Source organism: Dermacentor andersoni, chromosome 2, assembly GCF_023375885.2.
Source record: "Dermacentor andersoni chromosome 2, qqDerAnde1_hic_scaffold, whole genome shotgun sequence".
NCBI classification, from domain to species: Eukaryota; Metazoa; Arthropoda; class Arachnida; order Ixodida; family Ixodidae; genus Dermacentor; species Dermacentor andersoni.
In genome coordinates this window covers 139,201,705-139,345,883 of record NC_092815.1, presented here as the reverse complement: position 1 = coordinate 139,345,883, position 144,179 = coordinate 139,201,705, and the positions used below count along the sequence as shown (strand labels likewise).

At 47.7% G+C, this 144,179-nt stretch overlaps 3 protein-coding genes across 3 annotated transcripts; 1 reads left to right on the top strand and 2 right to left on the bottom strand.

The window, feature by feature from the left end:
* The first annotated feature begins 17,621 nt into the window (after positions 1–17,621).
* LOC140215849 (putative nuclease HARBI1) lies at positions 17,622–21,019 on the top strand. The gene is made up of 4 exons (XM_072286169.1): positions 17,622–17,906; positions 17,979–18,120; positions 18,590–18,925; positions 20,943–21,019. The coding sequence occupies exons 1-4, from the start codon at positions 17,622–17,624 to the stop codon at positions 21,017–21,019; spliced, it is 840 nt and encodes a 279-aa protein (XP_072142270.1).
* A 14,289-nt stretch (positions 21,020–35,308) lies between these two features.
* On the bottom strand, positions 35,309–50,618 carry LOC126540662 (gamma-aminobutyric acid receptor subunit delta-like). Its single transcript, XM_055076491.1, has 5 exons — positions 50,597–50,618; positions 49,696–49,937; positions 39,533–39,658; positions 38,908–39,135; positions 35,309–37,245 (listed from the first exon to the last, which is right to left on the bottom strand). The coding sequence occupies exons 1-5, from the start codon at positions 50,616–50,618 to the stop codon at positions 37,237–37,239; spliced, it is 627 nt and encodes a 208-aa protein (XP_054932466.1). The 3' UTR covers positions 35,309–37,236.
* A 68-nt stretch (positions 50,619–50,686) lies between these two features.
* LOC129387517 (gamma-aminobutyric acid receptor subunit beta-3-like) lies at positions 50,687–136,262 on the bottom strand. Its single transcript, XM_055076492.2, has 5 exons — positions 135,827–136,262; positions 115,591–115,710; positions 109,822–109,973; positions 59,508–59,590; positions 50,687–50,903 (listed from the first exon to the last, which is right to left on the bottom strand). The coding sequence occupies exons 1-5, from the start codon at positions 135,929–135,931 to the stop codon at positions 50,698–50,700; spliced, it is 666 nt and encodes a 221-aa protein (XP_054932467.1). The 5' UTR covers positions 135,932–136,262; the 3' UTR covers positions 50,687–50,697.
* Positions 136,263–144,179: the final 7,917 nt, after the last annotated feature.

Sequence of the window (144,179 nt, the reverse complement as noted above, 5' to 3'; positions counted from 1 at the left end):
GACACCTCGGATTATCCCGGACACTATCGAGGATACAGGAAAGGTATTATTCGCCGTGCCTGACCGCCGACGTCGCCCGTTATGTAAGAACATGCCGAGACTGTCAACGACGCAAGACACCACCGACAAGGCCAGCGGGATTACTACAGCCAATCGAGACTCCTTGCCGAGCATTTCAGCAGATCGGGATGGACTTGTTGGGACCCTATCCGACGTCAACAACCGAAAATAAGTGGATCGTCGTGGCGAAGGACTACATCACCCGCTTCGCTGAAACTAAAGCACTGCCGAAAGGTAGCGCAGCCGAAGTGGCGAAATTTTTTGTCGCGAACATCCTGCTGCGACATGGCACCCCAGAAGTCCTCATCACCGTTGAGGAACCGCCTTTACAGCGGAGCTCACCCAAGTATTCTGCAGTACGCTCAGACAAGGCACAGGAGGACAACTGCCTACCACCCACAGACGAATGGCCTTACGGAGCGCCTGAATAAGACCCTGGCCGACATGCTATCAATGTACGTCGACGTCAAACACAAGACCTGGTTTGCCGTCCTGCCGTACGTAACATTCGCTTACAACATGGTGGTGCAAGAAACTACACAGATCACGCTGTTTAAGCTGGTCTACGGCAGGAACCCGACGACGACGCCATGCTGCCGCACCTCACTGACGAGGAGCATCTTGACGTCGCTACCTATCTCCAGCGCGGCGAAGAAGCCTCACAGCTCGCCCGCCTACGGATGAAGAACCAGCAGCGTACCGACAGCCGACAGTGCAACCTCCGACGACGCTCCGTCGAGTGCCAGCCCGGCGACCTTGTTTGGGTTTGGACCCCGATACGCCGACGAGGACTGAGTGATAAACTATTTCGACGTTACTTTGGTTCCCACAAGGTCATTCTACGTATTGGCGCACTGGACTATGAGGTAGTGGCAGACGGCATTCACATTCGCATTCACAGCGGCGCCACGCACGATCTGAAGTGGTCCATGTGGTTCGCCTTAAACCATTTTCCGGACGCTGACGAACTTCCTTATTTTGTCGTTCTCGTTGCTTTGCCTGTTTTTCGTTATTACTTTCATTTGCAGCATCGTTTCGGTGCTTTTTGAGAGGGGGGTGTTGACACGTGTACTTGTTTGTCTTTATCGGGCGACACGTTTCACCGCCTAACAAATGTTATAGCACAGCGCAGGACGCGCCTGCATGCATCGGAAGTTTATGGAATGTTATCGATGCTTCCATCCGCTGTCTGTGATCGAACCTTGTGCAATCTGATTTCATGTGTGCGCGACGCGAATAATGTAGAACTTTGTGGAAGGCACACGGGTCTCAGCGATTACTATGGAACATTCGACGACTGATGTATAAAAGCCGACGCGCTTGACCCACTGATCAGATTTTCGACGATCGCCGACTGTGTTCGCTGCTGTCGCCTTTCTTTGAGCGTAGCTTGTTTTTGAGGGCACAAGGTCGCCCAATAAAACTCTAGTTTCATCTTTCCCAGTTTGGCTGCTTCCTTCACCGTCACTACCACGTGACAATATGAAATATGCCGCTCGATGAGGTCAACCCCCTCCCATCAATTGGCTGTATTCCGATATACTTCTCCGGTGAGCTAGTAATCTTTTTTCCTTCCATCCTTCGACCAGCACTTGCATGAAGACATAGGGTCTATTCCGACAGTACTGAAAAAAGAATTTACGCCATTGCTATCTTTTCGTTTGAGCAGACACGCATTTCTGTTCGCACACACAAGGAAGGTCGATTCTCCACGGCTTACGTTGCTGTTCATCAGGATGCTCTACAGCAGCGTGCTGTTCGGATATACTCTTCTAGGCATGAACTTTTTCTCTTAAAGTAAGCCATCAAAAATATTTAATCTGCTAAAATATCGATTCGTGAAAATATGTGACTGCTCCGGAGTTGTACAAGCTCTATTAACACTGCTCCGCCAAGGCTACTGGCTTTCATGTCGTCAGTGACGACTGTACCTTGCCCAGTGTATATAGAAAGCCCAAGCACTAACCCATCTGGGGAGGTTCAAACAATATCCGTTAAGTAACGTGCTGCGAAACACGTCAAACGAGACATCGAATTCACACACCCACAACTAACGTATGCAAACACGGCACTATATGCTGAACGTTCAGAAATTCTGTCCACAAACGTGGACGCGCTTTGAACACGTCTGATAATTGAGAATATTGTTTTTCAATGCATTGGAAATTTGTTAAATGATTCACAAAGCACAGTGCCATACATTTCACCCGCTGTATTCCAGATAAAAGAAATATTAATTGCGAAAATTGTAAAAGCTTACGCATTGGTCGCCGCGCGCTGCGCGGGTTGGTGGGTGTAAAATTGTTTCATATCAGCCGCTGGAGGTGACTTGTGCTGCCCTCGTTTGGAGCATGAGTAAAGCACACTCTTTGCGAGTAAAGGCGCGAATTTGAATGACACTTGTGGCGTCGAGCGACCGCGTATACTGGTGGAATTTCGGCCTTCCGAGAGAGCGAGCAAACCGACACGACCGATCTCTTAGCGTAGCATTGTTTTATTATCCTCCAACGCTAGCCCATGCCGGCGCGTGCCGCGAGCGCGAGCGTCTGCGTAATTCTGATGCGACGCCGATGCTACTGCTGCTGCAGATGGCTGCCCCCCCCCCTAGAGAGGAGGAAAGTTCGACGAACAACGGAAGGTCGACGTGGTGAGGCGGGTCTTGGTGGAGGGGGGGGGGGGGGGGGGGGGGGGAGGGGTCGTGTACGGAGGCGGCGTCGAGGGATGCAGCAGGGCTGCGTCGCACACTGGTAGTGTCGACGGTTAGAGTGCTTCATTGTGGCCTTGAGACGTTCCAGGGTAATTGTGTCTGGTGGCCGTTGGTGGTAACGGCAAACGTCTTCGGAAAGCGCTTGAGAACAGGATACGGTCCCGAGTAGTGTGGCTTGAAAGGCTTCCGCATGGCACAGTTACCCACGAAAACGTGGGTAGCAGAAGTGGGTGCAGGATAAACGTACGGAGACATTGCTTCTTGCAAATATACAGGCACGGAGCGCATCTGGCTGAAGAAAGCTTACAGTTCAGCAACGTAGTCGGCGGCTGATGCCATATGTATTTTGGTGGTGACGGCAAAGAAATGGCATGGAAGTCGTAGGTGAGTGCCGTAGACTAGCTCAGCACAGGAGCAGCTTACGTCGCTCTTGAGTGCGGCCCTGATTCCACGTAGGACGAGAGACAAATATAGAACCCACTTCTCCGCCGATTCATGCGCCATAAGGGAAGACTTGAGATGCCAGTTTAAACGTTCAAGTAGTCTATTTGACTGAGGGTGGTAAGCAATCATGTGAAAACATGTCGTTCCTAGAAGTCTGAGTAGCTCGCTGAAAAGTTCTGAGTCGAATTGACAAGCGGGATCGGTGGCTATTGTGATTGGGCACCAGAAACATGCAGTCTATGTAGACACGAAAACTGCTGCAACAGTGGGCGATGAGATGTCAGATACAGGTGTAGCTTCTGGCCACCGTCTATAGCGGTCGATGCATGTCAGTATGTAGCAGTAACCATACGAAGGTGGGAAAGAGCAGACAAGGTGCAAGTACACCATATCAAAAGGAGCACCCGGTGAAACAAAAGATTTTGCAGGCGGGATGGGGTGACGCTGGATCTTGGAGAGTTGACACGACAAACAACAGCGAACCAGTGCGGGGCAGTTGTCACCCGGAGATGATGTCGTGGCTGCGATGGTTGGGGTGGCTACTTCCACGACTTTGTCGGCCAACACAGCAAGTCCGGTAACATCCACCGCAGAAGATGTCGCAAGGACCATCTACGCGTTATCCGGGAGTCGTTCCACAAATAATTCGCGCAACAGCGTGTTGTCCATGGATGTCGCGTTGTCTCTGAGCAGCTGCCTCATTCGGCGAAGAAGTTGATTAGTGCGCTGGTCACCATGTTCTTCAGCGGACAAAAGCTGGTGGACGCCAGAACGCTGTGAAGCTGCTGTGCGCTGTATCAGGGATGCCTTGAGATAGTTATAGGTGGCGGTAGACAGTGGGGCTTTCAACAAATATGCCACTTCGCCAATGGCGGCTGGTAAGAGTGTTGCGACGGCTTAACGAAACGTATACCAGGCACATGGAATTGTGATTCAGCCTGAAGAAACCACGTCGAGGGATGCTGGTCCCAGTACTGCGCGAGGCGGACGGCGACGGCGGACCAGAAGGGCTCACCGCGTACCTCGCAAGTGTTTTGGCCTTGATCACTCGTAGGTTGGTCTGGTCCATGGTCATATCTACTAAAGGAACGTATGGCAGGATCACGCCCGAGGTCACCAAACTATGGCGTCGATTGACCGCGCCGACCGGTGAAGTCTCGACCTTCCGAGAGAGAGAGAGAGAGCAAAGCGACACGAGCGATTTCTTAGCGTAACATTGTTTTAATATCGTGGAACGCTAGCCCATGCCTGCGCGTGACAGTGGAACCTACCTCGTATGAGGCGAGCGTCTGCGTATTTCTGATGCGACGCCGATGCTTCCGCTGTTGCACACTGAACGGTTTCCTGATCTGTTGATACTGAAAGGTCGCACGTCCCAGTACGGACTCCTAGGACAGCAGTGTGGTGTAAGGGAGCACGTGTCTCTGAATAAAGCAGGGAGAAGGGAAGGCTCCCTCCTTGCGGCCGCGCTGATGGCCCCGCTTATTTAAACGACCTTTGGCAGATCGTTTAAACAAGCCTGACAGGTTGTTTGACAGGCATTTGGCAGCTGGAATGGCGTCACCTTTTTTCTTAATATGCCGTCACATTATTTTTTGTTCTGCGGGAAGTGTTCCCTCATCACAGAGATGGCGCTAAGCCCAATGAACCGCTTGGGTGCCTGAATGTTGTTATGTCTCAAAACTCTAGAAGGCATTCCTTGTGTGCTTTAGAACAAAAGGGGAGGCCCCGCCCAGATGACCGAAGCGCGACAGCCGATTGCCTCCGCGACTAAAACAAGCGTAATAAAACGCGTAGTTCTCGGTATAAATAAAGACTTTTGTATTTTGATGACCTGTTCAGTGGAGCCCCCATATGCTACAGCACAAGTCGGATCGCAAAAGAAAGATAACCCCGTGCCTGCTAATACGCGACCCGTTGTCTGCTCTTTAGCTTCAGTGCAAGTGACAAAAGTAGGAAGAGCAGCTCTGCATGGCTTTTGCGCTTGTTTACATGTACACAGCAGTTTAATACTCGTTTTCCGAGCTTAAAATGAATAAGTTCCTATTGAACAAGTACTTATAAAAACAATGCATTTATCGCAACCCTTACAAACCTGGGCCGAGAATATTGTCGAGACAGGAAAGGTACAAAAATGCTTCATTCATCGTTTTAAATAAATACTCTTCGTTTGGAGCGCAGTAAGGTGACATCGGAATGGCATCTTTTGTTGCCGAACGAGCCTTGTGTCGCCTCGATGTCCACCCCGCCAAGAAGCCTTGACAAAAAGAACAAGAGTGACCACATCCTGAATAGTGATTTACGCAACGTGATCCTCCACTGCTACACGTATTGGCGTACCAGGAAGCCTGAACGCAGTGTGGAGAACACGACCAAGTTAGCACAGTGTTCAAGGTGAGGAGGGAGGTCCAAGCGTCGCATATTTCGGGTGGCAAACTGTCGACGCCCTCGCGAAAGCGCCCACGAAATACGGAAAAAAGACGACACAGCACGAAGTATGACCGCTTCACGTTGTGCGCACTGAAGTTGTATGTAGGATTTCTTTTGGCCCAACTAGATACCGACGGTCGAGAAGATAACTAACCAGTCCACGGCAACGCTTTCCAGGCACTTGTTTACCCGCACTTCGAACACACCGGGAAGTGGAGAGAACACCTGGGCAATGTTGAGACGGGAGGCGCAGCAAATGGACGCGCCCGCTGTGACAGGCCGGGAAAGAGACGTGCCAGCAATATCCTTGGTGGGCGCTTTGCTGGGCGCCGCGGAAGCACGGAAGCGGTAGGAAGACCGGTGGTTTCTTGCGTTAGATCTCGCAGTTGGCAACGGTGCGAACGCAGAGTGACCTTGGTGAAGCCGCCTTCCTGGAGCCCTGCTGACGGCAACAGCGAAAACACCAGTGGGCGCCATGGCCTCCAAGGTAGCAGACGCTGCAGCACAGCTGGACACATCGCTGCCGCGGCTCGGGAACAACAGCTGCTTGGTTGGACGTGGCCTCAACAGCGGGTGGTGGAAGCTGCTTGCAGGAAGCCTCGTCGTCATTGCTGTCTTCACACTCCCGTCGACGTTTGCGGCACGTCGCCGTGTTCATTTTAAGGCGGAAGCCTTTAATGGCTCATTGTCAAAGTCATCTGCCGTTAGCAGAAACTGTAACAGCTTTCCGGCCTCCTGATTGGTCTCATCTGTGTTGTGACGTCACTGTCGTTAGGCACAGGTGTGCGCCTCCTGATTGGCTCGCGTGCGTGACGTCACTGTCGTCAAGTGCGGGTGTCGGGGTGGTTCGGCGCCGCGCGGAATGACTCATCACATCCGCCCGCGAGGCGGCCGTGTGTTCGACGGTGCGCCCTGACATCACTGTCGTCAGGCGCTTGAGGTGGCCTCCCGATTGGGCGCAGTGTGGCCTGACGTCACTGTCGCGAGGCGCGCGTGGCGACCGTCTGCTTTTGTTCTTCTTCGCTGTCGCTCGAGGGTGGCAGCGGACTGAAAACAAGGGGAGGGCTGTTGCTAGCTTTGAAGAAGGCATGCTCGCCTTGCTGCAAAACGGGGCGCTTTGTGCAGCGATGGTCTCAAGTTGACGCGGCAAGCTGGTTGCCGGTCTGCAGGGGGGCATGACGGACGTCTTGATCGAGGTACTATTGGCGAGTCACGGCACGAGGACCTCGTCGGTACTCTACCGACACCTTGTAGAGAACTCAAGGCCTTCTGGCTATACCCTCTCCCCTTGAGCTACGTCACACAAAAGGTATTTATTAATGCAGCGCGTAAATAGCTTTGTATCAATGAAATAATCTTGGAACATCCTCTGTTCTCTACGGGCCATCTGCTCAACTATGGGTAAAAAAGAAAACAATAACTGCGCTTTGGTTACCGTTGCCCGTAAGGGTGCGATCCCTTCATTCAACCCGTATCCCCGATGACGCCGGCGGCCACTTCTGCGTCACTTCACTCGCCGAGCCCTCAGGCCTTCTCTTGTCTAGGTGGTGTTGACTGCACCCATGGTTGGGCAAGGGTGTGAAAACGGCCCACTCCTGACGAACAAGCCATGAGTTGACAAGCTTAGTTAAGTCGTTCCTCCGGAGCATTCAACGTTCACGCAACACTTCAAAACTCAAGGGAAGCGCGTCAATAGACGTCACGCTGGTCACCCTACTTTGGCGAGCCCACCGAGGGCGAAGCGGTGGGCGAGAATCTATCGCGGATTCTCGCGCGCCGAGTACGGACAACACAGACGCAAGCGAGCGTTCCGCGGAACGCTGATCGCGTAGACTCCAGAGCACGATTAAGCAAGGAGATGCGACTGCACTCGTCAACTGCCGAAGTACAAGTCCCCAACAAAAGCGAGGGAACGTAGCTTCGCCAAGGTAAATATACCTGGTAGCGAGGCTTCCATAGCAGCTCATACGTTCAAAACATGGCGGTTGCTTGGCGGATGGATGGATGGATCATTGAGGCTCAACCCTTTGAATCGGGCGGCGGCGGCGCGCGCCACATAGCCTTTCGCGGTTCAGGGGGCTTAGCGCCATGTGTATGTGGAGGGAACACTGCCGGCGAAAGTAAAAATAATGTGACGCCATATCCGTTAAAAACAGAAGTGGCGTCATTTTGTTTTCGAAGGCGCGAAATTTCTTTTTGTTTTTTGCCTGCCTTTAGAGCTATATATTCAAGTGCCTCGTCCTTCGACTTGATGGGCGTTTCCAGCTTTCAGCGCGGAAAGCGATGCAGGAAAAGACCAGGTTGTCGAAATCGCACCCCTGCACAGAACCTCCTTTCTTTGGACGCCGACGAAAGCTTTTGGTGTAGAGTGCCAATCCTATCGTCGATGCCAAACCTGTCAGCCAGCGCAGTCACATGAAAACAACTACACAATTCTCTGGCGGTCGTAACTCACTACTTTTGACTGAACAGGTTAACAAGCGATGAAGCTACCGTTGTCACCAAATCCATACAAACTTCTACAAGCAAAAAAGCACAACGTGTAAGGCGGGCGTACTGCAATAGGTGAACTTTACGAGCGCGCCTTTCTGCACATTTGAAGAGCTGCACTGCATTACGAGTGATAGCGGCGTCAACGCCCCCTGTAACGATGGGCGCTGAAAAGAAATGTATTTATTATTAACAATAAAATTAAATAAACTTGTATTTGCTTAACTCGTCACGAATATACAAAATTGACCGGGAACATTATTTTCGTTGAATGAATTTAACTGTCTCGGTTGAATTAATAAAGGCTTTTTTCTTTCCCAATGTTTGTTCCTTCCAAACATAGTCGCGCTTCAATCGCTGCTCCCATAACCATACTAGCTGATGTCGGTGACAATTTGTATTGAACCGCTTTTCGCCCGAAGCTTCGCGACCTATTTGGATTGACCTTAGCTTCGTGGCGGTGCGCTCTCCACGCAGGCAACAGCTGGCGCGCTTGTATTACGTTTCACCCGTTTTGCTCTTCTGTGCGATTCCTGCCCTTCGGCGCTCGGGTGTACCGGCTGCGTTTCGCGGCCAGCTCCACCGCTGCTGAGGTGGCTAGCCTCCATCTGGCTGCAGACATACTGGCGGAGGACCACCCGGATTCTCCCGGTTGTGATCATCTGCGACTCGTGAACGGCGCTTCTTTCTCTTCATCGACCGGAGACCGCCGGCCTTGGCGTTGTCCCGCTAGAGGAAAAGCTTCGCGCCCTTGGTTCGGGTGGCTTGAAGTTGTCGCTGCAGTGGCTCCCCTCTCACTTCGGCGTCCAAGGTAACTAGGAGGCTTGGCCCGCCTTGGCAAAAGCAGCACACCGTGCCACTGTACCAGTCAGCACCCCTGTAACGGTCTTCGAGTATGCGAGGCACACGGTGCTCCTGACGGTGCTCCTGACGGTGCTCCAGCAGGATCGGCGCGTCGCCAGCGGTCACCCTCTCCGTCCACTTCCTGAACGCGGCCTCACAAAGCAGGAGCGGTCTCTCCTGCTGCGGTTCCAGATCGGCTGCTCTTGGACGGCATCCCATAAATACAGCAAAGGCCTGGCTTCATCGCCGGCCTGCTACCCGTGCGGCGAGGACGTAACAATGGACCATCTACTTTGTTCCTGTGCCGCCTTCTCCAAAGAGAGGGCTTCTCTCCATGTCTCATTCCGACGACTCGGACTCCCTGCTGCTGCTTCCCGCCCGGCACCCCGGTTCCTCCTTAAGGCACCTTCTCACGTTCCTAGAAGACACGGGGCTGTCGTGTAAATTGCCAATGCGGCGCATGGCTACCGCTGACAGCGGTGCCTAACGGTACCGAGCTTTGCAATCGGCTTGACGTTCTCCCTCTTCTCTTTTTACAGCGAAGCTGCATACCTCTACCTTCCGATGAAATTTTCGTCTCGTAAGCAAAAGAACTCTCCATACGTGGGCCGATCTCGAAAATATTGCAACGCCGGGCCAACCCGCGGTGGTGGTCAAGCAGGTGTTAAGCACTCCTCATACGTGCGCCCATCCCGAAGATAGTGCAATGCCCGGCCGACCCGCGGCGGAGGTGAAGCAGGCGTTAGCACTCCCGATACATGGCGAGATCCCGAAGATAGTGGAATGCTGGGCCGACCCGCGACAGAAGTGAAGCAGGCGTAAGCACTCCCCATACGTGGTCCGATCTCGAAGACAGTGAAATGCCCGGCCGACCCATGGTGGAGGTGAATCAGGCGTTAAGCACGCCCCATACGTGGACCGATCCTGAAGATAGTGCAATGCTGGGCCGACCCGCGGCGGAAGTGAAGCAGGCGTAAGCACTCCCGATACGTGGTCCGATCTCGAAGAGAGTGCAATGCCCGGCCGACCCGCGGCGGAGGTGAAGCAGGTGTTAAGCACTCCCGATACATGGGCCGATCCCGAAGATAGTGCAATGCCGCCCGACCCATGGTGGAGGTGAATCAGGCGTTAAGCACGCCCCATACGTGGACCGATCCTGAAGATAGTGCAATGCTGGGCCGACCCGCGGCGGAAGTGAAGCAGGCGTAAGCACTGCCAATTCGTGGTCCGATCTCGAAGATAGTACAATACCGTCCGACCTACGGCGGAGGTGAAGCAGGTGTTAAGCACTCCCCATACGTGGGCCGATCCCGAAGATGGTGGAATGATGGGCCTACCCGCGGCGGAGGTGCAGTTCGTCATCAAGGGGCCCACATACACTGCTTCTCTGGTCATACTTCTTCACAGAGTGGAAGAGCACTGAGTTTTTTCTTTCATCTTTATGTCCCCCTCCCCTTCCCCAAGGCGCTGAGTCGTGCTCCCTAAAGGGCTACAGAAAATAGCGCGTGTTCCTCGTCATAATCACACACTCTCTCTCTGCTCCGTCGAGGCATACTCGTGCCGTGGCGTCGCAGCAAGTGCGGATTTAGGCTGCTGCAAACGCTAGACGGTGGCTTTCTCGCTCAATGAGACATTGGAAAATTTCTAATCAATAAATAGAGCAATCCATGAACGCCTCGTTCCTATGCACCCCTTTTTCCTTTCAAATACAATTTAAATCTACAAATTATCAAATGAATACACGCAAGTTTTTTACGACAAGCGTTTCAGTCTCCCGGTAATTATTACAGTTTTGGGAATGCTGTGTGTGGCTCTAGGCGTTTTCTTCGCTGTAGCTTTTCGATTCCAATAGCAATTATATGGACATTCCAAATAAATTGTCGCCGCCATCGTCGCGTAGCGCTCCGCACATGTTTAGGTATATGTACGCTATGTGCTTATCCATGCCGGATATCCCGGGTCGCATTGCCACGCTATTCAATCACTAAAGTTGCTCTTACCGGTCTTACGCTCTTGATTAAGTATTCCTCAGAATTCCGACAAGGGTAATCCACAAGCAAATGTCATGAAACAACATTCACAGCGCATGCACTTTGTCTCAAATATTCTTAGACTGTACTATTATAAAAAATCACCGACGAATACGAGTGCGCAATTGCGAAATTTGAGCACAACTCTATGCGTGTTTTCATTTCGCGTGTCAATGTTCTGTAATATGATTATATAGGCATAATATTTATATTAGGAATAGAACGCTGTGAGTAGCGTAACTCGCGCGGACAATCTGTCTCGTGCGGCACATTGCAAACGCAGTCAAGTGTGGCGCGATGGCCTCGCTAATCTCGAGATCGTGAGAGGCACCGCGGGGATGTCGCGTGGGCGCGTTTCACAGAAGCAGCCACAGAAAGACTTCCCATAAGACGCGCGCGCTACTCTGGCGCCATCTCGTAGCCATATTGGCCCCACTAAACTTTTCCGCTCACGCCTTTCGCCATACCCTCCTCCTCCGCTTTCCGCCTCATGGTTCCGCAACACGCTCCCTCTCCGCTTTTGTCGTCGCGCCTTTCATCCCCCGCTGCACTCCGCGTTCGCTCTTTCATCGTTCGCTTTGCTCGTTCGCTCGGTTACGCCGAGCTCGCCGGAGGAACGGACGCCTAAAAGCTACGCTCTAAAATGAAAGCTCCCGAGACTGCCCGACATATCAGGGCCTGTTGCAGCTTGATTGCTATCTGGAATGTTGCGTCCGAAACAGGCGCAGTGTCACGGGTCCAACGGGAAGAAAGCCACACAGCAAGATCAGATATATTGCGCGCACACATATGTGCATGCAATGTGTGCGCGCTTGGCCGTCACGACGACGTGTTTACTGAATACGCGAACGTTCTAAAGTTGTTGGCCAGCTGTAATAAATGCGTTTACCAGTGGTAGAAATGAAATTTCAAAGCAGAGCGGTTTCTATGAAGGCTTTCTTGAGTGGTTTAGTGAAGCTGGAATAACTGCCACTTGGAGGACCACATTTGCAGGCGTCTTGGAGCATACAAGATATCAGCAAAATTCTGATTTTGTGAAAATTCATGCAACACATGCCATATTCACGATACGTTTCGGTGGTTGCGGGATGAGCCAGCACCGCAGTATGCGGCGGCTGCGCGCTTGCAAAGCCAGCTTGTACAACTAAGAATTACAAAGTGGCGTGCGACACCAGTTTCCAGGCTTTGTGAAATGTTGTGTGAGACAGCTGTACCTCTACGGGCAGCTACTACACAAACATGGACAGCCGTGCTTTCACCTGATTTGCCCTCTCAAGTGAAGGATTTTCATTGGCAATATCAGTGGGGCATTGTGCCTACAAGAGACAGGCTTGAACACTGGCATATGGTAGCGAATAATAAATGCATATATTGCGCACAAACAGAGACTAACGTGCATGTAGTAAAGGACTGCGTTGTAGCACGCACCTTCTGGAAGCTAGTTGCAAGAATGTTCGGAATATCCATCGTGCGGCCACCACAGCGCCGAGATCGGTTTGCGAGTCTTGTCTACTACAGCGCTAGCTACGTTTTGTGGTGCTTCCGCAACATCGCAGAACGATCTCGGCAGTCAAATAGAGCAATGTACCCCAGAATGCGGAAACTACGGGTGGTAGTATGGGGTCATCTTGAAGAACAGTTGTTCAAACTCGGCTTCCCCGAGTTTCTTCGGCGCTGGTCTACGCGGTACATAACCGTCTCCCGAGGCAAAGTCTTTCTACATCCAGAATAATGCTCAATTCTGTTGCCTGAGTTCAGACTGTATCTGTGTGTGCCCCGGATACCTTTCACAAATTCGAGGCTGACAATAATGCTTTTGCGTGGACGCTGTAATGAGTGTTGTTGTTGTTGTTGTTGTTGTTGTGTGTGGCAAAGCCAGTGTCAAGCAGACATCATTTATTATTTCATTTGCTAATCTGTTGTGTTTACATCAAGTATGATGTATTACATGTGCTGTACCTTATATTGTACTTTTCATTCACACCACAGTTGTGCGCGTGCCTACGGGTGAATAAATTTCCTTGTCAGCAACACAGACAAGCACTCAGTGAGTTTATAAGGATGATAATGTGTGATAAGGGGTGATTTGCATTTTATTACGGTTGATAATGGTTCGACGCGGATAAGGTGCTAAATAGCTAAAATGGGTTATAATGGTCGGAGCAATTCTGACAAAGTTAATAAGCAACGATAAGGGTCAGTAAGGGTTTGATAAATTCTGATAACGTTGATAAGGAGCGTTAAAAGCAGGTGAGGGTCGGATCATGTACGATAGAGTTGATAACGAGGGATAAGGATTGATAAGGATGTAATTGATAGCGATAAGTTTGATACCGACTGATAAGGGTTGATCAGGCTCGGAACGAGTCCGATAAGATCGATAACAACCGACAAGGGGTGATTAGGGTCGGATCTAGCCCGATAAGTTTGATAACGACTGATAAGGGTTGAAAAGGCTTATACTGATCGGGTCAAGTTTCATAACATTGACAATGAAACCGGGCTTCTGGACACGATCGAGTCGTACAATGCTTACGCAAACTTAAACAACTGCCTGAGCAGTTTCTGCGTGAATTTTTGCCTTACAAATTAAACATAACAGCTAGGTCGCGGCACGTCTCTATATATGGATCCCCTAAGAGGGTCCGGGCAAGCTTTCAATTGACGAAATATAGGTAATTTCTCTGATTCATCGCCAGGCTCGAAACTTTACCTCAAATTACCTTTATCGCCCCCACACTGGCTACCATTTCCATTTGCTGCGGCATTTGGTGCTTCGGATATGTTGGGGTTCGCGTTTGTGCGTCTCTGTGTACCCGTTTGTTTTCAGGCGCCATTCTTTCGATCTTGCGCGTGTGAGTTAACTTTTTCTAGTGCTTCTAGTCACAAGAACAGGTCTGTTGTGAAATGTCAAATCGAAGGCAGCCACTGGGAAGTTGCGCCGAATTCACAACTAGTCTTAGTCTGAAGAACTCCCAGACTGAGACTATTGCCGTATATCAGGGGTTCGTCAATACATTAGTAGTTATCATTACAAATAATGCACGAGAAACATTCTCTCGTAATCCGACACCGGCGATCACTGTTTTTAATGCACGGTGAATGTTTCCCTTAGCTTCTTCTATTTTGTTTCTTTTCATGCATAATTTCCGAAATAGATCGTAAGCGGTGGTGTTGGTTACCCTCACCACACTTACCATATGCAACTTTCAAAATGTGTAAAGTGATCCAAGGTACCCTGTAATCACTTTTCACCAATAATAATTTACTTTAAATAAAATATACGCAGAAATCGAAGGTAGATGTGGTCTGCAGATTCACTACAGAGTCATTAAAATGTTTCGACGCCACAATTTTCGATGCACCGAGCAAACGAGGGCTCCGTAGACGAAGTTCTTTGAGTTGCGTCACAACTGCTGGAAAAGAAAGATAAGCAAATAACATGAATTGAAATACCTCGCGCAATACGCCTACTGGAAACGCATTGGCACACTTATTCCTTGCACAAACATTTCCTTGTATAGAAACACCGTCTAGCGTCACCGTGGTAGGCGCACGGTACTGCGCAGTGAGAGGGAAGATGGCGCACACCGCAGCAGAAAACGCGGTTGTCGCCGCCCTACACGGATCGGCAGGCGACGAGGAAAACGAGGCACCCTAGGAACCACCAATGAATCGTCATGTCCTGAACGTATGGGCTTCTATTAAAAAATAAATTATGGGGTTTTACGTGCCAAAAACACTTTCTGATTATGAGGCACGTCGTAGTGGAGGGCTCCGGAAATTTCGACCACCTGGGGTTCCTTAACGGGCACCTAAATTTAAGCACGCGGGTGCTTTCGTATTTCGCCCCCATCGAAATGCGGCCGCCGTGGCCGAGATTTAATCCCGTGACTTCGTGCTCAGCAGCCCAACACCATAGCCACTGAGCAACCACGGCGGGTTATGGGCTTCTATGGAAGCTTCCATGCCAGGCATATTTACCTTGCCTCGTCTGTGAGACGAAAGCCTTTCGCTGCTTTTCGAAGATCGAGAGGCTTTATTCGATAAAGGTTAGAAACGCGAGAGTGGGACAAGGAGACCAAAAGAGCTTTGCTTTAAAAGTGCTGTGCCGTGGCAAGTGAATGAGCAGCACCTGAAATTACACTGCGTTTGTCTTACACGAGCTCTGTTGCAGATGCCAACTGAGAAAGATGCCCAGCTGCCTTTGTGCGAGCACGAGTCAGGCGCAGACAGCCAGCAGGCGAAATTGACGTGGCCGCGCATGGTTTGCACGGTGGTGCTGCCGGTTACGCTCGCCTTCTTCGCCGTCTTGTTGTTGTTCGAGTCGAGCGAGTCGCTGTCCTCCCTCGAGAGGACTACGACTACGAGCGCGAGTCTGGCGCACATTACCGCGCCGCCGCCGGAGCGCGAGATGGTCGAGTCAAGGACGGTGCTGAATGCGCACGTAACCACCGGCACGATGCACCCAAAGACGCCCCCAGTCACACAATCTGGCGAGGAGGAAGACAGCGATCCGCCGACGCCATTCGCAAGGACGCTTCAAGTGCACGTGGATGAATAATCAAAAACTACTTTGTCAGAAACAAGTTGCAGCATTGCTTCTCTCTGGGGCAATCGGTGCAACGCTGTGTAATTCTTCAAGGTATACCATTTAGTGGCTGAAAGTGACCCAAATGAATGTACTGATTAAGTGTTGTGTCAACAGATCGGAAATCGAGAGCATTTTATTGGATCATTATCGTGGGCCCGGAAACCGAAAACAAGATCCGCAAAGAACGCCAGCCGACAAGTGCTTGATACCAGGATCTCGAGCAAACCCTAGCAAAGCAGAGTTATCCGATGCAAGGTATTCATGCAGCAGGCGCGGTCCTCGAGTGTTTTCCTCTTCTGTAGAAATGTTTCCGGGGCCTAATCCGTTGTTCGTCGCCGGCTGCGCGCTGTATGCCACAGCGGTCCCATCAGAGCCTTGAACGCGGGAGTGCTCGCAGTTAGAGCAGGGATATTAGCGTTGCTTAACTTAGCATTGTCACGTTACACTACGATAGACTAATTCATTTTAATGTAGAAGGATCGCAGAGCTGCACGCCAACACAATCACTCACATCGCGTCCTGGTCGTTGTTGCCACTCAGCTCACTCCGTCGTCACGACCTTCCGCATCGGCGCCACAGAACACAAGCCAATCCCTCAATAGTGGACAAGAGCTACATGTTCGATATGGAACAACAATAACAACAACGACCACAATCCGGCCAGCACCACACGACGCAAAATACGCTGTTGGGCCTGTAAAGATATATGCTTTGAAGAATCTCGTCTGAGCGTAATAGGCCTAGTGCTGACATTTCCGTGCATCAGCAATTTGAAACCGCTGACTGTAAGAACGTCTCTCACTGTCTGATTGCAATGTTATAGTCTCCTGAGGCACCCCCAAGACAACTGGGGCTTTTAATTTCGCAATCGATATGTCGATTATTAAGTCTCTGATTTAGGTCACCTCATGTCTAAGACCGCTCCATCCCCGATCATGTCCAGTAACAAAATTTGCATTAGTAGACTCAAGGACTACCACCCTTCAGTTGACGCACACGTTCCTAAAACTGCTTTCACCCGTCGAGAGTGCTGCTGCGGCACTCGTGATATCGACGAATGAGAAATGCATCGCTTTGGCGAAGATGGTTTAAGGTTAACAGTCGTCCGCTGAGGGAGCACTCCGCCATAGCTGTATGTTGCTCGTCGCTTAGTGAAAATAGACGTAAAATTAAAGTTTTCCTTTTGTTTCCATAACGGTACATACAGATAGTACCAGTATGTGCAGCTCACACTGACTATTTGGGTGAATTTATCATATCACCAAACTATTCCTTCTGAAAGAAACTAATCAGAAACATGAAAAGAACGTCAGTATCGATTCATCATCATCATCATTATCAGCCTGGCTACGCCCACTGCAGGGCAAAGGCCTCTCCATACTTCTACAACTACCCCGGTCATGTCCTAATTGTGGCCATGTCGTCCCTGCAAACTTCTTAATCTCATCCGGCCACCTAACTTTCTGCCGCCCCCTGCTATGCTTCCCTTCTGTTGGAATCTGGTACGGTATAACGCAAAGCTATTCCGTTCTGTTTCTGTTTCAAAATGGCCGACGCCGCTCGCTCATTGGTCAAATTTTTTGAGGCCACGCCCATTTTTCCTGCCTGTCAAGCGACGTCAGGAATGCTCAAGAACCTCCACGTCAAAGTGACGTTTCCGCACTCATTATGCTAAATTATGCCGAACAAACCCGCCAAATTCGTGGAATAACCGGGGAGTGCCCCGTTCCGTTTGGAATAGACAATGGCGGCCTTCTTGATTGCGTTTGCGGCGGCGGCGGCTCGTCAGCACGGGCGCGGGAGGAGGGAGCCCGAGGATGCGTTTGACATGCCAGACGATCTGTTTCGGCGGCACTTTCGCCTGAAGAAAGAAACTGTGCGGTGGCTGTGCGACGAAGTGGCGGAGGAACTCGAAGGCGTGAGAACTTCAGCGCTGTCGGTGGAGCGGCAAGTGGTGTGCGCGTTGCGATTCTTCGCAACGGGCAGCTTTCAAACCTCGGTAGGGAGCGAGGAGAAGATCGGCATGACCCAGCCTGCGGTCAGCAAGTGTGTGCGACGCGTGGCCGAGGCAATCATCCACGCCGGGGCCCGCAACAATTGGGTCCATTTCCCGAAGACGTCGGAGGAGAAGGCGGCCGTGAAGGAAGGGTTCCTACGGCGCGGCTCCATTCGCGGCGTCATCGGATGCGTGGACGGCAGCCTTATAGCCATCATCGCACCGAAGGGCGAGCAGAATGCGGCATTGGCGGCACACCTAATAGAGAGCAAGAACCAATGTGAAGAAATGTGTGCCCACAACACAACGTTCGTAAGTATCTTAATTTTTGTCTAATTTGCCCGGCATAGCAACGCGTGGCTTTGCTGTGCGCGCTCTCGTCAGATCTGCGACGCAGGCATGCGGATCCTCGCCGTCGACACTCTGCGACCGGGGTCAGACCATGACGCCCATGTCTGGAGAACTACGTGGTTGCGTCATCGGTTCCTAGAGGGTCATATTGCCAAGGCCGGTGAACGCCTCCTCGGTGAGCAGCGGGAAAATTTTGTACAGTTGCAATTCTGGCAGCATGCAGCAAAGCTTGCTCGCGCCGTAAGAGAATATTGAAGCCCGAACCCCTTATGTTATAGTCAAGTTATTAAGTATAGGCGAGATGTAGAAATTTTCCAATGGTATCTGCACGAAACAAAGTGACAACACACCTGCGCTGTACTTTAAACTAATTTTTAATGTGAGTGTACAGTGCACGCGTTGTCACATTCTTTTTTACACTGATAGTCATTTGTGAATGAAGACTACACAAAGAGCTGCCTTGCTGCAAATAGGGATGCTACTATGTCCCAGCTATTGTTATCTATGATAACAATAGCTGCGTCAGGTGCTCAGCCTGTATATTCCTTTAGTGCAGCCTTTCTGTAGTAGGTGCATTTTACATGACCCATGCTTCGCCTACTAAACTTCGTGCAGATTTCATACCATGTTTTATGATCCTGCAGGTGACAGCGGCTACCCCCTGGAACCATGGCTCCTGACCCCAGTCACAGGCCACCCTCCCATGCACACTGCAGAAGGCAAGTACAACACTGCACATGCTGCCATGCGGTCCGTAGTGGAGCGGTGCAATGGGCTTCTGAAGAGCCGCTTTCGCTGCCATCAGCGGTACCGCGCCCTCCACTACGAGCCAGACCATGCTGCCAACATCGTTGCAGCATGTGCAGTGTCGCACAACTTGTGTCTTGACGAAGGTGGTGTGTTGGATGATGTTAGTGATGACAGCAGCAGCAGCAGTAGTGACGATGAAAGTGGCAACCCCTCCCCACAGAGTTCCCCGAGTGAGGGCAGCACGCATAATGTACTTGAAAGGCTGTGCTGCCCGGGATTATGTTATTAGCTCCTTCGGAACGACACGGTAGCTGCACCAGCACTACCTGAAAAGGGTGCGAAGGCGGCTGCGTCGACAGCAGCACCGACAGCAGCAATAAACACGTGCCTGACACTGCAGGCAGATGTTTATTACTGCTGTCTACACACCTAATAGAGAGCAGGAACCAATGGGAAGAAATGTGTGCAATTAGTGGATAGCGTGCTGTTTTTTTATCGAATCTGCTTAATCATAACCAGCGTTTTCACGTGTCCTCTGCCAGTGAGCTGTCACTACCGGAGATGATTGCATGATTCCACTGTGACACTACATGAGAGCTTTTCATTTAGTACCTGTGGATAGAACACATTGTGCTCATCAGCAGAATGTTGTAGCCACTTCTCTGGGCAGCTGGGTTTGCCAAATGATTTGCTGCTGCTGCTGTTGCTTCTGTCATAACCGACACTGTCACCGCCATCTGCACTGAGCATGGGAGGCTGGTCTTCGTCGCCTCGCTTCCTATTTGGGCTGCTGCCAAGCACAACACTTCTCGCTCCACCATGTGTTCTGTTCTCACGCACCTTGTAGGCCCGGCGCTGTTTTGCCACACAGCCACCGCACAGTTCCTTGACATAAGGCCAAGTTATGCCCAAAACGATCGCCTGGCATGTCGAGCGCGTTATTCCCCCTTGGGAGAGTGTACATATTTAAATAGCTCTGAAATTGAAGAAACACAAATTGCAAACATTCATTTCAAGTGCCACTTGCATTGTTGAAAATCGTTTATTTATATCTGCATTGTAAATAAAACCATGTGATCCATCTTCAATGCCATCTTTCACCAAAGCAAATGACAGACAAGTACACAGAGCATGACTTCATGGCGCCAAAATAGCCGTGTGATGTTCACTACATTGGACCCAGTACACTACCAATGGGCCGTTGGCAGATGTTAAATTGCATAAATATGACACGAGCATAATGATGTTTTTTTGAACTCGCGTACAACCCATTTATCTTCATCCATCAACTTAACAGCAAGAAAGATGTCTTGTCTATTATGTAGTCAGCATGTTTGTAGCACGAAATAGTTTCTTTTCAATGACTAGTGCTGTAATAAGATCACAATATAAAAAAGCCATCACATGCTTTTAAGGAACGACAGGTGAGGAAATGCTTGGCACTTCAACGGTATTTCATATAACGGCTGCAAGAGCAGCCTGGCAGCGAATGTCAAAATAGTGGCCACATCGATGACTCCATTACGTATGTCACAAACTGTGCTCAACTACAATGGGGACTAGATTGTATTGCTATCATAGGTGAGGACACCTGAAATATCACAATAACTATCACTAGTAACAGGCGCTTGGTGTTAAAAAGAATTCCAATTCGGCCACTTTGCATTGCGTAAGCACGAAAGGTTTGACATTGCAAACATGACATACATATGGCATGAAAATTCATTTCCAGTTATCAGAGCACTGTAGTTAAGTGCACCTGTATGTGTGCGAGACAATGTCGTAGTTGCCGTAAAAGTGATTCCATAGTGTATATCTTCCTTGGGAAAACGGTGCACATTGACACATATCAGTAACAGCAAAACAAAAATGAACAACACCTAACGAAAATATGGCAAAAATTCTACATATAAGTTAGAACGCCTCACTTGGGCAAATAAAAATACACACGATAAGAAATGAACTTGCGGAAACAATACGATTAGGAACAGAAATGCGAAAATATTGGAAACATTCTACATCTAAGTTATATACCGCCTCACTTGGGCAAACTTGCACTGGAAATAAAAATACACATAAAAGAAATTACCTTGCAAAAACAGATATGATTACGGACAGAAATGTACGGAAAACAGTCATATCATCCTTTAGTGTTACACACCAAAAAAAAAAATGCATTCTTGTTTCAAGTGACATCACAGCACTGTCAGTTTTCGCTGCCATGGCGACGCATGACCTGCACATCAGTTCACAAGGCTGGCTACAACTCGGCACAACAGCTTGCGAGGACGTATGGGCACCACCACCAAATGCTGCAGCGGTGATTTGAACGGAAAGATAGGCAACACTTGTACCTACACAGCACTAAAGGATGATATGGGGAAATAAACTGTCCCTCATGGCGGAGGCGGCTCGCAGAGGTGAGCCAGGGCAGCCAGGAGCTGGCGCAGCGTGGTTGCGATGAGGCCAGTGGCCTCTCGCAAACTACGCATCTCTGCTGCCAGCTGCTGCTGGACCTGCCGGATCGCCCTCAGCTCCTCCAACAGCTGCTGGTGATGCTGCGAAACAAATTCACTTAGTTAGCTACAGGTTATGCAATGTAAATGCTTCATTTGCACTGTTTGTAAGTGTTGCAGTTTCAGCAAGGTTACTCTTGAGGGCAGCGAGATCATTTACATATTACATGACAAATGGCCGTGCAAACGTATATGGGCTGTTGTGTTAAAAACATGTGAAACGTAGCAAATCCTACCAAGCTGCCTCTGCCTGTCAGAAGACAGTATTGGTGACTAGTTGAATTGTTAAACAAAAAATGACCATGCTGTGGTGATACGTGCAACCATGGAAACGTTTTGTAATTTGCTATGTGTTAAAGAACACCTCAAAGGAGATGTATAAACGTGCATGAGCCAATGACCCAAATGACTACAGATGCCTCTCATGTGTAATATGGTTGTAATGTACATTACCATGCGCACTAATCACATCTTTAAAAAACACGGCCGTGGCTTAGCTTGGTTAAGCCTGGTGATTGCGAAGCAATAGTGTGTTATTCTCGGATCAGCTGGTAGTATGGCTGGTGGTAGTCTTGGGTTATGCTAGTGTTACGGCTTACAGTGAATCATCTAAGCACCAGCACGTCCAGGTGCATCTCGGACTTGAGCACGCCGTTGGCGAACGCCCGTATCGAGCTGAAGGACGAGAGGTCCAAGTAGCACATGACGACGTTCTCGATGCTCGACGCCCGCCGAACGTCGGCGGCTGCGAGGAGGCCGCTGCTGATGTTGCGACACGCGAGGATGACTCGGGCGCCGCGCCGCGCCCCTGGTGAGAGGAGCGGGAGTTAGGCCGCCGTTGGTGGCTACCGCCTCGCCTCGCGACGGCGTGAGATGGGGCCCCGTTTTTACACAGCTGGTGTGACGTCACTCTAGGTCACGTGGTGTGACGTCACGCAGCGAGGTCACGCTAAAGGTCAATGGTGCCTACCACCGCCTCGCCACGGAACGGGCTGAAGTGCGACCTAAAGTAGTATTGCTTCGCAATAAGAATGACCCAGCCAAGTTGTACGCACCTGCCTATTTTGCTGCAGCAACAGCTGGTGGAAGTTGGCGGCCTCCGCATTTGCTGCCTCAGTGGGCTGCCCCTTCCGCGTATACTCGGCGGCTGCTCTGCAGGCCGAATCTTCCAGCGGCTGTTGGCGGGGTGGCCTGTGGGGCTGCTGCCGAGCTGATGGTCCTTAAAATACAATCAGTAAACAGGATAAAAAAATTCTTGCTCCATCCTGCATAGAGATTTTACTGGATCATTATCAGGTGGAAGCCCAGAAAAATAATTCCAGCAACACACCGTTCACAAAATGAACAGTAAATTTGCATAAACAAAAAGGCACTACACCGTCATAAAATACTACACCGATAGTACGTTCAGCTTGTACGCTACGCAAGCTGCATTACAAATGGTGTTAATAGTCAAACAGATTATTGTTCCCTTCTGCAGTGACATTTAGGCAGGCACTTTTTCTTTGCCATGTAAATAATATAAATACACAATTTCTGTTTAAAATTCCTTAACAGATGCTGCTTTGTTGCTTTGAGTGATGTGCTGGTATTGCAATAACTGCTGAAGTGCCTTACGTGCAGTGCCACTTGTGCCCGGCTCGGTGCCAATGGGCACGTGGGCAGCTGCTGGTGGGGCAGGGGGCACTTGTGCAGGTTCCTCCTCACTGGAGGTGTCCTGCTGGAACAATAAAGTACAGGACATAATGTGATTAAGTTCCATCAACTGGTTGCAATGTCTATTTCACTTATAATTTCTAAATCAGAAAATTCTTAATCCAGCATGTGACATACTAGTGACTTAGATCTTTGACAACTCGTTGCTAATGCTTTAGGGATTAACGAGCCATGAAATCCATCACAAGGTGTTTCTTAACAGCATTGCTTTAACAGCAGTGGGGCAGTATTTCCATTCTTGCAAAGTACGGATCTCATGTGCTGGCATGTGTGTTGAATTGTAAGAAAACACACACAAGCACACAACGGCAAAATATTCACCACGGTATAACTGCCCGACATCGGTACACATAGCAACGAACATTGCTACGCACCTCGGCGTCGTCCGCGAAGAAGTCCACCGGAGCGGAAGCTGGGCCGGTTCGGCCAAGCACGTCGAGCACGCGGCCCTCCAGGCCGCCCAGCTTCCCGCCTTCCTGCAAATGCATGAACACCGTGAGCTTATACGTTCCGAATATGTTGCTAGCCGCGGGCTCACCTCTTCTCGGCGCCCACCTGTGCCGCGACCTTCCGGCAGTCATAGCATAACCGGGCCCAATAGAGGCGCCAGCGCCGGGCTGCTTTCACTGCCGGGCCCATCGCGTTTAGCGCCGCGGCAACCCCCTCCCACAGAGCTCTTTTTTGAGCAGCACTCATACTTGGCGAGAGGCTTGTGGCGCCTCTCGCCAATTATGGAGGCTGCTCAATGAAGTCAATCAGCATAGCGGCCTGCGCCGCCGAAACTCGCGCGCTTTTAGCCGCCATTTATTCTTCACTCTCAATTTTCGTCGGACCGCAGCGAATTAATACCAGCAAGTCGTTCCGTTTCAGATATCACTATGCCGTTAAAACATACCGGTTACATTCATTTAATGTGTTGTTATTTTATCACGCCATAAGTGTTACGTTAAATTTAACACAAGTGAATAACAACAACAAAAAAAAACACTTTTCTCGTGCAAGGTATATCCAGCAGAAGTATCTGTACAGCCCGCACGGGGGAAATATCACTGCGCAGCAGTGTGTGGCAGAGAAAAAAAAATGAGCCTCTGTTACAGACCACCTTCGATTTAAATCGGGACCTACATTCGGAGATAGTTGCGATCGTTTATAGAAAACGTTTACTTGCCAGCTATCTGTTGAGATGCCTTCCAACCTTCACCGATTCTTCCGTATCCTATGCGAATAAAAGCAAAAGTGAACACCATGCGATCACCGCAGATGCTCAGATGCTACTGCTCAATCATTAAGCACAAGAAAGAATGATGTGTTTACTCACCGAGCACTACGCTTTCACAGTCTTCATGATGTTCACAGCTTCCAGAATTCTTCTCGGGCGAAAGTATCTCGTACGCCGAGATTTCATCAAATCAGGCAGCGTTACGGGCAAAAATGCACCAAGTGCGGCCCACAGAACCGATCAGCTGTTTTCACGTAGCCGCCATTTTACGTGTGCGTAGCGAAATGGATTGGATGCGGAATTGGCACATGTGTGGCTATGACTCGAAAAATTAAAATATTTGTGTTTGCTTTCAAGCGCACTTCAACTTATCTTGCGTCAAAAGATTGCAAAACAATTTTACTCTCAGCGACATGTAATTGTTCTTTTATCAGGCGTTTATATCTAAATGGCAGTTGCTATACGGTCCCTTTGCAAATAAAAAACAAGCAAGACATGCTTCCGGCAACGATGGAGGCTGCTGATTGGGCAGATTGAAAAACGTCGTTGGTTCCCGCCCCCATACGCAGAAACTGTCGCGTCATTTTGACGTACGGAGTTTGGAACACTTTTCGTTTAGAATAGAGTTACATTATCGCGCCCCTGGTCCTTAACCCTTAACGACCATCGCTTATCTTCTCTCCTCAATACATGTCCAGCCCATGCCCCCATTTCTTTTTCTTGATTTCAACTAATATGTCATTAACTGGCGTTTGTTCCCTCACCCAGTCTGCTCTCTTCTTATCCCCCCCCCCCCCCCTTAACATTGCACCTAGCATTCTTCTTTCCATAGCTCGTTCGTCGTCCTCAATTTAAGTGGAACCCTTTTGGCAAGCCTCCAAGTTTTTGCCCGTGAGTGAGTATTGGTAAGACACAGCTGTCATACACTTTTCTCTTGAGGGATAATGGCAACCTGCTCTTCATAATCTGAGAATTCCGGCCAAACGCACCCCAGCCCATTCTTATTCTTCCGATTATTTCAGTCTCATGATCAGGATCCGCGGTCACTACCTGCCCTAAGTAGATGTATTCGCTTACCACTTCCAGTGCCTCGCTACCTATTGTAAACTGCTCTTCTCTTCCGAGAGTGTTCAACATTACTTCACTTTTCTGCAGATTAATTTTTAGACCCCCCCTTCTACTTTGCCTCTCCAGGTCAGCGAGTTACTAAGCAAGGCAATATCATCAGCAAATCGCAACTTACTAAGGTATTCTCCAATAACTCTTATCCCCGGTTCTTCCCAATCAAGGTCTCTGAATACCTCGTGTAAACACATTGTGAATGGCATTGGAGAGGTCGTATCTCCCTGCCTGACACCCTTCTTTATTGTAATTTTGGGAGCACCGATTTATGCACTTAAAAATCATTCGATCGAAAACTCTGAAGATCAACAGACCAAAAAAAAGCGCCGCTGGCAATATTTCAGGAGGCATTCTATACACAGGCTTGTACACACACGTTACGTGATCCTATAATATCGTCTGCGCAAATTTCCCCCATGGGCGCCTATTGACATGTACGAATAACAAGCGGAAATCTCTGGGTTACCTGTTTTACCCTGAAAGGTGTTGTATCAAGATTAAACTTTCGAGATTATAACATGGAAATATGCAAGAATCGTGAATACGAAAAATGAAGATATCTACGATAACACAAATTTAAGTCTTGCTATTTGAGGGCCGAGCTGGTTGGCTAATAACAAAGACTTACACGAGCAAGTCTCCGCAGAAGCACAAGGCATGTGTGTTCTGCTGAAATAATCCGGAGGGAACTCAGTAGATCCTAATGGGTGCGAAGGTATTCAGCAAGCGAGACTCCGTAGAGGCTTTCGAGAACCTTCCCTCCACCTTCCATAAGCACTGTGATTTAAAGCCTATAGAAGCATTTACCGGCCAGGCAGTCGACGTGAGCAAAAGGCGTTTAGCGTACTGGTGAAAAAAAACAGGTAAGAAATGGATAGGACCGGATCCATTACAAGCATACAACCGGCTGGCAATATCTACGCTATACCGGCTCCGGCATCGCTATCTGCAATGAGCGCGCCCGATATAAGCTGCTGCCCACCGACTGCGTGTTGGGGCACGAAACCGCGACTGAATGGAGCATTCACCATTTGTGTCCTTCCAGGCTTTCATGCTGCCCGACGTTGCTGTACCCGCACCCGTCATGAACATACTTTCCGGCGGGCCAGTGACGGGGGCAGCGCCTCCCCATCACTGGACGCTACCGCCGATTTTGGACCCGGAGCAGCTAACTGGCTGGCAACATCTACGTGATACCGGGACCGGCATCGCTATATGCAATGAGAGTGCCCGATGTAAGCTGCTGCCCGCCGACTGCGTGTTGGGGCACGACACCGCGACTAGAGCAGAGCATTCACCATTTGTGTTCCTCCAGGTTATCTAGCTTAAACGCTGTTCTTGCCTAGAGACTTCGAATGGCTGCCTATTTGTGGTGTTGTGCCTCTGCGACTTGTTAGACATGCTAGCCAGTGGAAAACACGATGTTTGCTCTTTTCTCCGATACTTGTTATTGATGCTTTCCGGTGATATTGAGTCCAACCCTGGCTCCAATAATGATGCTGTTTTGGCTACTGTATTAACAACGGTCCAGAGAATTCAATCCGCACAAACAGACATTCGCAGCAAGTTTCAGGTTATGAATCATTGGAGGGCGTGTGTCGACGTTGCGCTGAAGCAATTTTCAGCCAGGATTTGGGCCGTTGAAGTGGATATAGTTAACGTAAAAAGCGCCCATGCCTCTGCAGTCCCGCCACCGTCCGTACCTGACAGCGTCGCACTACAGCTAAAGAAAATAGAATCGCGTTGCGGCGACGTAGAAAACAGGCAACGCTCATCCAATTTACTTTTTTGGCATCCCTGATGATCCTGCAGAGACATGGCCGACTTCCGAGAAAAATGTGATCGATTTGTGTTCCGACCTTCTGGGTATTACCATTGTTTCATCCCAGACTTAACGTGCGCACCGCCTTGGACGACATCAGCCAGATAAAATTGGACCTATCATTGTAAAGTTCATGCACTTTAAAGACAAAGATAAGGTTACCGGATTAGGTAAACAATTTAAGGACACTGACTATGCGGTTCGGGAGGACTTTTCGCTCCAGACGCGTATCGCCAAGAAAAAAGTTGCGTGAGTACGGCAAAGCTTTAAATGTTCTTTTCAAGCATAATGTCGATAGACTGCGCGTGGGCGGCACCTGTTATGTGTATGATCCTGCGTCAGACGCTGTTATGAAATCGCCAAGATAGCTAAACCGCAGGCCGACTTCACGCACTACTCACAACTCCTGTCAAACTCACATCAGGTAGCCTCAGTTACCTCTTTCTTTATCTGTTTCATTCGCAAACATTAGGAGCTTGCTTCCGAAATGCAACCGTCTTTGTTCTTTCCTTGATGACAGTAACTCTGATATCGTTGTCTTAACAGAAACTTGGCTTACCCCCGAAATTAATTATAGTAAAATATTTCCTGATAACAACTCTTACAATGTTTACCGCCATGATCGTAGAACTAAAAGGGGAGGAGGCGTCCTACTAGGCATAAAAAAAACGTTTTCTTCCTTTCTAATTGATTCGAAATCCGATCTTGAAATTGTTTGGTGTGCATGCTCATCCTCATCGACTACGGTACTTATAGGTGTGTGTTATTGGCCACCTGACTTTCGGAAATCCTTTCTGGATGAACTTCGCAATAGTATAGTCACAGCTGTGGAGCTATTTCCTTCTGATTGCACGTACATTTCTGGAGAGTTTAATTATCACCTAATTTATTGGTCTTCTTGTTTTCCCCCGGTCGTAAATCTATGTACTTCATTAACTTAGCTTTAGATTTTAGTTTATTTCAGGTCATTAACGAACCCAATCGCGGTCAAAATTTGTTAGACATAATTCTTACCTCTGCTCCTGATACACTCGGGCAAATACTCACCCTCGATGGATTCAGTGATCATAAATTACTACAGATACCTCTTTACATACAACTTGAAAATGTCAGCTTTACATCCAAGAAAATAAGAGACAATAAAGGTAACTATAAACATATGAATTCCGATCTTGAAACGTTCTTCCGCCAAGAATGTATGCCCTCTTTCACTATACGTCCCGTTGATGAAAACTGGACTCTTTTCAAAGACAAAATATGTTCGCTAGTTGACAAGTGAGTCGCATTGATTACCATATCTAATAGCAGGACTAACCAATGGTTCAACAAGTACTTTCGTAGGTTAAAAAATAGGAAAAAACGCTTATACCAGAAAGCCAAGCAAAACCCGACAGCTTGGGTTGAGTACAAAAACTTTTAAAAAACTTACTGTTCTGCTATATCTGCTGCCAAAGATAAATATTACAACCATGATCTACCCTCACTCCTCAAGTCAGAGCCAAAAAGGTTTTGGAAAACAATTTCACCGGACGATGGCTCAACTCACATTTCCCTGCACGGAGCCAACAATATACCTCTAGCTGACCACGAGTGCCCTGTCGCTTTTAAAAATTTTTTTTCATCAGTATCTACGACGGAGGATCAGTCCGCTGTACCCCTCATCTCTGGTCTCAACCACCTTTACATAGAACATCACCGTCGAAGGTATTTCTCGTCTAATTACGAACCTTAAATTATCTACATCTGCCGGTATTGATAACATTAGCTCCGAAATACTAAAAAACACTGTCTCCGTTTCCAGCTAAATATTATTTCACATATTCTGACAATCATTATCATCTGGTCGCCTTCCGTCTGACTAGAAAATTTGCTAAGGTAGTGCATGTATTTAAGGCGGGAGATTCGCCTGCTAACTACCATCCTATCTCTTTAACTTACATTTCTTGTAAATTACTTGAACACATCATCGCTTCTCATGTCTACAGCCAGCTTAAGTTCAATCATTTCTATTTTATGTTTTCATGCGATTCGCAGTGATTTTAACTTACAACCGACCTACGTTTTAGGATGAATAACAACAAACAATCCGATTGTATGTTCATTGATTACTCAAAAGCCTTTGACCATGTCGCACATTGTCGTCTAATCTCGAAATTGTCTTCACTCCGGCTAGATTCGCTAACTCTTTCTTGGCTACGGAATTTTTTGTAACTTCGCTAGCAGTTGACAGTTAACAATTCGTATTCACCCCCTTGCTATGTCACTTCCGGTGTTTCAAAAGGCAGCGTTTTAGGACCCTTACTATTGCTAACATGCACCAACGACCTGCCTACTAACAAACCTTCTTCCATCCGTCTTTTTGCTGACGATTGCATAATTTACTGTATCAATAATTCTATCGACGACCACATTGTACTTCAAAATGACCTCAAAAATGTTTCTGATTGGTGTAGTACCTGGCAAATACATCTTAACGAATCTAAATGTAACCTTATCTCTTTTAGCCGTAAGCAGACAATTCTAAGTTCACCTGTTTTCTTAACCACTATCAGGTCTCGGAAGCACCTTCATATAAACATCTCGGAGTTCACCTCGCTCCTAACCTGTCCTGGGCATGCTGCGTCACCACCATTTGCGCCAAAGCCTCACGGACTTTGGGGTATTTGCGAAGAAGCTTAAAAAATGTCCCAGCCAGCATCCGGAAGCTTGCATAAGCAACATTTGTTCGACCTCAACTAGAATTTGCAAGCCCTCTGTGGTCGCCTCATGAAGAATATCTAATCAATATCCTAGAAGCCGTGCAGAACAGAGCAGCACGTTTTATTTCTTGCGATTATAACTGTTCCCATAGCGTAACTTAGATGAAATAGAATAATGACATCATTTCACTTGAAACTCGCCGTTGCATCGCACTTCTCTGTTTGTGCCACAAGTACGTTTATGGTAATAGGCTGTCTCCACTACCTCTCGAAAGGCCTTTGTGCAAGTCAAAACGCCTCCATAGCAATTTCAGTTACTCCCGCATTTTCGGTCACACATTAACTTTCAACAGCTCTGTGCTTCCACGTGCGATTCCTCTGTGGAACGATTTGCCCGATACTATCGCTTCCTTAACAAACCATGACGCCTTCCTCAACCAAGTAATTAGTCACCTTTCAATAACGCCCTTTTTATCTGTTGTGCGACTTGATGCTTTTCATTGTTATTCCTCAGTTTCATTCTGGTTTGTACTGCGCATCAGTTACATTTTGAAAGTATGCTGTATTCCTTGTGTTTGAATGCTTTGTATTAGAAATGTATAAGTACCACTTGCTACATAGTATGTTTACTAGCTCGTAAAGTACTGTTTGCGTTTATACCCCCCTTACGTCATGCTCCTGCGGGGGCTTCTAAGGTCTTTGTAAATAAATAAATAGATGTAGAGGTTTTAAGGAAGACAGAAAATATTACTTATACGGTAGACAAAAACAGTTATCAATATCTATTTAGTACTTCGTTTGCTCAAGCAGGCTAGGTGACTATTTGTCGCGCCGCATTTCGAAAGGGAAGTCGACATATCACCATCATCGTGATCATCATCACCGCCACCACTATCGTCATCTAAACGCATGGGAGGAATCCTGCTGCATAGACGCTTCACACATAACACGTCTCGGCGGCGAAATTTATTCTTTTATTTATGTAACAGCGTAAACAGAATGAACTGTATTACAGCTCAAAGCCACAACTTCGAAATCTGAACATTTATTTCTACGTGCGCACAGAAACTGCAAACAAAATTCGAAAAGAAAATCGGCAATAGCGCAACACATTTGAAACTTTGTTGACACGAAAGCTTTCAAAATCCAGTGAGCAAAGAGGTGCCCTCAACAAAAATTCAGGAGAAATTCCATTTCCCATACAAGCTGCCGAGTCCATGGTCCCACTCGTGCTCGGAGCGCTACGCAGTGGATTTCCAAACGGCGACTACGTGCTGTCCAGGGATAAAAGGGTTGGCTGCTTACTTGACGGACACAGGGCACGGTGGCATCGAGAACCAAGTTGTCTTCGTTGTGCAGGTAAGAACGCATTCTGTGAAATCTTTTCGCTTATGTGACCCTTTTCTTTTGATGCTACTGTGCCCGCGGCTGTGTTTTCTGTTGTATGTACTGAATTACTCGCAAAAAAAAGATATCTTTCCTTTGGGGTGACATGGAGCATCAACAACCCTGGGCCGGACATGGCACAAACTGCTAATACTTAAAGAAATTGCATCACATAATAAAGAAACGAAAAAAAAAAACATCCACCTGTTGGACATTGAGAAGACACTGGGCGCCCTCGGTGCCCTCGAGGACAAGGTACGTTCTTTTTTTATTTTTTTCATGATCACTTTAATGGCACACATCACGTTATTCAGGCACTCGAATAAAAAAAGCGGAGGATTCGGAAAACCATAGTAAACACTGAAACTTTATAATCAGTGAACTTCCGGAAAAGGAAGAAGAAACAAATTCAGTGCTTGAAACTTGTGTAAGGAAAGGAATATTTCTGGGTATTTTTGAGCTTTACAGCATTTAAATCGACTGTATTCATAGACTGGGTCAGCAGCAAGCTAACAAAACCAAGCCTGCGTATTTAAACTACTAAATTCAAGAAATACATTTACAATCCTAGAAAAGAGGATACAAGCTGAAGGACACGACAATTTCTATAGGTGAGGTTTTTTCACAAGTTCGGGAGGCCAGAAAGACACTGTGGACCTGCGCCAAATCAAACCGCGACAACAATGGTACGGTTTCCGTAACAATCGATATACTGCACATTAATAACGTGGCCTGTGTTTGGGATCTTGAGTTAAATGATCATATACCGTTGCGACGAAACGACAACCCAACCCAAGCCGTACAATGACCAGACGTCATGCGCATAAGGAAAAAATACCTGAGATGACTAAATTTATTAGCGCTTCTGCCCCAGCAGAAAGTAGACCTTTATCTCGTGATATCACGAACCATAAAGAGATTAACCAAAGATTACTAAATATAAATTTACGAAGTATCTTAAACAAGAACGATTCTATCGAACTGAAGCTGCTGAAAGATGATAGGCACTTTTCGCTTCTAGCTAAAACCTAGTTACATAGCGACCTAACTGTCAACGTAGTTTTCTATCCATCTTTGTCTTTTTCGTAAGGACAGAATAAGGAGAGGAGGCGTTGCCATGCTTGTGAAGTCTTCCATCCAAGCTGTTATGTTAGAGAACATCACTGACCTTGAGTGTTTATGTAAAAAATTGCTTGCGGGGATCACTGCTTTGTGCTATGCGCGTGCTACAGAACACCGGACGCTGCACCTAAATACCTGATAAAATTGCAGGAACATGTGACACAATTCCAAATTTTAAAATTTTCCTTATAGGTAATTTGAATTTGCTAAACATTAACAGATAACTCCTTCAGACAATTCCCCAAATCAAACAAAAATACTACGCTATCTTTGAAATCATCCTCTGCCATTATCGAACTCAAGTTGTAAGACAGCCTACTCGGAACAAGGGTCATCTTGTTCAATTTTGGATTGTCCTAATTGAAAAAGGCCTCTCTGAATATCATCTTGTCAGTGTTGCCATACCCCATGTCAGCTCTATCTCTCTGAAACGTGCGGAGCTACGGAGCTTTAAGGGTTACTTCAAGGAATCCAAATGATGCCTGCATTGTAGAGTACATGGAAACTTGCCTAGTCCAATTTGGCGTGAATGAGCGTGATGTTGATACCTTATGAAATCAATTTACTAAAATGTGTCATCACGGCTTCAGCACCTTTATACCGTGTAAACGTTAAGAAGTTTCTAAGAGCACACCTTGCAGAACAGGTAAAATTATTAACCGGAAACGGTAACTAAAGAGAATCAAGAAGAATAGTCCAGGGTCACCGGTTATTAATTAGCTTCAATTTAATTTGTGCTGCGCATTACGCGAATCAAAAGATCTTTACTTTAAAAAAACACTACCTAACTTTGCAAAAGATGAACCTCGTAAGTTCTGGAACAACTTACACGCAGATGGCACGAAATAGCAGGCGTGAGAAATCCTAGGTAATTGAAAAACAGCTACCAATTTGGAAATAACTGCGCAACGATTTAACAAATTTTTCAAAGGCGTCCTCTCCAAAGCAAATATTCATAGTGCGTCCCATCGAAGAGCGTTCAAATCCGCTGATGTTTCCTTCATTTCTTACCCTGGTGTGGTTTCAATGATCCTGGGCTTGAAAAGCAAATCATCTTGTGTTCCCGAAGGCATACCTAGTGTACTTCTCCCGCACTACGCTGAAATTGTCGGTAGATTTCTAATTGTGTTGTTTCAGTGGTCACTGTTCACTACAAAACGACCTAGTAAGTGGAAGACAGCCCGTGTTGCCCCTGTCTTTAAGAAAGGCAACCATTTGTTATTACAGAATTACGCTCTTATATCATTAACATCATTATCTGCAAACTCCTCGAACATGTAATCACTAAATGTGTCGCAGAATACCTTGAAGAAAACTCTATATTAACCAAATTTTCAGCATGGATCTAAGAAAAGCTACGCTAACGTAACGCAGTTAATTACAGCATTTCATACATTAGCAGAAACTCTGGATAAGAATGGTCAGATTGATACCACATTCTTAGATTTTACTAAGGCGTTCGACACGGTAATTCATCAAAAACTAATTTTAAAGCTCAAGGATATTAATCTGCCTGATATACTAATTGCATACGTTGCAGGCTGTTTCGTCGAAAAGAACCAGATTGTTTCAGTGGATGGAATTGATTCGAGCTGTCTTCCTGTAACATCAGGTGTGCCCAAGGGCAGCGTTCTAGGGCTTTTGTTGTTTTTACTTTATGTGAATGACATTCTTAACGTACTTACACCAGGAACATAAAATGAGACTGTTTGCTGATGATCGTGTGCTGTTCCGTAGAATTACTCGTATTCAAGTTCGTAAGCAATATGGCATTGTTGTAACAATGAAAAAAACTATCTCTCTTTGTATGACTAACAAAAATACACCGTTCAACTATACCTATAAACGGAGGTCATCTTTACTTAGACAGGTCAACAACTACACATACCTCGTCCTTACAATAACTAGTGATCTCTTCTGGAACACGCATATAGACAATATTTGTTCTTCCGCTTTACGAAAGTTGTGCTTTTTAATGCATTTGCTTACGAATTCTTCTTCGAGCATTCAATTTCTCACTTATTTCACGTATTTAACACCGAAACTAGAAAATTCTTGGGTCATATGGGATGCTTTTACTAAAATTTATATCAATAAACTACAAGCTATCCAAAGAAAGGCTGTAAGGTTTGTTTGCCCCCAATTCAAACATACAGACTCGCCAAGCGAGCTCATGAGAGCAAGCAATATTGGAAAATTTCAAATGCGAAGGACGAAGAAACGTCTAAACTTTCTTTATTCACTTCTAAATCACAAATGCGCCCTTTATCTCCTCTATGCACGAGACATAGATCACCGATCCCATTATCTAACTCCGTGTTTTGCTAAAATTAACACTTTTGAGTTTCCAGTTTTCCACGCACAATTTCTCTGACTGCAACAGCCTAACTGAACCTTACAAAGTGTATGTTGACTACAGTTTTATTTATTTTTGTCATGTACAATGCATTAGTGCTATATTTTCATTTTGTTGTTTCTCATGGGAGTGTTGCAATTGTGTTTCAATTGTGTTCTCAAATGTGTTGTACTGTTTCCAAGATTCACAGTTGTGCTTCATATTTATTTATCATTTGTTAGGCGAGCCTGTCCTGCTTGGGCCACGACGAGATCTGCACTATGAATAAAGTTTGAAAGAAAAGTAAGATTGCTGCTGAAGCTTTCGCCGTTGGGGGCCCATTTGCGTGCACAAAGAAGTGAGAATATTATGGTAGCAGGTATGTTTACTGCCTCTCCAACGAAGTGCTAAGCAAATTGCCATCATAATACCTGAGTGCAGTATGCGGAAATTTTACCTTTTTTGTTGTTCGTTTGAAGGTTTACGAACTGATCGTTGTCAAAATCTTGTTAGTAATTGAAGAACATTGGTTAAAACGCGTTGGTGGGCTAGTTGGTTTGAATCCATCAAAGAGTGTGTATGCGCGACTGAACGAAGACGTAGAAAGAAACAGATACACAGACAGCGCTACACTGTCAACTATGGATTTTATTTCGGCCGCATGGATATATATCTACCGCACGAGTGGAAACAAACGAGACAGCAATGAACAGTGCATGTCGATGAACAGCACACGTGTCCAAGGCATGGCCAAACATTCTAAAATAAAAAAATGAGCAGATTTGGATACATCTACCCAAGCTTCATCGGTATTAAAGCAATAGAGCACCAGCAAAAAAGAAAGAGGAAAATGTTGCACGCTGTGAAGGGTAACACGAGCACACAGGTGTCAGTGTGCAACACGGTTGCAAGCACCCAAATAGCAATTTGTTATTTAGATAGTGGCCACAGTAAAAAAATTTAAAATATCAGGAGACGCTAGAACAGATTGTAGATATGGAGAGTCAAGCAGGGTAACCACTATCACACAAAAAAGGCAGAAAACCATACAACATGCCCGACGTGAAGATACGTAATGTAAACAAAATGTAACGGCGAAGCAAAACAGGTCAAGTAGACAATCTAACAAACTACTGCCTAGTAAAAAATCGCAAACAGCGCTCGTAGCCCACCTCCGCTTATGAGCATTACAACACGACCCAAACTATTCCGTCCCTGACCGACGACGTAGTTGACAATGGTTCCTAGATTAGCGCCTGCTCTCCCCTTTTTGGTCTTGTTGTGGCCACTCGGTAAGATGCTCTAATGAAGCGTTGCGATTATCACATGTTCTTGTATAAGCGGGCAGCACAAACATCAAATAGTACAAGCAGTACGTCAGACATCTTAGCAATGGTCAAGTGCCGACCATGGTAAACGCATTGAACCTGCAACAAGTTTTACGTCGGCGAGAACTCTAGAAATCGATTGCCAACATAAAAGAATGACACCTCTACGTTGGCGTCAAAATTATGGCATATAGCATGCTCTGCATCAGACAGGGTAAAGCACAACTACTATCCAATGAGGAAATAGCAACGGTAATCATTGTTTTGAATTTGTAACCAGCTGGATCCCAATCTATGCCACCAATTCACCTTAATGGTGGCTGAACAGAGGTGAAGCTGATAAAAACTGCAGGAAAGTCATGTGAGATTGTTGTGGGTGATGGGGTGTGCGAAGAGGTCGAAATAACTTTTTTTCAAGTCGATATTTCAAGGTAAAAGTTATAAGGCCGTCATAACTTGCGTTGTTTTCCCGTCTTGCTTTTGTGACCTGTAGCTCACAAAAGCGCGCAGGTGTTGCCCTCGGGCCATGAGTGTTGCCTGCCACATTTCTAATTTACGGATCCGACCTGAGAGTTGGCATCGAGGTTTAGTTTGTGAAAATATATAAGCAATAAGCAGAAACCACGCATTTGCTTCCACCTTGGTACACTCGAAATCTTGATCATTCTCCACTTTAAAGGCGGCAGGAACTCATATAATCAGATGTTTTGAGTGTTGAAGATATCTTCCAAGTTTGTTAGCGTGGTACTAACATGAACGTGTATAATAAACGTATATATTTGGAGTCACTTTTCTAATGCCTTGCCGGCGTCATTCTAACGACATCGACGGCTCCTTCAACTGCAGTAGAAAAAAGAACCTTGGGAGCCAAGGTCCACTCTCGCTGTGTCAAGGTAAGGTAGCCTAACGGGGTCACAACCGTCTCATTACCACACGAGTCATTATATGTTAGCGTTTTTCTGTGAACTTCAGAAGGTACAATAAATGTCATTAATAAAATATTCCCTCCTAAAGGGGCCCGAGAAAAGTCAGTAGATCAGCGGTAAATCGCTACCGTCGCCTAGTTGACAAAAAAGAGAGCAAAAACACCTGAGAAGTAGGATTATCATTGTCGACGACAGTAAAAGCAACACTTTGCCTTCATGCAGCAGTATCTTGTTAGAACCTCAGTTATGTTCCTTCTTTTCCTCTTTGTGCATTCAAGCGAAAGTGATCATTGGAGCTGTGCCAGGCTTTTCCAGATTTCCATTTGGTGCATCTGTGCTTGAAGATGAAACTATTTCTCCTGAAACAAAAAAGAATAATGAAGTAAGCAATAGACCGACTCAGCTGTCCAAAGCCTCCACAGTCAATTCTCATGCCACGTTTTCATTCACTGTGCTTCTCAAAGCGAGAAATTTAAGGCTGAGGAGACATAGAAGGACTGCAATTCTACAACAAAAGACACGTACTAGAACTGAACAAAGAAAACAGAAATTTACGCAAAAATAGTTTGCAAATAGTTGTTGGCATCCTGTATGGAGAATGGAAACCAGAACTAACTGTCAATCAACCGCGACATAGGGAGCAGGCTACATTTTGTCACTTGGTAGTGACGGTTAAGAAGGCAGCAAAACTGTGATTAACGAAACGAGCGTTTCATTGGGCGAACTTGTGCCCCCAAAAACAGGCTACACTCAAAGAACAACGGTAGCGGCGAACGCACTCGGCGATCGTCGAAAATCTGATCAGCGGGTCAAGCGCGTCGGCTTTTATACAGCAGTCGTCGAATGTTCCAGACTAATCGTTGGGACCCGCGTGCCTTCCTAAAAGTTCTACACCATTCGCGTCAGGGGATGAAATCAGATAACACAAGGTTCGGCATAATAGAGAGCGGATAAAAGCATCGATAACTTTCCAGAAACTTCGGATACATGCAGGCGCGTCCCGCGCTGTGCGATAACATTTGTTAGGCGGCGAAACGTGGTCACCCGATAAAGATAAGTACACGTGTCAATATTACGCGAATCAGAATCATGGAAGTGCAGTGTGTAGCAGGGGCAGCAGGGCAACATTTGTCGTCTGCATCTGGCGGAATGGAACACAAGTTTGGACTGCTGCGGTGCCACTTTTCAGCTTGCAGATGGAGCCAATTAGAGCAGCAGAAAATCTTCCGCCGTGAAATTTGCTAATCACTACGAAGGGCGCGATTGTCGCTTGGGATTCGTCTTTCTCTGAGCCCATTACGAACCCATTTTTTGTTCTCAGGAGCTTGAAAAGGTTGCCTCACTGTCCCAACAAGGCTGGCAGCGCTGATAGATACTCAAACAATTGCATTTCATGCGTTATACAATCCCGGACACTACGGCAAATTTTCTGCTCAATAGAATGTCATAACCACCACTACGCCCTGGTAGGCTCAGTGACTGTAGTGACCACTTATGCGGCCTACCAATCGCAGAAGCGGTAATATAGTTACGTACTTGAGACATCATTAAGTAGCACAATGATGTGTTAATGATGGTAATGATGTCTTAAGTCTGTAATAAGCACGAACTCGCCCAACTGTATTCTCCAATGGTAATCTAGTACTTAGCGCGAATAATCACTGGAGCCGACGGGGTTGAAGGTTTCGTTAGGTTTGTTGGCAGCTGTCTTCATTCTCTGTTGAATTCTCAGAGTCGTGATTAGGTCATATAGTACGTGGTAGTAAATCAAGACTTTACACATGCTTCTTTCGCTACGGAATGCGAAAGCTAGGCTGCGTTCGCTTCAGCGACATAGACTAGACAGCGATTTTAAACGTTATAACGCTGAAGTCGCTTTATAACTTATCTATCTTTAATGGCAGCATTGGCACTGTACGTATCGATGAATAGAACGCTCACTGCGTGGAGCCTCTGCGCGCTACGTCAAGGACGCTTTTTTTTTCTTCTGAGTATCTTTTTTCTACGCTGTCGCTTCTTACTTGACTGAAGTACAACCAGGACCAGAAGACGACGTTTGAGACGGCGAAGGCCACAGGGAAGGCAGTTCTACAGAACTTGTCGGCGCGCTCAGCTGGTCCTAACAGGGTCATTTGGTTTCCGCCAGCGTCATGTTCCATGCGAGTCAAGCGGCTTTTGGCTTCTCGTTCTTGCGACCTTCTCGAAATGCCAACAGCTGTCTCCTTGAAAAGCCCGACACGAAGCTGAGCCTAAACAGAGACAGAGCAAGAGAGTTATCTTTCTGCAGTCAAAGAAATAAGAACAACATGAAAAAAAAGAATCGTGCAGACGCAGCAGCACACAGTTATTGACAGCGCTAAGCAGCTACAATGCCGTTCACATATTCGCTTGATCTGCCCTATTCGTATGAGACCGACAGAATGTGAAACGGTTAATTGTTTTCCAAAGCAGTGCAGCACGAAGCTGTAAGGGCAACCCATAGGGTTTTTAAAAAAAGTACTCGCATTTGGCGCAATACTTCTCCCATGGTCAGAAAACTATCTTCAACAGCCAATATTCACATTCCTGCTGATGATAAGAATGTTTATTTGAAGATACAACATATAACATACGGTAATTTTATTCGATATTTCAGCGAATTCTCACCCCTGTATTTGGATTCGCAGGATTACCGCCGTCGGCTGCGGTATCACTACAGTAGCAGACAAAGGTGACTTCCACTATGGAGGAGGACACGAATCCGAGGCACAGAATAGTCCATATGTCAAGGCCCTGTGTAGGAAGAGAACAACAATGTAAATCGATTCTACAGTTGCCAGTCACGATAGTCACGATCATTGATTAAGGCTTCCGTGGGGCTAGATAGAAAATCATACTTAGTTTAAAAAGCTGCGCTGCAAAGTTCAACGTACCTGCTGCACCACGTACGCACTCTGTACGGGCTCTTCTCGTCTCTGTGTTCAACTTTGCAGCGCTGCTTTTTAAACATAAGTAATGACTATGAGCTGTAACACAACAAAACGCAGAGCACTTCAGTAACACAAGTGTATACTATTGCAAAGCTCGAGCTGAACCACTTGAAGGGAAGGATCAAGAGCGTCCTCACACTTAGGACAGCAAAGGTATGTTTGGAGATACCGTTAAAAACATCAACGCATATCATCCCTGTCAGTGTACTGGACGATATCAGCACAAGACTTCGAAATTAGGTTTCTTTTACCAAATGATGCTCTAGAAAAAAGAAAGATATAGCGAACCAAGTGTCGACGTTAAAGAGGACAAGGACCACGAACGTCGTAGTTGAAATTTTTGGATGATTAACTCTAGATTACATCTCTCTATTTTGGCTCTTTATCACGCTGACTATCTGGAAATTGCTGTAAGCCAAAATTGAATGAAGCGGCAAGGCAACACGGCACAGCACGATAAAAACAACACGCAGCGGTTTTCAACGACGAACACGTCCCATAACTCTCACGTAACGGTCATCAGATACGATGGCGTAGTAAAAGCAAAGGTAAGCCGGTAAGCTGTATTCAGGGGCGATATTCTGGAGCGATAAATTTCGGCGATACCTCATATCTGAGAAATTTCCCATGTTTGCACACCGGACGTGTTCAAGTTGGCGAAAGAAAGCCTTTGTGGCACCGCGCCAGTAACCCCGTCGACTGGAACCGCATGCCACGCTAACGATGATGATTTATTCGCAGCCTCCTTGAAACGGGCTGGTGAAAAATGGCCACCAAGCGTGCTTGAGTTACTCAGTTACTCAGGTATGCTATACATGCTTTTCATCCTAGCATATTTTGATACATCTCCTTTATCTTTTTTTCTGTTCCTCAAAACTTATCTCCCTACCTTGTGCTGGTATAGCTACGCCTGTAACGTATCCGGTCGTGTCCATCTCTTCCCTGCTTTTTTTTTCCCCGTAAATACTCCAAATGTCTCTTGCTTCTTTCGACTGCTGACGGGTTAATATTTCCGTCAGCTTTAAATCCAAGCGCTTCCGGAAGGTGTGCGTTACCTCAATGCGTGAATCCCTTCCATTCCATTAGGATGTGCTGACTGGTATCTAGATTTTTTTGCTGCAGCATACGCATGCCTCATGTAGTAGCGAACATATTTTAATATAACTTAATAAACATGTGGGCTAGTTGATACATGCTTTATACACCGAAAAGGACGCAAAATACCAAGGAAAAGACGGGTAATAGGAAACGGCCTCATATTTTCTCCGGTATATGTTTGTCTTTAGGCGACCAGCGCGAAGCTCAGATAGCAAGGCATTTCTCTTCGCGCTATCGTACACATTTTTTCCCTTCTAATTTCTTTCTTGACATTCTCGTAAATCTCCTTGGTCTTTCTTGTTTCCATTCTGTGCATCCAATTCACTGTCTGTTTCTCTCGCTTTCCATCTGGTGACTCCTGATTTTCTATTTATACTCTCAATTATCCTCTACTGGGTTGCCACCTTCCTTAACCTTTTACTCCATTGGGCGTCCACACTTTTCAGACACAGATAGTTGTGCATTTTAGTCGCCCGTTCATTTGATACTCCCGGCATGGTGCAGGAGTATCCATCTGCAGCGTTCGGACAACGCAGAGCGCTATCGTCTTTAGCGTGGTCTGCCAAGCTCATGTCTTGGGATATGCTAGAAAACATCGCACAGTTTACGTTACAGTCACGACGGGCGGTACGTCGGGTGGCTTCCTGCTATCTAACATACAGTCAATACGTTTGATAGTGACTCAACTATTCACAGACGCCACGAAGTCTCGGCGACGCCGCATGCCGGACAGAATGGTTATCTACGTGCTGTGAGCGATGACACGGCCCCGAAGTCCTAGCTAGCAGGCGCGATTCCGGGCCAACAGCGCCAGGCCATAGCTCGAGAATTCCTTGTCATCTCCTTCAGCACCAGCCACAATGTCGCGGATCCTGTGGCCTGTTTTCATTCGATTCCTAGTCTAAGGCGCCGCCTAGACCACGCGGATTATAGCGCTAGTCGATTCTTCCTCTCCCAAAGTGTTGGGGCAAGCCCGCGATGGCCTGGAAAGGTGGTGCAGTGACCCACCAGCGGGGAAAAAACGTTGCGCGCTGGTGTAGTGAACGTGGAGGCGGCGGAGCAGCCAGTGTTCTATTCACCAAAACCTTTTAGGAGCCCTAAGACCCTAACTTGACTGGCATCCCGGACGTGGTCCCTCTACTCAGTTTTGTTCCGAAGAGTGCACGCAACAGCTAACCGGAATGCCCACCCGCCAACTCGCCTCCATGCCACCGAAGGGTGACGTGCCAATCACCTCAGGTGCACGGGGAATGAGAAGACAAGTCCATAGACGATTTCCTCTGAGCTAGATTAGGCCTCTTCAAGCACACATTCCGTTTTGCGATGGATGGAAACAACTTCATTATAAACCTGGCAAAGTTTACCAACCCGGGTTCAGGTCTCCCATGAGGGGAGTTCGAGGTTTTGCCTCGTCGCCGTTTCTCGGGCCAGCTGGACTGCCCACTTTTGTGTCTTGAGATTGGAGCTGCGCAGAGCGGCGGCCCGCTTTGACGTAAGAGCCTCCGGAGCTACTCCCATTTAGCTGATATTAAAGGACACTCCCACAAAGCACGAGGTCGGTCAGCATTCGTAATGAAAACTATTGCCCGACGTCAATCCCGCTGATGCCGCTAACAACTAGCTATTCAGGTACCGGCACTCGAACTAGAAACACTGCACACTGCCCACCAAGACTTCCACCATAGTCAATTCTGTGAATGTATGCATGCTGAACCGCAGAGGGATATAGCTGCTGCTAGAGATGGTGTCGGCACCGTCACGTTGGTGATAGCTACGCACGGGCAGTGCCCTACTCCAAACGGCCGTGCTGGAAGCCACAGGAGTGCGTTGTAGGCGGCTCGCGCGCGTCTGGGAACCTCTTCCAGCATCAGGCGCTATGTCGCGGATCATGGCAGTCGTTCCCACAACGTATACCGCCCTACCGCGCTGCCGTAGTCAGGAAATAAAATTACGGCAGAACTCATCTCACGATGACTGTCGATTGTAATGCAAATAGCAATCGATAAATGTAGCGACAGACCATATTCCTGAAGTCAGGTTTATTTAACATGTGTGGTGGTAACTCTTAGTCTTTCGTTGTTTTGGCTATATGCCCCATACTCTGATATCATCGTACTTTTCTATGCCACTCACTACAAGGTCGCCCATGAGCATGCAGGCATAACGACGACTGCATGACGCCGACGAGTTGACGAAGGAATCACAAAGAAATAACCACATTGATCGAACGACAAAGATGTACAACGACGATAGCATGACGACAATGAGATGATGATTCTTAAATTATGACGATGATATAATGATTGAACATGAGGATGCGGACATGATAATAATGAGATAATGAAGACTGTATAGACGACGATGACGTGATGGCGGCATTATGAAGACAACCGAATTTAGAAAAGGGAATGACGGTGATAGCACGACCAAGACGGCATGATGACAACGAATGCATTATAGTGCTGGTGTAATGACGACGCAGTGGAGATGATGGCTTGACAACGGTGGCATAGCACGATTGAATGACGACAGCATAATTAGTAGAAAAATAAATGACGTCGATGGATCGACGGAGGTGACATGACGACAAAGCCATGATGATGCCGTGATGATACCGAAGTGAGCACAATGAGGAAACGACAACGTGACGATGATGGGAGGAGACAACAGTATGACGACGACGGCATGACGAAAGGCGGATGTCGAGGTTATATTGATGACTATGAAACGACCGCCACAGTATCTCGACGACGCTACGACAACGAATGCATAATGGGGACTGTATGACGACAATACAGTGACGACAATAGCGCGACAACTGCATGAAGACAGTGGAATGATGACAAGTGTATGATGACAATGGCGTGACAATAACTATATCGCGAAGCCTCTATGACGGCGATGGTGTAACGATGTTGGCATGATGAGAGTCGGATGACAAAGTTGGAGCGACAATGATGGCACGAACATGACGGCATTACGACGGTCTGACAGTAGAGGCACTATGGCTACTGTCTGACGCTGACAGAATGGCAAGTGCGGTATAATTATGACTGACTGACGAGAGTATGATTACAATACAATGATGAAGAAAGACTGACCTCGATTGAACGAGGAAGGCGGTATGGCGACGACTGGATGACAACAACGGGATGACGTTTTGAAGTGGTGAAAACAATAAAACGACGGCATGACGACCACGGTGTGATGACAGTGTCGTGATGACGGCATGACGAGAGTCGGATGACAAAGTTTGAATGACGACGATGCAAGGACCATCACAGCATCCCGACCCCGAACGCGTACCTAGCGGCCCAAACTATTAGACAACATGGACCACTGCGTAGTGATCACTGCAGCATGACGACAGTCTGATCACGAAGCTCGAATGACGACGATTGAAGAACCACGATGGAGCCACTATGGCGGTTTCAAAACGAATCCATAACGACTCTATGGTGACGATGGCGTTAGAACGGCGGCATGACGAGTGTCGGATGACAAAGTTGAAATGACGGTGGTGCAACTACCACAAATGCGTCACAATCGTCAGCCCGTACCTGGCGACACGAGCTATTAGACATCTTGATCAAATGGGTTGGGATGTGAGCCGTGACGACGGTGGCTTGACGAGAGTGAGATATCACGAAGTTGGAATGATAACAATGTAATGACCACGACGCAACACGTCCGTCAGCACATACCAGTAGCCCAAGCAGGTAGACAACTTTGGCCATTGGGTCGGCGTAAGGGGATTAGATTAGATCGGATTACATTAAACCAGATAGATAGATAGATAGATAGATAGATAGACAGACAGACAGACAGACAGACAGACAGACAGACAGACAGACAGACAGACAGACAGACAGACAGACAGACAGACAGACAGACAGACAGACAGACAGACAGACAGACAGACAGACAGACAGACAGACAGACAGACAGACAGACAGACAGACAGACAGACAGACAGACAGACAGACAGACAGACAGACAGACAGACAGACAGACAGACAGACAGACAGACAGACAGACAGACAGACAGACAGACAGACAGACAGACAGACAGACAGACAGACAGACAGACAGACAGACAGACAGACAGACAGACAGACAGACAGACAGACAGACAGACAGACAGACAGACAGACAGACAGACAGACAGACAGACAGACAGACAGACAGACAGACAGACAGACAGACAGACAGACAGACAGACAGACAGACAGACAGACAGACAGACAGACAGACAGACAGACAGACAGACAGACAGACAGACAGACAGACAGACAGACAGACAGACAGACAGACAGACAGACAGACAGACAGACAGACAGACAGACAGACAGACAGACAGACAGACAGACAGACAGACAGACAGACAGACAGACAGACAGACAGACAGACAGACAGACAGACAGACAGACAGACAGACAGACAGACAGACAGACAGACAGACAGACAGACAGACAGACAGACAGACAGACAGACAGACAGACAGACAGACAGACAGACAGACAGACAGACAGACAGACAGACAGACAGACAGACAGACAGACAGACAGACAGACAGACAGACAGACAGACAGACAGACAGACAGACAGACAGACAGACAGACAGACAGACAGACAGACAGACAGACAGACAGACAGACAGACAGACAGACAGACAGACAGACAGACAGACAGACAGACAGACAGACAGACAGACAGACAGACAGACAGACAGACAGACAGACAGACAGACAGACAGACAGACAGACAGACAGACAGACAGACAGACAGACAGACAGACAGACAGACAGACAGACAGACAGACAGACAGACAGACAGACAGACAGACAGACAGACAGACAGACAGACAGACAGACAGACAGACAGACAGACAGACAGACAGACAGACAGACAGACAGACAGACAGACAGACAGACAGACAGACAGACAGACAGACAGACAGACAGACAGACAGACAGACAGACAGACAGACAGACAGACAGACAGACAGACAGACAGACAGACAGACAGACAGACAGACAGACAGACAGACAGATACGCTTAAAACGGCTGAAGCAAATAATGCTATTCGCGTTACAAGAGGCTTCATTGTTCTTGTTGTTGCCTACGCGTGTGTGGCTCCTACATACGATGCGGGATTGGCCAAGAAATGGGTGAATTATTCCAAATTAATATGAAGCATAAATTTCGGAATATCTATGGAATTAGCATTGAAAGCGCAGCATTAATTGTTAAAATAAAATCAGGAATGTCATATCGATTCCGTAATAACTAATTTGAAAGTACAAAAACAATAGAATTTAGATGGGCATTCTTTTGGATTCTCTAAGAAATGTTTGGTCAGCGAAGCAAGAATCCCTGTGGCTGAATCCTACAGTGGAGGCCTCGAAAGAAAGAATAGCAGGTTCTGTTAAGTCCAGGTCAATTCTTCGAAAAGGTATTTCCAACAATCTTTTTCTTGCCGCACTAAAGCAGATACAAAATAGAAGAAGGTGATGTATCGTCTCCTCCTCATTACAAAACGAGCAGAGCGGGGAGGGAACCAAACCCGACCTGTATTAGTAGAAATTCAGGGAGGTAATGCGGCAACGTAATTTTGTGAGAGAGATCTGAAGTATCTTTGTGTTACAGGATTGTCATGGGCTTAAAATCTGGAGAAGCATAAAGAACTGGGTTTCATAAGGCTTTTCTTATTTATCGCATCCGAAATCTTGCCGCCGTGATCTGTGCTATCACTAGTAGAATAAGAAATAGAGGGCCGGAAAGGGGTGTGTTTGCCAGTGAATAGGCTGTTTCATTAAAAAACAAAGCCTTATGACCAGGTAACGAAATCAAATGAACACATTGCACATGGGCAGAAACTAGCAAGTGGAAGAATTTCAGCATGGGTGAATCATTAGTAGCGGTAAGGGAAGAGCATACAGAAAGGGAGTCAGTAAGAATAGCAGCTGCTGTAGTGATTTGGTGTAATTTACGTAAAGCTAGAATTACTGCTAAAAACTCGGCCAGAAAAATAGGCACAAAGTCAGGCAATGTTAAAGAAAAGGCCAGTCGAGTGCAGGACAAAATATTTCAATGCCAGTCTTTTACTCGCACTGTGATGCATCTGTTGCAATGATAATGTTTGTTCGTAGAGTGCTCAGGTTGTCGTGTAACATGACGTTTAAGGTGCCGAAAGGTAGTAGTTTCTTGTGGTCTGGGAAATATCATCGATCCTGATCTCCGGGTAATTTCAATGCGTAGTGTTTGGAAGCACATTGCGAATTTGCACATTTGGTGGCTCAAGTAATGTTTGCACAAATATGATCTGTGGTGTATGAAACCTGGGCCAATGAGCGGGCAAAAATAATTCTGCATCGGAAATTAAAATTATTTGAGGACGGCTTAACAGTGATTCATATAGTCGTAAGAAAGTCTGGACGCTCAGAAAGCTAAATCAGCATAAAATGGGTGGGATTCTCGCTTCCGGGCATAACACGGCATTTGCAACGTATTTGGAAGGCCTAAGCACAGACGTAGTGCCTCTCGTTCTGATAAAACTAGCGGCCAAAGCTTGTATGATGGAACACCTGCGAATAAAGCACAGCAAAATTCTAAAACAGGACAAACGTACATTTTATATACCATCAAGAGGGATTTTCTTTGCATACCTGATCTTCGATTGCCCAACTTGCGCAAAATGCCCAGTGTACGAGCTCCTTTTGTCGTAATATATTCAATATGCGGCCGCCAATTAAGATTTCCGTTGTAAAGAAGTCCAAGGTACTTGAGTGACTCTACTTGTGGGATATCTTCGAGATGATAGCTACGCGATATGTATGCTGGTTCTTTAACGGGAATAACAAGGTTAGCACACTTATTAGCGGTCAGGTTTAAGTGTAAGCTATCCAAACAGCCTTCCAGTTCCCTTAGATACGACTGCTAAATTTCGTAAAGAGAGTATTTGTCACTAGCCGTGCCAAAAAAGGCAATGTCATCAGCATAAACGTAGTTACTGACGCCTGGGTGAGCGGGCATTCTGCTCAGTAAAATACTAAATTATATTGGTGATAGTACCGATCCCTGACGCACACCTACCTCTTGTTTGCTTGTGTTTACTAGAAGAATAGCCGCTTTGAAAACAACACAATTCCCTGTCCTTTAAAAATGCATGCACCCATGCTGCAATATAGCCTGGAAAGCAATGGCCCTGTGACAGATTTGTTAAAGTTGTATGGTCAGTGCTCTCGTAGGCTTTACATACATCTAAGGTAACAAAAGCCGCACATTGTTTTTTTTTTTTCTGTCTGGTGATTTTAATGCGACTTTCAAGGTGTACATGCGTGTGCGATATTGAATAGCCAGATCTAAAGCAAATTTGAAAAGGACTCAACAATTGATTTTCGTCAATAAACTCTATTATATGCCCGTGAAGCACTCTTTCGATAAGTTTCACTACGCTTGATGTCAATGCAATTGGTCTGATATTGTCGCTAGTATACCCTGTTCCTTGCTTTTTAACTAACGGAATAATTTTGGCGATCTTCCGCTCTTGTGGAATCCATGCATTACTAATACCGTAGCTTAGCTACTTCAGAAGCTCACTTGGAGCTTCTTGCAAGAAAATCTTTAACATTGCATTTCTTATTCTGTCCGGGCGAGGCGCTGTAATTGGCAACCGTAACATGACCTGTGGTACTTCCGAATAGGATATCTATTTGTAGTCCGAGAATGCAGGAGTAAAACCAGAATATTGAAGGCGCGTTGTGAACCGCTTCTCTAATCCTTTAGCCAATAGCTCTAAGGACTCCTGCATTTCCTGTGAGGTATAGACGCTGTGGTCTACATTAACGCGAATTGGCAGTCTGTTTCTAAAACGAAGGGAATGAAATAATGCACGTTTGTTTTTGGATTTAGATAGATAATCGGAATGTTTTTGTAGTACTCATCTTTGGCATGTTTAACAGTGCGTTTGAAGGTTGCCGAAATAAACTGATAATCTTTCGAATTTTGTGGATTCTGATTATGTAGAAGTATTTTCCACGCCGCTTTCCTTCTTCGATAAACTCGTGTGCATTCATTGTTCCATAAGGGACTAGATGAGGTACGCTCAGCTCTCTGAATTAGGAATTCAGACTTTTGTCGGGACATCTGTAAAGCTGACCAAATATTCAAGTCAATTACTTCGCCGCTACTATTAGTTAATGACGCAATGGTGGAGCGCAAGTAGTCTTTAACTTTTTTTGCAATTCACGAACATTCTGCCTTGTCGTGCAACTGATGTTAAAGGGCATGTAATTTCAAAGCATACCGGAAGATGATCACTGTTTGTACAGAAATCAGTCGTAGTCCAAAATGTCACGGCAATACATGTGCTAGGAAATGTCAAATCTAAGACTGAGTGAGACTGCCCACGGGCAAATGTGGGTCGTCTAATATTAACATACATCTGTTCTGTAACCCCACGATACATGGTGCGAGTTGAAGTCACCAGTAAGGATGACTTCACTTTAGCAGCTGGCGAGCGCACTATCCAATTCGTATGTACTGTGTACGCCCGTAGGGAAACAAGCATTTATAATCGAAAATGAACGGTAGCCTGGAATGCTAAGGTGCACTGCAATACTGCAATACATTAAGGGGCTGGATCCATTCAGTTATTTCTAGCTTGTGCAATCTAGGGTTTGTATACTTGTGCAGCGTAGCACGCCTTTGAAAGCACGAGGCGAGCTGAAGGAGACCCACCGTCCATGTGGGAGACGGCGGCAGGCCTTCCCTGGCGGCCGTCAGATGCTGCAATACTGCCACTAGAACGACAGAGCAGAGCAGGACGCGCGGCTGAGTTGCGCTGGTCCCGAGCCAGAACGACAGCCAGGACAGAATCACCAGGAACGCTGTGGGGACGAAAGTGTCGACCAGGTGCCGCTGTATGCGCCTCCGGAACCGGATGTGGAGCCGTAGGCGTGAGTACTCCTCCCCGGTTGTGTCTGCGTTTTATACGACCAGGGGTCCCTTCCAGTTACTGCTAATTGCACAAAGGACCGTGAAATGTCGATGATACTACCTGCTTACATCGTCAAGCTCAGTTTGCATAGTGGTGATTCAAAACAATACATTCGTCGCTTTGTTAATAGCAGGCCATACGGTGTATATCTCCGCAGCGTTTTATTTCTTGCGAATGTTTCGCTGCGCTATGCAAAAAAATAAGGTGGAGGGTTTTAAAGTTACATCACTGCATAGTAACTTCTCACCAGCGTTACGTGCAGAGTGATGTTAAGCTTCTAGGCGTTGGTGAATCGCGATGTTCGATTCTAGAAATTGAATTCCTTCATTTTATAACATACCTTCATATGTTGTTCTCCATGTTCTATGTTTGCACGAGTGTGGCGAGTCTCCTTGTCTGCAGTTGGTTAGCTCTTGTTCAAACTTCTTGCTCCTGAGAGCACGGCTGGTTGAACGACCTGTGCTTGTATTCAGGGGTGATGATGGATGGACTATAGGGGGTTATACGCAACGACGTTGCAAATGCTTCTAGGCAGGTGATTACCAGAAACTCAGTGCTTCACTCCAAGCGAATTGTTTCTCTGCTGGGCGTCAGCGATATGTCAAAATATTGCTTAAAAAATAAGTTATGCCGTCTGCGTACATGTAAGGTGGCAGCGAGTCATTGCACTCCAACGCGTGAAAATTTAAATACTACATTTGCCGTAAAGGAAATAGTGCTCCGGACTATGTGCTCTTTGAGCTTCAAAGAAAGACAAAAAGTGATTCAGAAAAAAGTGTGTATGGAAGCTCATTGTATATTGCAAAGCACCCACCGTCATTCTCACTGCTTGGCGCTTGATCAGCTTTGGATAAGGTAACATGGTACTCTGGTACACGAAGTCGATCATCGTCTAAGTGCAAATTGTCGCCGGACCACCTGTACTCCAGGATGTGTTTAGGATATGCATCTGTAACAGAATGAGTAGACAGCAAAAGCAAGAGGGGGGTGTAAACTGATGGCTGTAGTTTATCTCCTGGAACGTGCGACCAGCAACCCATGCGGTATGGCAGTAACTAAATGCTTGAAGGGGCCGTAGTTTCAGTATGGTAACGCCGCGTCTTGCTTGTCTAAGAAACGAAAACGTGGTTGAGAAGTCTTCCCGCGCCTTTCGTGATATGGCAACAACTTTACTTAATTGCCCCTATTTATCTCCGCCATGTTTAACGACAAGAAGTACAGATCATTATTTCAAAATTTATAACTACTGCACCTGGTACAGACTGCGAACTATTTGTAGATAAGGTGTCAACTGATTCTCATCAATTGTGGCACATATAGCGTTCGGATCTTTTCATAGTCGTTCAAGAAAGGTAAAAGAAAGATGGGGAGCTTAACCAGATAATATCTCCGGTTGGCTACCATGTACCGAGGCAGGAGGAAAGGGATGCGATATTTAACAGAAAAAGAGTACGAAAAGAAAAGAGAAAAACACGCTCACACAATACACAACTGCTTTTGTCGGCGCTACCACACAGTTTGCGAAAGTGTTACATGGTGTTACACAGTGTCAACGTCCCACTAATACAGTCTACGCCACACAGTGCGCAATCACTACTTGCCACACAGTGCCGTGTCATTTAAGAAGAGCTGCAGTTTCGCCGGGTAGACGAAGCATCGATTGCGATAACAAATTAGCAGGCAGCTATGCGAAGTACGAAAAGTAGCTTTATCGGACGTATAAACATGGAAACATTCGCTAAGTGAATTAACCGGTATGATGTGAGCACACGCAAACATACATGAACACATCACACTCGATTAGTGCGGGCACACGCTGTCAAAACACTGGTGTGAGCAAGCACGGCAGCAGCAGCGAGCGAAGTGACCTTCGGGCGGCCCATCGCTTCAGCGCAAGAGCAGCGTGTAGCAGCGCAAGATAGCATGTACAAGAGCACTAGATGCATAATAGACTGCACAGAGGTGCATATGTAGCGCCCTAAGAAGCTGTATGCTCGTGCCCAGACATACAGCCAGTACAAAGGTGGAAACACTGCAATATTTCTAGTAGCCATAGCACCCACAGGCTTCATTATGTTTGTATCGAAAGTATATGGTGGGCGGGCTTCTGATCGGTTTATCGTGCAGGATTCAGGATTTTGTGATTACCTCGAAAACTGTGATGAAGTAATGGCAGATCGAGGCTTCACCTTGAATGAGGAGATGAAAGCAAAATGTGTTCGCCTAAATATGCCCGCTTTTACACAAGGAAGGAACAGGCTTGAAGAAGTGGAGGTGACGAGGACAAGGCGAATTGCTTCGTTAAGAATACATGTCGAAAGAGCAATTAATCGCATTAAGACATTTAGAATACTAAAGCACAGTGTCCCAATTCATCACAAGAAACTTGTAAATGAGATTGTTGCAGTTTGTGCAGGACTTTGCAATTTGAAGTCACCCCTGATTCGCAGTGATGTCACAGTTCAAGAAAGTACCCCATGAGCACAAGTAAATGGCCACAGGCTCGCTGAAAAACACTGAATTTATTCGTAATTCCGACATACAAACTGGCAAGTGGCCGGGAAAGCTTGCAATGTCATGTTTGTACTGCAGTCCTCTATTTGGAGTTATATGCATAGGTGAAAAAAATCAGCTTAATCGCAGAATCTGTGGTACTTCTGCTCAGAGGAGCAGCTGTGTCAAGTGCATTGCTTGCTAGCTATGACTTAGTTGTAGGTGCAGGATTGGTCTTGCAACACTTGCTCTAAAAGAAGGCTGTGTCAATTTTGTGTTATTGTGTATGGTAAGCTTTTTTATTTTTGCAAGTGATTTCACTTCAAAATCTGAGACTTGCATTACATTTTTATTAATGTTCATGGAGAGCCTGGTAGACTTGCGAGAGATTTCACGTGAGCTCCGAGATTTATTCTAAATATGCCAGAAAAAAACCTGCATGATACTATTTTTGCCAGTTGTCCATCATGTGTATTGACATTTTTTGTGCTTATTTTTATAGTTGTGTTGTGGTACTAAGTGCAATTTGCCAGTGTACACGTAAGGTCATCTCACACAAGTGCTCATGGGATTTGGAAGATCATTCTATTATGTTCTTATATATGTTCACAAAGAAGAGCCTGATAACCTTTTTTTTCTTGTTGAGAGTGATTTCACTCTGAAGTCCAAGATTTACTCTGGTAGATTCAGTCAGAGGTATGCCAGGAGGAAAGCATGCAAGATGTATTTGCCAGTTGTCCTTAATGTGTAGTAGCATTTTTAATATATATGATTAGACCTTTGTTGTAATCAGTACAATTTTCCAGTGTACATTTAAGGTCATATCGCACAAGCGCTCATGTGATTTGGAAGGTTATTGCATGACGTTCTCATAAATGTTCACAAAGAGGAGCCAAGGCGAGTCACCACTGTGTAGCTTCTTGTTTTCTATGAAACAAAATTTTAGCACTAGTTTGGATAGTGCATCTCACTGTCTTGAAAAGTAAAGGCTGGAAACCATTTTTTTATTGACTCAACATAAATGATGGGTATTTGTGTTCCAAAGGTGACATCTGTGGACATATTTATTTTTCTCTCTCCAGAAATTGTACATATGTGTTGTTACACCTCCTGCTTTGAATGCATTGGCAACAGCTGCAACACCAGCAGCACGGATATATGGTCCCCACAATCAATCCTTGCTGGACTTTGTAAACACTTAGTGTGCACATGTAAGATGCGTCACTTGTTTTATGCCTCAGGGCAAAGTTCCAAATTAAAATAAACGAACTATTACACAATATGTCTTGCTGGTGTTTTTCTGAGCTGTAGAACTCTAGCTTATAAAATATTTACAATAAAAAAACAATATGCTACAAATTAACCACTTTTGCCATACTGTCATGAAGTAGCAGTACGTAGAAACATGTTGTATGCTTCAAGTGCTGTCTACCTTTGAGTGAGAGAGTCGTCTACCAAGGCTGGAAGGTACAAAGAAAAGTAAAAGTTGCGCACTCTTGCAAGGCTGGAGCTTAAGTATGCTGGGTCATAGTTCACATTAACCAGGACAGTTCGCCTGCTTGTCCACACATAAAAAAGGCAATGTTTCCTTTGGCAACAGTACATAGTGAATTGTACTTGACTGTAGTAGCCACCCCTGCCTGATTTAGAAAGAAAATATCCATCATCTCCCTTCCTTACATCATATTTTCCGCTGTCCAACAAAGAGGAGCAGTCTTCTGTGTAAGGGCACTTAATTTCAAGAATGGAGTCTACGCCAACAAGTTCATCTGGGCTTGCAGATAGGTACGGTTCAGTTCGCGACACCACAGTTCCTAGTCTTGCCACTTTCAGGCCAGTTTCTTGCTCAAACGCCTCCCTGGCTAGAGTTTCACACTGTGTACCATGCATAGTTGCCTTGTTACCTCTGAAGCTAGGCCTCAGTAGGGAAGCAAGTGCTTTATCTGGCAAAGTTTGCTTGCGCTTAGGTATCTTTGACGTGACTGAGGCTGTTATTCTGACCTTTCTACTGCCTTCCCACACACTGCCACGTTGCTCCACTGTTCCTTTGGCCAGTCTAACCTGTGCATCTAGAGGTATGTCTACATACTTTTTATAGAAATCGGTACAGCACTGGCAGTTGTCAGGTCCAGCACCACTATGAAAGCCATGAGACGGGACACTACGGGGTGCAAGTATTTCATCTCTAGTTTCTACAGCTGGTACATTTAGCGTTAAGTTTAAAATTGTGCCCGGTACTGATGCAAGACCTTTCAAAGGAACTGTATCAAAGCTTTTCACAAGCGAATTATGGTCCCTAAACTTCTAAAACTGAGGATCATGTCGCCTCGGGGCAGGTTTCCCAGTCTGTATTCGCCTTCCTAACCTGAAGTCTATGTCTTGTATTTCTCCTGGAACTACATTCTTCTTTGTGCCACGGTTCCATTCAGCACTCTTGTCTGTGCATGCCGTGCCAGTCAAACCAAGTCTGACGGCAAACTCCATCTTCCAGAGTAGAGCTCCTGAAAAAAATGTGTTCCAATTCATACTTCATAAGAGAAACTCCTTTAAAACTTTTGCGCTACTGAGACTTATCAAAATACAAGTTACCTTTAGTTATTAGAGACATTGTACCATCATCTTCGACTGGACGTGGCTTACACGTCCAGTCGAAGATGATGTCGGTATCTGTACCGTATAGGGCGTACCACTAACCCCTACAGTAATAACTGTGGCAACTTAGAGACAATGGAGCACATATTATTTGAATGCCCTGCGTAACACGACGAGAGACAATTTTTTGAGCAACAAATGAACATGATTTGCCATGAACCGCTAACATTACCCAGCATCTTAGGTCCAATGCCCAGCCCTTCAAAGCAGCAGCGGGTTTTGGATTTATTGCTCAAATACCTGTCAGAAATTGGTTTAATAGGAAAGCTTTAAAGAATCACCATTTCACATAGAAAAGCCTCCATTTACCCGCCATTTCACCTGTAAATATTAGTATCCGGTCCACTTGCCCATTTAATATATATCTTTATTCTCTTTTTTTCCCACCCTCCTCTGGAATATTTTAATCCCATTCCCCTTCCCTATACAGAGTAGCATGCCAGCGGTTGTATACGCGCCGGCAAAAATCTGTTTTTCTAATAGTTTCTCTCTCTCACTTTTAGTTCACTTTGCATTTAGGCAAATGGTAGATGGTCGCATTTAAGTGCATAATTCACGCAGCAAAACTGCATGGCTTTGTAATGCATAGGTTGGTAGCATGTAAAATAATTAGCATACCAATGTGGCTGCAAGCATGCGCTGCACCTGCCATGCAAGAGCAGTCCGCTGTGATGACACTTCCACTGGGCTGAAGGCAGACCCAAGCTTTATGCGGGGGCGCACTTAACGCCTGAGACCTTTCGACTTCTCCTTTGACAAAAATGGAGTTTGTGGCCATGTCTTTGTGCACAAGCAAGCAGCCTACCTTGCCACTTTCAACATAGTTGTAGGCTTCAGTGCTTTTGATGGCATTCACTTCTTCAAGGTCACAACCTTTTGTCTTCAAAAGGTAGTAAATGATATTGTGTTCCTGCACAGGAGGCCAGAGCTTCATGTCTTCGATCCAGTCTTTGATTTCATGAAATTCAGGCGGATACAAGGCACCTGCACAGAATACATAGGATTGACACAAACTGTACTCAAGCCAATGTCCTTTACCTCGCAGACGCAGTTATAAAATCTTAAAGCGCTAGTTCTAACAATGGCTAAATTATTAGTCTATGCTCGCATAGCACAACTTGTAATCATGAGGAATGGTGGGATTCTGCACATTAGCAGCACCAGATTGGCTAACAGTAGCGCAATTTAAATTTTAAGGCATTGCTGTCACAGGATTAGGATGTCACAGGTAGCTTCTGAAAGGGATTGATCAACGATACACCTTTATTGGAACTCTAAATCGCAGGTGATGCTCGGCAACTGCATGCTTTCAGAACATTTTAACTCAAAGTGGACCAATAAAAAAGGCTTTTGAAAAGTCACGGAGTGCACAAAACGAAAAGACCGGCACGAGCAAAGATACTGTTCCAGGGGAGTAGGCCCTCTCTCTACAACGGCCCCTACTGCTCCCTCGGGAAAATCAGCGATGCTGCTTTGGAGGTAGAGCGCTGGAAAGCGCGAGAATGGTATAATCCGGCATGACTGATACAGCACGAGCGCCGCAGGCGCAAGAAACTGTCCGATGTCGGAAAGCGTACGCACAGGCAAAATTTTGTCGCGGGATGCATGTTGAAAAGTAGACTTTCATAAAGCCTTATCGTGCAACCTTTAATAATATATGGCACCAACACAGTGCCGTATATTCATTCACAGGTTACGTGCTAAAAATGCGGAGATGTTACAGCTCACACGTGTTCTAGCATATAGCGCGCGGTTTGTAGAAACTTAATAGTGTACTTACCCGATGTATTCGCTTCTGCAGTCTGCACAGCACTCAGTGTGGCCATTGCAGACTTGCATGAGGTCTTGAAGTTTGATTGAATCGAGACAGCGAAAATTACAGGTTGGAAAAAACGCGAAACACGCCTTCCGCCCAGCTAAAAAGCGCAAGTTTCGCTTTTGCGCCGGGTCGCATCTCCCGGCGTGGCAGCCCAGGCCTGCTACTTCGCGGCGCTTGGGATAGATGGCGCGACCGGCGCTCATCAATATGGCGGCGCGCTTTGAATTCGCGGTGTTCTGGTGTATAGTAACTGTACCCCACGGAGGAAGGAAACTAAGGAGAGGCCCTACCCCCTCCGCGCGCTAGGAGAAAAGTGTGGCGGAAATGACGTAGTAGGTTCTAATTTTTTTGCTGCTTTTTTATTTTTTCTGTTGTATGGCCACGCCTTTTGGGCCACAATGGCGGCGTTGTTATTGTTTATGAGCGCTCACACGTGTTGCTCTGGTAGGTTTCGGGCCGTGGCAAAGGCGCTGAGTGGGCGGGTTTGCGTTAGTCACCGTGTCTTGTTGCGCTGTGTTACCTGCACCGTGCTCTGCCAGATGTTGCGCGAGCGCGCGCGCTCCGCGCGCGACACCACCCGCAGCGCGGCGTGGTTTCGCGAAAGATGTAAACAAGCGAGGAGGGTGGCCCAAAAGGCGGAGCATCGCCATGAGCAACGCCAAATTCCGGCTTCACTTTTGCTTCACAAAGAGTGACGTCAGGGCCTCTCCTTAGTTATCTTCCTCCGTGCTGTACCCGAACTGGTAGCAGACGACAGGCGCGAGTCCGTGCCCTGACGTCACGCGAGCGGCGCTCGCAGCGCCCCTGTAGTTCGTTCTCGGGGCTAATAGGCGCGCGAGATTGCGCCGCGATCGTCAGTACCCCTTGCGCCCTGTCGCGAAGTGCGCAGTTGCTGCCGAAACAACACACCGCCTCCCGCCCCCCTGCGACCTTTGGCGCAACGTTTGCTCTCCATTTTCTTCCTTCGCACGCGCCATACTGAGCCGCGACCGTCGGCTCCCCTCGCATGTTTTCACTCGCACGTACAACATACGACGCGTGGCGACGGTGTTATCGCCCTTGAACTTTATACAGAACGTCACGACGACGGCAGAAATGCGCCTTGCGTTTGAATATAATTCCTATCCCAATAACACAGCCGTGCCTTCATAGCGGCTCACGCTGACGTTCGCGCAGGGTAGTTTCAAAAAAATGTCGTTATTTGTGAGTGGGCGCTTGTCCAGTTTGTCTAGCGTGGCTGAGAGGGCTGCTCTTCGCTGTTTGAAACAATGGCGCTCGCTAAGAAATTGCGCGATCATTTCGGTGCACCCGAAGAATTCACAAACAGGACGATTGGCCATAACACGCATACGAAAATGCTACTTCAAACTGTAGACGGACAGTAATGGTGCACTCACGTCGTGGAAGGTCGGACGGAATACGGAGCTGTAAATTAGAGTCCACGCTATGAATGCGTGCGCTTGTGAAGACCGATGAATTCCATTGAACCGATGCTAGGTAACTCGCAAGCGTGGAAAGTATTTCACTGCGTCGGCTCTCGAAAGATGAATGGCAGCGCAGTTGACCACGTCATGCAAACCTCTGTAATTGAAGCCTGCTTTTCACTAACCCATTCTTGAGTAATCTAATAAAATATCGTGGCAGAACGCATCTTAACGATGACTGTCCACGGTAATATAAATAGCAATCGAGAAATTCAGTCGCAGATCATAATCCTGAAGTCACGTTTATTCGGCACATGTAGTGGTAGTGAGACTTTCGTTGCTTCGGCCATATCCCACATGCACCGATAACAAAGTGTGAGCCACTTTGTTATGTCACCCGCTTACCTACGCAACCAATAAATAATGAGATATCGATAAATTATGACGATTATGTACCGACGACGACATGGGCACAAAAAGATGAGGATAGCGTGACGACAATGGTATGACGATGGCCGCATGATGACGCGGTAAGAACAACGATAGCGCGACTAAGACAGTAAAACGTAGATGGTATGGGAATAAATGCGTCAAAAATCCCGCCGTGGTTGCTTAGCGGCTATGGTGTTCGGTTGCGAAGCACGCGGTCGCGGGATCCAATCCCGGCCACGGCGGCCGCAGTTTGATCGGGGCGATAACACCCGTGCGCTTACATTTAAAAAAATTAAATTATGGGGTTTTATGTGCCAAAACCACTTCCTGATTATGAGGCACGCCGTAGTGGAGGACTCCGGAAATTTCGACCACCTGGGGATCTTTAACGTGCACCTAAATCTAAGTACACGGGTGTTTTCGCATTTCGCCCCCATCGAAATGCGGCCGCCGTGGCCGGGATTCGATCCCGCGACCTCGTGCTCAGCAGCCCAACACCATAGCCACTGAGCAACCACGGCGGGTCGCTTGCATTTAGGTGCGCCTTTTAGTGCACTTTTCGTCATTCATACGTCATGGCTCTCTTGCGAAAATACAACTTCGTTCGTAATTATTTTGCTCTGATGCAGCAGATGTAAAATAGATTTCAAGTTGCTTATCCTGTACAAATCAACGTTTGCTAAAGGTATCTGTAGAGCACAAGAAAGTTTCAATCCTAGTATTGAATACTCACAACTCCGTATGGTCACGGTGCATGTCTGGGTGTCCATAGGGAAGTAACGAAAATTCATCAAGCAGGCGATAGTGGCGTTCAACCTGTTAAAAAGAAGCAGTGCTTACACGTATACTACGACTGTAGTGCCTTGCGTCGGCGCCATAATTATTCTGGCGTGTAACTCAAGTTTCAATACCCGTTTTACTTACACCTTCAAAACATTTATTATCACGAAAGGTCATAAAAACTGACGAGTTTGTGAAGCACTTTTTTCAGTGCAAGTCAGCTTAAAGCCCCTTAAATGCATCGACAAATAAAAGCCCAAACTTATTTTGTTGATATGGGCATTTCTGGTACCGCACTGCAGAAAGAGCCCTTTATCTTCAACTTACGCTTCCATAAGTTTCTGCACTTGCAAGTGTAGCTTCGAAGCAGGCCTTGCAAGCACTTATACCGTACTTGTGGTGAAATAAATGGACTGCGTGAAATTCAAGACAATGACGTAGTAAGCAGGGGCGTAGCAAGCGCGGGGGTGAGGGATCGTATGGGGGGGCTCGAGCCTCCTCCTCCTCCCCCTTCCCGAAATTTTTGGTGCTGTCATGCACCGCCGACCAAAACAACCCTCGGCGCCGGAAATCATTCTGGATTTTGTCTAGAATGTATTTTTCATGCTCGAAAAGCCATTTCGGTGCGAAGATTGTGAACTCGGGCTGGATTTTGTGGCAACGCAGATGCACCTGGAGTCACATAACGCAAAGAGCCCCATCTAAGCGCAAACTTTCAAGGGCGTTTTGATGGCGAGCGGGCTCCTCGCGGTATCTCGCGGAGGACGCAGAATATACGGAGCGCATGGATTTTAATTCCGAAACTTTATAGGCATAAATATCCCATAAACTTTTGATACGAACGGTGCACTAACCTTTCTAAAGTCGTGCTTTAGATCTTCAATTCCGCATCTTTGAGGGTTTAATGTTCTTATAAGCATTTGACGCCAAAGTTTCATTGACTTTTCTAAAGTCGTGCATCGGACCATAAAGGAGACAAGCCAAATCAACACACGATCAAACAAGTAGTTGATTTGTGCCGTCATGTCACAGAAAAGAATATAATTTTTTTCACCTGCGCCAGAGCATCCATGTCAAGATACCAAAGCCAGCAAAGGTATATACTTTCGTATTTTTTTCTACTTTGACTTTAATTCGCGAGGACTTCTTGTTATCGCTACCTGCAGGCTGCCAGAGCCAGCCAGAGGTCATGCGTTTTTTGCGCGCTGCCCTGACCACTGCGTGTCGCACTTCGGTGCACGGTGGTTTTTCTCTGGCCGACTGGATTTTGGCCTCACATAGCTTTGGACCCTTTCTGGCTAGCGCACGAGAAAAATAAACAATGGTCGTTCGATAGTGGCTCAGTTTTGTGTGCGTAACTAGAGTGTACATGGACTATGGTCGAGTGGGACGAACGGCGCTCTCCCGCTGAGCGCCGCATGTGGAAAAAGTTTCTGAGGGCGCTGCGAGCAAACTGGATTGAGCCACAGACGCGCTTCGCGGCAGATTCAACGTAGTTTCTCTGCGGGCGTTGAGACCGATTGCGAGCATACGATCTTACAATGGTGCTTTATTTCAACTGCAAATTTAGAGTAACACTTTTTTGCTACGTATACATATTTCACGCATGGGTTATACAACATGGCGTCTTCAATTTTGCTGTCGTTGTCAGGTGCGTCGTCTGCTAGCGAGCGCCCGTTCGTTGCGCGCACGCTGGCGCAGACCTAGTTTTTCTCGCAGAAAGCCTGTGCAGCAAAATTATTTATAGTTTTACTTGCTCTGGTGCGCCCGCGACTCTTGCCCGCCGCCACGATTTGTAGTTTAAGCCATGCAAACCTGCTATTTTTAACATTGTTTTCTAAAAGTAACGCGTAATTTTAGCCACAGAAGCCACCTATATGCAACAGGAAGCTACGAAAGAAAATTTTATTCATATCGTGCCATTTTACGCGCTCTTGTTGGTGAAATATCGATAAGGGACACTGATCAAAGAAAACGATATTATAGTGAAACACACCAGGTTTATTGAGTGCGTGGCGCGAAGAGATGCAGATGACCAATGCACTTGTAGGTAAATATAAGGGTACATAGACATATATATGAAAGGCATACATGTAAGAGAACTGTCACCAAGTATTCTAAATTCACTGACTGAAAAAGTGAAAACTGCGGACCGGAATAAGCGTGTTTCTTCTTAAAGCGGCACCAGCCCCAGGTGAACCAATCGACTTTCCAAGAAAAGGAATCAGGGTAATTATTGGATGCTAATATGAACAATAGTTATTGCCTATGCCCTCAGACTAAATCGAGGGGACCGGGAAGTCTTTACTAATGTAATCTCCGTTTGTTGTCTGGCAATCTCCTTCAACGTGCCAGTTGGCGAAATGAAGTAAAAACATATTGTCTCATCAAATGCTACTTGCTATTCGGCAGATCGTATTCGGCTTCAGAATTCACTATTAAAAATTATCGAATAGCCGTTTCCTTTCGAATGCAATGCATAAAAGCACTTTCGAAGTCTCGAAAGCGAGGGGCCGATGCAAGTGAGGACTCCTATTCCGAATGATTGCGCTGCTGCAGAGCCGTGGCTGTTTCGCAGACGCGCACCAGTTCCCGAAAGAATTAACGCACAGGTGCTTATCGATTCTGCTGAACAAGTTCATAGCTGTCATTCAATATACACGCCCCGTTTTGGGGCGTTTATTCAGGTAAGGAAAGCATCTTTTTTTTTTCGACAGCCTCACCATATCTGCAACCCATTAAAACTGGCTGCGCAATGTGGTACCATAGTTATCTTCTTCAACGAACACAGCAGATCTAGAAATATCTCTACGTGTATGTGAGCCATGCCGTTCGTTTAACTGCTTCATTATTGTCCTTGTGATAGTGCACCGGATAACTGAAAGCAGCCGTTTATAATACAGAAGCTGCTTAGTTGAGCGGACTTATAGCTGGGAACAGCATTAAATTTAGGTATAAAATATAAGATAAGCGGAACATGTTTTTTTTTCAGAAATCCGACTGGAGAATAAGTTATTTTGTTTACACCCCTAAAGAAAGGCGACCAAAGCAGATATTTTCTTTTTTTGTAATTTATTAATTAAAAAAATTTCGGACTTTTACGTCTGACGATATGATTATAAAGCACCCCGTTCAGTGCTCATCACCTAGGGTTCTTTAGCGTGCACATAAACAGGAGTACGCGAGTGCTTTCCCATTTCGTTCCCATCAAATTCCGCGACCTGGTTTAAACCCGTGAATCGAGTTTAGCAGCGCAACGTCATACGCACTATGTATGTAATTAGGATACCGCACCGGCTTTTTTTTCTTTGTTGTTGTTAAGCATGAACAGAACAAAAACTTTAACACGACTTATGGGCCAAAGATTAGCATATATAATGGCTACCTACAACTCTTTTCGGCGCTCGAGGTCCGACCGCAATAAAAGAACCCGTACCAATTGCTCCACATTTTGTTACGCGATGAAGAGGGAAGCGTGAATGAGATCTTGCACTGCAGCTTTTTTTTCTTCTTCAATAAGAATACTTTCCGTAAACCTGAGTACAGGGCGCTGGATAGGGCAGACATGTTTTATTTGTTTGAAACGGCAAGCAGGAAGCTTACATATGTTTTTCCGTCTGCGTTTCGCAAGACCTACTGATGGAACATTGTATGCGCAGAAATACACACGAAAGATACACGCTGCTTGAAGATCAAGAAAAATATTTGTTCTCCGAAGGGAACCGTACAATAACATGGCAGAATGAAAGCCGACACTACAGCCGCAATGCACGCGCAGTCGCGAGCGGCATAAGATAAAATAAAATAAAACGAGATAAACAGAAAAAAAGGCATCTGTTGCTAAGGCATAACTACATGTCATATGCAATTATAAACACTGTTTGAGCGGACGCATATACCAGCGCGCTAAGTAGTACGAATGACCCTTCCGAGAACTATCGCCAGCAGTTTCCAACGCCGCGGCCTTGATGCGGTTCAAGATACTTCGACCGGAGCGCCGCCCCAACCGCTCTTCTCACTCAACCGCATTCTAGTACCCTCTAGCGCAACGGAGAAAAGCGGAGAGGGAGCGCGCCGCCTTCCGTGGGGGCGGGGGGCGAGGCATCGGGGGGTGAGAGGGGAGGGAGGGGGGCGGGCCTTAGGATTTTGTGATCTGTGAATCTGTGATTGCGCAACATGTTTATTTGCCTTGTTTGACGCAATATATACAGTGACTTTTGCTTAGATACGTAGACTTACTGGTGACTTATACGCATATTTAAATATCTTGTTGCGATGTTTCGTGGATACATGCAGTGAACTTTCTTCCGAGCGACACTTTTTTGTCCTTTATAAAGCTTTATCTTCGCATTTGCATATTCCATGGTATCTTCGCATTTCTTATGCATATCTTGCAGAACTCCTGCTTTCTATATTTGATCTTTGTTGCGACTATAATTTCGGTGCAATTACGATACACGACCAGTGACACCTCCTCCTGCGCAATACGCTGGAACGATGGACAGCGTCATTGAGATTTTCCCTGGCCGTTGCATGTGTACAAAAATATAAACAAGGTTCTTCAATGAGAAAGTTTCATTAAAATATTTGTCCTCAACTTGTTTATTTTATGGTCTTTAAGTTTATCATATCACCGGCATGCACTGCTTTGCTGGTTTCGAACTGATATAGTTCTAAAGTTCGTGGAATATTTGCTTTACTTATTAAATATACGAAGAGCATGGAAGCGTTGATATCAATTATTTCTGGCTCAACCTTTGGTACATACAAATGTGTCCTTTTATGAAATAGTACATATTTTACTTGTGTTGACAGTTCGTAGCGTTCAAGAATTCGTTTGCAGCATCTTTCGCAATGGCAGTGCATTTATTATTCATGCATTGATAAAGAGGAGGCTGAGCTGCAACGTGAGCCCTACCCCCCCCCCCCCCCCCTAACGAAATTTCTGGCTACGCCACTGCTAGTAAGAGATACAGACAAGCGCTAACTTTCAACTGAGTTTTGACAGTTCGTACTTGAACTAGAAATGTTGACTAACGTTTACACGTAAGAATAGTCATAACCTGAGACCGATTATTTTCGCCCTTCGGTATATAAACGAAAATATCACAGATCTCCGGCTATGATCATGCATCCCAGTTCACATTCACATACTGCAGATGCGCGTTTTATGCAACACTCTTTCTCAATTCTGTGGATTTATTTATTTATTTATTTATTTATTTATTTATTTATTTATTTATTTATTTATTTATTTATTGAAACCATATTTTACTCGACATGAAAATTCTACATGTCCTCAGGATTAAATAAAGTTCACTCTCTGTCTGTCGGTGAAATGGGAGGGCAGCATGGTCCTGACGCCCTCTGGGTTCCTCTGCTGCCAGAGCCTGCTGAGTCTCGCCAGGGCAGAAAAAAATACCGCTTTGGAATAGTCGGCCTCGGTCAGTAGTTATTCGCAAAGGACAACCGTACCGCAACACTCACGTAGCAACAAATGCTTCCGCTACTGTTTCGGTCGTGATGTCTTGCAGGGGCGTCGCCTCAAGCCACCCGAACACCGGTGGACACATGTGAGAGTGTGATGGGTGAAAGAAAACGATGCCGACAACAATGAAGCGTGCATGGGTTCTTATGTCATTGCACCACGCATGAGCGTGATCTCACCAAATCAGCGATCGCCCTGTGTTATTCGGAAGATGCGCCGTGCCACGATTGGGCCATGTATGGCGAGCGCGTGGCAAAATGCTTCGTGGCGAGACAAATACCAGTCAGCGGGAGACGGAAGACAGCAGGCCGGTGTCGGACGCCGGCGATCAAAGGCTCCAGGACACGCGGTTATCCGTGGAGCTGCCGCCCGACCATTGCCCCGAGCCGAGGCGTTCGCCAGTACGAGTACTGCAGCTCGGAGCGCGGCTTGGCCTGCTGTGCCATCCCTTTGCCGCGAGCATTGCGGATCGCGGGCAAGGCGTCTCCTCGGTCGGCTGTTCAGGGGAGCACCGTTCGTGGCCTGACTAATGGCCGCATATGAGGCGAGCGCTGCGGCTTGCGCACAAGTCGTCCGCTAGACAGGCTGACCATACCTGCAAAGTGCACTGCGGCTCGGATGCAGGCTGACTCCTGAAAAGTCGCCCCTCGTTTGTGGAGAGCCATCTTCTTCTCCCTGTCCAACATCGCAGCGTCTTCTGCGTCGTCACGTCGTCGCTCCTCACTGCGGCACCCTCACTCCGGCAACCTCTTGTCTCCTGTCTACTGTACCGTGAGCTGTTTTTAACTGTTTGTTTCTCGGACACACGGCAGCCTTAGGACTTCTAGCCTAGTCTTGTCATGTCATGTGCCTTAAAGTCCTTTGTGGTTTTAGTTTTTTCATAAATGTAGTTTGTGTTTTCATCATGTCTTCGACTATTTTTCTTGTGTCTTTTTCTCATTGCGCGGCACGACAGCCAAGTGTGACGACAGTCGCGTAACTTTCTTTATATTTCTGGCGTCCGTGACAGGACCAAGCTCTTTCCCTTATCATCGTTAAGAGCCTCACCTTGTTTGTGTGTCGTGGCTGAGAGATGGACCCGGAAAAGTTAGTTTCGCTTAGTGAGCAGCTTAGCATGCCTCTTGATGAATTTCTGAACTGGTTTGAAAAGGAGCTAAACAATGACAATGTAGAATTAGCTAAGGATCGAGAAGCGTTGCGAGAGTTGCGTCCACTTGAGCTTGCTAAACATGTAACGCGAGAGCTGCAGCCCCGTGAAGAAAGGTTAAATATGACGGAGGATTCAGTATGTGAGCTCCGGCTGCGATTATTACAACAGCAAGTATGCACGCTCGCTTCAGTAAAGCTAGGCAAGTCCGGAGTAGTGCAGGCAGATGTGGATGACGCGGGGCTCGGAAAAAGACCCTCAGTTGAGCTGGTCAACTGCGGTGTCCGTCGTTGCGACATCGTCAACGAAATGGCGCTTGACAATATAAAGTCCGCGCTTGATAGGTGTAGTGAAGAAGGTGGCATATGTGGAGGTCTTGAAAACGTGCTATATGAGGATACAGAGTGCACGTCGGTAACATTGTTCAATGCTTTACGTGAAAGTGTTATCAAGCCAACCGGTCTTGGTAAAGTTACTCTCGTTGGAGACTTAAGGAAGGTAGGTGGTGTCAAAGTCCTCAGTAGGATGACAGCCAAAGCATATTGTAGTCAGTGTCTGCTACAAATATAAGTGTAGTAAATGCTGCGCTGATAGCCCTAATGGAGATTGCTATGGTTTCTGTTGGCTCGAGCATCATACAGAACAAAAAATTGGCCTAGAGCCAAAAATCGTGCCTTTGAGCTTATGTGTAGGCTCAGGCAAATGTCCACAGTCATACGGGAATGAGACCAGAGAGTGCGGGAAAAGTTTGCCCAAAGGTAGTGTACAGAATGCTTCAGAGTTGTCTTCCGAACCCGAGGATGAGAAAGCATACCATTGTTTCTATGAGGGTTACTGCTTAACAAATTTTGTGCATAAACAAAATGGGAACATCAAAGGACGGGATCTGCAAAAGTGTACTATAGACGTCAACATAGAACACGTTGCTGAATATAGAAGAAGGATCTGTGGCTTGCAGGATAGTGAGCAAGTAATGACGCAAGATGACTGTCGCAGTATGAATGAAGAGTCCCCTGTCTGCAAGCAGTGGTTCTCGGGAAATAGCGCCACCTCAAGAAAAGTGCCACGTAACCTTGTGCTCCTAAGCACTATAAGGATACGAAACTTCTCCTTAGGTACATCTCTTGAAATGCGTCTAAGAATGCATGTCAGGTTTAGAAATGTCATATGCAGAACGAATGGTCATAGAAACTAGCACCGCCAGCCACTGCAGAAAGAACATACTTCTATTTCTGCAGTGCGTTCCATTGTCTCATTGATGGTCTTCAGCGTTAGATGAGGTAGCGACTAGTGTTCATCTACCATTCGGAATACGTTAGGTATCTAACGCCAGCTGGTTTATCAGTGTCTCGCTTTATATGAGAGAGATCTTGTTAGGTGCCATGTGTGCGTCGACTCCTATAAGTTTTGTGGGCGTGGAAAAATAATTTCAGAAATTACCCCAAGGCTTTCTGGACAAAACACAGCCCGTCTAGGCTGCGGTTTCGTGGGCATTCATAAAAACAATGGTACTGAGCCCAGCGATAATGCAAGGGAGTGTGACATTCGGTGTTGTTTCTTTTTCATGCTTTTTCACTGGTCACTTCAGTATTTGTTGCACTGATCTGAGTATTGTCATGCTATTTTGTTTTCCTTCCTCGCTCTTTATTCTGATGTGTTTTTATATGTAACTTGAGCTCTGTGTCTATTTTTATTTTGCCACTGTACTAATTTGATGTTCCGTAATTTTTAATGTGCGTTCATGCCTGTGTTCATGGCTCATCTGCGCGCTTGCGCAGCCTGTCGGGCTCTGCCACTCAAGCCCAATGAGGCTTTGGCAGGCCGGATGTTTGTACATTTTTTTAATACTTAGCGCAAAAAAGTATTATTATTATTATTATTCTGCATTCTTTGTGTAGGTTTGTACACAAGAACACGACGATAACGAAGCGCCCACGGGTCCTTTTGTCATTGGGCCACCCAGGTGCGTGATCTCACCAAATCAGTGATGGCCCTGTGTTATTCGGAAGATGCGCCGTGCCATGATTGGGCCATGTATGGCGAGCGCGTGGCAAAAATTGTAGGACGCTTAAACTTTGCCTTAAGGAGTGGAACGCGACAGCGTTCCCGTCGACCCGCCAAGAGGTGTAAGACAATGCGCTACGGCGCAGCGATCACTTACGAGGCGCCCCGCATCGGACTTTGCGCCCACCTATCACGCGGTAAACGTCGAGCAACGCAGCGTTCGGCGCGGCAACGAAACGTGCGCCTGAGCAAACGGAACGAACCAAAGAACTCGGTGTCTCGGAGGGGGAAACAATCTACGCCAGCCAAACGTCGTGATCGGCACGGGCAGAGAGATAGATAGATAGTGATCTAAAGAAAGGAACGACGCTTGATCCTGCAACCCGTGTGGTAGCACGGCGAAGCGTCGTCAGGGGAGAGGGAGTCGGGGGCGCGACGCGCCTCGCACCGGTCCCCGCACAGCCCCATGCGCGCATGGCGCGCCACCTGTCGCGGCAGAGCCGTACATTGAGAGGAGGGGGTCTTCTGTGTTTGCCGCAAGATGGCCCTGCTTGCGCGGAAAGCGCAGAAGAAATGTAGCGGAAACGTACTTCGGTATGCGTTTACCTGCGACTTCTGTAATTTACATGCTCACAATTACCGATATACACAGCAGTATAGCTTTCTACGGCACGTTTGTAAGGCAACACCGCATTCACTAGAGGCGTTTTTGTCCCACTTTGAGCGATCGAACTCATGGCTAAGTGGTAGCGTCTCCGCCTCACACTACGGAGACCCTGGTTCAATTCCCGCGCAGCCCATCTTGCAAGTTGTTTTTATTTATGAATTGCCTGCCGGGATTTTTCGCTCACGGCCAATGCCGCCGACACCGACGACACCGGCTTTTCTGCAACACGAGCTCCTTAACGCTTTCGCGTTAAAATACTTCGTGGCGAGACAAGTGCCCAGACGGCGGGAGACGGAAGACAGCAGGTCGAATTGTCGGACGCCGACGATCAACGCTCCAGGGAACGCAGCCATCCGTGGGGCTGCCGCCCGACCGTTGCCTTTGGCCGAGGCGTTCGCCAGCACGAGTATTGCAGTTCAGAGTGTGGCTGGGCCTGCTGTGGCACCCTTTGCCGCGAGCGTTGCGGATCGCGGGCAAGGCGTGTGTGTGTCCTCGGTCGGCTGTTCAGCGGAGCACCATTCGTGGCCTGGCTAATGGCCGCATAGGCCATTAGCCAGGCCACGTCGTCCGTCGTCCACGTCGTCCAAGTCGTCCGCCGGGCAGGCTGACCATAACTGCAACGTGTGCTGCGTCTCGGATGCAGGTTGGCTGCTGAGCGGTAAACCTGCACACGACAACTGGCAGACGCCAGCCTTAGGACTACCAGCCTAGTCATGTCATGTCATGTGCCTTAACGTCCTTTGTGGTTGATTGAAGCTTGGTTTTTGTAGTTTTCATAAATGATTGACTGATTGATGTATGGTGTTTTATGGCGCAAGGGGTAGATATGGCCAAAGAGCGCCATACGCATGGTGATCGGTTTTCAATGAATTGTTCGTGTAATTAAGAATTATACTTCGAATGGTGGATGTGGCATGGCTGTAAATAGGCCTGAAATCAGCCACTCTAGATTGCGTAAAGTATTAAAACAATGACCGGACATATAAACTATGGCACTGTCTTGTTACGCGCGGATGATGTGAACGCAGCACTGATGCCTCAACAGGGCCCTTGAACGCAAGGGCCTGGAGTCACGTGCTATGCTAAATGTAAGGAACGCAGCAGCAGCCTCTGGTAAGAAGCCGTACTACGTAACATTTGGTCGGATCATGTGCAGTGTAAGAATAGGATTTAAATAATTTAAAACTGATTTGTTGTCGAATAATGGGTTCGTGCCGAGTAATTGTGCTGGGTGTAATAGGATATGGTGTCGATATGGCAAGGGAAAGTGCTTTTTCCTCTCGCATTCTGTTTCCCTACATTCATCAAAGACATGGATGGCCGTCCGTCTTTTACCACATGTACCAGATGCAGGAGGTTCATCAATAGTCCGCAAGAAGTTGTCACTACTGTATCTGTGCCCTATTAGTCGACGGAACGCGACATCGGTTTCTCGTAATCTTATTATAGATGGGGAGGCGCTTAAATGTGGCCTGATTAAGTGAAGTTTATTCGAGGGTTGGGAGTCCCACAAGAGTTTCCAATAGCCTCTTAAGTTTTTGTGAATGAAAGGTCTCGAATCTGTGGCGGGGACAGCTATGGAAGAGTTCAAATCTTTTCTTGCTGCGGATGTGGCGATTTCACCAGCGAGCACATTACCCTTGATGCGTCTGTGCCCTGGCACCCGCCATATAATGACACGTTGATTCCATGCATAAACAGCGCACAAGAATGTACAAAGGTTAATAATTACAGGATTCTTGTGCTTTTTTAGCGATAATAATGCCTTAACAACGCTCAGAGAGTCGGTATATATAATTTACTTGCCTAGCTTTATTTGTTTTATGTATTTCACAGCCGATAATACTGCATAGGCTTCAGCCGTAAAGATATTTGTTTGCCCATGCAGAATGCCAGGGTACGCAAGAGACGGACCGACTGCTGCATAAGAAACGCCGGCTTGTAACTTAAATGCATTGCAGTAATACTCCGGGCAGCAGTACTTCGACCGCAGTTCAAGGAAGTGCATTCGGATGTGCATCTCAGGAGCACGCTTACTGACTTCAATAAAAGACATGTCACATTCCACGAGCTGCCACTGCCACGGCGGTGACAGCTTCGCTGGAAGCATTAGATGGTGTTCTACAAGTGGGACACACATTTCTAAGCTTTTTTACACTAAGATTCCGTGCACGGAGCGAGAAGGGATCCCTGGCTGTAGGCCGATTATTCAAAAGTAGGGCACAGGACACAGTCTTTACAGTTGTGTAACAAATATGTTCAGGATTCGAGTTTACTTTGAGATAATATGTGAAGCTGGAATATGACCTCTGTAGATGGAGTGACCACTCGTGTAATTCTACATAGAGACTTTCTACGGTGCTTGTACTAAAAGCACCGGTAGCCAGGCGGATACCTTTGTAGTGCAAAGGGTCTAGGAATTTTAGCGCGCTTGGCGTTGCAGAATGATGGATTATAGCACCATAGTCAAGGCGAGAGGTAAGGAGACATTTACGATCACTACCTCATGTTGCGCCAGACAGCATTTTTAAAATATTCATTGTCTTCAAACATTTTGCCTTCAGATATTTAAGTTGGGGGATGAAGGTAAGCTTAGAGTCTAGAATTATTCCCAGGAATGTGTATTCACTGCTCACAGATAGTTCCTCTCGATTGATGGTGAGTTTTGGCACTAGTGCCCTGCCTCCTTTGTTTGAAAAGAGCATACACTTACTTTTGTGGCAATTTATTTTAAAGCCACTTGCATCCGCCCATTTAGACAATTTGTTTAATGTGAGCTTTACCTGTCATTCGCAGATCGCAACGTTACACGATTTAAAACCTATCTGTACGTCATCGACATACACAGAATAAAGCATTGCGCGTGGTATGGCTCTATACAGGGAGTTCATTTTTACAATAAACAGTGTGCAACTAAGCACACCCCATTGCGGCACCCCAGTCTCCTGGGTGAATGTTCTAGATAAATCATTGACCACTCTCACTCGAAACGTGCGATAGGATATGTAGCTTTTTACTATGTTTAACGTATTTCCATGGATCCCCATCGCGGCAAGATCTCGCAAAATCCCGAAGCGCCACGTCGAATCGTATGCTTTCTCTAAATCTAGAAATACCAAAAGTAAAGCTGCGTATGTGTAAGCCCATCTGTGATGTTTGCCTCGATGCGAACAAGGTGGTCTATTGTCGACCTACCTGTTCGGAACCCACACTGGAAGGGTCTAGTATTTTGCTATTTTCTAGGAAAGAGAATAAGCGCCGGTTTATCATTTTTCATACAGCTTGCACAGACAACTTGTTAGTGCAATTGGCCTGTAGCTGCTGGCTAAGGACGTGTCATTGCCGTTTTTAAGTATCGGGTTGAATATGGCTTCTTTCCACGACGATGGAATATACTCAGCCTCCCACATGCCATTCAAAAGAGATAGGAGCATTTTCAGTGCTTCAGGGTGTAGGTATCTAATCATTTCATGCATAATGCGATCGCCACCTGGCGCCGAGTTGTTGCAGCAAGCGAGAGACACCTTAAGTTCAGCTAAGCTAAATGGACGATTGTAAGTCTCATTCGATGAGTCTTTATGATTAAGGGGCTGTCTCTCTCAACGTTCTTTTAACCTCAGGAATGATTCTGTATAGAGCGATGCACTTGAAACATATTCAAAGTGTTCGCCTAGACAATCCGCCTGACCTTCCAGGCTATCGCCTTGGGTACTCACTAAGGGTAGAGGATGCGTCTGCCGGCCTACTAAATTATTAACCTTATTCCAGACTTCCAGAGTCTAGGAAGTTATACCAGAGATGTACTTCTCTCAACTCTCCCTTTTAGCACGTCGACATGTTCACCTACCCTGAGCCTTTATTTGTTTCGCGAAGTCGTCCCCAAGCCTTGTTTTGGTTTTCCCGTTCTTTTTTACATTCTTCATTCCACCATGGAATACGACGCTTATTCAACAGTTTGTTAGTTTGACAAATGCATTTCCTCGCAGCCTCAATTATAAAGCCTGTAATATACGCCACAGCATCGTCTAAGTTGAGAGAATCGATTTCATCCCGGATTATATATGCTAGCTCTCGGAAAAGTTTCCAGTCAGCCGATTCAACTTTCCACCGGGGATTACGTGGCAAGTATTCATCTTGTTTTGTTAAGTTTAACATAACTACGAAATGGTCGCGCCCAAAGCAGTTCTTGAGAACGGACCACTCAAGGTACGGCATTAGTGTACTCGACACTATGCTTGAACATATGGAGGAGTATGTATTATATGCCACGCTGTGGTACGTCGGCTGTATTTTATTAAGTACACATGCTCCCGAGGAAAAAAGTTTTTAATTAGGCGACCTCTCGCATCGCAATGAGCCTCCCAACAAAGTGGTATATGCGTTTAAATCTCCGACAACTGCGTATGGCGCGGGACGTTCATGTATGTAGTTTTGAAATTCGGTTTTAGTAAGCTGATAATTTGGAGGCATGTATACAGAGCTGAGAGTGACCAGCTTGTCAAACAACACCCCTCGGATAGCAACTGCCTCTAGAGGCGTGTGAAGTTTTAATTCCTGGCAAGCAACACATCTGTATACAATGATAGCAACCCACCGGACGACACAAGGTTGTCATCATGGTGGAAATTTGCGTATGTTTGAGGTGTGTTTCTTTAACACATAGCGCCTTTGGAGTATACCTGTGGAGGAGTTCTTTAATTACATTAAGATTGTGCAGGAGACCTCTGACATTCCAGTGTATTATTTATGTTGAATGCTGTTTATGTGCTGTGTGTTTGAGAAGGACGAGTTAGATCACAGAGCCCTTTCCGGGCGCCGTGATGCACTGTTGTTCTTTTTTGGAGCCATTGCGAGTATCTCGCCACTCCTTATGCGCTAGCGGCACCGTCTGGCCCACACCTCACTGGGTGTGGGTCAGACAGCCGCCAGACGCCGTTGTGCCGCTGCCCCCTGACGCGCCACATCGGCAAAGCTGCTCTTGGGCACGTAGGAAACCCGCCTGCGTGCTTCTTTGAATGAAATGTTCTCTTTGAGTTTTATCGTCACAATTTCTTTTTCATTTTTCCATGATGGGCACGACCGTGAGTATGCGGCATGCTCGCCATCACAGTTGACACAGTGTGGAGCGCTTTCGCAAGTCTCAGAGGCATAATTTCCGGCACTACATTAAGTACATGTCTGTCGGCCTCGTCAGTTCTGGGAACTGTGGCCGAAACGCTGGCATTTAAACCATCGAAGAGGGTTTGGGACGTTGCGTCTGACACGTAGCTTTACATAGCCTGCCTCGATTATCTCAGGCCGGACGCTTGAGCCAAAAGTAAGTATCACGTGCTTTGTGTTGATGTCCTTGCTATCACGTCTTAGCATAAGTCGCTTAATATTTATAACATTCTACTCGGTCCAGCCTTCCATCAGTTAAGCTTCTGTCAGCTCCATTAGGTCATAATCAGAGACAACACCACGGCTGGTGTTCATAGCTCAGTGCGGGGATATTGCGACTGGAATTTCTCCAAATGTAACTAGGTTAGGAAGCTCTTCATGTTGTTTCGCATCACGGAGTTCCAAAAGATCTCCACGAGCCATCTTTGTGCCTTGTTGCCTGCGCCAAGTGCTTCGGTAAGACACTTTGACACTAGGAAAGGTGAAATGATTCTTATATTCTTTTCAGGTTTGTCAGAATGGATTACGTAGTATCAGGGAAAGCTTTGTAATCTGTTGCTAAAAAATTTAAAATCATCTTGGGTGCGCCATCGTTTCTGAGGGCGATCAGGAGTGGGAGAAAGAGATAGCCATTTGTAACGTGGAGTTTCGGCAGCGGTGCCAGCCGCCCACCACGGAGACAAAGGGGACGTGACAGGATTTGTGTTTAAACAAGGCCTGCCAACGCCAGCTGTACGCAGCCACTATAACCAAATATGACAAAACCTAGATTGGCTACTCACACAAGGTTAACCCTTGCTGCTTGGAAGATCGGAAGAGATAAGAAATGAGTAGGAGACAGAAAAGATGGAAAGTGAGAGAAAGACGAAGGTTCGAGGGAGAGAGAGACAGGGAAGGGCAACCGCTGATTTCCCCCGGGAGGGTGAGTCCAGGGGTGTCGTCTGCATGAAACCGAAGCCAAAGGGGTGTGTTGTCGCCACCGAGGGGCCATAAAGGTCTGAACGCCCGGCATCGGCTCAACCCCCAGGATACCCTTTTCCGCAGACACAGCTAAGCCACGCACGGTTAGACGCGGGAGGGTCCAATCCTCGTGTGCTCGGGTACGTGTAGTCGCAACACACCGAACGTCTGCTGACGCGGACGCCCCTGCGGGGATTGTTTTCACAAATGTCGTTTGCGTTTTCATCATGTCTTCGACTACTTTTCTTGCGTCTTTTTCTCATCATGCGACACGACAACCAAGTGCCACGCCAGACGCGTAACTTTATTTACAAAGAGGTACCTGACAAGGAGGTACCTTTACAAGGAGGTAACCTAACCTTGGCAGGGCGGAAGAGGCCCCACAAAGTCTAAATGCACGTGATCGAAACGGCTCTCTGGTGGTCGAAACGGCTGCACCGCTGATCGCGTGTGCAGGGTCAGTTTCACGGCTTGACAGGCTTCGCAGCGTCTTGCACAGCTTCGAACACCTTTGTTGATCCCTGGTGTGACGAAGCGGTCTGTGATAAGCGTCGGTGTCGCTTTGATACCGGGATGGCTTGCAGTGAATCGAATATTGGCCGCGGAAACTGATGGCATACGAACGGGCGAGGAGCTGCCTGCGATTTGTCGCACGTGACCAATGCTGTGTAGGGAAACTGCACCTCCTTGAACTGGAGTGACGAGCCTTTTTCACGCAATAGGCGCAGCCCAGGGTCGTTCTGCTGGACGGAGGATAGATATTGGAAATCCACAGGGCCAGCAGGCACAGCGCCGTATCCGCAACAGTGCGTCAGTTGCCTGATTTTGGGTCCCAGAGCAGGAAAGTTGCCAAAGTTCACGTTCCATGTACGAGGAACTGTTGTTAAAAACGAAGGTTAACGGTTTGCGATCGGTCAGGTTGTAAAAGCTACAGCCTTCAAGAAAAAAAAAACGGAAATGCTTGAAAGCACAATAGATAGCCAACATCTCCCTCGCGAAGGTGTTGTAGCGAGCTTCCGTGGGTTTGAGGCGCTTTCAGAAGAAGCCCTGCGGCCTGCAGTCTGTGCCATCGTGCTGCTGTAGTACTTCACTCACTGTCGTGGTCGACACGTCTACCCTAACGCGAGTTTGCGTGTCGGGCAACGGATTAATCAGCAACACTGCAGTTCTCAACCGCTTTTGACTTCCTGGAAGGAGTGTTCGTGCTGCGAAAACCACTGGAAAGTAGGCGGTTTCATGGAGTCACGACGCAGCAGGTGAGTAAGCGGCTCAATAATTTGCGCCCAGGATTATAAAAGCGTCTGTGAATATTTATGAGCCTCAGAAACTCGTTCTACTTTCGCAATTAGGTTCGAGAGGGGAAGTCCTCGATTACCCGCACCCGTGATTCCATTGGCTTGATGCCTTCGGGAGAAATGCGACAGCCGAGAAATTTCAGGGCTTAAACTCTGAAAATGCATTTCTGGGGCTTTAGGACCACACCGTCTTCCTCCAGTGGCTAAACAGAAGGCGAAGGTGCTGTTTGGGCTCTACGTCTGAGCAACTTGCAACGAGAATGTCAAGGTAGACGAAGATGAACGGTAGCCCGCGCGTAACCTCGTCCATGAACCTTTGAAAAGCTTGCGCCGCATTCTTCGAACCGTAAGGCATACGGACAAACTCAAATAGGCGGAATGAAGCAATCAGTGCTGTCTTTGGAATGTCTCTGGGTTCGACAGGAATTTGGTGGTGCGCGCTCATCAAATCGATCTTGTATATTTTGGTTTATGCGAGACGAGCGCTCAAGTCATGTATGTAGGGAAGGGGATATTGATCCGGAGTAGTGCCGGCATTCAAAGCTCTATAATCACAAGGCCACCAGTCACCACTGTCCTGCTTTGGAACCACCTGGACATGTGAAGACCAATTGCGAGAGGAAGAACTAATAACGCCGACCTGAAGTATGTGTTCGAACTCCCGGCGGGCGACTTCCAACCTACGTCAAGCGAGCCTCCATGACCATGCGGTGAGAGGTAGGCTGGCGGTGGTGATATGATGCGTCACCTTGTGTTTCACGGAAAGCGCATCATTTTGGAGCTTCGTGAGGTGCGGATACCCAGCAACTACTTTGTCGTACTTTGAGACCGGCCGAAACGTACGAATGCCAGATGACGTGAGGTTGGACTGCAGGCCAAGTACATCGAGGGATGGGACGTTATCCTTTAGGTGCCGGTCGCGAACACTGAAATCTAGGTTGAAATGGCTGAGGAAGTCCGCTCCCAGTATGGCAAAGCTGACGTCAGCGATCAAAAACAACCATCGGTACAAGCGCCGGAGTCTGATGTCTAGCGTTATTGACCGGAGCCCATATGACACGATGCCAGTATTGTTCACTGCGTGGAGCGTGGGTGTGGACTTGCCACGTTGGCAATGTGCTGCCGTGGCGGGAACGATGGACAGCTCGGCACCGGTGTCGACGAGGAGGCGGCTGCCAGTGATGCAGTCGACTACGAAGAATAGGCGTCTTGCGCAAGGGCCGTTGTCGCACGTAGCAGTTAGCGACTGGCTGGTGCGCTTCCCGTCCTCGAACAGGTGTATCGATTTGCTTGTTCGCGAAAGCGGCGATGATACTAGCGCAACTACCGCGCCGAGTCCCTAGGTGCGCTTCGACACTGTCAAGGCGAATGGTTGCACCTCAGTTGGTCGTCAATGTTGCCACCCATTCTCACATTGTCAGCTTCTCCAGTGCACTGGTAAGGCTGCCGACTGTTTCCTTCAGGCGCGAGAGTCAGTCTTCTGGCTCTGGGACTCTCGCAGCGGCGATAGGTAGCTGTGCAGGAGACGAGCTGCCGCATATGCGGTCAGTGAGTGCAGCTAGCCGATCGAGACTGGTCTTGTCGGAACCCGCGAGCACGTGTGTGCGGACTGTGTGAGGCGCTGCAAGAACAGCTCGCCCAATTTGGAAGCTGGCTCTAGCAGGCACTCGTGCTGGAGTTAGTTTTTCGCCGAGTTCCTTGAAGAGGAGCTCTTGGAGCCTACTCTGATGCGACAGCTCGAGGCGCAGTAGGATGGTATGTTTGGGTCATCGTACGCTGTCACCGAAGGCGTACCCGCTAGCAAGTAGTCTTTGGCATCGGCGATAACGGAGGGTAGCGCGGCGACGACGTGCTGTCGGTAGAGCGATGCGCTGTAGTTGAAAACAGGCATCTATTTGCTTAAACCAAACTCGTTTATTCTTGTGCCAAAAGCTCGGAAGCTGAAGCTCTGCGGCGATGACAGGAGACGTAATCATGGTGGCTTCTCTATCAGCAGGAGTAGGAGCATCTTGGTCCATGTTAGCTCCGAAAAAAAGAAACTTAACCGTCCTGGGTCCCCAATTGTTGGGAGCTGGGTTAAGCACAGGCAAGTAATACACGTTTTCACAGGTTGAGAACAGAGAGTCGACTGGCTTTATGCCACAGTAAAAGCAGGTTTGTCGTGTGGCTCGGTGGAGAAGATTGCGAATGAGCATGTTGGCTGGTTCGTTTCACCTGCGATATCCAGGTGGCCGGGGAATCAGTGGAAATATTTGTAACCTTGCGCAAAATCTACTCAGCACTACGCAGTTTGACGTAATACTTCGGCGGAAACCCGCACGGAGGAGAAAAGTAATTAAAGAAGGGAAAATTAGACAGCCACTCGTTCGTAGCAAATGCTACAAAGGAAACCGATGCGGGTTCTTTGAAAGAAAAGCCTCGCAGTTGAAGAAAAATTCGTCCGGGTCCGGTACTCGAATCCGGGACCACCGTCTTTCCGGGGCAGCCCCTCTACCATTTGAGCTAACCAGGCGGCTAGCAGATGGCAGGGCGAAGCCGAATTTGTCAACAACTTGAAGCAAAGGCAACAGTTTGACGTAATACTTTTGAGCAAACCCGCAAGGAGGAGAGAAATAATTAATAAGGGGAAAATGAGACTTCCACCCGTACGTAGCAAACGCTACAAAGGAAACCCATACGGGTTCTTTGAAACAAAAGCCTCGCAGTTGAAGAAAAATTCGTCCTGGTGAGGGACTCGAACCCGGGACCAGCGTTTTTCCGGGGCAGTTATGCGTCTGGAGGTACGCTACGGCCAAAGGTACGTCCGACGTCTGCCTCCAACTTCTTTTCCTTACAGGTACGTGTTGGGAGCTCGATTTAGCAAGGACAAGTCATAAACCGTTTGACAAGCGGAGAACAGAGAGTCGACTGGCTTTATTCCACAGTGAAATCAGGTTTGCCTAGTAGCTGTGGGAACACCCCGTCGGGCAGCCACCTCACTTCCAAGAAAGAGCAGGGGGCAATGACCCGCTCGTGTAGGCCAGGCGAGATAATTGGGCTTCCCAGATGCGGGGACAATGCGTAGTGGCGGACAGCCGCTACGTACGCTACAGGAATCCGCCAATATATTTAGGGAAATGCGCCCGATGCTTCTCTTTGGTTTTCTTCCTCTTCCACGTAAGGATACGTCGGGCATAAGCACGCTGAACAGCTAAATACATCCTTGCCTGGCTTCAAAACTTATTCTGTGTGCGTTGTTGTCAAGTGTGGCTGTTTTAGCGCCGCCTGCGCAGATGGGCGCTGTTACGACTTTGCACCGGTGCCACTACTATTAGGACTTTGAGGTGCTCCCGTAGCGCTCGTCACCCGTTTCGTGACAGAGCGTTGGTAGCGAAGACTCCGAGTCAGGCGTCGGTGAGAATAACAAAAGGGACTTTATACATATATACAGGTCATTATACAGGACATGAAGGGGTCGGCACTGGGGCCGAGAGCTCACAGCAAACGCGACTGTTCCCGCACGGCGACGTCCGGCGAAAACGCGTGACACATCTCACTCCAGTCGAGAGCGGCACTGGCTCCCGGTGGGTCGGCGGATCCGGTTTTCCAGGCGGCGCGCCGCTACTTATAAGCCCTGAGAAACCATTGTCACTCAAACGGCCCAATACAAAGTGAGCACTCGACGGTCGTCCGAGAGGTCCAACCAGCGACCGCGCTGGCCACCCCGTTCAAAGTTGGCGGGCGCGGTGACCTCCAGGCAAGGGGAGGTACGGCGCCGGGCTGTCTGGCACTTGGCGGCACGTTTGAACATGTTGCCCGCCGATGCTTCTCCGCAGGACACCGCTGCCTGACGGCTCAGCATCTTGACTTGTCAAGGGAGAATTAGGGCGCTGTGCCTTTCGGCGCAGCCCCGGGTTTGTCCAAAGGGCGCTCGCAGGATAAATTCTGCATCTTGCAGATTCGGAATCCGGGCTGGTGGTAATGGCACAACAGCATCCCCGCCCTCATATAAGGCGCCGGGAAGACGAGCTGCCTCCACGTGGCTCGGATGCCAGGCGCGCACGTTCGTCAGGCTCGTCCAAGTTCACGTCCAGTGTCGGGACGCCAGGTAACTTCACGTGCCCAGGTCCGACTCGCCAGGACAGGAGCTCTGCTCACCGCGTTGTCGCCAAGGCACCTCAACGAGCTCCGCTCGGGTCGTTCCTAAGCCCTTGCTTCTCGCCACTGGTCCCGGTTGGTCGTTCTGCAGCTTGCAAAACCGACCGGCAAAAGGCAACACCCAACACGAACAAGTGCCCTCTGTCCCCCGTCAAACACCAGACAAGGCCATAATCCAAATCAACCTAACTGAATTGCTATTCCCCTTTTTGCTCCCGCTGCAACAAGAGGCAGGTGTACGATCTAGTACACAAGGCTCAAACAACCATTTTTCAAATGAACAACACACCAAAATATCAAGAACAATTAATAATCAGCAATAATAATGACAAATAGAATGGTCCCCTTGAAATCACTTGGACCGAAAACACACTACTGAGGAAGCAAATGAGGTCATTCATTTTTCCCCCGATCTCCCTGTGAACAGGACAGGTCGTTGCGAAGCAAGAGAAGGTAAGTAACGAGTAGGAACGAGTAGGCCACTGAAAGAAGCGAGGCCTAGAATGCACGACTTAGAGAATCAGCGTTCGCGTTCAACCTTCCCTTCTTATAACGGACAACGAGGCTGTGCTGCTGGAGGGTCATGCTCCATCTCAGCAAACGGCCGCTTTTAGAGGACATGTTACTTAACCAAGTTAGAAGGCAATGGTCTTTTTCCACAACAAACTTAGAACCGGAGACATAACAAGCCAGCTTCTGAACGGCCCACACAACGCAGGCGCCCTCTTTCTCAGAGGTACTGTATGCCTCTTCTCTGCAACTTAGTTTGCGACTTAAATACAAAATTGGTCGTTCATGACCACTAGCATCTTCTTGGCATAGTACCGCTCCCATGCCGCGATCACTCGCGTCGCATTGAATGATGAAACCTTTCGAAAAGTCTGGTGCCGTCAGAACCGGCTTATGGCTTAATGCTCGCTTCAGCATTTGGAACGCATTTTCTTCTTTGAGTCCCACGTCACCTTAATGGGCTCCGACTTCCGAAGTGCGTCGGTTAGCGGGCTGGCAAGGTCAGAGTAGTCTCTCACATAGTGTTGGTAATATCCAGCTAAACCTAAAAAGGCCCGTATATCCGTCTTCGTGGTTGGCCGGGGATAGTTCAAAATAGCAGCTACCTTGATGTCGGACGGTCTACGCCGGCCGCGCCCCACCACATGGCCCAAATAAATCACTTCACCGCAACCTAGGTGACATTTAGCTGGTTTCACAGTAAGACCTGTCCCTTTCAACCGGCTCAACACGACTCGCAAGTGCTCCAGATGTGATTCCCAAGTGTCCGAAAATATGGCAACATCATCGAGGTACGGCAATGTGAACTCGCCTAAACCATGAAGCACTCTGTCCATCAGGCTAGAGAAACAATACGGCGCGTTTTTGAGGCCGAAGCTCAACATGAGTGGCCGGAATGTTCCAAGCGGGGAAACGAAAGCGGCATAGCGGCTAGCTCGTTCCGTAAGGGGTACTTGCCAATAGCCTCGCACGAGATCCAGGGTAGATATATAATTTGCCTTCGACACTGTCTCTACCCTTTCTTCCAGGTTCGGTATCGGATATGTCTGATCTCGGTTTATCGCGTTCAGACGCCGATAATCGACACATGGCCTCGGATCTTCTCCTGGAGCCTGGACTAGTATCAAGGGCGACGTGTAGTCGCTCTCACTTGGTACTATAACCCCCAAGTCACGCATGCGCTGAATCTCCTCAGCCATGATTTTTTTCTGCACGGGCGAACAACGGTACGGTTTACTGCGGATCGGTTGATCAGAGGTTAACTCGATGTCGTGCTCTAGGACCGTTGTTCTTCCGGGACGGTTCGAAAAAACCTCCCTAAACTCTGAAACGATTCCCTTTAAATCCTCCTTTTGGGCGGCACTTAGACGCGCTTCCAACGTCAGCTGTTCCACCATTAGCTCTAAACCACATACCTTCATATCAGCCGTCGTCAGGATTTCGGCCCCTTCCTCATCGTCAGCATTAATCGTCATGCTTATAATCGCGCGACGCTGAATGTAGGGTTTCATCAAGTTATTGTGGTAAATTTTGTTGGGCCGTTTCCCTAATTTAACTTCGTAGTTGGTATCGGAAAGCTTAGTTACAACCTTTGCGGGCCCCTCCCAATGAACCTCGAGCTTGTTTTTTTTCGACGGTCGCAGCAACATCACTTGGCTACCTTCTTCGAAGGTGCGTTTTTTTGCTGACTTGTCGTAGTATTCCTTTGACAAGGTTTTCGCCGCCTTCATGTGGCTTTCTACAATATCTTTGGTTTTCCTGAGCCTCTGGGGGAGGTCGAGGACGTACGAGACTACATTTGGGTCGTCGTCACTGCCTTCCCAAGACTCTCGCAGCATGCGCAACGGAGTTCTTAGGCTCCGGCCATATACAAGCTCCGCGGGGCTAAAGCCGGTGCTCTCATGGGGAGCCGATCTCAAGGCGAACATAGCGGCGGGAATGCAGGCCTCCCAGTCACAGTGACGCTCAAAGCACAGGGCTCTCAATATTCGCTTCAGCACCGAGTGCATGCGCTCTACTGGGTTAGATTGCGGGTGATGGATGGAACTGTGCACTACCTTAATGCCGCATCTTTCCAAAAAAGTAGAAGTTAGGCAGCTGGTGAAGACGCTGCCATTGTCGCACTGAATCTCGGAAGGGAACCCGACGCGTGCGAATATTGAGAGTAGAGCGTCCACGACCTGGGAGGAATTTAGCTCCTTAAGAGGTACTGCCTCGGGGAACTTGGTCGCGACACACAGGGCGGTCAGAACATACCTACAACCGTTCGTTGATTCTGGCAGAGGGCCTACAATATCGATTACTAGTCGCCGAAAAGGTTCGGATATAACTGGCACCAACTTCATCGGTGCCTTCCACTTGTCAGTGGATTTGCCGATTCTCTGGCAGGTGTCGCAAGAGCACACGAATTGTTCGACATCCTTCCAACAATACGGCCAATAAAACTCCTGAGCCATTCTAGCCTTGGTCTTTTTCAAGCCAAGATGCCCTGCCCACGCGTTTTCGTGCGCGAGTTCCAGTAACTGTCGGCGATATTTCCGAGGAATCAGAAGCTGTTCATATTTGCGACCCTGCTTATCCGTGTAGCGGTGGTACAATAAGCCAGATTCCTCGTAAAATGAAACCCTCTTTTTTTCCACTCCCAGTTTTACGCTCTTCATCAGATCGGCTATTGAACAGTCTTCCTTTTGCTCGCGAATCAGAGTTTTTCTTTCAACTGCAGCTAGCTCCTGCCAGCTGGCGGAAACCGGAGCGAGTATGGAGCCTGCGTCGCCTAACTGCGGCGTCGTGTCCATATCGCGGCTAGCACGGGACGCGTCACTCCCAGTCACTTCCAGGACACGCTCGACCAGGCTAGCCTCCGCGCTCTGCCTCTCCCGTGCCTGCTCGCCACTCAAGTTACCTTGATCAGTCCGTGTGCCACACCTCTGTTCGCTCACCGACTCAAAGTCAAGTTCCCTCGACAGCTGGCGCGCTTTGGATCGCGTGAGGGCCATGTACGCCACGTCGGCAAAGAATGATTTGCCCTGATCCTTCAGCAGCTGTTCCGAGCTATTTGAGAAGAGGTAGGGAAAGTGCTCCGGGAGGGCGGCAGATACAGCGGCTTCTGTGTTAAGTTTCCCAAACTCTCCTTCAATGATAACCGTTGCGATCGGTAAACAGACACTCTCCTCCTCGGCCACTTGACGTATCCAAGCGCACTCTCCCGTAAAATCATTCGAGGAGGCGAAAGACGGGTGGACAACGTCCATAGTTGCTGCAGAGTCCCGAAGTGCTCGGCACTTCTTGCCGTTTACCTTAATTTCCCGCATATATGGCTCCAAGAGTCGTATGTTTTTGTTAGCTTCCCGTATTGTTGCAAAATCAATTTTCTCTGGGCAGCTCGCAGCCATGTGCCCTTGCTTTTTGCAATTGTAGCAAGTTACGGCTTCCGTTTTTCAAAATAACGCGTCGTATCGTTTCGCTGCTTGGGACCATCGTTAGCATTCTGAGATGTATTCTGTCCTTCCCTTACAGTTTCTTTGGTAAGGGACTCGTCTTTCCGAAACTCGCGACGCGTGATTTGATTCCGTTCGTCGGGCTTCCCGGACAACCCATCTCTCCTATCTGCTTTGTCTACGCGCACTGCCTTGCTGTGCAAGCTGCGGCGGGTGTAATACTCTTCCGCTAACTCTGCTGCCTTGTTTAGCTTAACCTCCTTTAGCCTATCTTGCAGCCAGAGCCTGACATCCTCATCAATGAAACGGTAGAACTGCTCCAACGCGATGCATTCGACGATTTTGTCGCGGTCGTCGTAAACCTCTTCGCCCTTCAGCCATTCCACCAGGTCGGCTTTTAGACGAAACGCGAAGTCAACATTAGACTCCTTGCCCTTTTTTGCATACCGGAACCTCTGCCGGAAAACTTCGGGTGACAATTTGTACTTCCGCAGTAGCGCTTCCTTCACATCACTGTAGCTCTCAAACGCCTCTTTCGATAAGCAAGTTATTACGTCTGATGCCTCCCCAGGAAGCACGGCTAACAGATTCTGTGCCCAGAGGGATCGCTCAATGCTATTCCGTTCGCACACGTGCTCAAATTTCACGAGGTATTTGGCCATATCCTCTCCAACGACAAAGGGTGGAAGTTGATCGCGTATTCTTGGACCGTTAGAAGTGAGACTAGGCGCCGGCGAGCTATTTCGGGTCTCCAACTCTTTCATTTTAAGCTCGTGCTCGCGACGTTCTTTTTCTGCCTGCCACTCCCGACGTTCCTTTTCTTTCCTTTCCTCCTCGCAACGTTCCTTCTCCCTCTTTTCCTCCTCGCGACGTTCCTTCTCCCTCTTTTCCTCCTCGCGACGTTCCTTGATATCCGCCCAGGCCTCTTCGGCTTCCTCAGCCGTTACGTCCCCAGTCCTCATGACCTCAAGGATCGCATTCTTTCTTTTGGTTGAGCCCAACTCAATGCCCAACTCCTCACAAATTTGGAGAAGTTCCTTGACCTTGTACTTCTCCATCGTTCACACTGTCCTCCTGCTGTTTACCCTTTTTGAATATACCTGCCGTACGCTACTATAATGCGACTAGTAAGACATATGCAAGTATTTCACACACTGCCCTGTTTACCCCCTCAGCATCCCCTGGTTTTCAAAGCACTCTCACTAGGCTTGAAACACACAAGGTTAACACAATGCAACACCAAATCCTTCCCTAAGCTACTATAACCTGTGTCAGAGAAAGTTTGGTGTTTGAGGTAAACTTCGGGCACTCACCGCGCCGGGATAGACGATGCCGGTCAATCCCGTAGCTGCCATCCACTGTTACAACTTTGCACCGGTGCCACCACTATTACGACTTTGAGGTGGTCCCGTAGCGCTCGTCACCCGTTTCGTGACAGAGCGTTGGTAGCGAAGACTCCGAGTCGGGCGTCGGTGAGAATAACAAAAGGGACTTTATACATATATACCGGTCATTATACAGGACATGAAGGGATCGGCACTGGGGCCGAGAGCTCACAGCAAACGCGACTGTTCCCGCACGGCGACGTCCGGCGAAAACGCGTGACACATCTCACTCCAGTCGAGAGCGGCACTGGCTCCCGGTGGGTCGGCGGATCCGGTTTTCCAGGCGGCGCGCCGCTACTTATAAGCCCTGAGAAACCATTGTCACTCAAACGGCCCAATACAAAGTGAGCACTCGACGGTCGTCCGAGAGGTCCAACCAGCGACCGCGCTGGCCACCCCGTTCAAAGTTGGCGGGCGCGGTGACCTCCAGGCAAGGGGAGGTACGGCGCCGGGCTGTCTGGCACTTGGCGGCACGTTTGAACATGTTGCCCGCCGATGCTTCTCCGCAGGACACCGCTGCCTGACGGCTCAGCATCTTGACTTGTCAAGGGAGAATTAGGGCGCTGTGCCTTTCGGCGCAGCCCCGGGTTTGTCCAAAGGGCGCTCGCAGGATAAATTCTGCATCTTGCAGATTCGGAATCCGGGCTGGTGGTAATGGCACAACCGCGCCCTCGTCATTGCCGCAGCAACGGCCGCATCCGCTTCCATTGTGAAGATGCGGACTTTCACAGCAATAAAAACGCATTCTGTTCGGCGCACCTCATCGCAATACTACGACAACGTGTGCTTATCGCAAATAGAGCAATGTTGCAATTACGCCTCACTGTCACATCACCTCCACTGGCCGAAACTGCTGAGCAATGAAGCAAAGATTACCACGATCAAACTTGTGAAAATCACTTTCACTAATTTGTTGTCCTGCCCGTTGAACAGCCGCACTTTATATATATATATATATATATATATATATATATATATATATATATATATATATATATATATATATATATATATATACATATATATATATATATATATATATATATAAAGTGGTCTGCGCTGGAAGCTTGAAAGAAGACGAAGAAGTGGGGCTAGGGTAGAAGTGAGGACGCAGAAGTTAGAATAAAATGCCGGACGACACCCGTGACAGAGGTGCAACGTCTGTCACGGGTGTCGACTTGAAGACCTTGCACCCGACAGAGGTGCAAGGTCTTCTTTCTAGGCGCAACATGCGTGAGCGGGTCCCGTCTGTGCTGTGCTTGCTCTGCGCTTAGGAATCGCGTTCCTCGGTTCTGGCTTCTCCTGCTTTGGGGGCTTAGGTCAAGTATCGGGTGGTATTTTCTTTTGTCAGCGTGTTTTCACATAACCTTTATATATATATATATTTTTTTTTTCTTCTGATGTGTTTTTGTGTTAGCCTTGCCTGATGTCTGTAGCATCACCTGGCTACGGGGCTTCCCCGTGGTCAGCCTCGGTAGCTCCTCAGGAGCTGCCGCTTGAGTTCTTTCTTCGCAGTGGAGCCGGCACTGTTCCTGTGGCCATGGTGCCGACCGACGGAGGCACGATCAATATGAAAAACCCAAAAACGATTCAGGGCGAATTGCAGAAGGCCTCACCCCACTTCCGTCAAATCACAGAGGTCCGTCAGTTCGGCAGAGGTGGCATACTCTGCTGCTCGCCAGACCACACCTGTGTCAAAGAACTGCTGAATTGCTCCACATTCGCTTCCCATCCGGTGAGCTGTTTCGTACCACCACATCTCGCATGCTCTAGAGGCATTGTACGAGGGGTGGACGTCACTTTAACCCCTGAGGAGATTTTAGAAATGTTCTCGGTAGCTGGCGTCATCTCCGTTTACCGGTGCAGTCAAGTGATTGACAATAAGAAGATACCAACAGAGTCAGTCATAGTTACATGTGCTAGAACGATGCGGCCAATAGAAATTAAGGTCTGGCCCCTAATTGACAAGGTAGAAGCTCTAGCTCCACGCATTCTGCAATGTAACAAGTGTTGGCGATTTGGCCACAGCGTCAGAGGCTGCAGATCTGCACCCCGCTGCCGTGCTTGTGGAGACAGCCACAGTTTTAGTGATTGTTCCTCCAAAGAAGAGAAATCTTGTCTCTGCGGTGGTGGTCATTCCGCCAACTACTCAAACTGTCCTGCAAGATCACAGGAAATGCAAATTGTAGATTTAATTGAAATGAGACGTTGCTCACGCCGTGATGCTGTTGTTGAGGTCCAGGGGAGGTCTGAGGGATATGCAGGAGTGACAGCCCGTCCGCAAATGGTTGTAGACTCAGCCCTTTCCGATTCTATTGCAACAGCGGTCGAAAAGGCGTTGTCAAAAGCTATGGAACGACTAACATCAAACCTGTTGGAGACTCTAGCTCAAGTGTTGACATCACAAATGATTCAGCTTTTCAGTCCTTTAGCAAGTTCTAATGCTAGCTCGCAGATTATTACACATACCCTAACATCGAATGCTGATCAACTAATGGATCCCCCATCAGTTATTGTACAAGACGCAGACAATGCGAGGCCATCAACTTCAACTCAGCAGACCGACAGCGGATGCTTCTCTGGATCAGTGTCGGAAAGCAACCAGGATGTAGAAATGGACCTGCCGACTCTTAAACGCACAAGATCACCTAACGATAACTCATCGATCTCTGTCTCGCACTCAAAAACCAAAAAGTTTGTGAAAGATAGTCTTTCCAAGTCAGATTCTCATCCTAACTCTTCCAGTTCTGACCCTCAATCAAAACCAACAAAGTACGGTAAAGACAGCCTTTCGAAGAAAGATATTTTAAAAGACAGTATTTTAGAGCAAGCAGTTTCTAAAGCAGGCATTAATTCATCATAGGTTATTTAAAGGTATTACAGTGGAACTGCCGTGCCAGTATTTCTGCAGCTACTGATTTAATATATTTTTGCTGACAACTTTCTCCCGACATTATTCTTTTGCAGGAAACTTGGTTCTCCAATGGCCAAGATTTTCATATAAAAAATTATCGTTTATTTCGATTGGACCGTCCATCGAGAGGCGGAGGACTTGTTTTCTTGATAGCAACTAAAATATGCCACAAAGTAAAAATTTCCTACCAGTATGTGTCTACGGAGTGTGAGATACTAGCAATAGATGTAACTATTCCTGGTTGTTCCCCATTTTCTTTAGTTAATACATATTTTCCCACAGGCGTGCATGATACTCGTTTCCTCGATACCGTTGTCAACTCTTGTAGGAAAGAAATTGTGATAGCCGGAGACTTTAATTCGCATCATGTGTCTTGGGGTTTCAAAACGGACTCATGTGGAAAGCGATTATCCGACTGGGCAATTAATCAAAATTTTTGTTGCTTAAACACGAAGTCAGCTACTTTTATTCAGGGTCTTCTAAATCGGCATTGGATCTAACATTTGCCAATTCAGGAATTTCCGTAACTTCCTGGTCTACTGTCGACTGCGCTTCAAATAGTGACCATCTACCGATTAGGTTTGACATTGTCTGCCCTGTTATTCCCCTGGAGTCTCCGACGCGTACTTTTGTCAATTACCAGAAATTTCACAGTACCTTGAAAACGGCCCTCAATTCCCAGAAAACGCTACGCAATGACATCAAAGCCATGAGGCTTTGCGCAGTAGTAAAAAGTTCCTTTAAGAAGTCCCAATTTAATGTTAACATAAGCAAAAGTACCACCTCTCCTTGGTGGAATTCGGATTGCACGCGGGAATATAGAAGACGAAAAGCCGCGTGGAAGAAATTACTTTACAATCAGTGCCCGAGTAACTGGAGTGATTATAAATTCGCAGCTGCTGTGTTCAAGAAAACAGTATCGAATGCCAAACACGAGTATGACGAAAAACATCATGAATTCCTCTCTAAGCCCAACAACAAGAAAGCTCTATTCAGATTCCTTCGATATAGAAAATTCATACCAACACCAGCGAATACTGAATCGATAATACTTTCACCACGCGAGTTATCTACTTCTTTAGAATTCATAGGAAAGGGCTTAGCGCAACGCTTAACATCACGTTTGCCGAATGGGCCACTAAGGCCTCCCATCGCTGATGACTTCGTGGAAGTCACAGCGATGGGAGCTCTCTAAAGTCCTTAGATCTCTGCCTGCCTCAGCACCAGGTCCTGACGGCATTTCCAATGTCATGCTAAAGATGTTGTTTGAAATGTCTTCTGATGACATTCTTAACGAAGTTAATTATTCTCTAAATAATGGAGGACAGAAAAAGTTATTCCGCTGCTTAAAAAACAAGGAGCTGGCTACAACCTTGACAACATTAGGCCTATCTCTCTTACGTCAAATATGGTAAAACTAATAGAAAGAGTTTTATATGATCGTATGATGGATCATATATCTGAAAATTCGTTACCGAGCTCAAGTTAAATAGGCTTCCGGCCCGGTCTCTCCATTTGGTGTGCGCATGTAGATTTGGAAAGCCGCATCCAACTTGCTCAGCATAGAAAAGAAGTTAGCGCTTTAGTGACACTTGACATAGCAAAAGCTTATGACAGCGTTGAGTAGTCTCTACTGCTGGACACATTACAGTCCTACAATTTTCCGAAATATATAACGGCATGAATTTTTTGAATTTCTAAGAAACAGAAAATTTCATTGTTTTCAAAACGGCTTTTCTTCAAGAAAGTTCGATCAGACAAGAGGGGTGCCCCAGGGGGCTGTTCTGTCTCCTATAATATTTAACCTGTTGACGAGTTCAGTACCACTGCACCAGGATGTGAATCTCTATGTCTATGCAGATGACATTGCATTTTTCACGACAGCTAGAGACATCAATTCCCTTCACCTGTCTTTGCAAACGTATCTCTGTACTCTACAGACGTGGCTTCGCAACCTGCACCTGTCACTAAACGTAAACAAAAGTGCAGTCCTTGTTTTTCCGCTTTCCGGGCCGTTACAGTTATCACTAGTATATTGTCACGTGGTGGTGACGTTAAGAACACAGTAGCAATACTGTGAAAGGCATACTAGATTTTATTGGGCGAACATGTGCCCACAAAACAGGCTACACTTATAGCACAACGAAAGCGGCGAACACAGTCGGCGATCGTCGAAAATCTGATCAGCGGGTCAAGCGCGTCGGCTTTTATAGAGCAGTCGTCGAATCTTCCAGATTTATCGTTCGGACCCGCGTGCCTTCCACAAAGTTCTACACCATTCGCGTCAGGTGATGAAATCAGATAAGGTTCGGCGACAACAGACAGCGGATAGAAGCATCGATAACTTTCCAGAAACTTCGGATACATGCAGGCGCGTCCCACGCTGTGCGATTACATTTGTTAGGCGGCGAAACATGGTTGCCCGATACAGATAAGTACACGTGTCAATACCCCCCTCTTAAAAAGCATCGTCCCGATGCTACAAATATAAGAGAGCGAAACACAAAAGGACACTTATTAAATATAAGTAACAAAACAGCGAAAAGAAACAAAGTCCAAAGGTCAGTTACGCGAAGCCCCAAAGTTCATTAACGCTGGTAGTACGGCTTGAGTCGCACAACGTGGACTATTTCAGGTCGTGAGCGGCGCCGCTGTGATAGTGAAATGCCGTCTGGCACGACCTCATAGTCCTGTGCGCCAATACGTCGGATGATCTTGTACGGTCCGAAATAGCGACGCAAAAGCTTCTCGCTCAGTCCTCGTCAGCGTATAGGGGTCCAAACCGAAACACGGTCACCGGGTTGGTACTCGACGAAGCGTCGTCGGAGGTTGTAGTGTCGGCTGTCGGTCCTCTGCTGGTTCTTTATTCGCAGGCGGGCGAGCTGTCGGGCTTCTTCGGCGTGCTGGAGATAGGTAGCGACGTCAAGGTTCTCCTCGTCAGTGACGTGCGGCAGCATGGCGTCGAGCGTCGTCGTCGGGTTCCTGCCGTAGACCAGCTTAAATGGCGTTATCTGTCTTGTTTCTTGCACCGCCGTGTTGTAAGCGAATGTTGCGTCCGGCAGGACCGCATCCCAGGTCTTGTGTTCGACGTCAACGTACATCGCTAGCATGTCGGCGAGGGTCTTATTCAGCCGCTCCGTAAGACCATTCGTCTGCGGATGGTAGGCCGTTGTCCTCCTGTGCCTTGTCTGACTGTATTTCAGAATGGCTTGGGTGACCTACGCTGTAAAGGCCGTTCCTCTATCGGTGATGAGGACTTCTGGGGCGCCATGTCGTAGCAGGATGTTTTCGACAAAGAATTTCGCCACTTCGGCTGCGCTACCTTTCGGCAGTGCTTTAGTTTCAGCGAAGCGGGTGAGGTAGTCCGTCGCCACGACGATACACTTATTTCCGGTTGTTGACGTCGGAAAGGGTCCCAGCAAGTCCATCCCGATCTGTTGGAATGGTCGGCAAGGAGGCTCGATTGGATGTAGTAATCCGGCTGGCCTCGTCGGCGGTGTCTTGCGTCGCTGACAGTCTCGGCATGTTCTGACATAACAGGCGACGTCGGCGGTCAGGCACGGTCAATAATACTTTTCTTGTATCCTCGATAGTGTCCGGGAAAATCCGAGGTGTCCAGCGGTCGGATCGTCATGTAGGGCGTGCAATACCTCTGGACGAAGTCCTGACGGGACCACAAGAAGGTAGTTGGCGCGGACTGGTGAGAAGTTCTTCTTCACGAGTAGATTGTTTTGAAGCGTGCAGGAAGATAATCCGCGCTTAAGTGCCCTGGGGACAACGTCGGTGTGCCCTTCCAAATATTCGACGAGGCCTTTTAGCTCCGGGTCTGCCCGTTGCTGTTCAGCGAAGTCTTCCGCGCTTATCGTTCCAAGGAAGGCGTCGTCATTCTCGTCGTCTTGCGGCGGCGGGTCAATGGGGGCGCGTGATAGGCAATCGGCATCGGAGTGTTTTCGTCCGGACTTGTAGGTTACAGTGATGTCGTATTCTTGTAGTCTGAGGCTCCACCGCGCCAGTCGTCCTGGAGGATCCTTTATATTCGCTAGCCAACACAACGCATGGTCACTGACGACTTTGAATGGCCTGCCATAAAGATAAGGGCGAAATTTAGCTGTAGCCCAAACGATAGCGAAGCATTCCTTTTCGGTCGTAGAATAGTTGCCTTCCACTTTTGACAGCGACCGGCTAGCGTAAGCTATCACCTCTTCGACTCCGTTTCTCCTCTGGACTAGAACGGCACCGAGGCCTAGGCTACTGGCGTCAGTATGGATTTCTGTATCGGCGTACTCGTCGAAACGAAGTGCGCAAGTACCGGCGCCGACTGCATGCGTCGTTTGAGTTCTTCAATTGCGTCGGCCTGCGGAATTTTCCACTAGAACTCAACATCACATTTAGTTAGACGTGTCAACGGCTCAGCGATGCGTGAAAATCCTTGACAGAGCGCCTATAGTAGGCACACATGCCAAGGAATCTGCGCACTGCCTTCTTGTCGGTTGGCTGCGGGAATTTTGCGATGGCAGCTGTCTTCTGTGGGTCGGGGCGTACTCCTGATTTGCTGATGACGTGGCCTAGGAACAAAAGCTCATCGTAAGCGAAGCGGCACTTTACCGGCTTCAGAGTGAGCCCTGATGACTTAATGGCCTCTAACACTGTCGCAAGCCGCTTAAGGTGATCGTCGAAATTTCCGGCGAAGACAACGACGTCATCCAAGTAAACAAGGCACGTCTGCCACTTCAGTCCGGCAAACACCGTGTCCATGACGCGCTGAAACATTGCAGGCGCCGAGCACAGGCCGAATGGCATGACCTTGAACTCGTAGAGGCCGTCTGGCGTGATGAAGGCAGTCTTTTCGCGATCTCTCTCGTCGACTTCTATTTGCCAGTAGCCAGACTTGAGGTCCATCGACGAGAAGTATTGAGCGTTGCAGAGCCGATCCAATGCGTCGTCTATCCGTGGAAGGGGGTACACATCCTTCTTCGTGATCTTGTTCAGTCGACGATAATCGACGCAGAAGCGTAGGGTTCCGTCCTTTTTCTTCACCAGGAATACAGGAGAGGCCCACGGGCTTTTAGGCGGCTGGATGATGTCGTCGCGCAGCATTTCGTCAACTTGTTGCCTAATAGCTTCACGTTCTCGCGTTGAAACTCGGTAAGGGCTCTGGTGGAGTGGTCGAGCGCTCTCTTCGGTTATTATGCGATGCTTTGCAACTGGTGTTTGTCGAATCCTCGATGACGTCAAAAAGCAGTCTTTGCATCGTCGGAGAAGACTTCTGATCTGTTGCTGCTTACTCATAGGAAGACTTGGATTCACGTCGAAGTCTGGTTCGGGGACTATGCTCATCGGAGTAGATGCGGCTGAATCCGAGAGGACAAAGGCATTGCTGGTTTCCACAATTTCCTCGATATATGCGATTGTCGTGCCCTTGTTGATGTGCTTGAACTCTTGGCTGAAGATGGTTAGCATAACTTCCACTTGCCCTCTGTGGAGTCGAGCGATCCCTCTTGCGTCGCAAATTTCGCGGTCGAGCAGCAGATGTTGGTCGCCCTCGATGACGCCTTCTACGTCAGCGGGTGTTTTGGTGCCGACGGAAATAATAATGCTGGAGCGCGGCGGGATGCTCACTTGATCTTCGAGCACACTCAAGGCGTGGTGACTACGACAGCTCTCCGGCCGTATCACTTGATCTTGCGACAGCGTTATCGATTTCGACTTCAGGTCGATGACTGCGCCATGTTGATTCAGGAAGTCCATGCCGAGAATGACGTCTCGTGAACACTGTTGGATGATAACGAAGGTGGCAGGGTAAGTACGGTCATGAACGGTACTTCTTGCCGTGCAGATCCCAGTCGGCGTAATCAGGTGTCCTCCAGCGGTCCGACTTTGAGGGCCTTGCCATGCAGTCTTAACTTTCCTCAACTGGGCGGCGATGGGTCCACTCATGACGGAGTAATCGGCTCCTGTGTCTACTAAGGCGGTGACTGCGTGGCCGTCGAGAAGCACGTCGAGGTCGGTGGTTCTTTGTCTTGCGTTACAGTTAGGTCTTGGTGTCGGATCACGGCTGCGTCGTTTTGAACTGAAGCTGGAACGTCGCGTCGTCAGGTCATCTTTCGTCGTCGTATTTTTTGCTTCCAGACCTCGTCGGGACGGCGGCGTGTCGTTATGTCGTCGAGGTAGTTTCTTCGGCGTCTTCGTCGGCGGCGGAGGATCTTCGTCAGTTCGACGAACAGCAACCGCACCTCCATCGGTTACTGCTTTTAGTTTTCCGGATATGGGCTCGCTGACCGGCCCCGGGCTGGGCCAGTTTATGGTCGGCGCTGCGGCGACAGGTAGCGGCCTGGTGATGGCGAACGCGACGGTCGTCGAGAGCTCCACTGACTAGCGGCGAGGTAGTCGGCGATATCGCGAGGGTGTTCACCTTGCTGCGGGCGCGGAGCGTTCACGGCGAAACCTTGCAGTCCCATCTCCCGGTATGGACATCGTCGGTAGACGTGACCCGCTTCTCCGCAGTGGTAGCAGAGCGGGCGGTGGTCAGGAGCGCGCCAAATGTCCGTCTTCCTCGCGTAGGGGCGCTGGGCGACGGGTGGTCGTGCTGGCGGCAGCGGACGACGGAACTGCGGCGTGACAGGGCCCTGGCGCGGTCGCGGAGGGGGACCTTGACGGCGTGCGACGGCGGCGTAGGTCATCGCTTGCGGCTCAGGCTGCGGCGATTCAGGGGCTACTCCAAGTTGTTGTTGGAGCTCCTCACGCACGGCGTCGGCAATCGAAGCCACTTGAGGCTGTGATGATGGGAACAGCTTTTGTAGCTCTTCCCGCACGACAGCTCGGATAGTCTCGCGCAGGTCGTCGGTGGCCACTGATTGAACGCCGGCGTAGCTTGTTGGCTTGGTGCGTCGGTCGAATTACCGGTTTCGCAATTCCAGTGTCTTCTCGATGTTCGTCGCCTCACGAAGAAACTCGTCGACGGTCTTCGGTGGGCTTCTTACCATTCCGGCGAAAAGTTCCTCCTTTACACCACGCATCAGTAGGCGGACTTTCTTCTCCTCTGATATTTCCGGGTCGGCGTGGCGGAACAGACGGGTCATTTCCTCAGTGAAGATCGCGATCGTCTCATTCGGCAGCTGCGCTCTGGTCTCCAGTAGAGCTTGGGCTCGCTCTTTTCGCACGACGCTTGCAAATGTTTGCAGGAAGCCGCTTCGGAACAGGTCCCACGTCGTCAAGGTGGCTTCTCGATTCTCGAACCAAGTCCTGGCGGCGTCCTCCAATGCGAAATAGACATGACGCAGTTTGTCGTCGCTGTTCCAGCTGTTAAATGCGGCGACCCTCTCATACGTCTCGAGCCAGGTTTCCGGGTCCTCGAATGTTGAACCGCGGAACGTCGGAGGCTCCCTGGGCTGCTTCAGCACGATGGGGGACGCTGGGGCTGCCATTGGGGCTTCCTTGGCCACAATCTTCTTGGTCTTCTCAGGTAGAAGTCCGTGCTCCGGTGGCAGCTGTTGAAGACGGCGGCTTGCTCGATGTTCCGGAACGGCGCTGGTGTTGTCTTTGCGGTCCGGGCTTGGATTACGGCTGAACGCAAAGCACCTCCACCAGATGTCACGTGGTGGTGACGTTAAGAACACAGTAGCAATACTGTGAAAGGCAAAACTAGATTTTATTGGGCGAACCTGTGCCCACAAAACAGGCTACACTTATAGCACAACGAAAGCGGCGAACACAGTCGGCGATCGTCGAAAATCTGATCAGCGGGTCAAGCGCGTCGGCTTTTATAGAGCAGTCGTCAAATGTTCCAGACTAATCGTTCGGACCCGCGTGCCTTCCACAAAGTTCTACACCATTCGCGTCAGGTGATGAAATCAGATAAGGTTCGGCGACAACAGACAGCGGATAGAAGCATCGATAACTTCCCAGAAACTTCGGATACATGCAGGCGCGCCCCACGCTGTGCGATTACATTTGTTAGGCGGCGAAACGTTGTTGCCCGATACAGATAAGTACACGTGTCAATATGAACAGAGAACCATTCCTCAGGGAGAGTCGCTTAAATACTTGGGTATCACATATGACGGAAAACTGAACTGGCGTTCTCACATCGAAAATATTGGAACGAAGGCGACACGAGCCGTAGGTTTACTTCGTAGAATCAGTAACCGACGTTCTGGTATGCGAAGTGACACATTAATTATGATTTATCGTATGTATGTACGACCGATTCTAGAATTTGGTTGTGTTTTGTTCTCCGGAAGTGCAAAATATAAATTAAGGCCCCTTGTTCTGTTAGAAAGAGAAGCTCTTCGACTATGTTTTGGTCTTCCTAAATTCGTTGCTAATAATGTATTATACCAGGAAGCGCGCCTACCTACTCTTCACACACGATTCCGCATGCTTACGGTTCAAACCTACTTAAGAGCTTATGATTCTTCGCTAAGACGTGGACAATATGCATTTATTAGGGAACCAAGCCCATTTTTTGAGATCATGTGGCCACAGTTCCATACCCAGCAAGTTGTATTTGTGCAAGCACAATTAGCACCTTTAAATGTTCGCCTTAGGGAAATAATTCCGCTCCATAGGTCTCCGGGGTCGCTGAAAATCGAATTTGCAGACATTTTTCCACACAATGCGAAATTTCTGCCGACAACATATTTGAATGACCGTTTACAAGATTATTTAGCCCGTTTCAAATTAAACGTAATAGCGACCGATGCTTCTTCGTGTGAAGAGAAGGCAGGTGTGGGTATCTACTCACCATCTCTCAATTGGTCTTTTTCACTTCGCCTACCAGATTACACATCAGTTTTTCATGCCGAACTTCAGGCAATAGTTCTTGCCTTGCGGAAATTACCCATTCATATTACAAGAGTCATTATCGTCACAGATTCTCTATCTGTATGCAGTGCACTTACTGCGTCTACAAAGTCGACAACCGAAACACGTTTTATTCATTAGCTCCACCTCACTTAAGTTTAGTGCATATAGTATGGGTCTCTGGCCACCGAGACATTCATATTGATGAAATAGCCGATTCCTTAGCACGAGCTTCTTTAGCAGGTCCTGTGCTATTTGTGCTGCCGGCAACTGCGCACATTACTGCAGCCAGATATCGGCAATTTTCTTTGAACGAGGACAAAAAAGCTCTGTCATTAGCAAAATCTTCAGATTTCTTACACTTAAATTATTCTTGGAACCGGCAATGGTGTCCTAACCGGAAATTTGAAGTTTCATTTACCAGGCTGCCTTGCCGTATTCCAACACTTAATTTTTACTTGCACAGATGTGGTCTGGCGGTATCCCCTCTATGCTACCTATGCAATGAACCAGAAACTATAGATCATTTTTTATTATCATGCCGGCGGTTCTCTACTCATCGAAAACTATGTCTAGAAATTCCACTTCAAAATTTAGGATTACCTTTAAGTAGCACTGTTATACTCTCCCTTGGAGCAATAGTTTTGGGATATAGCCACAGGAACGTTAGCGTAGCCATTTATAATTTTCTATGTGGCACAAAAAGAATGCCTTGTTAATAGTTTTTAGTGTCAAGAATTGATTTATTTCTACTACATTATAGAAAATTCAAAAAGTAAAAGCACAAATTCACAGTTTATATCTTACTATTATTATTCATAATTTACCTTACTCAAGTTTAAGTATATCCTTCCTTTCTTTTTTTTTTTTTAAGATTCCTATCAACGCAAGGCTTACTTTAGTATTGATTAATACTTTATCTCATGTATTCATAGTTTATTTTGCATCTTGGATTATTTGTTTTCTTTTCCTTTTTCGGGTTATTTATTTATTAACCAATTTATTTTATTTTGCTTTATTTATTGAATCATATTACCACCCGATTCGTGGCCTAATCCCCTCAGTGGGTTTGTGCCATTAACTGAGGCTTCATCATCATCATCATCACCCGTCTCACCGAGAATGTTTTTTTTTTACTGCCGTTCTAGTTAGGAACGCCACATTTTGGCGCAGCTGACAGTTTCGAACACCAGACATGCGGGTGACATTTTTCGACGACCACGAGTCATCTGAGCCTGTTGTTTTCACCCGATACCAAGTCCACGGTGAGCCAGCGACGGACCTTCCTCTCGAAGTTAGTTCTACCGCGCTGATCAACGTGGTACTTCAACAAGGTGCAATCAGCCGCCAAGCCCTGGTGCAAACAGGAACGGTGACAGTGAATCTACAGCTCCACACGCTGAGCGAACTCGTTCTGGACAACATACGACGTGGCAATCTCAAAGAGGAAACGGCTGCCGGTGTTGTGAGCCTAGATTTGACCGTTATAGAACAACTGCAAAGGCACATTATGCAACAGAATAAAATAATGAGAACTTTGGCCCAAGCGCTTTATCGAGAGAAATCAGCACGAGGTACTGTTGAACCGGATGTTATTGAAGGAAACCCGCGAAGTGCACACTACTGGCTGTGGTTTTTTTTTTTTTGTGTACACCTGTGACAAGAATGTGGCACTCCCACGAAACAAAGATTTTGAATATGCGCCGCCATTTGGGCGCTATAGGAAGAAAATGGTGTGATGTGCAACTTAAGGATCATGAACCAACACGTTGGGCAATGTGGAAAAGCAGCTTTTTAGCGGCTTTCGAAAGCAATGCAGAAGGAAAAATTGGAGGACGCTTAAGCTTCGCCTTCAAGAGTGGAACGCGATAGCGTTATCGCACACCGTTCGCACCGCCTACTCAAACGCGCTACGCCAGCCAAACGTCACGATCGGGGCAGCGCCGTACATTGCGAGGAGGGGGTCTTCTGTGTTGGCCGCCAGATGGCTCTGCGTGTGCGCAGAGCGCAGAAGAATTGTAGCGGAAACGTACGTTGCTACTCGTGAACCGGCGACTTCTGTAAGTTACATGGCCATAATTACCGATATACACCGCACTATAACTTTCTACAGCATGTTTCTAAGGCAACACCGCATTCACTAGAGGCGATTTTGTCCCGCTGTGAAGGAACGAGCTCGTGGCTGAGTGGTAGCGTCTCCGCCTCACACTCCGGAGACCCTGGTTCGATTCCCATCTTGCAAGATGTTTTTTATTTATGAAGTGCCTTCTGGGATTTATCGCTCACGGCCAACGCCGCTGACACCGACGCCGACGACACCAGCTGTTCTGCGACACGAGCTCCTTAACGCTGTCGCGTCAAAATGGGATGCTGCACTACGGTTCAGATATAGATGTGGCTCTCTGCTTGGGTACTGTCTTGAGAAGCGTCGCCTATCGTATTCTGCCGAGCTGAAGCTGTCGTCTGCTGCTGTTCTAGCATTGATAACGCAAGAGTTGTGCATCGAGATCCGTAGTGATGTCCAGCTCAAAGGTCCAAGAACATTTGATGACCTTCTAAACTTTCTACCGGCCTCACTGCCAAGACTTACGTAGAGAAGACAGCCAGGTGGTAGAACTTGACTTGACTCTCGTAACCTGAGTGAACATCTTGAGTCGTTGCTGTCATCTTAATGTGAAGATAGCTTCATAAAAAAAACCTGGGAAGTGTCACTCATGACTCTGAGGATGGTGAAGAACCAATCAGCGCAGTTCACGACGAATTACTTCCACATAATCTGACTACCGTGAATCACAACCCCACAAAAAGAGCTTCAGTGTGAGACAGTGTATTTCGCCGTCCAGCTTACTGTATGCCCAGCCCCCATTCAGGTAGATGACATTGATTTGAAGGCTCTCGTTGACAGTGGGGCTTCGGTATCAATTATCAACAAGACTCGAGCGGGTATCAATTATCAACAAGACTCGAGCGGATGCCGGTCGTCTGCATGCTGGTAGAACATTGCATGCCAAAGCCTACGATGAGTCGGTGACCATGCATAGCGAATGGGTAACCCTGGCTATTGAATCCCAAGGATATTCTATTACCAGTGACGTATTGGCAATTCCCAATGTTGCCTATGATTTTCTTTTATCCCGCCCAGACATGAAAAAACTTCATATACCTCTATTTGGACGACAATGTAATGGCCGAGGAAACTATAAGAACAGAAGATCCTGGTGAAGAACCTTGTCTATCTTGGCTGATATTTCACCAGGAAGACATCAAGACAAAGTACCCAGAGCTTACACACATGGCGAGCTACCCTCCAGCGATGAAATTACATGTCGGTCCTTTTGAACTCGCTGATAAAACAGTGGTTCATAGGGCCCCCTTTAATATATCCAGAGATAAAAGGCTGTGGCTGAAAAAGGAGTTGCAAGAAATGCTAGACGCAAGTATCATCCGGCCTTCTGTATCCCCATTTGCTTCTATAGCTACTGCACCAAAAGAAGACGGGACATTCCGCCTCTGCACAGACTACCAGGCTCTCAATAATCGAACTGAACTGATACCTTATCCAATGTCAAGAATCGACAACATCATTCACGAAAGTGGTTGCTGCCATTGGTTGTCACGAATAGATCTCTGCAAGGGCTTTCGGCAGATTCCACAAAGTGAAGAAATGAAAATGTCCACCACGTTCATAACCGCATTTGACTTGCTTTAGTACAACAGCCTACCATTTGGTTGGAAGAACTCCCCTGCATGGTTTCAGAAGATTATGACCGACATTCTGAAACCTTACTTGGCCACCTTTTGCAATATGTACATCTGCGACATCATCAACTACTCAAAGACAAAGAAAGAGCACCGTAGCCAAACCGGTTCGAGTTCCGGACCAGACGAATTTTTCTTCAACTGCGAGGCTTTTCTTTCGAGGAACCCGTATGGGTTTCCTTTGTAGCAATTGCTATGAACGAGTGGATGTCTGATTCTCTCTTTATTTACTGCTCTCCTGTGGGTTCCGCAGAACTATTACGTCAAAGCTCTTGCCTGTGCTTCGAGTTGTCGACAAATTCGACTTCGCCCTGCCATCTGCTGGCCGCTTGGTTTGCTCAGATGGTAGAGCGGCTGCCCGGAAAGGCGGTGGTCCCGGCTTCGACTCCCGGACCAGGACGAATTTTCTTCAACTGCGAGGCTTTTCTTTCGAGGAACCCGTATGGGTTTCCTTTGTAGCAATTGCTACGAACTAGTGGATGTCTGAATTTCTCTTTATTTAATTACTTCTATCCACCTTACGGGTTTCCGCAGGACTATAACGTCAATAGTCAAACCGTAGTTCAAGATGCGTCCAGACTTTGCCGGCTCGAAGTGCTGTCTCGAGGCCGCTGCAAAACATCACAAAAGACCGTACACCACTGGTCTAGGCTGCAGTCCTCATTTTGCCACTTCGGGTACATTGCCGATACTTCCTGCTGATCATGAGCTAGGCCTCCTAGAGAACCTGGAACTCACTGAAGCAAGGAAAACTGCCAAGGAACGTCCTGACAAAAGCTGAATATTCAATTGTCTCGTTCCAAGTAATGCATATGGACTTCAGGGAGCTCAAAAGAAAGGGGAAGGAATCAATCGAACGCAAGCTTCCTTGCTCTCCATAGACAAGTGCACAAGGACGATTGCGGCTAAAGCTGGAAAAAAAGACAAACAGCGTAATAGATCTCGTCAAGGCTGAATGTTTTAAACACACAAAGATGCTTGTCTCCGACAACGGGCCGGCTTTCCGGAGTGCCAAGTTATCAAAGCGGCTACAGGAGCATGAGATAATGATCGTGTATTCTTCTACATACCACCCGACAGCAAACGGCCTAACGGAACGTGTCATACGAGACGTCAAACAGTATCTATACATGTATCCAGACTTTGCCGGTGGCTGGAAGTGCTGTCCCGAGGCCGCTATGAAACATCACAACAGATCCTACACCACTGGTTTAGGGCGCAGTACTCATTGTGCCACTTCAGGCACAGCACCCATACTTCCTGCAGATCGTGAGCAAGGCCTCCTAGAGAACCTCGAACTCGCTGCAATAAGGAAAAGTGCCAAGGAACAGGAGTTCTACAGGCGCCGCATGAAGAGAAATTTTGATAAAAGGCACAGTAGCGAGATGCCGGACATACAACCTGGAGACTATGTCGTTGTAAGGAAAGGAGCTGTACCTTCAAGTTCTAAATTTTACGGATCATTTCAAATGATTAAGACTGCATCCCAGCATGGCATACTCAAGAACGTCTGGCACATCGCAGCCTCGGGTCAAAGGGAGTGCGCCTCTATTGGAAACATGTTCAAGCATTACCCCAGGATGTGTAATCAAAAGAAGTCCGGAAGAGTGAAGCGGTTCACGTTGGATGCATGAAAGAAGACGAAGTGGGCTAGGGGATAAGTGTGGAGGAAGACGTTAGAATAAAATGGCGGACGACTACCCACCTCACTGAGAACATGTTTTTTCTACTGCCGTTCTAGTTAGGAACGCGGCGCCGTACTTACCGTGTATTTGTTGGCTTCTCATGATATGATTAATAAAAATCGGGCCCCTCGGTTAACCCCCTCTCTTCTCGTTCTTACATAACAAGGGTCTCGAATCCGGCAACACTTATGCCTTCAGGTAGCATGTTCGGGTTTATTCACCAGTAGACTTCACCCAAAACGAACACGTACTCGTGACACTTGCGGCAGAAAGGATGTTCCGCATCCGCTGCCAAGGTTTGTGAGTGGCGCTGCCTGACACTCCCAGGGTTAATTCTAGCAATAAAAACATAAATACCCAAGAAACTAGAGGCGCAAACGGCGCCGTGGTGACCCAGTTGGTTAGAGCATCGCACGCGTAATGCGAAGACCTGGGATCGTTCTCCACCTGCGGCAAGTTGTTTTTGTGATACATTTTCATTGCAATTTATTTATCATTTCTTTAATTCAATTACTAAGTACCAACCAGTAATTTCCTGTGTGTTTTTCTTGGTGACATTGTTTGTTCGCGACACTCGAGGAATATTTATACCCCCGTGGTTGTGCATCTAAACGTGATCAGGCCCATCGCGCCCTACTAACCTTTCTAGATTTAACTAACTTAGGTTCACGTTTGTAGCGTGAACATTCAACTTTCTGTAGTAGCGTGAACTTCAGTGACCGGCCCTACTGTGTGTCATCAGTACTGTGCCCTAATGCTTTGTCCTTCGAAGATGGGAGGTGGCGGGTTCAAACACTTTGTAGTATATATTGTAAACCGACTACCGGTGAAATGGTGATTGCGTGCAGCTGTACTTGGTGTCTCATCGTGGAGAGCACAATTAGCCGCATAGCGAACTAGTCATGGATGTGGTTGATAATTGTGAGGCTGTTCGACGCGGCGTCAGTTTTTTCCGGCTGCAGAGTCGAAACTCGGCAGAACAACGTGCGTAGTGTACGGTGTTCTACTTTAGTTTTTAGATTTGTCCTGTTGCTCTTCCTTTCCTCTTTCCTCCCCTCCTTCCTATCTTCCATTTCTGCGTTGCTGTCACCTCCCTTCAGAAGAGTAGGCAGGCGTTGTGCCCCTTCCGGTGGCAGTTGCCAGCCCGCTCCTTGCTTTCCCTTTCCTGTTAACTGTGTATATGTGTATATGTGTTCAAAACAAATAATAATTATTTGTTTGCTTGTCATGGTATGATTAATAAATATCGGGCCCCTAGGTTAACCCCCTCTCTTCTCGTACTCGATAAATACATATACTCCCAGTAATCTAGTGAAGATCACCTAACCCATGGTCTTGTCTAGAACTCTCGGCCTGAATGGATCAGGGACGCAGCGGGCGTCAGCGTGCTACCGGTGGTTGGCGGGGACCACTTAATGTGCCGGCGTACTTATGAAAGGGTGTGCAGGTCGGGTCAATACCCGCAACTGTTTTGAGAAGTATCCACCCTTCTTGATCGATTGCGCCATTTCGGTGGCAGCTTTGGTTCCATCGCTGCCGTCTTCTCCCTTTAAATGTAATTAGCATTCATTTGGATCTTTACCCACGTTTCTGTATTTATGGAGACCCTTTCACAAACCCGGTGACCGAAGTTGTCTGCTAGCTTCTGCCACTAAGTATGTGCTTGCTGGATCTTGCTGAGCAGGCGATATGGTCCTCCGGGTAAGAAGATTCACGGACAACTTGGGCAGCTTTTTAAAGAATGATATCAACCCACATTAAAGGGACACTAAAGGTTACCAGAAACTCAAGTTAAAGTGGTAGAGCAATGTTCTAGAACGTCTATGGCGTCAATATAATCGCGAACAGAGCTTTGGTAACCGAGAAATTGAGGTAAATGCATGACACGATTTGAGACCCCCCAGCGACATTCCGGTACTAGCCCGATGACGAAAGCACCCCTCATAATTTGTGTTACTAATACTCAACTACTCGTATTAAAAATATCATTTCATTTGATTATAAGACGGGAAAAAATGCTACTTGTCTACGTCTATTCGATTCTAAGAAAAAATAACATTTTGAGGTTACCCTTCAGTAATATGGGTGTTCGAAAGGTTTCGTTTGCGCTCGACTGTGCGCGCTCGACTCTGCGCCGTGCACGCTTTGGAGTTTCAGTAGTTTCGTTATCGCGTCGTGCTGTGAGGGTTCTGCTGGCTCGCGAAAGTTTCATTTGGAACAAGCAGCGAGAATGCCACGTCCATGTGATGTCGTGGGAAGCCCTCGTTGCTCTCCCGCTCCGGAGAGCCGGTGTCGAGGCCGCCGTCGTAGTACGCAATGACGCCGGCAGTGCGAGCCCTCAGCAGCAAGTCGCGCTCGTCGGTGTTCAAATCGCTGAAGTTGAGCCCACCATCGCGAGCCAATCTGTCGGTGTCAGGGTCCATTGCGACGAGCGTCGAAGTTTGCGTCATAGAATGAAGTACCAGCTTATGGGCGTCTTGCGCTGGAGTTTGAGGTATAGTAGCGGCGCCTGGTGGCGGTGCGGGAAACGACATCTGGGTCGTGCCAGCTTGGGTCGTATTGATCCCTGGTTGTGGCGAAGCACGTTTCTACGCCGGGTTTTGCGTCGATTCGCACTTTTTTATGCCCTGTTGCAAGTGCGAAAAGGCTCGTCACTTCTCACAGACCACGCCGACCACACTGCGAGCTCGCCGCAGCCTATAGTTTAACGAAAACGGACTCTCCGTGTGCCGTGGGACGTAATGTGGGACGTAATTTGTTTCTCCTTCCGCTAGCCACCATACTCCCGGTTTCGCTCTGCTGTCGGCTCTGTCTTGGCTTTGTTTCTGGCCGCGCGTTTGCGTTTTGCGCAGAAAAGCCGTAGCGCCGTCTGCGGACGCCGTTCTACTCACCGATGGCGCAACGTCACTATGAGACCATGATGTCAGTACTCCTCGATCGGAGGGCGGGCGATTTGAACTGCGCTAGAGGTACGCGGACGCTTTAGAACGCATTTTCTCTTAAAATAAGTCTCTCCTTGGCACGAAACAAGCGTTTAGAGGTTTCTGTGATGGTATTTCAACAGTCCACGTTGACTTGATAGTAACCTTTAGTGTCCCTTTAAAGGTGAACACCGCCTACAATGAACTACAATGAAGGCGTGCTTTACCAACATATATATATATATATATATATATATATATATATATATATATATGCGTTGCTTACTTGTTTACTTTTCGGTCTACGTTTGTCTAGTAGGTATCGAAGGCAGGGCGAAGTGCGATACGAGCGTCATACTGACGACGTAATGAATACCATGGAGCCACCACACGATGACGTCAGCGGCATGGCAGATGGATGATATCGATGAAGTGACGATACAACACAATGACGGTGACTCATTGTGAAGACCGATGGAGTTGGGCATAACAATATTCCCAAGTTGCCAATTCTGACCTATATGCCTAGTGACACAAGAACAATTGGAAATGGTTAGTGGCTCAGGCTGTTTTTTCGACCCCGCCTTGTTCGATTGACGGCCATTTTTTTTTCTTTCTGACGTTTCTTTGTGACTCCCACGGCATTTCTCGTAGCCCAACAATCCACAGTTGTCGCTGTGGCGGCATGCCACAAGTGGCTGTACCTTAAGCCCTGTTTGTATTGGCTCAAAAGCCTCAGAAGCTCTGGGTGATCTGCACTTAAGCTCAGTGAATAGAGGGCTTCGACGCATCTTGAATGAGCTGGCGGGAAGTGTTTTCCAGTATGTGGACGATTACCTTGCGTTTTTTTTTTTCAGTGATAGCTATACCAGAACAGCGACTGGTGTTTTGAAAGTATTTAGAGAATTTCGTCTTGCTCTCAATTTCACGCTTGAGCTCATTCACGATAACAAGCTACACTTCTTAGATCTATGCCTCATGTTTGAGCACTATAATGTCGGTCGGCGTTACTCTCCTAGGTCGAAGAAACAAATGCTTGATTTTTCTAGTCATTCAAAAGTGAAAAAACAAGGCATAGCGTACTCGGCTCTCATATCAGCTGTAGCGAAGTCATGTGCACATTGCGTACAGCCAAGTTTCCTGCAACAGATCCATAGGCTAAAGCAAACTGGTTTTTCCAGTCAAGTGCTCTCCACATCGTATGAGAAGCTTACAAAAGGGGTAAAGAGTCAGGTTGGTACAAGGAAATAGGAAAATAAACAAAAAACTCAGTGCCCTTCGACTTCGTGATGGAGGATGACCAGTGAAGCTGTGTATGTGTGCCCCCTAATGGGAAACTGCAGTTCCGTCGCGGGTCAGCCCGGCATTGCACTATCTGCGGGGTCGCCCCACGTATGGGGAGTGCTTAACGCCTGCTTCACCTCTGCCGCGGGCTATTCCTACATTGCACTATCTTTGAGATCGGCCCACGTATGGGAAGTGCTTAACGCCTGCTTCACCTCTGCCGCGGGCCATTCCGACATTGCACTATCTTTGGGATCGGCCCACGTAAGGGAAGTGCTTAACGCCTGCATCACATCCGCCGCGGGCCATTCCGACATTGCACTATCTTTGGGATCGGTCCACGTATGGGGAGTGCTTAACGCCGGCTTCACCTCTGCCGCGGGCCATTCCGACATTACACTATCTTTGGCATCGGCCCACGTATGGAAAGTGCTTAACGCCTGCTTCACCTCTGCCGCGGGCCATTGCGACATTTCACTATCTTTGGGATCGGCCCACGTATGGGGAGTGCTTAACGCCTGCTTCACCTCTGCCGCGGGCCATTCCGACATTGCACAATCTTTGGTATCGGCCCACGTATGGGAAGTGCTTAACGCCTGCTTCACCTATGCCGCGGGCCATTCCGACATTGCACTATCTTTGGGATCGGCCCACGTATGGGGAGTGCTTAACGCCTGCTTCACCTCTGCCGCGCGCCATTCCGAAATTGCACTATCTTTGGTATCGGCCCATGTACGGGAAGTGCTTAACGCCTGCATCACATCCGCCGCGGGCCATTCCAACATTGCACTATCTTTGGGATCGGCCCACGTATGGGGAGTGCTTAACGCCTGCTTCACCTCTGCCGCGGGCCATTCCGACATTACACTATCTTTGGCATCGGCCCACGTATGGGAAGTGCTTAACGCCTGCTTCACCTCTGCCGCGGGCCATTGCGACACTGCACTACCTTTGGGATCGGCCCATGCATGAGAAGTGCTTAACGCCTGCTTCACCTCTGCCGCGGGCCATTCCGACATTGTACAATCTTTGGTATCGGCCCACGTATGGGAAGTGCTCAACGCCTGCTTCACCTATGCCGCGGGCCATTCCGACATTGCACTATCTTTGGGATCGGGCCACGTATGGGGAGTACTTAACGCCTGCTTCACCTCTGCCGCGCGCCATTCTGACATTGCACTATCTTTGGTATCGGCCCACGTATGGGAAGTGCTTAACGCCTGCATCACATCCGCCGCGGGCCATTCCAACATTGCACTATCTTTGGGATCAGCCCACGTATGGGGAGTGCTTGACGCTTGCTTCACCTCTGCCGCGGGCCATTCCGACATTGCAGTATCTTTGGGATCGGCCCACGTATGGGGAGTGCTTAACGCCTGCTTCACCTCTGCCGCGGGCCATTCCGACACTGCACTATCTTTGGGATCGGCCCACGTATGGGAAGTGCTTAACGCCTACATCACATCCGCCGTGGGCCATTCCGACATTGCACTATCTGTTGGATCGGCCCACGTATGGGGAGTGCTTAACGCCTGCTTTACCTCTGCCGCGGGCCATTCCGACATTGCACTATCTTTGGCATCGGCCCACGTATGGGGAGTGCTTAACGCCTGCTTCACCTCTGCCGCGGGCCATTCCGCCATTGCACTATCTTTGGGATCGGCCCACGTATGCGGAGTGCTTAACGCCTGCTTCACCTCTGCCGCGCGCCATTCCGACATTGCACTATTTTTGGTATCGGCCCACGTAAGGGAAGTGCTTAACGCCTGCATCACATCCGCCGCGCTAGCACGAATGGCCGTCGCAATGCGCTACGGCACGTATCCGCTCTCTTTTTTGTGCAGTTTCCCAGTTCGCACATCTGACGACGCGAATAAATGAGCGTATGAGAAGCAACTCTATACGTGTTTTAACCACTGTGTTCTGAAGGTATTGCGAAGCTTCGTGGTACGCGGTTGCGGAGGAGCGTTCCCTTGATGATCCACCATTCCGCCGTACCTTTAAGGCGATGTGTTCGAAGGCGACAAACGCGATTCTCGCGCGTACTTCCGAATCAGCTTTAGAAACTTCGTTGAAGATAACCGTGTAGGGCTCTACCGTTTCACATCAGAAGGCCACCATGGCCTCCCTTTATTACTGTGCGTTTTGACCAAAAATATTAGTTCCAAGTACACATTTGCTTGTAGCCACACTCACTGTCAACGATATGGCGGTGCTTTTTTATTAATCACACTTACTAGTACTCTGTGGTGAAGAGATGCAATAGCCACGACTCTCACCGCTAAAACTCACCACTAGCATTCGGTACGGCCACAGTTTATAAAGTAAACAGTAAGACTTTTTACGGACAGGTGATGACGGCATCGTAAACCGCGCAAACTGGCGCACTTCAGACATCAATGCTAGCCTTTGCACCCGCGCGTCTTTGTGCTTCGAGTATTCGGAGTGCTTCCTGCGTAAGAAAGATAAAGCAGTGGCCTACTTCCCTGGAAGACATGTTCCGCATAGGCACAGACGCGCATGAGCAGACGCGTCTACAAATATACTGAAGAGAGATTCATTCTACTAGGCATTAGCTTATCCACACCTACGTAATCGCGTCCCATCAGTTGCGTGTTACCCTAGGCAATAGTACACGATATTTTTGTAACTCCGTGCGCCAGTTGTCACCATGCTCCCTTTTATGCCAGGAAGCGTACAAGGACGGCTTACCTAGCTTTCATGACGTGTAAGCAGTACTTTAGTTGGGAAAAATTGACGTGATCTTGGTATTTGTAGATGTTCTCGAGCCTCTCCATAGAGGGCACCACGTGCACGTTGACAGCTTCCTCAATAAACGTGTCCGGTCTGAAGGCCGACAAATCCTGAAAACGGAATTTTATTGTTTTGTCAGAGACATTCTTCTGACATTAAACAGAGCGCGTACAAATGTGCTTTCCATGTGACCTCAGTATATTGAACATTGAGTCGCGACAATCTCATAACATATTCTGCAACAAACATTCTGTGTACATACGATGAAAGTACTTTGCTGGACATTCGGACATTCCCAGGACGTACGAGGAAATCGGCAAGACGTCTTATTTTGACGTCAGCAGGACTACAAGTTGCAAAGCAACTGCGCGTTCTCGATATATTCGGCGGTCCTAAAAAACGGGTTACTCGGGCTTTCACGAAATCTAATAGCCGTTACTTGGATAATTGAATACAAAATAGAATATAGCGGCCAGCTGCGAAGGAAAGTGACTGCTGAGTTTATATACAATGTGCACAATACTAACGTCCTCTCTCGGCGAGCCTAAAGCGTATTTTTTTGTTCTAATTTACTCAGCGCCAGCCCCGACTGCTCACCCCTCGGCGCTTTCGTATACAGGCCTTAAACATATTATGATATTTATTTTATTTATTTTTGATTTATTTCTTCATACTGTCAACCCTCTGCTGAGGCGACTTACAGGGAGGGTTTAAATAGAGGCAGACCATATATACAAGTGCATCAAGCGGCAGCGGAATCACAAAAATACATGTTTAACAATTTTTCAAATTCACAAACATCACTGGCACTTGCCACAAAGCTTGGTATCGCGTTTCAGAGTTCAATCACGGCAAGGAAAAAAGAAAAGCGGAACACATCACTGAGAGCAAAGTATGGGCGTAAAACATATTGATGGTTAACACGAGTGCTTCGTTTTCCTGGAAGCTGCATATACTCATCTTTGTTGATTTTTAAATGTCCATGTAGTATTCTAAAAAACACTTTCAGACGATTTGTTTGCCTTCGTACCTATAGTGTTTCCAGTTCACAAGACTGCAACATCAGTGTAACGGAATCAAAACGGCGGTATATTGAGCATATGAAGCGCGCGGCATGACGTTGAACTTTTTCTAACCTTGTAGTCATTTCTTTCTGATGAGGGCTCCAGATGACTGACGCATATTCAAGTAAAGGTCTAACAAAAGTTTTATAAGCTATCAGCTTTACATCTCGCGAAGCTTGACCTAGTTTTTGCCTTAAGAAACCTAGTCTCTGATTCGCCTTCGAGCACACATTTTCTATGTGCGTATGCCATGTCAGATTATGCGTGACTGTAACACTTAATATTTAAACTGGTTAGCACGAACTAACAAATTACCATCGATGTAATAGTTAAAAGGCAGAACGTTTATTTTCCTAGTCATATGTGTGTATGTTGGTTTAATGTAGTTTATATTCATACCCCATAATTTACACCATCGGTTGAAATTTTCTAAACAACGACTAATTCTGAGTTGATCCTGAACATTGGTTACGGTAGAATAAATTAGGCAATCATCCGCAAAAAGCTTCATTTTTACCGGTTCTTAACAACAGAGGAGATATTGTTTATATATATAAGAAATACCAGTGGGCCCAAGACTGACCCCTCAGGAACACCTGAAAGCACTTGGAGTAGACTCGACAGGCTACCATCTAAACTTACGTCTGTTTATGATCACTTAAATATTCTTTTATCCATAGCACTTATCTTTCATCGATATCTATTTCTCTCAGTTTAAAGATAATCTTATTAAGCGGAACTTTATCAAAGGCTTTCGCAAAAACTACACAAATGACGTCAATCTGGTGCTTCTCATCTAAGGCTGCAGCGAGATCATGATCTACTTCAAATAATTGTGTAATGGTAGATAGTCCAGTACGGAAGCCATGCTGGGATGAGTAAAGTAAAATATTCATTTCTAGAAATTGTAAAATATGTTTTGCGATGATGTGCTCTAGAAGTTTACGACTGATACATGTGAGTGAATTGGGACGGTAATTATTTACAAGTATGCGATCACCGCCTTTGTACAGTGGTATATCTACAGCCCTGCGCCAGTCTGTGGGTAGAGAATGCGTATGTAATGATTTCTCGAAAATTGACCGAATATGGATTATTGTAGGTGCTGTGTGCAGATATGTCCTGCCGAAATGCAAGTAAAAAGTTAATTTTACTGGAACGATGTTGCTAAGGAAGGTAAAGCTGTTGAAGTCTTAAATCAAAGGAAAACAATCCAGCACATCTCGCTTGTGGAACATGTATAGCAAAACCACAGTTGGTGCAGCCAAAAAAGAAAAAAATCAGCAAATACCTCGGCTGCAAAAACAAAAACAAGAGTACCATGAGCGCCTTTAAAGAAGACAAGTCCACTTGTCGGAACGTTGGCTCCTGCTTTCACATTGTTCTCGTTTTGCTCATCGTCATGAGCAGCTTTGAAACTTAAATCGGCCGCTCGCTCGTATAGGGGAATGAAACATGAATGTTGGTGACATGGCGTGAAGCACCATAAGCAAATATTTAACCATAAGTAAAACATGTTTATATGACGTAGAATCAACTGCGGGAGTTCCAATTAAAAAACAAAGGTGGGATATAGCCAAACAAGAAAAGAAAGATCACGATCGCTTGAATACAAGGCACTACTAGATTTCGCGAAGCAAAGTGTTTGGCGTCAAATGACATATAGTGAGACAAATAAATCATTACACAACAAAAAGAAGGGTGTCATTCATCGGTATTTTTATCAAGAACTAGGCGTGGCTCAAACACTTGCACTTTATTTGGTTGTGACTTACACCCATAAAAATAAAACATCACTAACAAGACCAGCATTAACTTGGGAACATAGAAAATGTAATGTTCGTAACAAATTGTGTCACATATGGTAATGTCTGATTAGAAAGTATGCCACCAGAATTCAAGGCACAAGCCTTTAAAAATCAAACGTGCAAGGCTGAACACAACATAAATGCTGAAAAGCTATTCCGCCAATGAAAGAAGCGTATACGTAATAGGTAATGAGTGGGAATGGGGGTCATACGGAACATCGCTTGGCCAAAAGAATGGCGTGTTAGGTGGCTGCGGGCTACATTCAACCAGAAGAGCGTAACTACCTAAACCCGCTTCGATCTTAAAAGCATGTTATCCATGCAACGTATAATGGTTGCGTGGTCTCTTGGAAACAATGGTTAAACCTTCGACAATGGTCGACTAGAAAGTCTACCACCAGACTGCCAAAGAGCAAAGCAATCTCTGCAAAGCAAATCTCTGAGTTACAAGACAACTTATATTGAAATAAAGGAATATTTTAGTAGAAAAAAGGAACGGTATCGCAGGCTCGACACAGAGCACACTTCGGCTACAACGGGTGCTCACATGGCCCCAAACTAGGGAGGCATTTATACATTCCTTGTGTAATATCAGACAACAACCAAATAGAAATAACTTCTCTGAATGAGACAATTGCGGCAACACAAAGCAAATGCGCAAGGCAGAAAGAGAAATACCTCTGTTTTAGCTAACCTTGGAGAGGAAAGTATTGAAACCAAAGTTGTTACTTCAGCAAAGGAAAACAGTTTTCGAGAAATAGTCACAAATCACTCGACTGCGACCTACATTATGTCAAAAAGGAAACATTCAAACATCACGTGTAACAGTGCATAAACTAGCAAGCATGAATCACATGGGCGCAAAACTGAAAGCACAAAAGAAAGTGAAAATTGTTTCTCCGACGAGTTCAAAAGTAAAGCAGCTGCATGAAAAGCATTGCTTACTGTGTTCTGCCAGAAATAAGCTTCCAAACACTATTTTACACTTTTTTTGCTGTATCAGGGTTAGGAAAGTCATGAAATTATTTTTTACCCTTTCAAGGGATGTCCCCGCATTGCCCCAGGGCGATACTGCAGGATGGATTAAAGTTTTGCATAAAACGCACCTGCATTCACAATTGACGCATGCGCATTTGATAAAAGATTCCACTCGGTAACAGCTTTTACAAAAAAGGAATTGCCGAACAGCCTCGTCCTCGCTCGGTACTCCTAAATTTTAAACGTGTGTTCAGTTCGTCCAGAAAAGTAAATTGGCAGCTCGCAGTAGTTAGCACTGTTTATTCCAGTTCTCTATATTACGTAAAAAAGCTTTAGGCTTAGTTTTCTTTTACGGATTGGGCACTTGAGAATTTTAGATTTGTTTTTATATAATTTAGTGTGGCACCAGCTGTGGCAGCCATGTAATCGGCTTGAGAATTGCAAGAACACTCATCTGAAAAATACACAACCAAATACTTATGTTTACATTTCTAAGCAATAATCTTTACATAAATAAAGCACTCTGTTTTTTAGCATATCTTTCTTTAGATAAAGAAGAGAGTAACACATTTCTGAGAATTCATTTTCCTTTTCCGTTTACCAGACTGCGTACGGATACGCCCTGCGAAGCAGTCTTGCATCGTCATCACTGTCAATTCTTCTTTGTGCAATACAATCATTGGCAAAATTCCACTTACGTGATGTGATTCCCATCGCAATGTTGTTTATATAGACAAGAAACATAAGTGGTCACATAATAGACCCTTGTACAATTCCGTCGTAACATCTAACCGACGTAATATTCCGTGCCACTTCGTCGTCTTCTTTCCTTGTGACAGCTCGCGCTTTTATGTGCCGTGTTAGAGTGCACTATTTCTAAAATCTAGTCAGGTAACCCGTAATTAGTAGTACGGGCAAGTGTTATAGCAGTAATTACTAATAGTTCTTTACTTAAGGTGGCTTCAGCCTTACGAAATTCTAACTTTACCATTTTTGTCTCTATCAAAGGGAAAGCTTAAGGTTCTTTATTTTGGAGGGCGAACAGGTTGGAAAGATGCTGTCTTTGGTTATCGGCATTTGTAGACATAAAAGGCCAAGGAACGATTGAGGGTGCTTGAATAACGATAGCTGTGTTCGCATATAATACAACTGCGAATTCTAAAGAGAAAGCAAAATCGAAGACGCAGCCTCGCTCTTTTACAGAGTTACCGGAGCTACACCTCACTTGCCAAGTACACAGCCACATTCGTGAAACACACAAAACTTTACATAAGCATTGGTACTGAGCGTGCCAGTCAAACAGAAAGCTAGCAACAGTGCAAACTATGGTTTCGCACGACACGGAAAGCCCTTCTGTTTTAACAGTATTACTCTTTGCAACCCAGGCTACTGGACCCAGTCTTTTCTGCCCTTGATATAGGTCAAACTACACGATGAAGCTAGAGCGGTAAGGCTTTAGTGAGGGGGACACGAGACAAGTGATCAAGAACGCCTTGCTGTACGTGCCGTCTTCGTCACCCGCCTCGCGCTCCGCTTCTCTACGGTGACCAGCTTTTCCGAAAGATGGCGCTCGGGTGGAGGAAGTGCCGCCATCTCTTGCAAGACCAGAACAGCCTACAGTCTGCATCATCATAATCTTCTCCTCCACGCAAAATCCATGAGGGGGGAGGGGGAAGGAGCGAGGCCCCCGGTGGCTTATAAGGAGGGGACTCCTCCATCCCAGTTCGAGCCCCCCCCCCCCCACGAGTGCGTGCCGAGCAGGTAGCCAAGAGCGTTATGGTTGACATAAACAGATTCTGGCTTGCGTCTGCTAAATCTAGATGCTCATCAGATTAGCGTCAAGGACAAAAAGAGTACCTGAACTTAAATGCACTCACATATCCTCTGTTCATGACCTCATCGTCTGGAGGAAGCCGCGCATACGGGTATGATGCTTTCTTCAACCAGGTGCACCCGGCCCAGTAGGTATTATAGGTTGTCATCATCACAGTGAAACGCTGAAAAGAAATGTTCAGCAGAGTTTGCTTAAGGCGGCGAAACGCTCCCAAGTATGCAATCAAGAGAAAGGTTTTTCACAGTACGTTGCAGAAACGTCTGCTCCGCGTAACGTATCATTTGTAACATGTAGCATAAGCTTAACGGGTACAATTAAAAGATACGCAGCAACAACGTGTCATTTTTCAGCGGTCTGCGGCCACCCTAAAGCGGCATCTACGTAACCACCAAACCCGTGCTGCGTACCGGGTGGCTCCGCTCTCCTTGGCCAGAACCCTCCGCGCCAGGCGTTGTTGGGAAGCACAGAAAAGAGAGCATGTACTCCAAAAGCCAAAAACAACAAAAGAGGTGCCGCAGAGGTGCGTCTGGCTTGTAGCATGCGCCTAGCGAGCCCATCTGAAACCTAATGTAAAGAGCCTTTCGTCCTTTTTCAATAATCATTTGCATACCTGCATTCGTCTTGAGGGTTTGGTGTGGGGAGGTGTTTACACGGTGTAAAGTACAAGAACGGAGGAGTAAAAATTTAAAGAAATCAAGAAATAAATACGCTTGGACAGCGCATGATTAGAAACGAAAATATAGATAGAATGCAAAGCGTCATAACAGCGGCATACAAACAATCAATGTACGCAGTTACAAGTCATGAGGAACTGTGCACAAGTACTGCACAGTCCGTGCGAGCTGCCTTGTCGCCGTGTCTTCAGCCCAATGGCCCGCTTTCATATGCACTTCGGGGCCATCCGACTACCGGGCACCTTGTATTCACCCGTAGTCTTATGAGGATTCTGAATTATTACTGGCCACGCCTGGCCCCAGACGACACCCATTCGGTCAAGAAATGCCGAGACTGTCAGTGACGCAAGACACCGCCAACAAGGCCAGCAGGATTGCTGCAACCAATCGAGCCTCCTTGCTGACCGTTTCAGCAGATTAGGATGGACCCTTTCGGACGCCAACATCTGGAAATAAGTCGATCGTCGTGGCGAAGGACTACGTCACCAGCTTCGCTGAAACGAAAGCGCTGTCGGATGCTAGCGCAGCCGAAGCGGCGAAATTCTTTGTCGAGGACATCCTGCTGCGAATTTGTGCCCCAGAAGTCCTCATCACCGATAGAGGAGCGGCCTTTACAGCAGAGCTCACGGAAGCCGTTCTACCATACTGACAGAAAAGCCACAGGAGGACAACTGCCTACCACCCGCAGACGAATGGTTTTACCGAGCGGCTCAACAAGACCCTCGCCGACATGTTAGCAATTTACCTCGACGTCGAGCACAAGACTTGGGATGGCGTCCTGCCGTACGTAACCTTCGCTTACAACGCGGTGGTGCAAGAAACAACACAGACCACGCCCTTTAAGCTGGCTTACGGAAGGAACCCGACGACTACTCTCGATGCCGCGGGGCCGCACGTCACCGAAGAAACGAATCTTGACGACGCCACCTATCTCGAGCACGTCGAAGAAGCCCGACTGCTCGCCCACCTGCAGATCAAGAACCAGCAGAGGAGCGACAGCCGACACTACAACCGTCGACGACGCTACGTCGAGTACCAGCCCGGTGACTGTGCTTGGGTTTGGACCCAAATACGTCGATGAGGACTTAGCGAGAAGCTTTTACGCCGCTATTTTGGACCCTACAACATCATCCGACGCGTTGGTGCGCTCGGCTACGAGGTCTTACCAGAGGGCATTTCGCTATCACAGCCTCGCCGCTCAGTACCTGAAATAGTCCACGTTGTACGCCTTAAGCCGTTCTACCAGCGCTAAGGAACTTTCGGACCTTGTTGCTTCGTTTCTTTGTTATTTTTTCTTTACTAAGTGTGGTTTAGTTTTTGACTCTCCTGCTGTGTTTGTCAGATGCTTTGAGGATGGGGTCATTGACACTCATACCTTATTTTTCTTTAGTCACTGCTTTTCCCCGGCTAACAAATGTTAAACGTCATTGCTCGTCATCACTTGGCTATTGTCACCAAGGCTTTCGTACGTAACCTAATTGTATGCATGCCGCGAATTGGGTTCTACGACGCGTGATGCATAAAAGTCAACGCGCTTTACCCACTGATCAGATTTCAACGATCGCCGACTGTGCTCTACGCTATTGTTTTGTTTCACTGTTACTTGTTTGTCCGGGGACTGGTTCGCCCAATAAAGAGGCAAAGTTGTAATTTACACTTCCGGCAGTGCGTCGGTCTTCACCATCACTAAGGCGTGACACTGTTCAATAACTATTGCTAATGTTACGGTAGAAGGAACGAAAGTAGATATGCTCATCAGCGGAAATCAACATAACGCACCAATTGGATTCACAATCTCTCGAATGAGCCGAAGGAGTACTAGGAAAACGTTATGAATCAAAAGAAAAACGCCCCCACCGTGCGCGTTGCAATCCTGATGGTACCGGTATACATCAAATAAAGACTGGAAAAGATAAGATTTATCAATGGTATCATTAAGCCAAGGTATGGTAGCTATTGCGATATCAACCTGTGTTGATATCGCAATAAACATAAGAGTGCGGCACCCAGTGCAGCAGTCTTATGTTTAATACCTCTGCTACCGCAGTCTTTTGTGACGTCTATCACTGCAGCGTAACCATCTTTACTATTTAAAATGAGCCTAAAGAATTGGGCTACTTCCTTTTCGCAGATTCGAAACTTCTGGTCTGAAGTGGATGACAGGAGCTTTAACTTCTATTGATCACTTACAGGGCTATAAATTTCAGTGGTTACGATTGTTTAGACTGCAGAAAGTGGATTTGCTTAGAATTCGCTCCCTCAGTCAGCGTTATTTTCAGGTCGCACCGTTTTAGGGCACACCTCTTAAGCCTGTTTCACATGCTGCGACTGGAGCAACAACGTTGGACGTTGAAGAACCCCAGATAGTCGAAATTTCCAGAGTCCTCCACTACGGCGTGCCTCAAAATCAGAAAGCAGTTTGGGCACGTCAAATCCCCTAATTTAATCTTTTTTTTAGTATTCGTATTTCATTATTTTTACTTTTTTGTCACTGATACATGTGTAAAACCAGCTACTTGATAGAGTACTTACTATGCCTTATCAAGCTTATTTGTACAGTGCTGTTGAACAACACACATTCTTGTTAGGCACCTGCACTGTGGAAGAAGACGTTGCATAGCAGACGAAAAATGGGACACTCACATTGATATCACATGTGCAAAGGCATTTAAGCAGCTCCATTTCTTACGTCGGAAATTGGCAACAGCACCATCCGATGTAAAATTAACTGCGTACAAAACCCTCGTTCAGCCAAGAGTTGAGTATGCCAGCATTTTATTGTCCCCGCAGCAGTCTTACCTCATTGATAAACTTGATAGAATACAGCTCATGGCATTCCGTTTCATTTATTCCAGATACTCGCCGTACGACAGCGTCACTGCTTTACGTAAACAAGCAAATACCCCCACTCTAATATCAGGACGGCGTATCGCTTCCATGAAGTTTCTTTTCTTTCTTTATCACGGGCACATAAATATAGATAAAACAAAGTACATTAGGCCACCCTTCCAACATTCGGAAAGAACAAATCACTGTAAGTGCATCAGACAGTTTTCTGCGCGTTGCAACATATTTAAATATTCATTTTTTTCCATCTGCAATTGAAGCCTGGAACCGTCTGCCGGAGCCAATTGCACATGTTGACTCCATCGAAGAACTTGCAACCAAGATACCTGCACTTTTTTATGATTAAGTCTGTTTCCGATTACTTACTGCTTCACTACAACGTTGTGTTGCGCAACTGTGTTTTGGCCCTTTCCCACCACATCTGAATTATTCGTAGCTCTTACCCCTTCCCTGTATTATCTGCCTTGTACTAATTGCTTCGGTCTGTCGTTTTGTTTGCGTGTTATATCTTTGAATTGTAATAATTAGCGTGTTTCATTGGTTTCTTCTGTGTCGACCAACAATGTTTTGTTGTTTCGATTGTGACCCACTCCTGTATGCGCCTGTAAAAGGTTTACAGTATTGCTAAATAAAATAATAAATAAAATAAAACACCGTTCAGTCGCATGTGTCGCAATGAAATTTTTGGAGTTGCCGTTTCACATGCTTGATATTTCAACAACGCGACTGGTGTATCGCCCAAGGTTGCTTGCTGCCAGATTTTATGGTACACGCCGCATAAATCTTTGAAGGTAATGAAAACATGTGCATCAGAATATTATCGGCATGTCTTCGTTAGGAGCAAATAATACGCGCACTTTCTAAATTAAACATGTTGTGAAGTTTAAACTTGTTTTGGAGTGCGCAACGACGCTTTCTGAAGTTCAATGTTAAGAGACACTGCGTACGTAAACTGTGCACAGCATGTTGTTCACTGTTGTGTGTTGTCTGATGTACTTTCTATGTCCGCGTCACTCTGCCTGCGCTACAACAAGTTACAACATGACCTATCGACAAACCCATATAGCTACCCTGCAGTATTCGGAATCACCCGCCATGGTTGCTCAGTGGCTATGCTGGTGGGATGCTGAGCACGAGTTGACGGGGTCGAATCCCGACCACGGCGGCCGCATTTCGATGGGGGCGAAATGCGAAAACAGCCGTGTACTTAGATTAAGTACACGTTAAAGAACGCCAGATAGTCGAAATTGCCAGAGTCCTCCACTTGGCGTGCCTCAAAATCAGAAAGCAGTTCTGGTACATCAAACCCCATAATTTAATCTTTTTTGAGTATTCCTATTTCATTATTCTTACTTTTTTTGTCACTGATACATGTGTAAAACCAGCTAGGTGATAGAGTACTTACTATGCCTTATCAAGCTTATTTGTACAGTGCTGTTGAACAACAAATATTCTTATTAGGCACCTGCACTGCGGAAGAAGACATTGCACAGCAGACGAAAAAGAGGACGACCTGTGCCAACGCACGCATCTTTTTTTTAGTGGTGCCACCTGCTGCCCCGGTTCAAATATTGTACATAAACTGTTTTTCGGATCTCCCCGTAACATCTTTGGTGGAGGCGTGGGGCATATACGAAGGACATCACGGACCTTCGCAGCGGACATCATTTGGGTTATACGACCACGTCGAGTGAGAAGCCCGCTGGCTTGGCTTCGGCTTCCACAACATCGGTGGTCCTAGCCCCACTCCGAAACCCTGGTACCTGCTCAGGTACTGACTCCATGGACGTCAGTCTAGTTAACCGAATACGAGAGTGCCAGCAAGAATGACCAGTGGGACCCAGCCATCATACTGGCTAACGTTATCTACTACTTCAAAGGAACGGCCCATGTTTGGTTCCAAATACACGAGGGGGAACTGACTATTTGGGAAACCTGCAAGCCAAAATTAAAGGAGCTCTACGGGAAGTCAATAGGGCACCAGCGAGTTTCTAAGAAGGAACTTTCGTGCCGACTCCAGACATCAACTGAACCATGTGTCGTGTGCATGTATTCAGGAGGCGTTAGCGCTGTGTCGGTGGGTTGGCGACGAAATGCCTGAAGCTGACAGTCAGCCACATACTTAAAGACGTCGCCGATGACGCCTTTAATTGACTAGTTTGTTAGGACTGCTGGACCGCCGACGACATCATAAACTGGTGCCGACGCTTTCAGGAAGCGAAGAGCCGTCGTTTCACGCTACAATTCATGCTGTTCCCTAACACCGCCGTTACAATAGCGGGTGAGGACGTCCAGCGGCGTAGTACCGAAAGCTTTCTGCGTTTTATGCGGCGTGAGATTGAGGCCGCATCTCCATCTGTTCCTCGGGCCCATTCTTACGACGAGTCTCGCCAGGCAGTATCGTTGGTCTATGCAGTCGTGCGCGAAGAGCTGGCGAACGAAGCCATTCATCCCATCCGTGCTGCAAGTCGCCCGGCGTTCAGCAATTTCTTCCGGCCGCAATCGACCTATCCCGGATACCGCGATCCAATCCTCTGGGGCACGAGTTACGACAGGCCAACATGCTTCACCTGCAATTGAATTTGCCATATTTCCCGCCATTCCCTCGGGACGAGGTGTCGCCGGCCGTCGTCACCTCTGCCCGCGTACACTTACCGTCCGGAAGACAGTCGGCGCTCTTTGTTTCGTTCTCGCAATGACCCACCGCCCCCTGATGTTCGTGCACCGACTCCGAGCTACGACAACTCGCCATCCCCGCAGAACCGGCGTTCTCGCTCTCCTCTGCCCCGTCACTCACCATCGCGGAACCTTCGTCGACCACATTCATAAAACTGACCGCTGCAGCTCCCAAATGTAATGCGACGTTGGCCAACCCACTCGGAAATTCTCTGGTGACTCTGGTTGCCCGATGAAACCTTTCAGGCGTAAAAATGGACAGCGCGCCTGCTTCGGCACTCGTAGAAAATGGGGTGCAACTATTTATCATGAGCGCTATACGTTTGTCCTCGTCACCGCAATGTTCTTACACCGGCCACGTTGCCTGTCGCCCGCGTTGGCGACGGCGGTACACCTTCTGTCGTTGGCATGTGCACTGCGCGCGTGATCTTCGCTGGCCACCAGACCTCAGTGCTATTCGCCGTTTTACAGCAGTATCCCCATGATGGGTCATCCTCGGCCATGACTTGCTGATCACCCATTCTGCCGTCTTTGACTGCTCATCTGGAGCAACAGAACTGCTTGTTAGACTAGTTGGTGCTTGCTAAAAGACATCTTTTCTGCCGCAAGTTAAAACAAACCCAAAGGAAGACACATAAAAGGCAACACGGGCGGGTGTCGCTTCTGTTGTGCTTCACGTGTCTTCCTTTTGCGTGTGTTTTAACTTTCGGCAAAAATACGCTCATCTGGCCTTCTACAGTTGGAACTTCCTTCTGTAGCCGACCTCAACACCGTGTCACCGCCACGTTTACCTGTCGTCGAGTTTATCCGCCTGCGACCAGCAACCACGACGTATGTCACGAGGACCACAGAGCCCCCTGTTTGTGACGGTGACTATGTCATCTACCCTATTCTCGACACTCTTTTGACGAAATGTGTTGCGCTCACTCACTCTGTTGTGACTTTTGCGGATAACCGGGCGTGTTTACCTATTCTGAACTTTAGACGCACTCCACAATTTCTTTCCAATGGCACCACATTGTCCAGCATATCACCCTGAGACGCACGCGACCCTCTGGCCCTGACTATCGATGCTTCACAGTCATTGCCTACAAACCCGCACACGAGTACTACGCTTGACGACCCTCTTGGCGGTATGATTGCCCCTGACCTGTCCCATTGTCAGCCCGAATAACTTCACCGCTTGTTCTCGTCTTGCCGCGACGTTTTTTTTTTTATTTTTCTTCGCCCCGCATTGACCAGACAACACCTCTAACCAATCGCGTCGATATTCGGTATGCTAGAACCATCCATAGGTGCCCATCCAAAGGTAGTTTTGTTTCATAGGTATTTGGGCTGGCTATCGGTATTGGTAAATTGTCGTTGACGAGCAGAATCGCAAAAAGACCGCCTTCGTTACGCCCGATGCCCAGTCATGCCCTATCATTTGTGCAATGCCCCAGCGACATTTGAACGAATCATCGACTCCCTCCCTGGCGCGTTCAAGGGATCTACTTGCCTATGTTACCTTCACGACGTCATCGTTTTTTCGCCTGCAATCCCCATTCATCTACAACCCCCGACTATATTTTGCTATTTCCCAACGCCTGGCTTCAACTGAACTCCTCCAGATGTCGTTTCGGATGCCGAAAGTTCAGGGTACTCGGGCATCTTGTTGATGCGGCTGGTATCCGACCTGGTCATACCAAAATAAACACTTACTTTCCAACGTACCGCTCTTCGCAAGACGTCCGCTAGTTTTTTTGGCCTCTGCTCTTACTTTGTCGCTTTGTGAAAGACTGCAGAGATAGCCCGACTCTTACATGCCTGCTCAACAAGAACGTTCCCTTCACGTGGGGTCCTCCCCTAGCGTCTGCCTTTTCGCAGCCGATTACTAAGCTCACTACGCCACCTGTGCTGGCTCACTTGACGATTCTGCTTCAACGTAAATCCGTGCAGATGCCGGTGGCCATGGCATCGACGATGTTTTGGCTCAATCTCGACATGGTCAGGACTGTCCTTGCATATGCCAGCCGCCTTCTTTCTGCCGCTGAACAGAATTATTCAAATACAGAGAGAGGGATTGTGTCGCTCTTGTTCCGGCCGTCGCAAAATTTCGCCCTTATCTGTATGGCAAGTCATTTACCGTCGTCACTGACCATCACGGTCTCTGCTGGCTGCCTTCTCGCAGAGATACCACGGGTCGCTTTAGACGCTGGGCATTACGGCTTCAAGAGTTCTCGTACACAGTCATTTATAAGCCTGGCCCTTTGCATCAGGATGCCGACTCCCTTTCCCGGTACCCCGTCGACCAACCCGCTGAACAACGTCGTGACTCGGTCCAGCGTAAGATTATCGACGGCCTCAACTCCAAGGCTCCAGATGACGCTTTCCGCCTCTTTGTGCTACTCGATGACACTTTACGCCATCGCAGTTTGCTTTCTGATGGTCCTGACCTCTTCCTTGCGATTCTGGCACACATCCGCTCCACTGTTCTGACCCAGCTTCATGATGCGCCAACTGTGGGGCACCTTGGCATTTCGCGCATTATTGATCGTGCACGCCTTCGGTTCTACTGGCTAGGCATGTGCCACTCGGTGCGTCGTTACATGGTCTCATGTGACCTTTGTCAGCGCCGGGAAAAGCCACTCCTCCCGCCTGCTGGCCATCTTCAGCCTCTCGACGTTCCACATAAGTCGTTTCATCACGTCCGTTGGTCCGTTTCCTCTGTGTGCTTCAGGATAGAGATGAGTCGCCGCCGCTAAAGGATATGCGGCGCGATTCGCACTCAGCGGTGTTCTTCCAACCAGCTGCGCGACCGACGTTGCGAACTTTTTGCTCCATGACGTCATTACTCAGCATGGGGCACCAGGAACACTCATAACCGACCGGAGCAGATAGTTTCTTTCGATGGTGATTGAGGACATTCTACGTTCCTGCTCGATGCAACACAAACTGACCATGGCCTACCATCCACGGATGAATTGCTTTGCGGAGTGACTGAACCGAACAATTACCGACATGGCGGCAATGTATGTGTCCGCCGACCGCCAGTATATGGACACTGCATTGCCTTTTGTGGCATTCCCGTATAAGACGTCAAGATATAAGAGCATTGGTTACTCGCCTTTCTTTCTCTACTTCGGCTGTAACCCAATGTTACATATGGACATGCCGGTGCCTTCTTCCGCGTGCCCTTTTACTGTGTATGCTCAAGAGGCTATTTCCCGTGCATATCAAGCATGTCAAGTTGCGTGCGCTCGATCCAGAGAGTCGCAGATCCGACAGCAATCTCAATATGATACAATAACCCACTTCTCACCTGGGTTCCTTCTCCTCCTCTGGTCCTCGGCGAGCTGTGTCGGTCTTTCTGAAAAGTTGCTATTCCTGTACACCGGCCCATATCGAGTGTCCTACCAAATGACTGGCGTAACGTATTAAATTGCTCCGTCGTCTTCGACCCCATCGCTTTAACCTCGCACTGACGCTGTGGACGTCGCCCTCCTTAAGCCATACTGTTTCCCAGACACTGAATAACCCTCGACACTGAATAATACCGAGACTGAATAATCCGGACAGGCCGCCATTGGAATATGAACCTGGCAACTTTTAACGCTAGAACGTTATCTAGTGAGGCGAGTCTAGCAGTGCTATTGGAGAAATTAGAGGGCAGTAAATTGGATATAATAGGGCTCAGTGAAGTTAGGAGGCCAAAAGAAGCATATACAGTGCTGAAAAGCGGGCACGTCCTGTGCTACCGGGGCTTAGCGGAGAGACGAGAACTAGGAGTCGGATTCCTGATTCTTAAGTATATACCTGGTAACATACAGCAATTCTATAGCATTAACGAGAGGGTCGCAGGTCTTGTTGTGCAACTTAATAAGAGGTACAAAATGAAGGTTGTACAGGTATACGCCCCTACATCCAGTCATGATGACCAGGAGGTCGAAAACTTCTATGAAGACGTGGAATCGGCGATGGGTAAAGTCAAAACAAAATACACCATACTGACGGGTGACTTCAATGCCAAGGTAGGCAAGAAGCAGGCTGGAGACAAGGCAGTGGGGGAATATGGCATAGGCACTAGGAATAGCAGGGGAGAGTTATTAGTAGAGTTTGCGGAACAGAATAATATGTGGATAACGAATACCTTCTTCCGCAAGCGGGATAGCCGAAAGTGGACGTGGAGGAGCTCGAACGGCGAGACTAGAAATGAAATAGACTTCATACTCTGCGCTAACCCTGGCATCATACTAGATGTGGACGTGCTCGGCAAGGTGCGCTACAGTGACCATAGGATGGTAAGAAGTCGAATTAGCCTAGACTTGAGGAAGGAACGGAAGAAACTGGTACATAAGAAGCCAATCAATGAGTTAGCGGTAAGAGGGAAAATACAGGAATTCCAGATCAAGCTACAGAACAGGTATTCGGCTTTAACTCAGGAAGAGGACCTTAGTGTTGAAACAATGAACGACAATCTTGTGGGCATCATTAAGGAGTGTACAATAGAAGTCGATGGCAACTCCATTAGACAGGATACCAGTAAGCTATCGCATGAGACGAAAGATGATAAAGAAATGCCAATGTATGAAAGCTTCTAACCCTACAGCTAGAATAGAACTGCCAGAACTTTCGAAGTTAATCAGCAAGCGTAAGACAGCTGACATAAGGAAGTATAATATGGATAGAATTGAACATGCTCTCAGAAACGAAGGAAGCCTAAAAGCAGTGAAGAAGAAACTAGGAATTGGCAAGAATCAGATGTATGCGTTAAGAGACAAAGCCGGCAATATCATTACTATAATGGATGAGATAGTTCAAGTGGCTGAGGAGTTCTATAGAGATTTATGCAGTACCAGTGGCACCCACGACGATAATGGGATAGAAAGTAGTCCAGAGGAATTCGAAATCTCACAGGTAACGCCGGAAGAAGTAAAGAAAGCCTTGGGAGCTATGCAAAGGGGGAAGGCAGCTGGGGAGGATCAGGTAACAGCAGATTTGTTGAAGGATGGTGGGCAGATTCTTCTAGAGAAACTGGCCACCCTGTATACGCAATGCCTTATGACTTCGAGCGTACCGGAATCTTGGAAAAATGCTAACATAATCCTAATCCATAAAAAAGGGGACTCCAAAGACTTGAAAAATTATAGACCGATCAGCTTGCTGTCCGTTGCCTACAAAGTATTTAATAAGGTAATTGCAAATAGAATCAGGAACTCCTTAGACTTCCGTCAGCCAAAGGACCAGGCAGGATTCCGTAAAGGCTACTCAACAATAGACCATATTCACACTATCAATCAGGTGATAGGAAAATGTGCGGAATATAACCAACCTTTATATATAGCTTTCATTGATTACGAGAAAGCGTTTAATTCACTGGAAACCTCAGCAGTCATGGAGGCATTGCGGAATCAGGGTGTAGACGAGCCGTATGTAAAAATACTGAAAGATATCTACAGCGGCTCCACAGCCACCGTAGTCCTCCATAAAAAAAGCAACAAAATCCCAATAAAGAAAGGCGTCAGGCAGGGAGATACGATCTCTCCAATGCTATTCACAGCGTGTTTACAGGAGGTATTCAGAGACCTGGATTTCGGACAATTGGGGATAAGAGTTAATGGAGAATACCTTGGTAACTTGCGATTCGCTGATGATATTGCCTTGCTTAGTAACTCAGGGGACCACCTGCAATGCATGCTCACTGACCTGGAGAGGCAAAGCCGAAGGGTGGTTCTAAAGATTAATCTTCAGAAAACTAAAGTAATGTTTAACAGTCTCAGAAGAGAACAGCAGTTTACGATAGGTAGTGAGGCACTGGAAGTGGTAAGGGAATACATCTACTTAGGGCAGGTAGTGACTGCGGATCCGGATCATGAGAGTGAAATAATCAGAACAATAAGAATGGGCTGGGGTGCGTTTGGCAGGCATTCTCAGATCATGAACAGCAGGTTGCCATTATCCCTCAAGAAAAAAGTTTATAACAGCTGTGTCTAACCAGTACTCGCGTATGGGGCAGAAACCTGGAGGCTTACCAAAAGGGTTCTACTTAAATTGAGGACGACGCAACGAGCTATCGAAAGACGAATGATAGGTGTAACGTTAAGGGATAAGAAAAGAGCAGATTGGGTGAGGGAACAAACGAGAGTTAATGATATCTTAGTTGAAATCAAGAAAAGGAAATGGGGCATGGGCAGGACACGTAATGACGAGGGAAGATAACCGATGGTCATTAAGAGTTACAGAATGGATTCCAAGGGAAGGGAAGCGTAGCAGAGGGCGGCAGAAAGTTAGGTGGGCGGATGAGATTAAGAAGTTTGCAGGGACAACATGGCCACAATTAGTACATGACCGGGGTAGTTGGAGAAGTATGGGGGAGGCCTTTGCCCTGCAGTGGGCGTAACCAGGCTGATGATGATGATGATGATGATGATGATGATTATGATGATGATGATGATGAATAACCCTGTGTGTGCGATGAACCTTTTCCGTGGCGTCGTATTTCGACTGCACCGAGTTGGTGCTTTCGCCAACCGAGCGTAATGTTATGATGAGCCACGTGTCCTGCGGACGAAGAAGACGTTGCGTAGTAGACAAGATAGAGGACAAGCTGTGCCCCTGCCCGCCATCGTTGTTGTTGTGGTGCCACTCACCGCCACGGTGTAAATATTGTACATAAACGTTTTCCACATTCGAAGTGTCAGGAAAGATGCTTATATTAAAATTGTCCCTTTTGCTTTCGGTTGGTCTTAGTATTGTTTGTTACATTTGGCATATGCATGCCCCCCTTATGCAATAATATTGCTACGGAACAGTATTTGCGATCATGAAGAGGCGAGCAGTGTGAAGACGACGACGACGTCGATTAGAGGCTAGCGCGGGCTGTTGCCTCTTGGCCAAGTGCGGCGTGTTTCCCTGTAAATATACTTGTATATAGCTTTTCGTCTGCGTCTTCCTACGTAACATACCTGGTGGAGGTGGACGTTCCCTGTACCTCCTCAAGGAGCTTAGCAGTGGACGGTACGTCGAGCCTTCCTTCATGGCTCCCGGCTCAAGTCCGCCGGCTCCGACACCTGCTGCCACTTCGACGACTTACATCGCTCTCCCCGCTCCCCGGGATCCTGGCGTATTCTCCGGCAAAGATGGCGAAGAATGTCTAGGACTGGATCAGCCTGTACGAACACGTCAGCCGCAATAACCGATGCGACCCTACTGTCATGCTCGCCAACGTAGTCTTTTACCTCGGTGGCACACCTCGAGTTTGGTTTCGGACGCACGAAGATGAGCTCACCAGTTGGGATTCGCTTAAGAAAAAGCTCCGAGGCTTGTTCGGCAACCCCTACGGTCATCAACTTGCCGCGCAGAAGGCGCTTTCCGGCCGTGTGCGGACGTCAACAGAGCCCTATATCACCTACATTCAGGACGTCTTGGCTCTATGCTGCAAAGTTGACGCACACATGACTGAGTCAGACAAGGTTTCCCACCTCCTCAAAGGCATTGCCGATGACGCCTTCAACTTGCTCGTTTTCAACAACGTGGCGACTGTGGATGCAGTTATAGAAGAGTGCCCCCGCCTGGAACTCGCTAAAAGCCGACGTATTGACCAGCAGTTTTCCAGTCTGTCAAGCACCCCTACGACATCTTCCTGTGCCGACGCTCCTCGGCGCAACAACACTGGCGATGTTACCAGGATCGTCCGGCGTGAGATCCATGCCACCTATCCGGCTGCCTTCGACTCCAGCCCCACCAACGCACCTGCAGTCACGTTTTCCCTGATCCAGACAGTTGCCCGCCAGGAGTTCGAAAACATGGGTCTTCACACCATCTGCTCGGCCCATCGCCCTGATACCCACCCGGTTTCTTCGATTCCGCCCCGTCCCGCATCTTCTTACCCACCACGTTTCCGCAACCCATCTGAATGGCGCACTGCTGACGACAAGCCCATTTGTTTTCAATGCCATCGAATCGGGCACATTTCTCGGCACTGTCGCAGTCCCTGGAGTTCCCCGACCCGGTCTACTTATACTGCCCACTCTCGCCCCCCAGGTGGCCCTTCTCGTCCCTATGCCGCCACTGATTCTCCTGCGCCGAACCGCCCCTATTCTCGTTCGCCTTCACCCCAGCGACTACAATCTCGCTCTCCCCAGCGCCGTCGCTCCTATTCGCGGACTCCCTTCGGACGCCGCTCCCAGCCAGAAAACTAGATGATGCAGCGCCTCGAGGTGACGCTGCATTGCTCCCGCCAGCAGGCTCCTCTCACCCGCGGAGCGCAACTATTCTATCACTGAGCGTGAGTGTGTGGCCCTAGTTTGGGCGGTTGCGAAGTTCCGCCCATACTTATATGGCCGACCCTTTTCCGTTGTCACAGACCATCACGCGCTTTGCTAGTTATGCTCACTGAAAGATCCTACAGGAAGACTTGGTCGCTGGGCCTTACGCCTCCAAGAATATTCGTGTTCTGTCATCTACAAATCTGGCCGACTGCACAAGGACGCTGATTGCCTGTCTAGCTACCTGGTTGACGAGCCTGACGACGCCGACAGTATTACCGCCAACGGCATTTTTTCTATGTCTGCCTTCGCTAACAACGCGAATGAGCAGTACCGAGACCTATCGCTGCGAGCACTCATCGAGCGTCTGCGCTCTACACCTAGCGACGCATCCGTTCGCCGATACGTCCTCCAGCGCCGCATCCTGTACCAAAGAAACTTCCTCCCTGACGGCTCTGATCTCCTTCTTGTCGTGCTAAAACATCTACGACAGAATGTGCTCTCTGAGATGCATGACGCACCCACTGCAGGACATCTTGGGGTAACCCGCACGAACGACCGCGTCCGCCGCCGCTTCTATTGGCCTGGTCTCGCTCGCTCCGTCCGACGCTATGTTGCTACCTGTGATCCCTGCCAGCGTCGGAAAATACCTCAGGTGCTACCTGCCGATCATCTCCAGCGGATCACCGTCCCTGTGGAGCCGTTCTTTCCTGTTGGATTAGACCTCCTCGGTCCCTTTCCCACGTCATCCTCCGGGAACAAATAGGAGCCGTCGCAACTTATTACGCCACCCGATACGCTATCACGCGGGCTCTCCCTACGAGTTGCGCCACTGACGTCGCGGACTTTCTCTTGCGTGACATTATCTTACTTCATGGCGCCCCGCGATAGCTGCTTACTGACCGTGGCCGTAACTTCCTTTCGAAAGTTATCGCCGACATTGTGCGTTCCCGCTCCACTCAACACAAGCTGACCACCTGATACCATCCTCAAACCAATGGCCTGACAGAGCGGTTAAACCGTACTCTTACCGATATTCTCTCCAAGTACGTTTCCAAGGACCACCACGACTGGGAAATCGCCCTTCCTTACGTTACATTTGCTTATAATTCTTCCCGACGCGACACCGCCGGATTTCCTCCATTTTATCTACTGTACGATCGCGAACCGACCTTGCCCCTTGACACGGCACTTCCTTCTGCTGCGACCTCAACAAGCGAGTATGCGCGCGACGCCATCGCCCTCGCCGAGCACGCACGCCAGCTTGCCCGCACTCGACTGACGGCCTCGCGAACCACTCAGCAGTGTCAGTACAACGCCCGCCACTGTGAAGTGCAGTTTTCGCCTGGTGCGCTCGTGCTCCTGTGGTCGCGCTCATTTCGCTCATATCGCGATACACAGCGCTCTACCGCGTGCTGCGCCAGGTGACGCCTGTGACGTACGAAATTGCTCCTATGCGTTCAACCTCGTCCTCTACTCTGGCATCTAGTTATGTTGTGCACGTCAGTAGGCTCAAGGCCTACTACACTGCTTCCGAGTCCGGCGTTTAGTCGCTCCGGGACGGCGCTTTTGCCGCCGGGGGTAGATAGATAGATAAACTTTATTAAAAGAATAATCAGAAAAACCGCGAATGGTCGGGGCCCTTAGTCCATGGCTCCGCTGGCTCTTGCCATCTTCTCAGCTCTCTTCATCAGCTTGAGCTGGTCGTCGAGGGCCGAGCTGGACAGTAGTGCCTCCCATTGCTCCCTCGTGGTGTTCGTGTCTGGGTGTTCTACGTTGTGTAGTGTGCACTCCCACGTAATGTGGTATAGGGTTGGCGTGGCCCCACACCATGGCCATTCGTCCCTGTAGGCTGTGGGGTGTATCCGATGTAATATGTGTAGGTTCGTGTAAGTGCCTGTCTGGAGACTACGCCAGGCAGCGGCATCTTCTATCTTTAGATTTCGATGGGGTGGTGGATATCGCAAGCGACGCCCTCTGTGGTAGTTCACGATGGCTGAATACTCGAGGTCGACAGGGTCCGGGCCTGCCGGAGGTAGCACAATATTTGCGATCACGAAGAAGCGAGCAGTGTGAAGACGACGACGACGATTAGAGGCTAGCGCGGGCTGTTGCCTCTTGGCCAAGTGCGGCGTATTTCCTTGTAAATATACTTGTATATAGCCTTTCGTCTGCGTCTTCGTACGTAACAATATCCCTTGAAAGTTGAAGCGTTCAATCAATCGTGATGAACTAAATCTAAGTGCAAGAGATTTTTTTCTATGACTCTTATCGAAATACGACTGCTACGGCTGGCAATTCAACACCTCAATTTGTGTTAGCAGTAGAATGCCATAGCCACAGTGGAACGTGAATAAATTGAAAAACAATCTTCGTTGTCGACAGAATTGTTTTTTCTTGGCTGTGTGTCGCTAAAAATCACGAAATGAGTGTGCCATTACAAAAGAGCTGTTTGCGGCTTTTTTATAAGCAAACAGCATATTGTGTATAGTTGAAATGCAGAGGAGGAAGCAGGAATAGACAGAAAGACCGGGAGGTTAGACAGTCCTCAGACCGGCTGGTTACCCTTTGCTGGGGAAAGGAGACAGGGGAATAAAAGGTAATTGAAAAGAGATGTTACAAAAAGGAAACAAGAGCAAGAAAGCAAGCTGAAGAGGTAAAGCGGCACAAGGCATTCTTGAAGTCTGTCTCTACGACCACTTCACCGCAAGAAGCGCAACAGCACATTCAAAGGCTTCTCTGCTGAGGACGCTCTCGGCCAGTGTCCCAGGACCCTTTCCATCGACAAAGGGCGTTTTTCAAGGATATATCTAACACTCTTAAGAGTTCTTCTCTGGGCACACTGAAGCAGGGACCCTCAAAGCGAAGGTGGGCGACACAAGCGGCACATAACCGTCTCCTCAGCTCTACATAGTCCTGACGGAAGACACAACCGTAGATTCGGATCCATGTACTGCAGACGCGCGTTCGTAAATTCCGTCGAGTTCCAGTGTGCAAGTCTAAGTTCACGTGTGAGCAAACGAAGCGCTGTAGCTGCGTCTGTTCTGGATAACGATATAGCTACACAGTGGAGGCCATCGTGAGGAGGTTGGGCGGCCTCATTTACACGGTCGCTTCCGTAGATGCCGCAATGGCCCGGTATCTACTGATAAGCTATGTTGTGTTTCTTTTTCAATTGCTCGGTGGTGAAGAAGCATAATGTCAGCGTATAATTCTTCATTCGATCCAGAAGAAATGGCGACCGAATGCACTGCAGAGCGGACTTCGTGTCGGAGAAGATTGGCCATGTCTGTGACGGTTCTTCAATTACGAATTAGCGACGGGTTTCTTCTCGTTCGCAGGCATCGCCGCACCATGCATTTCGGAGGCCACACGAAACGGCGCGAGTGTTCTTAGGAGATCGCAAAATAAGTGTCCTGCTGCAATACATGCCTCATCCATAACTTGTTCCCACGGAGGCAATAAGCTGTGTCGCTATATTGAGTCTCTATTCCAGACGCATCTCGGCACTCAAGGCCTTAAGGACTTTGCTGAAATTTTTAAGGGCTTGTGAATTGAGCGACCGCCTTTAACTGTTGTAGCGCGTAGCATCGCGTTACTGTGTGAATTTTTATCGCTTTTTTTCTCTCCTTCCTCATTTTATTACCTTTACCCCTTTCCCCAGCACAGGGTAGCCAGCCGGTACTCCCACTGGCTAACCTCCCTGTCTTTCTTTCCCTTTTGTCTCTCTCTCTCTCTTAAGTCCATGCTAACGCATTACCGCCGGCAGTCATGGATTGATAACAATGTAAGTGTCAAAAACAGAGGCAGTAAATAGGATGCAAGAAAAGGAAACAAAAAAGGCCGTTATGATTTAAAGAAACATAAAGAAAAAAATTAAGAGGGAAACTTTCTAGGATAGCGCGAAGTGGAGTGTCTTAGTGTTTGACGCCTCAGCTGGCTGCCTGAAGATGAAGCACGCCACGTGACGAGGCACATCCTTACTGCAAAAAAAAAAAAAATACCGGGAATGATTTGGTAATAGAATGCCAATATATTGAGCCGGCGAGACCCGTAGGGAATGCCCACTTTCCAGAAGCAGTGGCATTCAAATAAGATGGGAAGCTTACGTGGTGTGCAGTCGAGATAAGTAAGAAGACAAGTCGAATACTGGACAAAGAAACGCAGAGTACAGAACGATAGAACCGGAGTCATTGCAAGTGAAATGAATCGCATAGTATAGTGAAAGATGTCTGGGAGTACGAAAGCTAAGGTCAAGGTCAGAAATGCAGAACGCTATATATAACGATAGATATTGTAGAACCCGAGTTAATCGAGCATGCCTGCGAGCTTTTTCCCGCCACGTTTGAAAGTGGATGCCAAGAAATATCATCACCATCACCATCTTACAACACTAAGCTAGAATCGCTATGGAGTAAATTGCAGTGTCCATCAAAATTATGGTGCTTGTTAGTTATCGCTTGGTTTGTTCTCCCGACTACAGCGACAACTCAAAATCCTGTAAAGCTACAGACAGGTTGCTTTACTGCGTGTAGAGCTTGAGATAAATCCTCGCTCGTCATCGCTTGTAGAATGAAATAACAGGAATGCCGACGGGACAGCCGAAGAGCCGTTCACTGGGCCCGTGCATGCCATCTGTAAGAGTGAGAAATTCTGCTTTACCTAAAATCTGGGGTTTCACCTGCCAAAACCACGATTTGATCATGAGGCACGCCTTAGCGGCAGACTCCACGTTACCTTTGACCACCAAGAAGGGATCTTTAACGTGCCCCCAATGCACAGGATAGCGGAGTTGTTTGCATTTCTCCCCCTTCAAAATACCGCCGCCACGGCCGGGATTTGATCCCGCGACCCCGTGCTTATATAGCAGCGCAACACCATAGCCGCCGAGCAACCGCGGCGCGTGGAGGTTTTGGTTCGCTTGCACGACGTGACGTTAAAGAGTAGAGACTGCTGACTGAGAAATAAGTTCGAAATGTTGGCGCCGTCCACAATGCTTGGTTACAAAGCAAGAGTGTTTTTGGCAACCCTGCCACCATACTCTAGCGTACAAGAGTAAAGCAGATGCTGCCAATGCGAGAAGCTCGCACATTACAAGCAGCAATGTTGCGTAAGGCAGTTCTTACTACTACTAACCATGATGATAATGATGCTGGTGATGATAATAATAATAATAATAATAATAATAATAAAATAATAATAAGAAGAAGAAATATATTTGGTTTGCCACTTACTGAAATTATTCATTATTTTGCTACCACTTCACTATATTCAACGCAGTCCCTTCGTTACACAAGGGTTCTGAGCTGGGCCAGTTGGCTTAAATGCCTTATGACGAAATAGCGCGTACGCGGGATGGGTGAAGAACGTACTGGAGAATGCCCTTTGCAATTACCGAATCTGTTCCAACGCTTCTCAGAATTCAAGCTCAGCACTTCTCTAGTACCCGCTACAACGGACGCATGTTCCTGTTCTCTGCTTCGACTGTACCAATGCTTCGTCTGCGTTCCACCGACCTGGTCACACCGCCGCTTCAGAACTGCACGCAACGAAAGCTCCACTGCACGGCCGTTCTTTGTGATGATTACCGCTAATGACCCCCACCCCCTATTTCCTCTTTGTTTGGCGAACACCTCATTTACTTCAAGAAAAACCGACAGAAACCATCTTGATGAGAGCTTTAGTAGGCACAGTTTATGAAAAGTAACATTTTTAGTCTCCTTTTGCATTAGAAACTGCGTTTTCATAACAAAGACGCTATGCCCGGTGATAATTATGCTAACATTCCTCATGTCCTGTTTTTTTTTCTTGAGTAAACAAAGAAAGCGTCACTCACCATTATCCGTTCGTTAAAGTTGCTCACGTCATCTACCTGCACCGACACAAACATTGGAGCTACCGACGAGGTGTCTGGAACATAAAAGAGTTGGCAGGTCCGCATTAGTACTGGGATTAAGCTCACATTTGAAGCAGCTAAAACGGAACGAAAGACATGCGAAGAACTACGCAACTGACAAGTGCTCTTTTCTGCATTTATTCCTTGTTTTTCTTTTCTTTGCTTTTTCGTAACAGAAACGTTGCTTATCAGTCACTGTTTGTCTTACGTATACGCCTCATACTGTGTCTATTGCTCCATTTGCACTCTTTTGAATACGAGCGTTAACGAACTCACGCAATTGACCGCTACGCTACAGTTTGCGGGAATATCTTTCTTCACATGCAGAGCAAATTCTTGGACACGGTAGCATATTGCCAGGGAGAGTTGCCTTCATTGATTTACCATGCACATCACTTTGCATACCACAAGCGTCACAACGAAGTGGAGCATCGAAAGCGCCCATCGCCATGCGCCGAGCCGGAGGCCACCTGCCAGCCCTGCATGGGTGTGACCTCCCACCGAGAAGCCAAGCGACCAATGGGAATCCAACGCGTCGGGCCTGAACAAGGGACGCATCAAGCGCCCTTGGAAGACGGTGCAACGAGACAGAGGTACGGGGCAGACTTCGAATGTCTTCGCTGCGCAGAGCACGGAGGGAACTTCTATAGTTCTGGGTGCAAGTGTTCGACCTAATAAATAGTTTATTAGCCCAAATCAGTGTTGGCTAAAGTTGCAACATTTCTAGTAGAGGGGCGGGTATGGTTCTGAGCTCCGCTCACGTTAGAGAGCGCAGCCCTGATTCTCGGCGATTGGCACTCGTTGAACTGACACCGGTGCACCGACGGGCGAGCCACTGTCTTCGAGCCGATTCGACCAAAATTCGGGCCTCTTCGCGGTAAGGGAGATTAGTGAAACCGCCACCATGACCAGCCACGACACAACGTAAGCTGACCTATCGCACTAATGGCCTTCCACGGCCGTCGGTCAAACTACCAAAAGGCCATCTGTCAAACCGGCAGGCCTTCCACAGCCTATAGATCCACCGAATGCACCGGTTCGACAAGCTGGAAGGACCCTCTTAGACCCTGCCTTATATCTTTACTTGCGAAAAACTGCGTAGTGGTGGCTACATAGCACTCAACCAGATAGGCCGAAAGTGACTTTCTGCACCAAGGGGTGGCAGCTGAAGTTGCCAAGTGCTTCGTAAACAGCATATTGCTCGGGAGCTCCAACCGTCGTCATTACACATCGCGGAACAGCCTTCACAGCATAATTTACGCCGCGTTTGATGAGAATAGGACCGTAGGACCCATTCACATCAAGCACCTATTATCAAGAGCAATAAACCATGCGAACTATCGGAACTGGCAATTGAAAAACCACAGACTATCCTTCTTAAACCAATAGTTCGATTGAACCGAACTCTAGTTGATGTACTCTCATCGTACGTCGATGTTCAGTAAAAGATGTCAGATGAAATTTTGCCCTAGGTCACCTTTGCTTATAACATGACCTCAGAAAGAGCAACTAGGGTCACACAATTTCAACTTGGGAACGGCCGTGGAGTTACCACAACATTTAATGCAATGCTGCCAGTAGGCGAACGTGAACGCGATATGAGCCAAGTGACAAAGTGTGGATATGCATCCCAGTACGACGTCGTAGGCTGTGTGAAAAACTTCTTTGCCGATATTTTAGGTCCAATGAAGTATTTCACCGATGAAGTCAAGCCTGCCGGACAGGAGCGTTCGAGGCGACGCAACATTACGGAGCGTGCACGCTGCCCATGTTAGAACCTGATTATGGCAGGAAGGTAAAATGACCACCCAACAGACTCCGTGATACAACTTAGCCTCACCTAACACATACATTGTGCGTTTGCTTTTTCGCATCGGGACGACGCGAAATCAGAGGGAAGATAGGGCCATGCAAAGTTACCTCCATTCAAGTAGCACGTACTATCGGCGTAAAATGAAAGTTGAACAGCGGAGCGCGTGGCCCAAGCATAAGTGAAGATTTAGTGTGCGCCGTCCAGTCATCACCATTGACAAGCGCGCACATCCGATTTGGCCGCACTGCGCGATCCCCCTCTAGTGAGATAATTTCGCTTCTGTCCTGGTTCTTACATTTGAAAGGGAGGAAATAAAAAATAAAAACGAAGCTAAAATATTGCAGTTTACGGCGAGGCTTGTCGCACAGATCGCCGAAGCCACAAGTGCTGTCAGCGCGAATAGCGGTGCGCGTGGTGCAGTTTGCAGCGTCATCGCCCGCACCGCGCGGGCGAATCTACCTTGCGATGACGGTGCACGGTGCGGGCGATGACGGTGCAAACTGCACCACGCGCACCGCTATTCGCGCTGACAGCACTTGTGGCTTCGGCGATCTGTGCGACAAGACTCGCCGTAAACTGCAATATTTTAGCTTCGTTTTTATTTATTTCCTCCCTTTCAAATGTAAGAACCAGGACAGAAGCGAAGTTATCTCACTAGAGAGGGATCGCGCAGTGCGGCCAAATCGGATGTGCGCGCTTGTCAATGGTGATGACTGGACGGCGCGCACTATATCTTCACTTATGCTTGGGTTACGCGCTCCGCTGTTCAACTTTCATTTGACGCCGATAGTACATGGCATTGGACACAGCAACCGTTGCAATAAAATGAAACACCAACAACGTCCATCGCTATAAGGATCTTCGAGAAAAAGAAGAGTTGCGCAGCTTCGCCGTAACAAAAAATAATGAAAAAAATTACGAACCCTTTCCCTACAGGCTACCGGAAGATGGCCGATAAGCGAAGCATGCCCTGCGTGCACCTGACCTTCGTCACAGTTAAGTCCCCTACAGGTAACGGTGCCGTATTGCCTCGGCCTCGCGCTCCCTCACCTCGGCATCTTCACGTTGCAGTCGGATTGCCTGGGCTCGGGCAGCTCTAAAAGCGCGTTTCTATACCGACGTCATCGGCGCGCGGGCGAGCGTCGTTAGTCGCCGGCCGCGTCGGAGCGCGCTGGCCGCGTCCGGTCACGTTGGCGGGGCCAGTGCGTCGAACCATTCGTCGAACGATAGACGCTGTTGTTCTCGCCAACGTGATGTAACGTGTGCGCCCGTTTACGCTACGTCGGACTATATTTATGCCTTAACGGCTGGATCGGCGCGCCGACGGCGAGCGCTTTCACGGGCGAATTCTCGCCGCCGCTCGTCGAACGCTGTCAGTTCCTCGGGGGAACGCGCAACGTACGGCCGTCGCATTCGCTTACCGAGAATGAACTGAACCGAAACAAAGCAGGCGGGCTGCGCGCGCGACACCCTTTCCTGCCCATTTCCCTCTCCGGCGGAAGCTAAACGGCTCTGATTGGTTGCGCAATCGTTTCTGATAAGATAGTGATCTAAAGAAAGCAAGGACGAGTTTCTGATGACTCACGCTCCGGCGCCGACGCAGCGGTCAACTCATCAAACCGCCCTTTCCCGCAACCGCTGTGCTCTAAAGGGCAACTGGGTTTTTCTGCCACTACAACGCCACTTGTGAGCCAATAAAAGCTTTGCTTTAAAACCCAACTGAACCTGGCAGCACCGCGGGCGCGGCTCGAACCGAAAAGCTGCCCTCAGAGGTTTAAAAACGATTGCTTCGGCGCAAGCTACCGCAGCTTCTTACGAGGTGAGGTCAAGCCGGATGAAGCCAAAGCTTGCACCTACTTCGCCTGTAAAATACAGCCTTGTCTGGTGATGTCTGCGGACAGATGAAATGCTTTGCCTCTGGTAATGCAAATGCTAGGATAAGTAGAAGAGCTGGTTCTTCCCAACGATAGTAGCGTCGTCGCCCAAGTATTCTTGACGTTAACTCCAACGAAATTTGGCATGAGTTTCAAGCTTCCTTCTAAACCGAGTAAAGCAAAGATGCACGACGACCGGCATCTGTATGGCAATACAAGCCATGTTGAACTCGTGTCAAGGATGAGCAAAACGCTTCTTCTCCTTCACTACGGGTAAATCCTTTATCGTGTCTCTGTTAAGATGGCGGTGGTCCGTATTTACCTTGGGGACATCAATTCCACGCCAGAATTTTTTTCTTCAATTCTCCTAAGTTGCCCTACAAGGAAGCCACAGCATGTGGGCTGTACAAGGGAGGCGGCAAGCGGCGTTGGGATACGGTGGTGGGAGACAGAGACGTTCTTCAACGGCCTTCGCTGAGGAGAGGACACAGTGATCTTCTTTAGCTATGGGCATAAGCTCGCCCCTTAATAAATCATTTACTTTTATAAATCGGTGTAGGCTAAAGCCGCGACTGTATTACACCTCATACAGTGTGCACCACTGTGATAGACGTAAATGGTTGCATCATTAGGTAAAGAACTAAATTCAGTAATTAAACTACAACTGGTAAGGGAATATTTCAATTTAGACGTTTCAATAAAGACTTACCTGATTCCTTTTCCGCTCTGGCAGCAAGAAACATCAAAGACACTGAGTTATCTTACTTCTACTTACAAGATACCGAAGCAGAAAATTTTATTACACATATTCTTACATGAGAGTAAAACAGAAGCTGTTGCACTTTCAAGTTTTTTTTTATCCTATGAATGCCATGGAATATACCTACAGAACACTCATGAATAAGTCTTGTTTGAAACCAATTATTGAATTAAAATCTTCTCAGGGAAGAAAAGTGTTTTTATGGAGGAACAGAAACCGAAGGTCCACGAAAGAGGTGTGTACGATTGGGGTTAGACACTTCGGCTTCTACGTAGAAGCCTTGTATCCAAGCGTGTGCCTAAATAGACAACATTCTGCAGGGAGCTGTGACAGCAAATAGACAACTGGGGCCGCTGAGCATGTACCACTGGCGATGTTCCCGGGCGTCCGACCTATTTGGCTTGAGTGCGGCCCGAGGAGACATTCTTTTTTTTTTTTCGGGAGTAATCCGCGAGGTAATTTCTGCAAATGCGACTTCCTAAAGCTGGCCTGCTTGTCAAATCCACGGACGCTTTGGTGCTACTTGAAGGCAATGTCTTTAGCTTTGGTGCCTGGATGAGGGTGGCTTACATTCCTGCGTCTCGTATTGTGATGCCTCATGGGAATGTGGAGGGCATGGAATTCGGAGAGCCTGTGGCTAAAAGTACTTCCGACGCATCCTTTCAACCTTTAATTACAGATACGCCCGCGGTCCGGCAGTTCTTTATGGAAGTACGTCCGACGTTTCTCGTTGGTTTCACGTAAATTTGCGCGGGGTTAGCACGCGGGAAAGCTAAATACGCCCTTTCGCCGCGTCAAATTCCAGCTGTGTGTGTTGCTGGGAAGCGTCCCTGAACGAGGCCCAGCTGACGCATATAGGCGTGCTCATCATTGCTGCAAGAATTGTCGCATCTTCCTCCACCGCGTTGACGCGCGCTTTCACAGAAAGAAGAAAGCATTTCATTTGCTGCCACTCGATGCGATACTGTGCATAACCACGGGGGCTTCTCGCTAATGCACCAATAATGCAATTATGTTCCATTACCGATTCGCGTGATTGATTGGTGAAAATTTGTCTGTGTTGGCTGCTGTTGTTCGTATATTTCGAAATTACCAATATCTCGAAATCGAAGCACCTATGCTATAATAGCGGGAAATATTTAATTACCTGAAATAATAAAACGCAACTCTTCACGGAACTGTTAGTATATTCGCTGACTGCACATCAAGTCGGATTCAGTTTTCGCTCGTGAACAGCTGCGAGGGCCCCTTGTACTGCCGTTTGCTTTGCCGCTCATGAGCCGTTTCTTCTTGACGCTTTTACGGATGACTGTGCTTCAATCATACCGCTATGATGACTACTAATAAAACCTTGGAAATCGCTAGCGCGTTTGCACAGTGTCGCACAAGACGTCGTGCTGCTGCACACGTTTAAAAGCATGCTCGGCCATGTCAGTCACACTTATATTCTAATGTTATTTCGTCTGCTGAAAGTAGGGTATGGTGTAAGTGCGGTTTTCTGCAAATGTGAGGGGAAATCTACGTGCAGTAGCTCAGTTTGATGGGAACCCGTAACAGCACGTCTGGCGCCTCGCTTTTGTAATGGAACACGTGTTGAAGTAACTGCAAGAGCTCCGTGCATTATAGGCACACAGATTATCGAATGCACAAAGTGTACATTAATTAACCTTCGGGAAAGTATAAATCCACAGAAACTACAACAGTTTGGAAGCGGAGGCTATTATACTAATAGTACAGTAGAGGTTCGAAGTTACACGTTCTTAATGCGTGGTAGAAAGAGAGTGAGCAAATGATAAAGGAAAGGTAGGGATGTTAACCAGGACTGATCCCGGTTGTCTACCCTACATTGGGGAAAGGGAAAAGGGGACGGAAAGATTAAAAGAAGAGAAAGTCTACTGGGGTTATCATTCGGTCACTGAGTCCGGATCACAGACGCTGACTCAATCCAGTAGCTTTTAAATATCGCAGCAGCGCTTTTGTGGCTTTTTGTAGCTGCGATATGCGAGGCCATGGTCCCAAGATCTCGTTCAAGGTGAGCGGTGTTCTATCTAGCTTATTGAGAGCTGTGCCGACTTCATGTCTTTCGTTTTCAAAAGATGGGCAGTAGCACAGTAGATGTTCTATAGTTTCCTCGACACCGCAGGCATTGCAGTCAGCGCTATCAACCATTCCAATCAAAAACGCATATGCACTGATGAATGCGACGCCCAAGCGTAAGCGGTACAGCATTGTTTCCTCATTTCGCGGAATCCCTGGTAACAGCCGCAGTTGCATAGAGGGGTCGAGGGAATGCAATCGATCTTGGGTGAATTCAGGTGTGAGCCACTTCTCTAATGACATACGGTGTGCTAGCTTGCTTAGGTGTTGGGCTGCGTCGGTCCGCGATGAAGGTACAGAAACAAGGGTTGCTCCTTCGTGTGCTTTCCTAGCAGCTTCGTCAGCGAGGTCGTTGTCGGAGATACCGCAATGACCAGGCAGCCACTGAAACACGAAGTCGTGTCCTTTCGCTATCATACGATGGTGCATTTCTCGTATCTCCGACACTAGTTCCTCACAGGACCCGCGAATGGTTGTTAATGTAATCAACGGCACCTCGGAGGGCAACAAGCTCCGACCCGGCCGATGTTGTCAAGTGAGAAACCGTGTATCGGATGCTAATTGATTGTGATGGTATAACCACTGCGCCGATGGAGCTGGTCTGAGTGGAAGAGCCATCCGTATATGTGTGGACTCGGTCAAAGTAGAAAGTGTTCAAACAATCCAGAGCTGCTTGCCTCAGGGCCAAGGTAGGAAGGTCGGTCTTCTTTCTTATCCCTGGAACCGTAAGACGCACTTGAGGTTGTTTTAAACACCACAAAGCTGAAGTTGAACGTGCTCAGGGTGTGAAGCCCGAAGGTAGACAGGCACGATGGATGCTGACCTCATTGGAGAAGGACGCCTGTGGTCGTCATTCTGGCAGGCAGGCAAGATAGTTTGATTGCATGCGTGAAACATGATTAACATGGGCCCTAAGCGTGTCGGTGCTAATGTAAGCCGTGATCGGGTGGTCTTGAGCCATTATAATGGTTCCTGCTGTTGAGGCGCTCCGCGGAAGGCCTAGGCAAGCACGTAGTGCCTGTGCTTGCACGCTCTGAAGTGCTCGAAGATTTGACTTGCATGTTTTAGCAAGCACGGGAGAACTATAACGTAGCAATCCGATAAAAAGTGCTCGATATAACTGTAGCATAGAGCCCACTGATGACCCCCATGTTATCCCGGCGATGAACTTGAATACATGAACAATAGATGTGAGCTTCTTCTTCAAGTGGGCAACGTGAGGGCTCCAAGAGAGGTCCCGGTCCACAATGACACCCAAAAACCGATGATTTCTCTCGTAGAAGATACGCTGGCCATTGATGCATACTGGATAACGAGACATCGCTTTTCGCGTAAAAGCGACTAACGCACATTTTTCTGTTGAGATGGTAAGGCCTTGTGTGGGAAGACAGTGAGATGCCTGTGTTGCTGCTTTCTGTAGCCTTGCGCAAACCTGCAGGCGTTTGACCGCTGATGACCAGATGCAGATGTCGTCGGCGTAGATTGAGACACTCACTGTTTCCGGTAGGGATTCGGCCAGCCCAAGAAGTGCGAGGTTGAAAAAAATAAGGCTTAGAACGCCACCTTGGGGAACTCCTCAGCATATGTAGTGGTCGGTAGTCGGACCATCTTCCGTATTTACGAACAAGGACCTTTGTGTCAAGTAGTTTCTGATCCATCGATATACTCGCCTTCCTAGTTCAATTGTCAAAAGTGCGTCTAGAATGCGTTGATGGGAAACGTTGCCGTAAGCGCCTTTCACGTCCAGAA

Excerpts from the sequence above, each read along its gene's own strand:
- LOC140215849 (XM_072286169.1), top strand. The coding sequence starts at position 17,622 with ATGACCCAGCCTGCGGTCAGCAAGTGTGTGCGACGCGTGGCCGAGGCA. Across the intron at positions 17,907-17,978 it reads GTGCCCACAACACAACGTTC|ATCTGCGACGCAGGCATGCG; the intron begins GTAAGTATCTTA and ends CGCTCTCGTCAG. Across the intron at positions 18,926-20,942 it reads CTCCCCACAGAGTTCCCCGA|TTCACAAGGCTGGCTACAAC; the intron begins GTGAGGGCAGCA and ends CCTGCACATCAG.
- LOC129387517 (XM_055076492.2), bottom strand. The coding sequence starts at position 135,931 with ATGCGGACCTGCCAACTCTTTTATGTTCCAGACACCTCGTCGGTAGCT. Across the intron at positions 59,591-109,821 it reads TTACACGTCATGAAAGCTAG|GTTGAACGCCACTATCGCCT; the intron begins GTAAGCCGTCCT and ends TCTTTTTAACAG. Across the intron at positions 50,904-59,507 it reads CACCGTGACCATACGGAGTT|ATGCATATCCTAAACACATC; the intron begins GTGAGTATTCAA and ends ATTCTGTTACAG.
- LOC126540662 (XM_055076491.1), bottom strand. The coding sequence starts at position 50,618 with ATGACTCGCTGCCACCTTACAT. Across the intron at positions 39,659-49,695 it reads CGCCGTCTCCCACATGGACG|GGCCTTGACATATGGACTAT; the intron begins GTGGGTCTCCTT and ends CTTCCTACACAG. Across the intron at positions 39,136-39,532 it reads CTGCGAATCCAAATACAGGG|GCTCAGCTTCGTGTCGGGCT; the intron begins GTGAGAATTCGC and ends GTCTCTGTTTAG.